The sequence below is a fragment of the Hyla sarda genome, chromosome 5 (assembly GCF_029499605.1).
Source record: "Hyla sarda isolate aHylSar1 chromosome 5, aHylSar1.hap1, whole genome shotgun sequence".
In the NCBI taxonomy this organism is placed as follows: Eukaryota; Metazoa; Chordata; class Amphibia; order Anura; family Hylidae; genus Hyla; species Hyla sarda.
The window spans coordinates 207,912,536-208,048,969 of NC_079193.1; the positions used below are offsets into that span (position 1 = coordinate 207,912,536).

A 136,434-nucleotide genomic window follows, 5' to 3' on the forward strand; every position below is an offset into this window, starting at 1 on the left:
AGTTTTTGAGCCAAAATCTGAAGTGGATCCATAAGGGAGGAGAAGTCCTTCCTTTATATGTCCTATTCCTTTTGAGTACACTTCTGGCTTTGGCTCATAAAGTGCCAGAAAAAAACCAAGTGGAACGTAGCCTTAGGGTGTATTCACACGTACAGTATCCTGCGCAGATTTGATGCGCAGGATTTGTAACTGCAGATTAGAAGCTGTGCCCAGTCATGAAGTTTACATTGAAATCTTCAGCAGAAAATCCTATGCATCAAATCTGCGCAGGATCCCGTACGTGTGAACACACCATTAATCTGTTGGTTGAGAAAGTTACTGCAATGGCAATAAAGTCATCATATTACCTAGGAACTTTGTCTGCTTATACACTTCTGATTGGTGAACATCTCTCAGACACAAGAGGATGGTGATCAGTAAGGACCCAGTGAGCATCAGAATGACTGCGGTGGAGATGAGGCCGGTACAGTATATTTATATATTGCTCCACCTGTCCTACCATCAGTAGAACAGGAAAAATATGATAAGGGTGGAGCTAGGGCTCTTTATATAGGCTCGAGCTTCATTCATCAGAATTCCACCTGTCCTAATAGCTCACTGAGTAAAGAATTTCCCCACTCTGTCACACCCCCTCCCATAGACTTGCATTGAGGGGGATTGACTGTGACATCCCAAGGGGCGTGGCTGACCCCCACAGCATGAAAACAGCGTTCGGAACATTTACTTCCGAATGCCAGTGGAGTACCCCTTTAAAGGGGTTCTCCGGTGCTTAGACATCTTATCCCCTATCCAAAAGGATAGGGGATAAGATGCCTGATCGCGGGAGTCCCACCGCTGGGGACCCCCGGGATCTTGCACACGGCACCCTGTTTGTCTCGTCACGCCTCCGCCCCCGTGTGACATCACGCTCCGCCCCTCAATGCAAGCCTACGGGAGGGGGCGTGATAGCTGTCACGCCCCCTCCCATAAGGCTTGCATTGAGGGGCGAAGCGTGACGTCACACAGGGGCGGAGGCGTGATGTCACACACCGACGGCCCTGTGGTCGTTGGTAATCAGACCCAGAGCGAACGCGCTCCGGGGACTGATTACAAACAGGGTGCCGCGTGCATGATCCCGGGGGTCCCCAGCGGCGGGACTCCCGCGATCAGGCATCTTATCCCTTATCCTTTGGATAGGGGATAAGTTGTCTAAGCACCGGAGAACCCCTTTAACTTAGTAGGTATCCTTTAGGCTAGGTTTCCACACAGGTTTTCTTCTGCATGTTTTTTTTTTAAACTGCCACTGCAGTTTTTAAGCCAAAGCCAGAAGTGGATCCAGTAGGAAGGATAAGTATAAGTCCTTCTCTTATATTTTCCTTTTGAATACACATCTGCAGTGGCTGTTTACCAAAAAAAAAAAAAGAAAAAAAATACAGAAAAAAAACCTGTGAAGAAACCTAGCCTTAGGGTAGGTCACACATAGTGTATATGATGCATATTTGATGCTGCAGGAAATCTGCAGTGTATTTTGGTACAGGAAGACACACAGGGCTTCTGCGCTGCTGCCCTGTGTGCGCAGTTCACCAGCAAGACTGTGATACACTGGCCCCGCCTCCAAAGCTCACTGCACATAAAGGGCTGCCACAGGTAACCCTTTTTTTCTGCTCATAGGAGAAAACATGACGTATATAAAAGACTATTTGCTATACTTTTTATAGATGAACAACAAACTGGCTGCAAAACTACACTTATATAATCTAGGTATGTTTACACGCCGGATTGTTTGTGCGGAATTCCGCCAGAATATTGCTCACGGACATTCTGCAGCAGCTACAGAGTACTATTGATTTCAATGAGATTCTGCTGTACTGTTCACACAGTGGAATTTCACACAGAAATCCTGATTCCGGTGTCCGCAAGAAAGATTTAGTTTGGAAATGAATTGCCATCTGTAAGCGTGGTCCTAGTGCCCACCAGATGATTCAATTGTGCCGAATGACCTCCCTGTTTTCCAGGTGGACGTTCTGCACATTTGACACCATGTGAATATACCCTCACATGTTCAGATAGGTGTGGCAGAAAATAATACCACTACTGCAATGCAAACACTGGATTTCCCCCCCCCCCCCCCTCATTTGCAGGTTTATTAAGGGCTTTTACAACTGTTCCTATGGAAAATTGTGTGAAGTACAGCATGCTAAAAAACACAATTTGCCAGGTTTGCAATAGGAAACACCACTACACAGCATCTGTTTAAGGGGATTTTCTATTCCATGCCATTCACAACATGGTAACTATCTGTTGATGGTATATACCATATGTGTTCACACCCTAATGGGAGGTTCATACCTTCTATAGAGATGCTCCCAAAAGCTACTTCACAAGTTTCGGTTGTGTTGCTCACAGGTTGTATATTTGTAGGTTTACAAAAGGGATAATGCTCCTAGAACTGCTTTATAGGTTATGGCGAATAGTGATACAACATGTAAAAAACACAAATTATAGGTTTCCAGCAAATAACACCGCAAAAAGTAATATTCCACAGATCTTTACAGTGTATAAACATGGTTATACAGACTGTGCACTCTCTACTTAACATTGTAGTAGAGTGTCATTTCCTCAGTGTCACATGAAAAGATATAGAATATTAACAAAAAAAATTTCAGGTATACTCGTTTGTGAGATATTGTACGTCTGCTACATATTTGTGAAAAAGTGTGATTTATGGAAAAGTCACAGTGCATGTCCCTGTCCTGGGAATTGCTCATTTTTCCTGCATTACAAGTTCTCATTAATATAGAAGTATTTGCAACTAATTCCATTTATTTTCACAGCGTTAAATAGTTCATTGCATCCCATAGACTCTTACTAGATGTATAGGTAAAGTATTTTCATCTGATAACTTACCTTACTCACTGCAGGGTCTTCTCCAAGTCATTGATAAAATGTCTGCAGGTTGTTATCGTCTTTAGATCTCTAGAAGGAAGAGAGAAGGAGTTTCAGGAGAACAGGTGGGACTGGTCTGACAACTGCTGTTCAGGAGGAGGGCGGAGTTGGCTCATCTACCATTACCTACAAGTACCTATAGCTCCACCTACAATAAATCAAGTTTCTGGCAAACGGGTTCTTAGGTGATATTGTTGATCATTTCCAAGTAAAGTTAAGTTCACATACGTCAGTACAAATATGTATCACATACTAAGTCTTTTGGCTAATGGCACTTTCAACACAGTAGGCATCTAGGTTGAACTTGATGTACTCTTGTCTCAACCTTATAAACTATTAAACTATGTAACTATGTAATTTTATAACCCAAGGCACAAACTACATGCCTGTTAGTACATGGACAAGTAATCACATCTGATGATCTATTAGAGATGGAGAAAAATACAAGAAAAGTAATATAACATAATATAATGTACTAAAATAACATAATATCATGTACATTCATAAAAGTGCTATACAATTTTTTCTGGTGACAAATGCATATTGGCTTGGCTTGTCATGGCTTAGGCTAAGTTTCCACTTTTTTTTTTCTGGCAGTTTTTGGATATCTGCCACTGCAGTTTTTGAGCCAAAGTCAGAAGTGGATCCATAAGGGAGGAGAAGTATAAGTCCTTCCTTTATATGTCCTATTCCTTTTGAGTACACTTCTGGCTTTGGCTCAAAAACTGCCAGAAAAATAAGTGGAAACTTAGCCTAAGTTGTGTGCACCTTGGTTAGGCTAGGTTTCCACTTGTTTTTTTTTCTCGCAGTTTTTTGAAAACCAAAGCCAAAGTCAGAAGTGGATCCATAAGGGAGGAGAAGTATAAGTCCTTCCTTTATATGTCCTATTCCTTTTGAATACACTTCTAGTTTTGGCTCAAAAACTGCAGTGGCAGTTTCCCAAAACCTGCCAGAAAAAAAAAACAAGTGGAAACCTAGCCTAAGGCTTCTTATTTACACCTTTTTGTAGTGTCTGTCCCCAGGAGAAGGTGTTGACCAAAGGCTAAGTTTCTACTTATTTGCCAAGTCTGGTGTTTTTTCGGCCAAAAAACGCTGCAGCCAGATGTTAGCTGTAAATCAATGAGAAATCGCAAAATTCTTATTCCATTTGGCCTTTTTTCACTTTGGCGTTTTTTTTTATCCTTTTGCCATTTTTTCACTCTTTTTTGGCATTTTTCAGCTGCTTGGCGGTTTTCCAAAATTGCAGCATGTTGAGCCACTGGCGATTTTTCAGTCAAAATCATGGCATTTTTCTCCCATAGAAGTCTATGGGAGTGAAAAAACACCAAGAAAAACTATATGTGGGTTTTAACTTTGGCGTTTTTGCTGGCAGTTTTTATTCTTTTTTGACTTTAGCGATCCAAAAAAGTGATGGAGATACCTTTTTTACCTAAAATTTTGTAGGGTACCATAAAAAAAAATTGTATCTAACGAAATGTGTCTTTTTTTATAACAACATTTTTATTAATTTTTAAAACAGGGATCAATTTATGTGGGCGGGCGGGGACCTAAAAATGTAGCCGACAATAATAAAAATGTAGTGTGTGTATGTTTTTCCCTTTTTTCTTAATTTTTAACATTTTTTTTAGGTAGTACTAATACTCCCAGCATGGAACACACTGTTCCATAATGGTAGTAGTAGTACCTGTACTAATTGACAGATCACCCGTTGCGATCCTCCTGTATAATGTATAGATGCGGCCAGCCACTCTTCTATGGTCCCCATGCACTGACGTATATATACACCTTTTCATATTTCCCGCAGAGAGCTGTGATTGCCCAGATGGTTCCAGCCAATCACAACTCTCTGTGGAAAATAGGAATATGTGTATATATATGTCAGTGCAGGGGGCCATAGAAGAGCGGCCGCCCTATCTATACATTATACAGGACGATCACAGCGGGTGTCAGGAGTGACATCCACTGTGATCTTTCCTTAACTGCAGGTACTACTACTCCCAACATGGAGCACACTCTGCTCCATGCTGGGAGCTGTAGTACCTGCATTAATAGACAGATCACAACAGGTGTCAGAAATTACACTCGCTGCGATCTGTCTATTAATGCAGTTACTACAGCTCCCAGCATGGAGCAGAGTGTGCTCCATTTTGGGAGTAGTAGTACCTGCAGGTAAGAACAGATCCCAGTGGGTATCACTACTGACACCCGCTGTGATCGCCATGTCTATTGCAGAGATGGAGCGGCTTTCTCCTGCGCTCGCATCTCTGCACTATACTCAGGCCATCCACTCACTCATTCATATTTCCCTCAGAACTGTGATTGGCTGAAACCATTCGGCCAATCACCACGCTGGGCGTAAAATATGAATGAGTGATGTTCTATTCACATCACTGGCCAGAGTATAGTGCAGAGATGTGAGCGCTGTATATATAGTGCTATATTATGGACGATCGCATCGGGTATCACGCCTGACACCCGGGGCGATATGTCTATTAGTACAGGTACTACTACTCCCATCATGGAACAGTCTGTTCCATGCTGGGAGTAGTAGTACTACCTAAAAAATTTAAAAAATAGAGAAAAAAGTTAAACACACACACACTTTATTAAAAATTAATTAAAATGTTGTTATAAAATATAAAAAAAAAATTGCATCCTTTTTTTTTTTTTTTTTTGGTACCCAACAAATTTTGGGTACCAAAAAAATCTGCCAAGGTGCAAAGGTTTCCACACAAATGAAAAAACGGCAGAAAAAACACCAGATGCAGGAAATTGCACTGCCATTTTTTCTGGCGTTTTTTCAAACAAAAAAACGCAGGACAAAAAAACAAGTAGAAACTTAGCCTAAAACTGTAAGGACAAGCAGTCTAGGCCTGGCTTTTTCAAGAGCAACGTCTCCTAGCCCGAGGAACCTAGTGTTACTTAGAACCTTTCCTAAAATGATGTTCAATGAACATTAGAACTTTGCAAGGCAAGGTTCTCACAAGCCTGGCAACTGCGCTGTGCAGTGAGCTGACCTCAGTAACCTGCATTACTGTGTTCAGTTGATGCACTACAAATCTTAGCAGTGTAACTGCAGAACAAGCTCATAGAAAGTTATCCCAATACAACACAAAGTGATTTGAGCAAAGCATTGCGCAGTGGGCTTACCTGTGTTTTACGTATATTTTCTGCATTTAACCAAATATAGAGCATTGTTTTAAGGAAACAGTCATGGATCAGTGAGGAATTTAAAGAGTACCTATCATCCAATTTTTTTTTTTTATATGTTAGAGCTGATTGTATATAGAACAACTTTGTAATTAGATTTAATGAAAAAAACAATTGATTCCTTTTATGTGAATTTTCATTTTGAAAATGTGGCCACTAGGGGACCTAGGAGTCCCTGGCAGCAAGCTTTTTCATTGATTTCGGACTCATGCCGGCCTGGCAGCGAGTCCGAAATCGCAGCGCTGGCTGAGCACATGACCAGCTCAGCGCAGCTCCCTGCCTGTCAATCAGACAGGCGGGAGCGCTGTGTTCACATGCAGGGTCCTGAACACCGGATAAGCGGCACTCTGAACACTGAGGACAAGCAGGCATCTGGGCAGTGAGGACAAGCGGCGCTCCATACACTGAAGACAAGCGGCGCTTCATACACGAAGGACAAGCGGCGCTCCATACACTGAGGACAAGCAGGTACGAAGTGAGGGCATAAGCAGTCCCCCCAAGCAGGCTTCAGTGATGCAGCGCCTGCTGGGGCAGGCCCACATCCTCCTGCTGGGTGCTCACACTAAGTGAGCAAGAAGATAGGTAAGTAACAGAGCTTTTTAAAGCTCTTAAAAATTTTTTTAAGGGCAGTGAAGGTGTTAGGTGTAGTTAGGGAACATGGCTTAAGTTAGTTTAGAAAAGTTTATTTAGAGATAGGTACTCTTTAAGACTCCAGTGCATATATAACACCAAAAAGAGAACCATACCACAGAATAAACAGCAAGGTAATAGAATATACAAAATCAGCTTTATTGATACAATTTAGTGATAAAAAATTTTTTTGATATTAAAATTGAAAAAAAGGAATAAATAGGCACTGGTGGACATACAAAGATATAGGACAATGGTAGGACACAAATACATCAAAATATGCAAATATAAGGAATAAATGCCACAATAGCTGGTAGGATACAAGGGTGATGCCTGCCAAACCATACCTACACCTGAACCCCAACGATCGTTTCGCTGTTATGCCGCTTCTTCAGGGGGCGTGACTAACCTGAGAGAGTCTGTAACCTTTATATCCTGCCCTAACCAATGGGATCCTCAGTATTATGATCGGCATCTATATACTCCAATTGTAGCATAGCCCGTAGTTAACACACAGGTGCTACCACTAACCTCACTTCCTATTGTGCATGTGAGCACATATCTCCGTGGCGTGCTTTCCAGCGTGGAACGCAGGAATCCCTATGGTGCGCAGGCGCAACCGGAAGTCTCCGGTGCGTCCGTGATAGTGACATGTCACATGACCGCATTCTGCGGTCACATGACCTGTCAGCACGAGATCGCTGGAGGCACAAACCAGGCGGGCGTAGCCAGAAATCTCCAGCACGGCTGCATTGACAGCATATCACGTGACCGCTAAGTGTAGTCACATGATAGGGTCTCAGCCGAAAAAAATTGTAACTTTATTGATAGCGGACAGTAGTCGCAAGCGCAGAAACCTGACACCAACAATACAACAGACCACCAGGTGAGTAATCAAATAAACTAGTGAATAAATAAAGGTGACAAGAAGTGACAAGTGATAGTGAATACATAGTACAGCATACAAATAGAATGAATAATGACCAACAACCAAAAAGAAATTAAGAAGGGAAATAAAATAATGGTTATACCTAAAAATAATAAAGAAGAAAAAATGATATTAAACATGATCAAATTATTAAAAATTGTAAAGAATTAATAATAAATGGATTAAATGTGTGGTGGAAAACAATATATTTCATATATGTATATAAAAATGTAGTGAAAGAAAAATATAAAATTAATTCAATAGCAGATGGGGAACAATGAAACCCCATCGTATGTGTAAATAGTATCTTATAGTACAAATAAATATATAGAATAAATAGATGAGTGACCAAATTCATGGGGTATATAAACAAATTGATTTGTAAAGAAATTGATGAAAAGACAGTGAAATAAATAATTAGAGGATGTATATTTAGTTATATGGATAAGCAACTAATAAGTGTGTGAAAATATAGGTATGTGTAGAAATAGTATACATGAGTAATGTGCACAAAGGCAGATGTGAATAATACAAGTGAATCATGACATAGAGTATATCACTCGTGTGTATGTAAACATACGCGTGCATGCGTATATAGTAAAGATGAATAAGGTGCAAAACGTGCAAATGTATGCATATGTGAACAATATGTGCAAAGAAAAACATATGTAATATTTTTTAATACACAATGTATATCATATACGGTAAACAAGGATAAGAATTATTAAAAAAATTATATTTTTTTAAAAAGTAAGGTTATGGTCTGGCACCCTTTAGAGATATTATAAAACAATATTCAAAAAGAGGGGGGGGGGGAAAGGGGGGGAAAAGGGGGGAAGGAAGAAAGGGGAGGGGGAGGGGAGAAAAATAGTTGATGTATGCGATCATGATGGACAAAACATGAACAGGATTCCCAAAGAACGGTTATTCAAGACAGGCTTCCAACTCTCAAAACTAAACAAAAGAGGAAAGCATGATGCTACCGACTACCACCATCCCTACAGTACGCTGGCTACAACTATCACTAGTCCACCACTGCCTGCTGTCAGCTGAATACTACAACCATTTCAACTAAGCCTGTTGTCCACAACTACTACTAGTCTGCCACCCTTGCTGCTACCACTACTAGCTAGGCCTACACATACACAATCCATGGTCTCAAACAAAGGGATCATTTTTCAGCTTTTCCTACAAAAGCTATTTCTTTTTCACTATTTTGGGACACCAATCCTGCTGCAACTCCCAAAAGGAAGAATTTTTGTAATGCTTGGAAAAAGCCATCGCGTTTTGACTTGCCAGCCAAAAAACATGTTGTTAGTCTCAAAAAGGGAGAATTCTTGGAACTCTTGAAAAAAAGCCGTTGCGTCTTCTGATACCTCATTGTGCATTTTAATACCGGCAAGCATCTGCCAGCAAGAATATATATCATATGCAGCTTTATTTTTAGTTGAAAAGTATACAAAATTGTGAGTGAAGTGTGTTTTTAAACGAGCTGTTACCATGGGTTATCACCATAGGCGTGCGCAGCCTATTGCATTAGGGTGTGCACCCTAAAGCACAAACTCCCGCTGCGCGCGTGTGTGTATATATACATATATATATATATATATATATATATACACGCACACATACACACAGTTAGTATAGTTCCCCCACATTAGGTGCAGCATAGTTCCCCCACATTAGGTGCAGTATAAGTCCCGCCACATTAGGTGCAGTATAATTCCCGCCACATTAGGTGCAGTATAAGTCCCGCCACATTAGGTGCAGTATAGGTCCCCGCACACTAGGTTGGCAGTACAGTTCCCCCACATTAGGTTGGCAGTATAAGTCCCCGCACACTAGGTTGGCAGTACAGTTCCCCCACACTAGGTTGGCAGTACAGTTCCCCCACATTAGGTTGGCAGTACAGTTCCCCCACATTAGGTTGGCAGTACAGTTCCCCCACATTAGGTTGGCAGTACAGTTCCCCGCACACTAGGTTGGCAGTACAGTTCCCCCACACTAGGTTGGCAGTACAGTTCCCACACATTAGGTTGGCAGTACAGTTCCCCCACATTAGGTTGGCAGTACAGTTCCCCCACATTAGGTTGGCAGTACAGTTCCCCCACATTAGGTTGGCAGTACAGTTCCCCCACATTAGGTTGGCAGTACAGTTCCCCCACATTAGGTTGGCAGTACAGTTCCCCCACATTAGGTTGGCAGTACAGTTCCCCCACATTAGGTGCCACCTAATGTAGGGGAACTGTACTGCACCTAATGTGGGGGAACTGTACTGCACCTAATGTGGGGGAACTGTACTGCACCTAATTCGGGGGAACTGTACTGCACCTAATGTGGGGGAACTGTACTGCACCAGTACAGTTCCCCCACATTAAGTGCAGTACAGTTCCCCCACATTAGGTGCAGTACAGTTCCCCCACATTAGATGCAGTACAGTTCCCCCACATTAGGTGCAGTACAGTTCCCCCACATTAGGTGCAGTACAGTTCCCCCACATTAGGTGCAGTATAGTTCCCCCACATTAGGTGCAGTATAGTTCCCCACATTAGGTGCAGTATAGTTCCCCACATTAGGTGCAGTATAGTTCCCCACATTGGGTGCAGTATAGTTCCCCACATTAGGTGCAGTATAGTTCCCCACATTAGGTGCAGTATAGTTCCCCACATTAGGTGCAGTACAGTTCCCCACATTAGGTGCAGTACAGTTCCCCCACATTAGGTGCAGTACAGTTCCCCCACATTAGGTGCAGTATAGTTCCCCCACATTAGGTGCAGTATAGTTCCCCCACATTAGGTGCAGTATAGTTCCCCCACATTAGGTGCAGTATAGTTCCCCCACATTAGGTGCAGTATAGTTCCCCCACATTAGGTGCAGTATAGTTCCCCCACATTAGGTGCAGTATAGTTCCCCCACATTAGGTGCAGTATAGTTCCCCCACATTAGGTGCAGTATAGCTCCCCACATTAGGTGCAGTATAGCTCCCCACATTAGGTGCAGTATAGTCCCCCACATTAGGTGCAGTATAGCTCCCCCACATTAGGTGCAGTATAGTCCCCCACATTAGGTGCAGTATAGTCCCCCACATTAGGTGCAGTATAGCGTGCAGTATAGTCCCCCACATTAGGTGCAGTATATTCCCCACAGACATAAAGCCTTCAGCCATATACAGTGTATGGCTGGAGGCTGTATGTCTGTGTACTGCCCCACTTCAGTGTTCCGACCACCGGTCCTCCGGTCCGGGGTCACGATCTACTGCTATGGCCTATAGTCCATAGCAGTAGGTCCCGGGACCGGAGGAACGGTAGTCGGAACACTGAAGAAGACGTGCTGCCAGATCGTGTTGGTCACTTACCATTCCGGCCGGCGCGCGCATCCTCTTCCTTGACTCTCCGCTCCTCCGTTACTATGGGCGCACGCACGGGACGTCAATGACGTCCCTGCGTGCGCTACTTCCCGGCGGCCCCTGTGTTTTTAAAGTTAACGCGGGGGCCGCTGTAGAAAGGTAACCGGGACATCCTTGTGTCCCGAAAAGATCTTTCGGGACAAAGGGATGTCCCGAATGTGAGGGCTGCGGGCTGCGGGCTGCTCAGTGGTGGCCTCGGATGCCCCCCTGAGCTTGATTAGGGTGTGCCTGGGCACACCCGGCACACCCCGTGCGCACGCCTATGGTTATCACATGTGGCCTTAACTTTGGCATTAACTTAAAACCACTTCAAAACTACTTAAATACAGTTCTAGGTGACCCTAAGGCTAGGTTTCCACTTTTTTACACCTGAAAAATTGCTAGAAAAAAATGGCACAGCTTTTTCCTGCATTTTGGCAGTTTTTCTGCCATTTTTCCTGGCTTGTGGAATTCAATTCAATTTTGTACCCTGTGGCATTCTTTTCACTGCTTTCAGGGTACCACTCTGCAAGTCAGATGCAGAGAGCCTGGTACACAGAGTGTAAGGAGATGAGGAGTGATGTATAGCCATATAGTATACAGGGGTGCATAGTGTACCCCTGTATACCATACAGGAGCCAGGAATCCCATCACTATACTGACAGCACTCCATGCACCTATAGCCCCTTTGGGCAGTATACAGGATATACAGCTATGTATAAGAAGCTGTTGTGGCGAAGCCACGTGGTGTCTCGGGGTGCGAAGGTGAGGTGGATGGGGCAAATGGAAATAGTCTTTACAGCTAAGTCAGGATCCCAGAGAGGTGGCCACTAACACAGAAGGACCTTGCAGCTTGCTGGGACTTGTAGTGACTTTGACAGACTTTAGGACAGTCACGCTGACTATAATAGACTTGACTATAGACTTGACTGTAGGTAGTGACATAGAAAACTTGACTTACTGGCATGTGGTGGCATGTAGGCTTCAGGCCTCCAGATGTGCCGGACACTAGATCTGAGACGTCTGGTCTTTACTGTGCCACAGTAGGAAGTGTGACAGAAGAGAGAGATTGCAATGGCTCCCCCTCTTATAAAAGGGGGCTGAGCCAGAAGCCCATAGGTCAAGCTGCAGGTCACCTGGTTAGCTGGTGCTCTCTGGGTAACAAACACATCATGCAAACCTATTATCATGTGACTAATTCAAAGGTCCTTAAAGGTCCGTTATACATAACAAACATAACACTATATATAATATATATTACTATGGGGGGAGACACTGAATGAGAGTCCCTAGGACACAAGGGGAACTCAACCTGACAGGGCCTAAGTACTGTACAGGACTATATCCCATACTGGGACATCACAAACCCCCCTACTTTACAGAAGTCGTCCTCGACGAATGGTCTTGTAAGGCTTGAGGATCGAAGCGGCCTTTGGGCCGAATGCAGTCCTGGGGCAATGTAGCCCAACAACCATTTCCAGGCTGTTGTTTAACAAAATCAATAACGCAATAGAGTCTTTGTATGAATGTCCATACATGCTCTGGTAGATTTTCTGCATTTAACAGAATAACAATATACCTATGACTATGGTATAACATGACTTATTACTACATATACTATGACATTAGACTTTGGCTATGCATATTATGACATTTGACTATGCAAAACAATACTTTTTACAAGACTAAACTGACACTGACACTGGTGTATTTGTTGCCGGAGACTCTCTGCCAATGCCTTGACTACTGGGGTCCCTTGGCATTACACACTTCTCCCTAGTACACTAGTTATATTTAAAGCTATACATTTTTCTTAGACCAGACATTTTTGTAGATAACATTTGACATTCTGTTACCTTTGACTTTTATTACGTGCTTCTGTAAGTAACAGGAATACCTTCTGGCCAGGAAAGCATGATGAGCCCGAGGACACAAGAAATATCACATTTGACATTAGTGACATATGACATTTGTGTGGACTGTGTGATTGTGAGTGTTACAGTCCTAATGTACATGACTTTAGGTGTACATGACTTTTATGTGTACTGATGACTATGTGTAATACATGACTTTACTGTTTACTGTACATGATGCTTAATCTTTGTATCTGGCTGGTATCTGACCTTGCATGGACCGTTGGGACCTAGGCAGCACCACCTCTTGGGACTCAGGAACGCCTACTTCTTCGGGAGCTCTTGACTCAATTGGACTTGCAACAGGCTCTCTCTCTACAGTGGCAGAAGTAGGCAGTAACTCTGGGCTGACAGGACTTGGACTTATAGACATGGACATGGGTAAGGCAGGTGGTCTGGAGTATAGACTGGCGCCAATGGTGACAGGACTTGAGCTGGTGAGGTGACTAGAGTTGGTTGCATCAGCCCCTGAGATGGCATGATACTGAAAATTGCAGGTTGGCTGGGAGAGAACATGGGGACATCAATGCATGGGTGAATTCCCTCTCTGGGTTCGTACTCCATTGCAGGTCTGACTGTTGATGGTGAAGGTACAGGGAGCACAGGCAGGTCTTCTTTGTGACATAGCTTGATTCTGTTACGATGGACGACTTGCGGCTCGTATCCTGACTTCTGGATTGCATACGACATGGCCGTCACCATGTAAGGCTCCATTTCCTAGATGGAGTCCAGTTTGTGAGTCCTCAGGAACTTCTGCAGCCAGACCTTGTCGCCAATCTGGAGAGGTTTGGCAGAGGCATGGCGGTTGTAGTCTTGCTGTTGCCTCTGTTGAGCCTCGCCTATCTTTTTGTGGACAATCTCTTTTGCTTCCTGGATCCTTCTTTGGTGCTCGGAGACCCACTCCACAGAAGCTTGTGCAGAGTTGTTAAAAGGAGGTTGGAGTCCAAACGTGCGGTCCTTTGGCAGCTGGCCGCGTCGACCCATCATCATGTATCCAGTAGAAAAGTGGACAGTGTTATTATAGATTTCTAACAACACGGGCAACAACCGGGGCCACTCTTCGTGTTTGGACACAGACGCTGCTCGCAGCATGTGGATGAAGGCTTGATTAATGTGCTCACAGAGCCTGTTCCCTTGAGGGTGATAAGCAGTCGTCCAGAGTTTCTTGCAGCCATGGAATTGACACAGCTTCTGGAAGAGTTGGGCCTCGAAGGCCGTTCCTCGGTCCTCCGGACAGAGTCCGGACACCCCAGGTTTTGCAACCAATGGGTGTAGAACATCTGGGCTGTGGTTTTGGCTGTGAGGTCTTTAACTGGGACAACGACAACCCACTTGGAGTAGTGATCCACCATGGTGAGAGCATAAGTGTACCCAGATCGGGTAGGAGACAACTTGACATGGTCTAGGGCTACCAACTGGTTAGGCCTTTTCATTCATTCTAGATGGAATGGAGAGGTGTTCTGGCGTCCTTGCACTCATTCTTGGTGACGTTGCAGGCGGCACACTTTCTCAATGTCGCTTTGCATCCCAATCCAATAGAATCTTCGCCTGACAGTAGCTTCCGTCTTGTGGACTCCAAAGTGTCCCAACTGATCATGGTAGGCATTGAGGACCATCGCTGCGTTTCTTCGGGGTACCAGGATCTGATGAAGTCGTTCACCTGAAACCGGATCCAGAGAGTTTTGGTACCACAGTCCCTTGTGTACGAACAGTCGCTTCCTCTGTTGCCACAGACGCTTCAACTCGTAGTCTCTCTGGGCCCGGCATAGATGGGTTGCCACCTTTTTCAACAGAAGGTATTCCAACAGATCCCTCATGACTCGACTTTCATCCTACAGAGTCTTCCAGGTATATAAGTCTTCCTGGATCTTTTCGGACCTGGGTTCACCCAGGTCTGACAGTGAAGACAGTGAAGGGTGTAGCGGCTAAGTAATCCTTGAACTTCTCAGTCACAGACCAAATGAGGATGAGGAGTTCCAGCTTGAATGAACTGTAATTGGCATCATTCTTCTATGCTCCTTGCAGATTACGACTGGCATAGGATATCACCCGCTCTTGCTCCTTGCAGATTACGACTGGCATAGGCTATCACCCGCTCTTGAACTTGGGACAGGGCAGCTCCCAAACCTTCAAAGCTGGCATCGGTATTTAACTGGAATGGCTGACTGTAGTCTGCATATGCCAGAATGGGGGGTTCGGTCAACAGGTGTTTCAGAGCTTGGAACGCTGTCTCTTGCTCCTTGGCCCATTCCACTGGTATCTTCCCACTATAGTTCTCCTTCGCTGTGCCCCAAAGAGAGCTGTAAGGGGTTCTGCAACCTGGGCGAAGTGAGGGATGAAGTGGCGGTAGCAGCCAGCAAATCCTAGGAAGCACCGGACATCTTTCACAGGCCAGTTCTTGACAACCTCCACCTTCTTGGGATTAGGCTGGACTCCCTCGGCACTAACAACATGACCTAGGTAGTGTACCTGAGTTTTAAGCAGATGGCACTTGGACGGCTTGATCTTCAATCCATGTTTGATTAGAACTTGGAAGACGTCTGCCAGATGACCAAGGTGCTCCTGGTAGGACTTGGAGTACACGATGACATCATTGAGGTACAATAGGACACTCTGGAAGTTAAGATGGCCCAAGAAACACTCCATCAGCCGCTGAAAAGTAGCAGGGGCATTGCAAAGCCCGTACTGCATACTCTTGAACTCAAACAATCCCATGGGTGTCACGAAGGCTGTCTTCTCTCGGTCTTCAACAGCCATAGGCACTTGCCAATACCCACTGGCTAAGTCAAATGTGGAGAAGTAAGCTGACGATCCAAGGGCGGTGAGTGACTCTTCGATCCTTGGAAGGGGATAAGCGTCCTTATGTGTGACATCGTTAAGCTTCCTGTAGTCGACACAGAAACGGATGGTCCCATCCTTTTTGACTAAGATAAGGGGTGCCGCCAGGGACTCTGATTTTCTTGAATGACATCCTTCATGTTGACTAGCATCTTCTTGACAGTTTGGTACATGCCTGGCGCGACCGGGCAGTGTCGTTCTTTGATAGGGGAGCTATCGCCTGTCAGAATACGGTGTTGGATCATAGACGTATGTCCAAAGTCTGTAGGATGTTTACTGAAATCTTCTTGGTACTTCTTGGTGACATCTATGACTCCATTGACATGATCCCTCTGAGTGGTTTCATCTCCCACTTGAAGTTGTGCCCACCAGGGCTCAGGAGGACTCTCATGAGAACCCAGAGTCACTTGATCTGTCCATTGTCGCGCCAACTTGCACTCTGATAAGATGTCACTTGACTCTGGAAGATACAGCTGGGCTACTGGAGTGTATTTCAGTAAGTCTGAAGCCAAACTGGACAAATTGACTATTCGGATTGGAACTCTCCCATTGGTAACTGTGACCAGACTTCTTGCTGCTCGAACTAGAGGATGGTCTTCTAACTGTATAGGCTCTAGCATGGCTTGGTTGTCCTGGTTTCTCACTCCAGGATGTGCACGGCACCAAAGGACTGTCTTTGTGTTGGGTTGCAAGGTTACCAACCTGATGTCTTGAATCCGCACTTTGCAAACTTCACCTTTCCGGATGGCAAACTTCTGCTCCGCTTGAAGAACCTTTAAGTGGTGCTGCACAGCCCGCTGGCCTGAGGGGGACAGGTAGGGGAGAGAGGCATGCAAGGAATCTACAATGTCAATGAAACAGTGTTTCATGATATTAATCCCCAATATGAATTCTGCAGACCCCTGTTCCCCGAGTACATGTTTCCCCAACTGGATGGTGGGTTTCCAATATCCTTGTCTTATTACTGGTTTCCCTTTACCTGCCACTACCCTGAAATCAACATTGTCAGGTTCACACAACAAATTAGCATTCCGGTACTTGTAAAAAACATCTTTGGTTATAGTGGACACTTGTGACCCTTTATCTATAAATGCCTCCAACTGGATACCTTCTACAATGACTTTTACATAGGGGCAGGGGGTGACATAGTCAGAGTCCCCAACTTAGATAGTTCTGGGTTCAGACCTGATGTCTGCTTTCCTGAGGGTCGGTCCGCGACCTCAGGGGAATTCCATTTAAATTCCAATTGTACTTTCCAATGTCCAGATTTGTTGTAGTAGTTACAACGGGGCCTTTGGGTCCCTGGGGGCCTATTAGGTGGATTATTGTGGAGATTACCATGACAGGGGCAGAAGTAGCTACAGGTCTCCTAGGTAGGGGCGGTCCGACTGGTAAGCTCCTTCACAGCCTGAGTCAAATGTTCAATGTCCTGTTTAACACTCTGAAACTCTGAGGCTGTGGAGGCTGGTAGGGTATTGGACACTGGGGTGGGAGTATGTGATGGTGGCATGGGACCGGGTGCTGCACCCAGGGGCTCTGGCATAGGGGCACAACTTTCTTTAGACTCAGTCCCGGGCTCTATGGCCTGAATAGCCAGTCTCGTAAAAGCAGGGAAGAACAAATTGGGGTTTAGTACTGCTAACATCCTCAACTGAGCTTTGTCCCATTTATTATGAGCTCAATCAATAAACCCGTCCATCAATGCTTTGTTACACTGATCGGGAGTGATACCATCTAGCTTTTGGAACAGTCTCTAGGGCATTTTGTAAAACTACTGCATAAGCTCTCAGAGTCTTATCTGGCTTCTGCCATCTCTTATACAACCGGAGGCGTACCTCTGACGGAGAATGTGAGTCAAATACCTGGTACAACCCCTCGAAGATCTGCTCTATCGTCACCTTCTCGGAGGCGGGCCAGGTGCTGACTTCCTCAAGTGCTGGTCCTAGTAGTTGTCCTGTGAGTAGCGGTACCTGTTGATTAGGAGGAAGAGAGTAAAAGACCAACAAACTCTGAATCTTCTCCTTGAAATCCCTCATGGTGAAGTGGTCTCCATTGTAGATAGGAAGGATAGGATTCCCCAAAAATACTGGTGCTGATGCTGGAACACCCACATTGTTGCCATGGACTGCAAGCGGTACCGGCAGCATCCCGACCGCTGGAGAAGCAGGTGTTCCCACTGCTGGTGAGGAAGGGGCACTGTTGCCGAGTTGATGAGGTGGGTGCAGACATTTTGTTGATTTCCTTGAGTGCGCTGTCACTTTAAGATGATTTGAGTGCGCTGTCACTTTAAAGGAGAACTCCAGAATATAAAAATTGTCCTCTATACTGCCCGCAGTAAAATAATAAAGATGCACATACCTTTCTTCGCTCCCCCGGGGCCTCCGGTAACCGGCTCCGGTCTCTGCCGCGATCCTCTTCCTGGTGGCCGGTGGTCGGCGAGTCATACTGCGCTCAGCCAATCACGGGCCGCAGCGAAGTCCCGACTCGGCCGATGATTTTGTGCTGGCCCTTTAAGATGCTTGGCAATATACTGCAGAGGTGTAGCTCTTGATTAACAGGAACCCCCCGAGTGGTGCTCCCCATACTATGCAGCGAGTACCCAGGGACTTCGTTGGGCACTGAGGGGTTAATGTTAGCTGCCACTGATGATGGAGACGCGTTGGTTTCTGCAGGTCGTTGGTTTCTGCAGAGTCTGCGCAGCAGCGTCTACTTATCAGTGTATTGCAGAGACGGGCACAGCCGCCGGAACCTTCAATATGGCTGTGCCCAGGGAACTTCCTGTTTGGTCCGGTTGGTAAGGTCTTCCCCCGTGCAACACGGGGCGGATCTTTAGTTCCGGCTCGTACACTGAAGAGGCGTCACTGCTGGGGACTGACGGGGTGGAACCAGACTCTGTTTAAACCCTTTAGGTACTGACTTCACACACTTGGTAATAACAATTAACAGCCTTTCTTTTATCTCCCCCACTACTTTATCAGCGCTTGCTAATAACTCTTTGCAATAAAGACAGTCCCGTACAATTTTCTGGCACAAACTTTTTCGCAACCGCATGCGATTTACTTTGGACACAGTTCAGACTCAGACTAGGGGGCATGACTTACGGGTTTATGGTTAAGGCACACACCCATATCCTGTTTGTGACGACAAAGTTGTGGCAAAGCCACAGGGTATTTCGGGGTGCGATGGTGAGGTATATGGGGCAGATGTTGTAGCCCAGGGGCAAGGTGATATTAACCCTTAAATGATCGTAATGCAAGGGCGTGGTTTTCCCGGTAACCACCTGAACGGTAGTACTGCTATCCCAATGTTAGGTAGGGCAATAATAGTTTAAGACCAGGTAAGGGTTAACGGTAGCTTTACTGAGGTAGACAGAAGGAAATAGTCTTTACAGCTAGGCCAAGATCCCAGAGAGGTGGCAAGTAACACAGAAGGAGCTTGCAGCTTGCTGGGACTTGTGTATAGACTTGACTTGACTGTAGGTAGTGACAGCAGACATAGAAGACTTGACTTACTGGCATGTGGCTGTAGGTAGGCTTGAGGCCTCCAGATGTGCCGGACACTAGCTCTGAGACATCTGGTCTTTACTGTGCCTCAGTAGGAAGTGTGGTAGAAAAGAGAGATTACAATGACTCCTCCTCTTATAAAGGGGGGCTGAGCCAGAATGCATTCGTGTCATATATATAGTACATTTTTCAAGGTTTTGATACTGTCTGCAGGGAGATGCACTGTGCTCTTCAGAGCAACAATGTCATGACCATGGGTGGTTGTATACATTCCATACCTGCCACGTCTGCAGGAGGATACACTGCATAGTTATTGTTGGAGACACGTTTCAGAGCATTAATTTTATGACACACAGGTGGTTGCAAATAATGATGGATAAAAAAAAAAAAAGCACCTCTCACGTCTACAGCCACGGTGGTTACGCAAACCTGGCACATCTACAGGCATGATAGTACGCAAGATCTGTCTAGTCTACAGGCACGATGGTCATGTATAGAACTGCCTTGTCTACAGGTATGTGGGTCACGCAAAGACCTGCCATGTCTACAGGCATGATAGCGATGAAGGGATTGGTCACTTGCGGTGGCGCCATGTGTGAGATCACTTTGAGTGGGTAGCTTGTCAGTTTAAGGTATGGTTTAGTCTTCAGGCAAGGTGCTTATTCAAGGGTAATTTGATTTACAGACGATATGGCGCCACAAGATTGCTATCATCAAAGTCTGTTAGGTAGCTCTTGTTGTGTGTCATTCTTCTAACAGTTTATTTTGCCACTCAATAGCAAGGACTTAGATAAATTATTTATGCCTGACTGGAATCCATTCGTTCCCCACTTACCATGACGCCATAGGCATGTATGTTAAAGAGGCATCTGCCTGTATGCCAGTTTGACCATGTTTCAGTGCCGGTATGTTTATCACAGAGTGGGAATGACTACCACAGCTCTATTAGTACCGCGCATCGATTACTAGGCCAGCTAGTTCGCAGATTCTCTCATTTCTGTCGCAAATTAGAGGCTAAAAGTGGGTTTTGTGTTAGGGTCGTGGTATTGGTTTCATGATTATAAATTCTGTTATTTCCTACTAGGTTCACTTTTTGCCCACTAAAGCCGTGCCCTCCGTCACGGTTATGGGCACAAATCTGGCTGCTTTGTTAAGTTTAAATGTTTTCCATAACAGGTAGGTATGTACCGTTGTAATCACAACCGCGAATGTGAAGCCCCAAACACAAGTTTAAAGCCTATTTATGGCTGTATTTGTGTGAGGCGCAGGAGTATTCCCCCTCCTGCATGTCTAGGCAGGGTGTTAAGTAGTTGTGGGTAGGGGCGGGGGTATATAATGCCCCTGCTCCTACGGGCGGGGCCAGGGGTCAAATCCTGGGAAAAAAAGTGTGGGAACTCACTCAAGATTTCCACTTAAGGGCTGGTCCTGCATGACTCCTGCTAATGGGAACAGGGTTCCTGCTGTGGAAAAAGTGCAGAAACTCCATTCCCATGCGTTTCTGCAGGACTTGAGCCCTGGGTGGGGCATACGTGAAGTTTTACGGACCCCTCCCAACCCTCCCCTTTTTTAAATTTATCCATTACCGGGTATGCCCACTAAAGGTATGCCCTCTGTCGCGGTTATGGGCACAAATCTATGTTAAGTTTAAATGTTTTCCATAACAGGTAGGCATGTACCGTTGTAATCACGAGCATGAGTGTGAAGTCCCGAACACAACTGTATGTAATCTCTTATATGGTCTGTATTGATAATGATGGGGGCTGTTGTCAGTCATCTGATATAACTGTATGTAATCTCCTTTATGGTCTGTAGTGGTTAGGATGGGGGTTGTTGTCAATCTCCTGAAATAACTGTATGTCACCATTTACATGATTTGTAGTGGTAATGATGGGGGTTGTTGTCAGTCACCTGATATAACTGTATGTAATCTCTTAGGCTTCTTTCACACTGCAGTTAGGACATGGCAGTGTGATGCCCATCAGGGAAGCCAGGTAGAATAGCGGGAGAATAAATACTGCTTGTGCCGTCTTTTTCTTTCCATATTCTGTAAAAAAAACTACGGCGCCCGATGTCCCCCATAATAGTAAATGGGAGCCGTTAGGACCTGTTGTTGCCCATTGTGCTCCATCACGAGAACGGGCGTTAAAGTCACACACACAAAAAAAAAGACTTTAACAGCCGTTTTTGACGGGGAGCATCGGCAGTATGAAAGGGGCCTTATATGGTCTAAAGTGGTAATGATGGTGGTTGTTGTCAGTCACCTGATATAACTGTATGTAATCTCTTATATGGTCTATAGTGATAATGATGGCAGTTGTTCTCAGTCACTTGATATAACTGTATGTAATCTCTTATATGGTCTGTAGTGGTAATGATGGGGGTTGTTGTCAGTCACCTGATATAACTGTATGTAATCTCTTATATGGTCTGTAGTGGTAATGATGGGGGTTGTTGTCAGTCTGTCAACATAGGACATCCTCCTAAACTTAGGTGATAGATTGACAATATTATTGCTGCTAAGAGGTATAACCATTCTGCAGTTGCAGGCGTGGTTAGGGGCGTGGCCATGAGAGTGTGGTCAGGGGCGTAGTTTATCCCTCTTTGCTCTCTCAAAAGTTAGGAGGTATGAGCACAGTGTCATGTAACAGGCCTGTGCTGCAGGAAGAAGACGGGGTCCAGGCTGCTGATAAGGATGTACAAGATACGATGAATGAATTTCCTTCTTTATTCAGTGGATTTGGAAAACTAAAGGATTTTAAGTACATTTTCATGTGGATCAAAACATTTGTTCAGTTGCACAATCTTATAGGCACGTTCCATTTTATCTGAGAAAAAGAAAAGTGGAAAAAGAGCTTCAGACCTTAGAGGACAGTGATAGTTTGTTGAAACTGTCACTGGGGCCACTACCTGGGTCTCCCCAATTGTGATGGTTGCATAACTAAAAAGTTCTCATGAGGAAAAAGTTTGTGTTAAAGGGGTACTCCGTTGGGACCCCCTGCAATCTTTGGGCGGCACTCCGGCGTTCTGAACAATTTTGTTCAGAACCTTCGGTTCGGGCGGTAGTTGTCGTGACGTTCGCACCTTCCATTCATGTCTATGTCAGGGGGCATAATCGACCACAGCCGCCACACCCCCTCCCATAGACATGAATAAAGGGGGCGTGGCTTCACGACCACGGCCACCTAAACCCAGCATTCTGAACAAAAATATTCAGAATGCTGGGGTGCTGCCCGGAGATCGCAGTGGGTCCCAGCTGCCAGAATCCCACAATCAGACATCTTATCTCCTGTACTTTAGATAGAGGACAAAATGTCCAGGGGCGGAGCACCCCTTTAACATGTCACCTTTTCATTTACTGAATGGAACCAATCAGATCGCTTTTTTCACTTTTTCAAAACCCTTTTTTTATCAAATAAAAGAATCAATCTGGGCAACTGCACCACTCTTTCTCTACACAAGTTTTGATAAATCTCCCCAAATATAAGACAGGTTACTTTCAGCTAGAACTGAGCCTGGAGTCCACATATCTGACAGGATTCTTTATGCATTCAGGCCTATGGAGATGCAAATGGTATGTCCTGTGGATAGGGGAAAAGTGTCTGATAAGTCCAGACTATTAATTATGCTATGTCATAGTATAAATAAGCAATATCTGCAATATGTGCTGGTGACAGCTTACTTACATATAAATGTACAGCATGTTTTTTTTTTGATGATTTTAGAATGGTGTTGTGAAGCTATACCAGCGCCATCTTGTGGACATCCAGGTTAAAATTTATATTTTCTGAGGAAATGAGTAAAGTGAGGTAAAGAAACTTTTAGAGTAATAAACAAAAAGGAACAGCAAAACTAGCTTGCTTTTGCATAGCAACCAATCACAGCTCAGGTTTATCTGACCAGATAAAAAGACATAAAAGCTGAGCTATGATTGGTTACTATGGGAAAGCAAGCTAGTTTGCCTGCCAGTTATTATTTATCCCCCCCCCCCCTTATGTATCATTACGAATTCTCAAACTTTCTAAACCAGAGAATAACATATTCTTACATGTTTTGTTGGGTTGTGCGCCAGAAATTCTGTCTGCACCAGAATTGACAAAACCCCGTCCAACTCTTCATTTTAGTGTGTGTGTGTGTGTGGGGGGGGGGGTTTGGGGGAGGTCACCAAAAGGGGGGGTGTCCACGACATTTTCGAAAAATCCCAACATATTTACCAAGTGCAAAATGTAGGGAAACCTTTTATTTATTTATTTTATTTATTTATTTATTTATATAGCGCCTACAGATTCCTTAGTAAATACCATGGACAAATATCTGTTGGGGAAGGAAAAACCCACAAAGAATACTCCACTCTACTCTTAGTAAATCAGGGCCATTGGGGGAGATTTATCAAAACCTGTCCAGAGGAATAGTTGCTGAGTTGCCCATAGTAACCAATCAGATCGCTTCTTTCATTTTTGAAAAGGCCTCTGAAAAAGTGAAAGAATCATTCAACTCAGCAACTTTTCCTCTGGACAGGTTTTGATAAATCTCCCCCATTGTCTCCGTGTTTCGTCTGTCAAAAACACCACACCAGCATTTTCTGCTGTGATCATGAGATCATGTCAGCCCCTAGTGTCATCAGTAGTCAGTAGAAATGACCACACTAACCTACATCATTGGGTGGGTGGTCATCTCTTGGAGAATGTAGGGGTTTGGGCAGCGTAACTAGAGAGGAGCTGTTCCCAGTAATCCACCCACTTCATCAGCACAACACTGAGGGACAGTACTCCATGGTATGGAGAACAAGTGAGCAGTGTAACTTAACTATTTCATCACTGTAAACCAGCAAATCTGCTGGTTTGCTATAAGGCCGCGTTCACATCACGATTTCGCCATCCAACTTGAGTACACGATTTGTCAACTTAAAATCGTATAAAATTGTATATCAAGTCAGATCCATTGACCTCCATTAAATAATCGGATACAACATATACATCAGATTTGATCCGCATCCACTTTGACTCCACTTGTGTTTGACCATGATTTTTTCCCCCGGAATGAAAATCGGATTCAAATCGTGTTATGAAGTCAACATAATGAAGTCCAATGTAAATCATATTTGATCGTGTCACTGTGCAATTTCATCAGATTAATTGCACCCGTAATTTTTGTTCACACATGCGCAATAGCCGCCAAATATTCCCGAATGTGCTGGAAAATGCTAGAAACTTTGAGAATCTTCTTCCCAGAAGTCACTGCTCTATATTTATTGCATTGTTTGCACAACAATGATTTCCATGTTTTTGATCTATACGCACAGTTTTTCTTCTTCTTGCTTTTGCAGTTCCAAATTGTATGGTGATTTGAGTGGGGTATTAGGTCAGCTGCTGTTGTTTCTTGCACCATGTTCTCACAATGCCTGCCTCATGTTTAGGATGCACCTTTTTGTTGCATTTTTCTTTTTACATTTTTTAAATTCTTGCAACTAGTTCAATTATTTTCCTTTGTACAGTTTGTGAATTTCCTTTATTTCCTTGAAATTCTTTTTTTGGATTACAGATTTTTACCGAAGATGAAGGACCAGAATATAGCCAGGAATCCTTGATAACTGAGGTAATTATTATTATTATTTGTGCTTTAAATTACATTTTTAAAGGGGTACTCCCGTGGAAAACTTCTATTAAAAATTAATCTTAATCAATCCAGTACTTTTTAGGGGCTTTAAACTACAGAGGAAATGCTTTTCTTTTTGCATTTCTCTTCTGTCCCAACCACAGTGCTCTCTGCTGACCTCTGCTGTCCATTTTAGGAACTGTTCAGAGCAGCATATGTTTGTTATGGGGATTTTTCCTGCTCTGGACAGTTCCTAAAATGGACATCAGAGGTCAGCAGAGAGCACTGTGGTCATGACATCAGAGAAATCCCAAAAACAAAAGCATTTCCTCTGTAGTATACAGACCCTAAAAAGTACCGGAAGGATTAAGATTTTTTAATAGAACTAATTTACAAATCTGTTTAACTTTCTGGCACCAGTTGATTAAAAAAAATAGTGACCTAAAGTGTGTGTATGTATAGATAAAGATAGATTTATAGATATATATTAAAATTTTTTCTCTTCTTCTGTTTGCAGACTCCATGTTCATCTGACCAGAGCACTGTAAGTACCCTTTTCTTCAAGGCTCTTAAATGTTCATAGGTAAAGCACAGTTGACCTTAAAAATGCTTTTATTTTCTATTATAGACTCAGGCAAGGTTCAGCTCAGAGACGAAGGAGCGATGTTGATCTCCCCATCTGCCTACCACAAGCCAGGTTTGTACAATATTCTTTATTTTTTTTTTTTTTTTTAAGTTCTATATAGTTTTGTATCTCAAAAATTCCAGTTTTTATGTTTTTTTTTTGTGATCTTCTATTGTTCTGAGAGGCCAGAAAACAAAGTCAAAGCCATCATCCAGTCAAAGTGCAGTTGGGTAAGTATGTTCATCTTTTCAAGGCTAGTTTGACTTTCAAAGGGAACTCTACCATAACTAAAAACCACTATCCACGTTTCATTGGGGGTGGTGGTGCCGACCACTCGGAGCCCCCCTGCGATCTGAAGTCTACCACTCTCTTCATGCATGGAACATTTTTTGCTCCAGCTTGAAGGACGACTACAGCAGTATGCTGTGGCCACAATGCACCCTCCATCCTGTCTATGGGAGACATGGAGATACAATGTTCTGGCATCTCTGGCTCTCCCATTGTCATAAATGGAGGGGGCGTGTTGGGCACATCATAGTGCTGTGGTCGACATTCATCACAGCACAAATAGCGATCCATGCAAGAAGAGTTCCGGGGACGTCCCACAGCAGATTGCGGCCGGCTCCTGGTTGTTGGCACCAACCCCGATCATAGATCATGATCTTGATAAATTTTATAATCCTCCCAGTTCACTGACCCATCATGACAAACCACCCCCTGTCTTTAATACGGTTGCATTTCATTTTCCAATTGTTTAATGTGTTCAATTATAGACCCATAGACCAATTTTTTTTTTTTTTTAGGTTTTCCAGAAAGGAAACATAAGATTTCAAAAGTGTGTGATATAGTGCCTGACTTCTTGACTAAAAAATGAATCCTATTAGTACAGGATCGGCCATCCTTGTGGGATCATACTCATTAGAGATGAGCGAAGTTTTGAAAAATTTGATTCGGCCGATTTGCTGAATTTTTCGAAAAAATTAGTTTTGGAATGAATTTATTTGCGGCAAATCACTATTAAAAAGGTTATTTCTGGCTGACAGAGAGCCTAAATAGGGGTGTAGAGCACTTTGCCTTGTCCTGTGTGTGCTGTGTAAGGCTAGGTTTCCACTTTTTTTCTGGCAGTTTTTGGAAAACTACCACTGCAGTTTTTGAGCCAAAGCCAGAAATGTATTCAAAAGGAATAGGACATATAAAGGAAGGACTTACACTTCTCGCTTATGGATCCACTTCTGATTTTGGCTCAAAAACTGCAGTGGCAGATGTCCAAAAACTGACAGAAAAAAAAATAAGTGGAAACTTAGCCTTAGTGAAAAACTGCTATTATTTAGTTTGACATGCAGATTACAGGCATCGATGCATCGATGTGGCAGCAGGGAGACCATATGGTGTAAAAATTTAAGAGAATAAAGAGATTTTTTATGTAATTTAATTTAATCTAATTTGAATTTATTAAATGTAGTACCCATTCTAGTGAGCATCGAGCTGGCGGTCCTCGGCCAAGCGAGATACCATCTGTTTCAGCCCCTGCCTCTCAGCGCCCCCTGACTATGAAAGTGCGAATGTTTCATTTAATCAGTTATGGTTCATTGTTATCGCTCCAAGCTGTTCCATTGGATTCTTGTGCTAATTCCACATTTAATATGACGTTGATGACCATAGGGCCTCAGTCTTGAAAAGATTACATAATTTTTTTTAAATTTAAAATTTATATTAGATTCCCAAGTTTAATGTCCCGGTGTTTACTTTGAACTAATACTGTATGACCACAAAACTCAAGGAGTCACATGGCGGCACAATGACACAGCCTAAAGATGGCAGCAGAATGAGGAGACCATAATCTGGCAGTATGACACAGCCAGCAATTGACGGCACCACGAGGAGACCCCATAGTGGCAGAACGACCCAGTCTGGAGGTGGCAACAGCCTGATAAGACCATAGGGCCTCACAATAGAGAAGATTAAAGATCTTTTTGAAATTTTAAATTGAAGATTTTAGTTTAGAAGTTTATTTTAACCCCTTAAAGGGGTACTCCGCGCTAAGACATCTTATCCCCTTTCCAAAACATAGGAGATAAGATGCCTGATCGCAGGGGTCCTTTGGATAGGGGATAAGATGTCTAGGGGCCAGAGTATCCCTTTAAGGACTGAACCCTTTTTCACCTTAAAGGGGTATTCCGCCCCTAGACATCTTATCCCCTATCACGCTGCTCCGGCCCCTGTATCGCACGTCATTACGCACAGAGCGAACTCGCTCTGTGCAGTAATGATGGCTGGGTGCGAATTCGGGTAGAAAAACAGACATGGTGCACATCTACAATCTTGTATAATGATCTGATTGCTTCTCAGCATAATATCAAAAACTAACAGGTTGTTAGTATACATTTTTGATCAAAAAGTACAAGCCCACTCGCCACGTCAAGGCCACCTATCCAGAGTGGGTCCCTAACGTCCCTAGCATAAAATGGCGCAGCACCGGGCGGCGACCACCACCGCCGCGACGCCAATGCCCACAGGGGGGGGGAACGACCCACTGGCAGAGCAGCCCCAATGCCACTCAAACCAGTCCATGGGCCGCACCCCCCCGCAGACACGGCGCCACGGCAGCAACGGACACCGCACAGCACGACACCAGTGTGAACAGGGATGTAATAGCTCACTTACCATACTCTCCCAGCCAGACTGGGAGGCAGCTAGGAAAGAAATGGCCCATGTGCAGCTAACTACTGCTTATGTAGGGTTGGGCTGAGGGGGTGGGGAAGAGTGCAGCACATGTTAAAACAAAGAAAAAGGAGGGGATAGAAATCACAGTGTGAATTCGGGTAGAAAAACAGACATGGTGCACATCTACAATCTTGTATAATGATCTGATTGCTTCTCAGCATAATATCAAAAACTAACAGGTTGTTAGTATACATTTTTGATCAAAAAGTACAAGCCCACTCGCCGCGTCAAGGCCACCTATCCAGAGTGGGTCCCTAACGTCCCTAGCATAAAATGGCGCAGCACCGGGCGGCGACCACCACCGCCGCGACGCCAATGCCCACAGGGGGGGGGGGGGACGACCCACTGGCAGAGCAGCCCCAATGCCACTCAAACCAGTCCATGGGCCGCACCCCCCCGCAGACACGGCGCCACGGCAGCAACGGACACCGCACAGCACCACACCAGTGTGAACAGGGATGTAATAGCTCACTTACCATACTCTCCCAGCCAGACTGGGAGGCAGCTAGGAAAGAAATGGCCCATGTGCAGCTAACTACTGCTTATGTAGGGTTGGGCTGAGGGGGTGGGGAAGAGTGCAGCACATGTTAAAACAAAGAAAAAGGAGGGGATAGAAATCACAGTGTGAATTCGGGTAGAAAAACAGACATGGTGCACATCTACAATCTTGTATAATGATCTGATTGCTTCTCAGCATAATATCAAAAACTAACAGGTTGTTAGTATACATTTTTGATCAGCAGCGATCCCCGGGGTCCCCAGCAGCGGGACCGCGGCGATCTAACATCTTATCCCCTATCCTTTGGATAGGGGATAAGATGCCAGGGGCAGAATACCCCTTTAGGGACTGAGACCTTTTTTGCAATTCTGACCACTGTCACTTTATGCATTAATAACTCTGGGATGCTTTTACCATTTATTCTGATTCCGAGATTGTTTTTTCGTGATATATTCTACTTTAACATAGTGGTACATTTTCTTTGTTACTTGCATCCTTTCTTGGTGAAAAATCCTAAAATTTCATGAAAATTTAGAAAATTTGGAATTTTTCTAACTTTGAAACTCTGCTTCTAAGGAAAATGGATATTACCAATAAATTATATATTGATTCACATATACAATATGTCTACTTTATGTTGGCATCATAAAGTTGACATGTTTTTACTTGGAAGACATTAGAGGGCTTCAAAGCTCAGCAGCAATTTTTCAATTTTTCACGAAAATTTCTAAATCAGAATTTTTCATGGACCAGTTCAGTTTGAAGGGGATTTGTGGGGCTTTCATGTTATAAATACCCCATAAATTACCCCAATATAAAAACTGTACCCCTCAAAGTATTCAAAATGACATTCAGAAAGTTTGTTAACCCTTTAGGTGTTTCACAGGAATAGCATTCTTGTAGAGCCATTTTTTGAATTTTTACAAGGGGTAAATGGAGAGAAATCCCCCCAAAATTTGTAAGCCCATTTCTCTTGAGTAAGGAAATACCTCATATGTGGATGTAACGTGCTCCGTGGGTGCACTAGAGGGCTCAGAAGGGAAGGAGTGACAAAGGGATTTTGGAGAGTGAATTTTGCTGAAATGGTTTTTGGGGGGCATGTCACATTTAGGAAGCCCCTATGGTGCCAGAACAGCAAAAAAGAAACCCACATGGCATACTATTTTGGAAACTGCACCCCTCAAGGAACGTAAAAGGGGTACAGTGAGCCTTAAAAACCCACAGGTGTTTGACAACTGTATATTGAAGTCAGATGTGTAAATGAAAAAAAAATGTTTTCACTAAAATGCAGTTTTCCCCCCCAAATTTCACATTTTCACAAGGGGTGATGCCCCCCAAAATTTGTAACCGAATTTCTTCTGAGTATGGAAATACCCCATGTGTGGACGTCAAGTGCTCTGCTGGCGCACTACAATGCTCAGAAGAGAAGGAGCCACATTTTGCTTTTGGAAAGCAAATTTTGCTGAAATGTTTTTTTTTTGCATTTAGGTTTGTCGCATTTAGGAAGCCCCTATGGTGCCAGAACAGAAAAAAAACACATGGCATACTATTTTGGAAACTACACCCCTTGAGGAACATAACAAGGGGTACAGTGAGCATTAACACCCCACAGGTGTTTGCTGACTTTCCTTAAAGTCGGATGTGTAAATGAAAACTATTTTTTTCACTAAAATGCTGGGTTTTCCCAAAATTTTAAATGCTAACAAGGGGTAATAGGAGAAAATACCCCCCAAAATTTGTAATCCCATTTCTTCTGAGTATGGAAATACCCCATGTGTGGACATCAAGTGCTCTGCTGGTAATGTAATAAGGTGTACAGTGAGCATTTACACCCCACAGGCGTTTGACAGATCTTTGGAACAGTGGGCTGTGCAAATGAAAACTTACATTTTTCATTTTCACTGGCCAATGTTCCAAAAATCTGTCAGACACCTGTGGGGTGTAAATGCTCACTGTACACCTTATTACATTACATGAGGGGTGAAGTTTCCAAAATGGGGTCACAAGTGGGGGGGGGGGGGGGTCCATTGTTCTGGCACTATGGGGGCTTTGTAAACACACGTGGCCTTCAATTCCAGACAAATTTTCTCTTCAAAAGCCCAATGGCGCTCCTTCTCTTCTGAGCATTGTAGTTCGCCCGCAGAGCACTTTACATCCACATATGTTCTTACTCAGAAGAAATGGGGTTACAAATTTTGGGGGACTTTTCTTTTTCCTATTTTCCCTTGTGAAAATGAAAAGTTTAGGGAGCCACCAGCATTTTAGTTAACATATTTTTTTCCATTTTCCCATCCAACTTTAATGAACATTCGTCAAACACCTGTGGAGTGTTAAGGCTCACTATACCCCTTGTTACGTTCTGTGAGGGGTGTAGTTTCCAAATTGGGGTCACATGTGGGTATTTATTTTTTTGCGTTTATGTCAGAACCGCTGTAAAATCAGCCACCCCTGTGCAAGTCACCAATTTAGGCCTCTAATGTACATAGTGCGCTCTTACCCCTGAGCCTTGTTGTGTGCCTGCAGAGCATTTTACGCCCACATATGGGGTATTGCCTATGGCCTTGATACCTATAGATGTATCTATATTTGAGTAGAGGGACCACATGTCTAATGTCAGTAAGGAATAATTTGGGGGTAGACAAAGATTTTAGATTTCATGAATAAGTTGTGTAGAATCTTTTAAATATGAGGTTAATGTCGTAACATAAGGTTGTAAAAAAAGATCAATATAATGGGAAAGGTTGGAAGTAATAAAATTGACTACCGAAATACTAGGGCAACCTGGAGTTTTTTTGGGATTTTTGTGTAATTTGGGCAAATAATAAAAATTAGGTAAGGAATAATTCCTTACAGACAAAAACGTGTGTTCCCTCTTATTCAATAATAATTGATCAAGTGCTTTTTTAATTAACAAATTATAACATTCAAAATATTTTGGAGATGGATCTGATTCTAATGTGGTATAATAGTTTGTATCTGACAGAATAAGAAGTGCTTCTTCTATATAACTGGAGCGATCTAATATAGTAATGCTGCCCCCCTTATCAGCGGGGCGAACTATGATGTTTGTATTATTTTGTATGGTTTTTATAGCCTGTCTTTCAGATTTTGTTAAGTTATCAGTTATACCAAAATGAATAGGTTTCTCATATAAATAGTTAAATTCTTTCATGACCACCGTATCAAACGTGTCAAGATAATTTCCCCGATGTTTTAGGGGGGTAAAAAGAGGAAGGGGGTTTTACTTCAACATGTCTGATAATATTATTCATAAAGTGATCCACCTCCTGTGATTCAGCCATAGTGTACAACCCTGTGGGGTTGTGGTGTTTTTATCTCTTTATGACTGAAAATGACGACTAAGTGTTAGCTTTCTTATGTACTGATTTAGATCCAAGAATAATTGAAAATCATTGGGATGACTTGTTGGGCAAAAAGATAACCCCTTTGCTAGCAAATTGATTTCATTTTCAGATAATGTGTATTGAGACAAATATTTTTCTTTTTTATCTCTTGTATTTTGTGTGTCAATTGAGTAGTATTTTTTTTTTATTATTATTGAGGAATCTCCCTCCTCTGCATCCCCTGGGTTTCCTTTTCTTTTCAATGCTTTTTTGACTAGTGGTGAGGGTAGGAGTGGAAAGTAGTGAGTGATTGGATAGTGTTCGGTGTTCACCAGTGACGGTATTAGTACAGGTTTGACAGGTGATGGTCGGCAATCTAAAAAAGAACAGGACTGAGATTGATAGGAATCCTGAAAGGAATTAATTGTATCATGTGGAGTGTCATGTATTGTGAGAAATGAGGATTCCAAAAAAATCATCTATTGTGTCAGAGGAGACTGATGTGGTGGGTGTGTCAGCCATTGTAGTTGCTCCTGGTAACTGTGTGGTGGGGGGTACATTTAATGTAGAGGGGGGTGTATAAAATGAACTGACAGCACACTGCGCATTGTGTTGCATAATGTTAGGGGGTATGGGTTGTATATTGTAAGTTTTTAGAGGTGGTAATAATGGACATACCATGTCCGTAGCAGGCATGTCTCTCAAAAAGTTAGAATCTATTATGTTCCCAACTGTAAATTGATTTTTATTTTTATTAACAGTTGCATTTTTATTTGTATTATATTTAGTATTATTTTTATTTATATTATCATGATGATTTTCAGAAATATTAGCAGATTGTTTAAATCTATGAAATGTTGAGTTTGTAATAGTACGCTGATCAAATTTATGCTTCTGATTAGACTCCCCTTTGTATGTAGTATGTGGGGAATTTACAATTTTACATTTAATGGTATGCTTTGTTTGATGTACCAAGGTCAGATTAGTTAAACTCCCCTCCATTGGTTGGGGGACTGGTAGATTTTTATGTGCGTAAAATTTTGCCCATTTGTGTATCTGACCACATAAGTAGTCATTTTTGTCACAATTGAATTTATGGACTTTTTTATTCATTGTTTCAATTTCTAACTTTTGAAGTCTATTAAGAATAGAACCATCTAATTTGTGGTATTCTGAATATTTAGAGTATAATGATACATTAGTCTTTAGTCCACTAGCTTTAAGTTTCGCTTGGTGAGGCACAGATTTTCTTTTTGTAATTAACATTTTTATTAGCCCGCGTGAGCAGGACTCAGTAAATTCGTCCCATTCTTTAGTAAAGACATGGTCATCGGGAAAAGAGGATTCGAAGGGTAATCTCAGACCTCGTGGTGTGAAACTATCCATCAAATATCTATGTAAGAATAAAATATCTATACTGTGTTGCAGTTCAATTTTACAACAACTTTCATATTCATGGAATAAATCAGACATTATTTTAAAGTCCTCATTGGAAATATTTTCTATATCCAACATTTCACTTTAAGATGATTCATATTGCGTAGATCCAATCAGCTGATTAATTAGTAAGTCTCGTACCAAGTCCCGGTTTACCAGATATGTCAGTGCAGCGCTCCCTGTCAGCGGGACCGACCGGGGCGCTGCAGGGAGAGAGACGCCGTGAGCTTTCCGGGGAGGAGCAGGGACCCGGAGCGCTCAGCGTAACATCTACACAGACTGAAAGCTGCACAGAGCCTCACTGAAAGCTGCATAGAGCCTCACTTAAAGCTGCACAGACGTAAAGCTGCACAGATCATCACTGAAAGCTACACAGACTGAAACCTGCACAAAGCCTCACTGAGCGCTACACAAAACCTCACTGAAAGATGCACAGAGCCTCACTGAAAGCTACACAGAATCTCACTGAAAGATGCACAGAGTCTCACTGAAAGCTACACAGAGCCTCACTGAAAGATGCACAGAGCCTCACTGAAAGATGCAAAGAGCCTCACTGAAAGCTACACAGAGCCTCACTGAAACTTGCACAGGCTGAAAACTGCCCAGACTGAAAGCCGCACAGACCCTGCGGTCTTCTATTCAGCCTTCAGTGATGACATGCCTGCTGGGAAACGCCCACTTTCTTCTGCTGGGAGATCGTAGTACCTGCATAAATAGACAGATTGCAACAGGTGTCAGAAGTTACACTCGCTGCGATCTGTCTATTAATGCAGGTACTACAGCTCCCAGCATGGAGCAGAGTGTGCTCCATGTTGGGAGTAGTAGTACCTACACTAAGGGACAGATTGCAGCGGGCATAACTCCTGACACCCGATGTGATCGTCCTTTCTATTGCAGAGATGCGGAGCGGCTTTCTTCTGTGCTCCGCATCTCTGCACTATACTCCGGCCAGTGATGTGATTAGAACATCACTCATTCATATTTCCCCCTGAGAGCGGGGATTGGCTGCAACCAATTGGCCAATCCCCACTCTTGGTGGAAAATATGAAATGAGTGATGTTCTATTCACATCACTGGCCGGAGTATAGTGCAGAGATGCAGAGCACTGTATAGAGCCGCTCATCATCTCTGCTATATTATGGACTAGTGTTGCTCACGAATATTCGCAATTCGAATATTATTCGCGAATATCGCATATTCGCGAATTCGCGAATTTCGCGAATATAGCGCTATATATTCGTAATTACGAATATCCTTTTTTTTTTTTCACAGTACACATCACAGTGATCACCCCTCTCTGCTTCCAGCTTGTGTGGTGTAAAGAAGGCTGTAATACTACTGTGTGAGAATGGCGTGCGGAAATTCGCATATGCGAAAATTAGCATATGCTAATTTTCGCATATGCGAATTGTCGCGCATGTTTTGTATATGCTAATATTCACATATGTTAATTTTCGCATGCGTGAATCTTCGCATATGCGAAAATAAAACGAGATTATAACAAATATGCGAATATTCGCGAATATATGACGAATATTCGTCCATATATTCGCGAATATTCGCGAATTCGAATATGGCCTATGCCGCTCAACACTATTATGGACGATCGCATCGGGTATCACTGCACCCGGGGCGATCCGTCTATTAGCACAGGTACTACTACTCCCATCATGAAACAGTCTGTTTCATGCTGGGAGTAGTAGTACTACCTAAAAAAAAAAAATAGAGAGAGAAAAAAGTGAAACACACACTTTATTAAAAATGTATTAACATTTCATTATAAAAAATGTTGTTAAATACATTTTTCCCATCCCTACTGCTTCCTTATATTTTTTTTTTACCCAAAAATACAATTTCCACACAAATGCAAAAATGCCAGAAAAAACATCAGATGAGATGGCCGTCGGGGTTGCGATACGCACAGTGGGATGCGCCCGCTCGCGAATCGCATCCCAAGTCACTTACCCGTCCCGGTCCCCTGCTGTCATGTGCTGGCGCGCGCGGCTCCGCTCTCTAGGGTGCGCGCGCGCCAGCTCTCTGAGACTTAAAGGGCCAGTGCACCAATGATTGGTGCCTGGCCCAATTAGCTTAATTGGCTTCCACCTGCTCCCTGGCTATATCACATCACTTCCCCTGCACTCCCTTGCCGGATCTTGTTGCCTTGTGCCAGTGAAAGCGTTTAGTGTTGTCCAAAGCCTGTGTTACCTGAACTCCTACTATCCATCTTGACTACGAACCTTGCCGCCTGCCCCGACCTTCTGCTACGTCTGACCTTGCCTCTGCCTAGTCCTTCTGTCCCACGCCTTCTCAGCAGTCAGCGAGGTTGAGCCGTTGCTAGTGGATACGACCTGGTTGCTACTGCCGCAGCAAGATCATCCCACTTTGCGGCGGGCTCTGGTGAACACCAGTAGCCTCTTAGAACCGGTCCACCAGCACGGTCCACGCCAATCCCTCGCTGACACAGAGGATCCACTACCTGTAAGCCGAATCGTGACAGTAGATCCGGCCATGGATCCCGCTGAGGTGCCGCTGCCAAGTCTCGCTGACCTTACCACGGTGGTCGCTCAGCAATCGCAGCAAATTGCCCAACAAGGACAGCAGCTGTCGCAGTTGACCGCCACGTTACAGCAACTTCTGCCTCTGCTACAGCAGCAACCATCTCCTCCGCCAGCTCCTGCACCCCCTCCGCAGCGAGTGGCCGCTCCTAGCCTCCGCTTGTCCCTGCCGGACAAATTTGATGGGGACTCTAGACTCTGCCGTGGATTTCTGTCTCAATGTTCCCTGCATATGGAGATGTTGTCGGACTTGTTTCCTACAGAACGGTCTAAGGTGGCGTTCGTAGTGAGCCTTCTTTCAGGAAAGGCCTTGTCTTGGGCCACACCGCTCTGGGACCGCAATGATCCTGCCACAGCCACAGTCCAGTCCTTCTTCGCTGAAGTCCGTAGTGTCTTCGAGGAACCAGCCCGAGCTTCTTCTGCCGAGACTGCCCTGCTGAACCTGGTCCAGGGTAATTCTTCAGTGGGCGAGTACGCCATCCAATTTCGTACTCTTGCTTCCGAATTATCATGGAATAACGAGGCTCTCTGCGCGACCTTTAAAAAAGGCCTATCCAGTAGCATCAAGGATGTGCTGGCCGCACGAGAGATTCCTGCCAACCTGCAAGAACTTATCCATTTGGCCACCCGCATTGACATGCGTTTTTCTGAGAGACATCAGGAGCTCCGCCAGGAAAAAGACTTAGATCTCTGGGCACCTCTCCCACAGCATCCTTTGCAATCTACGCCTGGGCCTTCCGCCGAGGAGGCCATGCAAGTGGATCGGTCTCGCCTGACCCAGGAAGAGAGGAATCGCCGTAGGGAAGAAAATCTTTGTCTGTACTGTGCCAGTACCGAGCATTTCTTGGTGGATTGCCCTATTCGTCCTCCACGTCTGGGAAACGCACGCACGCACCCAGCTCACGTGGGTGTGGCGTCTCTGGGTTCAAAGTCTGCTTCTCCACGTCTCACGGTGCCCGTGCGGATTTCTCCTTCAGCCAATTCCTTCCTCTCAGCCGTGGCCTGCTTGGACTCTGGTGCCTCTGGGAATTTCCTTTTGGAGTCTTTGGTGAATAAGTTCTGCATCCCGGTGACCCGTCTCGTCAAGCCGCTCTACATTTCCGCGGTCAACGGAGTTAGATTGGATTGCACCGTGCGTTACCGCACAAAACCCCTCTTAATGTGCATTGGACCCCACCACGAAAGGATTGAATTTTTCGTCCTTCCCAACTGCACCTCTGAGGTCCTCCTCGGTCTGCCATGGCTCCAGCTTCATTCTCCCACCCTTGACTGGACCACCGGGGAGATCAAGAACTGGGACTCTGCTTGCCACAAGAAATGCCTCTCCCCCCCTCCCAGTCCCGTCAGGCAAGCCTCAGTGCCTCCTCATGGCCCCCGTCCTGGTGTCACCCTGCCCCGTGCCAAGCTTCACCCTCTGCCCTCCCTCCCCATTCCCACTCCTGCTGTACTGCCTGCCGTTGAGGAAACCCTCCATTCTTTCCCGGTGTCCTCGTCCCAGGTAAAGCAGTTGTCGGACAAAAAAAGGGGGAGACCTAAGGGGGGGGGGTACTGTTACGCCGAGCGCTCCGGGTCCCTGCTCCTCCCCGGAGCGCTCACGGCGTCTCTCTCCCTGCAGCGCCCCGGTCGGTCCCGCTGACCGGGAGCGCTGCACTGACATGTCCGTCGGGGTTGCGATTCGCACAGCGGGACGTGCCCGCTCGCGAATCGCATCCCAAGTCACTTACCCGTCCCGGTCCCCTGCTGTCATGTGCTGGCGCGCGCGGCTCCGCTCTCTAGGGTGCGCGCGCGCCAGCTCTCTGAGACTTAAAGGGCCAGTGCACCAATGATTGGTGCCTGGCCCAATTAGCTTAATTGGCTTCCACCTGCTCCCTGGCTATATCACATCACTTCCCCTGCACTCCCTTGCCGGATCTTGTTGCCTTGTGCCAGTGAAAGCGTTTAGTGTTGTCCAAAGCCTGTGTTACCTGAACTCCTACTATCCATCTTGACTACGAACCTTGCCACCTGCCCCGACCTTCTGCTACGTCTGACCTTGCCTCTGCCTAGTCCTTCTGTCCCACGCCTTCTCAGCAGTCAGCGAGGTTGAGCCGTTGCTAGTGAATACGACCTGGTTGCTACTGCCGCAGCAAGACCATGCCGCTTTGCGCGGGCTCTGGTGAACACCAGTAGCCTCTTAGAACCGGTCCACCAGCACGGTCCACGCCAATCCCTCGCTGACACAGAGGATCCACTACCTGTAAGCCGAATCGTGACAGTAGATTTCAGTATGTGCAGCTTTCAGTCTGTGTAGCTTTCAGTGAAGCTATGTGCAGCTTTCAGTGAGGCTCTGTGCAGCTTTCAGTCTGTGTAACTTTCATTCTGTGCAGCTTTCAGTGAAGCTCTGTGCAGCTTTCAATCTGTGTAGATTTGAGTGAGGCTATGTGCAGCTTTCAGTCTGTGCAGCTTTGAGTGAGGCTCTTTGCAGCTGTCAGTCTGTGTATCTTTCAATGAGGCTCTGTGCAGCTGTCAGTCAAGCTTAGTGCATAGAGAAGCATAGAGAGGCATGTAACTGAAGCCGGGACCCGGGGCTAATAGCGCGCAGCAGCGATTGCGGTGCTGAATGCTATTAACCCTGTAGACTAAAACGAAAGGAAAAGCTTCCCAGCTGCTCAGTGGAGCTGATCGGGACCACTGCAGTAAAAATACGGTATCTCGATCAGCTAGGATGCAAGCGGAGGGTGCCTTACCTTCCTCTGGCGCGTCCAATCAGCAATTGATTGCTCCAAGCCTGAGATCCATGCTTGAGCAATCGACCGCTGATAACCCTGATGGCTATGGCTTTGCAGTAAACAGCGCTGGCAATCAGTGTATGCAATACATACACAATGGCTATAACATTGCAAAAAAAAAAGTGTAAAAAAAAAGTTAATAAATGTGATTTAATCCTTTCCCTAATAAAAGTCCAAATCCCCCCCTTTTCCCATAAAAAAAAAATGTAAATAAAAATAAATATAAACAAATATGGTATCACCACGTGCATAAATGTCCAAACTATGAAAAAAATCATTTATTAAACTGCAGGGTCAATGGTATATGCTCAAAAAAATTCCAAAGTCCAAAATAGCGTATTGGTCATTTTTTATATCATGAAAAAATTAATAAGAAGCCATCAAAAAGTCCAATCAATACAAAAATGATACCAATAAAAACTTCAGATCATGTCGCAAAAAATTTGCCCTGATATCGCCCCATACGTAGAAAAATAAAAAATTTATAGGGGTCAGAAGATGACAATTTTAAAAATATACATTTTCCTGCATGTAGTTATGATTTTTTCCAGAAGTAATACAAAATCAAACCTATATAAGTAGGGTATCATTTTAATCATATGGACCTACAGAATAAAGATAAGGTATCACTTTTACCGAAAAATGTACTGCTTAGAAACAGAAGCCCCCAAAAGTTACAAAATGGCGTTTTTTCTTCAATTTCGTTGCACAATGATTTTTTTTCCCCCTTCCGCCGTCGATTTTTGGGTACAATGACTCATGTCATTACAAAGTAGAATTGATGGTGCAAAAAATAAGCCATCATATGGATTTTTTGGTGCAAAATTGAAAGGGTTATGATTTTTAAAAGGTGAGGAGGAAAACAACCCAGTCGGCTTTTAAATCTTTGCCTGTGAGAGACCTAGCTGATGCAGTATAACTACCGTACCTTGTCTTGTTGCTGTGCTCATGTAAGTGCAAGAAGGGCAATCATATGGGAGCAGAGGGGACACAGGCAAGAAAGATGCGGCTCCACCTTCATTGCGCAATGCAGGCCATTTACATATTAGCAATATACTCAATGGCATTGATATAGGTATGGGAAACATCACTTTAATCTCATTCACCTGCACTATAATCCTGTGTACTGGGTTTAGTGCGAGTAACGCAGCTGTCAGTTTCCCTTTAAGCCTCCTATATAATTGTTTCTCTTGCAATATATGACTGCGTTTCAACCTATATATGACAATTATGGTCATTTTCACCTTTTTGGAATAGTTGGTTAATCATTCACCTTACTACTATCCTATAAAACCTCTGACATTGTGCACACCTACCTAAAAGAATTAACACTGTTTCGAAGGCAAAGGTCACACCAAATATTTGTTTAAGATTCCTCTTAGCATTTTGTAACCCCTTCAGGACATGCTCCCTAAATGTACTGCGTTGCAGCTAGTAACTTTGCGCTCAGCGTCGTATATTTACGGATCTGATATAAAGCATCTGTTGTGGGTATGTCCATCTACATTAGCTTTCTGGTCTGATGGTTTTGTATATCTGTCATCAATGCTACTTGACTTACTTATTTGTGATCGTGAAATTGCTTTGTGTACAATGGCGGCCAATGGATACAGAACACTTGTCTACTTTTAAAAGAAGTTTTACTCTAAGCTCACAAAACAATAGCAATGCACAGGCATACTGATCACCTTGTAAACCATTCTGGAAAAACATATCTAATACATATATTATCTGGCGCCATCTTTTCCTACATTTGGTTTCGGACTTGAAGAAGAGATGTTGATTTAGACAGTCAGCATTATTATTAGCCTCTCACAGCCAGCCCGGCATCAGCAGGCAGAGGCTGGCAACTTCCATGGGCTGGAGGATAGAGTATAATTGTCTGATCGCTGGGGTTCTGACCGCTGAGACCCCCCGCGATCTGCTGAACGGGACCCTGGCTCTATGAGAATAGCGCATGTTGTAGGCAGCACGCACTCCATTAATTTCTTTTTTTTTTTCTCTAAATAACTGTTTTTTTTTATTTAGAAACATTTTTTTTTCAAGATTTTTTAACAGACAGTGAATAAGATAATTGAATACAAAACAAGGTAGTACAAACATGTCTCCAACGAAAAAATTCAAGATAACCTCTGGGTTTACATGAATAACATTCCATCTTCCGGAGAGTAGAGTATATATGAATTATCCCATGCAAAGGTGATAACTTAAATTCTAGGTGAATTAAATCAGCGTAAACAAAATAAGCTAAATCCATTTAAACAACCTATAGTCGGCTGATTCTACGTATTCTTACTTGTGGACACCTTTGCTCAAGAGAAATTGAGTCGGCAATAAAAAGAAGCATCATGTAATAATAAAAAAAAATGAGAAGAATAATTGAAGTCTACATTGAAGACAAAGGTAGGGATAAGAACAAAGTATAAGTAGTAGTAATAATAGAAAAATAAGATAGATAGGTTAGAGAGAGAGAAATAGAAAATAGAAAGCGAGGATCGCAGCTCCACCCGTCCCAGCCTGTAGAAGAGGACTATTGGGGCGGTTGGTTTATGGGTAAAGAATCCCATAGGGACCAGATCTTATAAAAGGCAGGTAGCTTGTTGGCTATAGTGGCTGAAATATATTCCATCCTTCTGACCTCTTGGATCCTGTCTACAAGCATTTCTATGGGAACACCGGAGATGCTCAAGTACAGCACTCGGATCTCTTTTACACTCCCAAAGAGAATTAATTAAGCCCATGTGTGCATTCAGGGATCATGGGGGTCCCAGTGATCAGACCCCTGCAGTCAGACACTTATCCCCTATCCGTGTCATACTTTCACTGGATTACCCCTTTAAATTACAGTTCTTTTAATCGTATCTGATACATAATTTCAGTAGAGAATTATAAGGAGGTGAACAAACCAAAAAAAGTCATATAAAACCAATTCTCTTGCTTATCCAAAACAACAAAAGAATGCAAATTAGAAGTCAATACATCAGCCTGGACCAGTTGTAATGTTTCATCCTCCTTTCCTACGTGCTGACTTCCTATTTTAAGGAGATTGGCTGGGCTGTAAGCCAACAACAGCAGCACTTTCTGTTTGAGCGTCCACATATATATATATATAGGCTGAGACCTGCTTATCTGAGCAGAGGCTGAGCACAAGGGAGGCAAAGGTAAGTTGAACTCGTATCTCTTTATCACAGAGTACAATTCAGTGTAGCAATGGAGTAATCATTCTGCAGCAGCTTTTTGGATTGTCTATGGACTGTCTGGACCCGTAGCTGTCTGGACATGCTGGGAGTTGTAGTTTTTTAATATCTGGAGGTCCACAGTTTGGAGATCACTGGTCTATGAGGAAGACGTATGTGTCTTTTCCATATTTTCTATATCTATGTCCTGCAAAAGATTAACAAACGGTACAACCCTTTATATATTTAACAGGTTGAAATATACAAAAGTGAGAAATAATATACCGGTATATATATTTTATCATGTAAATTATAGGACAAGATCAAACAAGTCCATCACATGTGCACTCATCCTACATTTTCAGTTGATTAAAAGGAAACATTTTCTATTGTTTTCTATTCTCTATTTGCTATTTCTTGCTCCTTATGTGGTGCAAACATAGTACAATACACATATTGCCGTGACCACATACATCAGTCTCTGACCTCTGGGGTTCACAAGCTCTTTTCCTATATGAAAGTAAATAGAACTATAAGTATAGAAAGATTCTTATAGAAACAACGTGTACCTTTATTTTATCAACCTTTGATAGCATTAGAAAGAATCAGTGAGCTGGGTTCACTAGTACAGTGGTCCCTCAACATACGATGGAAATCCGTTCCCAATGGACCATCGTTTGTTGAAACCATCGTATGTTGAGGGATCCATGCAATGTAAAGTATAGGACAGTGGTCTAAAACCTGCGGACCTCCAGATGTTGCAAAACTACAACACCCAGCATGCCCGGAGTTGTAGTTTTGCAACATCTGGAGGTCCGCCGGTTGAAGACCACTGGTAGAGGAAGTTGTACTCACCTGTCCCCGCCGCTCCGCGTGCTGGGAGTTGCTGGGAGTTGTAGTTTTGCAACATCTGGAGGTCCGCAGGTTGAAGACCACTGGTATTAAAGGTTGTACTCACGTGTCCCCGCCACTCCGGACCGTCACAGCTGCCCTGGATGTCGCCCTCCATCGCTGTCGCCACGTCCCCGGGGTGTCCCCGGCATCCTCGCTCTCCGTCGCCGCCATCACGTCGCTACGCACGCCGCTCCTATTGGATGATGGGACGGCGTGCGCAACGACTTGATGACGACGATGGAGAGCGCCGACGATGCAGGGATCCCGAAGAGGACGCGCCGGAGCCCCGAGGACAGGTAAGTGATTGTCAGCGGACCACACGGGGTACTGTAAACGGCTATCCGGTGGCAGCTGAAGCAGTCTGCGCTGCCGGATAGCTGTTTATGCGATGGCCCCGACATACAAAAGCATTGTATGTTGATGCTGCCTTCTACATGCGATGGCCTCTGAGAGGCGGGGGGGGGGGGGGGGGGTCACTGTATCTCTGAGGTTTCCACCCATCTTTGAGCTATGTTGATGTATGTAAAATCCCCCCATATTTAAATCCATCGGCAAAAATTCAATACAAACCTGCCACAAGTAATGAGTAATGGCAGCTGCAAGGCACCAGGAACAATGCTTGTATTTTCCTAGATATGACTCTATTGATATTGATAAGCCTTGTACACAGCTATTCCTAGGTATGACGAGGAAGTAAAACTACGTGACAACGAGCACATAACTTATGAGACTCATCTATATGCAGAACCTCCCATGCATTGTGATTCTGAAACTTGTGGCATAATACGAGAGCAGAAGCCTTGAGGCATTTGTGGTAACATACACAGAACAAAAAAGACTGACAATGACCCAACAATAGTTTCTTCTCTTCAAGTGTCCAAGTCTTTTTATGTATGACATCAAATATTGCTGCATTTACAGTGGCAACATGTTTATAGGTATATACAGGCATATTAGTCAGACATAAGATGTATGTGTCTACTACTATGGAGAACTCTGATTGTACCACGTGCATGAAGTGTGTGATGTGCATATCCTTTTTGGAGGGATGCATCTGGGACCGGGAAAGAAATATGCCTTATGTGAGAGAAAAACTAACTATGCCCCTTTGAATAGATTAAAGGGGTACTCCAGTGGATTTTTTTTTTTTTTAATCTACTGGTGCTAGAAAGTTAAACAGATTTGTGAATGACTTCTATTAAAAATCTTAATCCAATTCTTCCAGTACTTATTGGTTGCTGTATGCTCCAGAGTAAGTTGAGTTGTTCTTTTCTGTCTGTCCACAGTGCTCTCACATGACACCTATGTCTGTGTCAGGAACTGTCCAGAGCAGGAGAGGTTTGCTATGGGGATTTGCTCATACTCTGGACAGTTACTGAGATGGACAGAGGTGTCAGCAGAGAGCACCGTGCTTAGATAGAAAAGAATAGAAGTAATTTATTAATTTGTTTAACTTTCTGGAGCCAATTGATATAAAAAAAAATTGTTTCCCACTGGAGTACCCCTTTAAGGTTCTTTTCTCATCTGCAATGAAGGGCTCCTAACAGATTCCATCATTTTGATATATTAATTATTATAAATGATATAAATATAATGATATAAAATTATTCCATAATTTTGATATTGAAAATAGTGTTGTTTGCACTGCTGCTTTTTCTGTCAACATGAAGAGTAGTGATGAGCGGCATTGCCCATATTCGAATTTGCGATATTAAGGGAATATATAGATGAATATTTATCTTATATTCATGAATTTTGCATATTCGTTATATTCGAAAATGCATTTGTTGTCTCCCTGCCTGTCTAAACTGCTTAGAAATGTCCATAACATACATGATTGTCAATGAACCATAGGAAAGGTTCTAGAAGGACAACACTGAAAGGGGAATGATGGCTGTAACTCTTTAATCTGACACATGGTATTCGCATAGATCAGGGGACTCAAACTCCCGGTGTGTGTCTGTCTGTGTGTATGTGTGTGTGTGTGTGTGTGTGGGGGGGGGGGGGCGTGACACAATGCTACCTAATGTGAGAAACATGCGGCTACCTAATGTGGAGAATCTATGCTACCTAATGTGGGGAATCTGTGCAACCTAATGTGGGGAATCTGTGCTACCTAATGTGGGGAATCTATGCTACCTAATGTGGGGAACTATGCTACCTAATGTGGAGAAACTGCTACCTTCCTAATGTTGGGTAACTGCTGCCTACCTAATGCTTCCCCCCCCCACCAGCAGTAGCCCCCCCATCATCCATCAGCTCATGCTATTACCACAGGGGAGTAGGGGGAATGGGGGTGTTGCTGGTGGATGATGGGGGTGCTACTGCTGTTGGGGGGTGTTGCTAGTGGATGATAAGGGGCGCATGATGGGGGCATTATATGTGAGGGGCACATGATGGGGGCATTATATGTGAGGGGCGCATGATGGGAGCATTATATGTGAGAGGCGCATGCGGCCCAGCTGCCACCTCCAGTGCCCCCCAGATAATTTGAGTTTGAGACCCCTGACATATATAATGTAAACTTGTCTCCTACTTCTATCCAACAATATATATTTTATCTGTTGTATTTCTGTTTACTGTAAATTAGGAAGGATTATTAAAAGCAGTATGCATTTATGGACTAATTATTTTGAATAGGATAACACATAAGCATAGGTTCCAGGGAGTTCTCTGGCAGTTCCTGGTCATATGTCCTATAAGTATCCCAATTTAGCACACTATCTGTTAATTAAAGCCGGGGGCCATGTTCATTTCAGTAACTGGAGAAGCATAAGGTCACCCTCTAAGAACAATAGATGTTAAGGTCATACATTGATTTGGATGAACATGTTGTCATTTATTGTTTTACTACACTACTGAAAGGCTGACATGCATTGTGTTTCCCCTCACATATCTACTCCAGAGAAGGGATAGGTGGAATGTTTGACCAGAGGCCTTTGGTAGTAGGATGTAAAATCTGAAAAAGGATTTTTTACATTATATACTTCAACTTTCTGATTATCACTTATTTGACATTTTCAAATAAGTGTTTTTTTTATAGTGTTTTTTTCCCTTTAATGTTTGAATGTGTTTTCCAATGCACCAAAGGGCACAAAAATGCAGCAACGTTTTTAACTTTCTTATTTAAAGTAAAAAGCCACATCCTAAAAAATTCACTAAAAACATTGTGAACTAATTTATAAATCACTAGAATTGTAAACAATTCGTAAAGCATGCCCAAAAAAATAGACAAATATGTTTGGCATCTGCCGTTTATAAATCTAGTGAAATGCATTTCCCCTAACTTTTTCCTAGTTCATTAACGGGGACATTCACTAGTACATGGGGGTCTTTACTTCAAGTGTAGTCGTGATGTACATTGCACTGGGTATATTTTGATGTGTTCTACAAGAACATGCCTCCATGATTTTAATATCTTATAAAGAGGGATTTTTAACACAGCTTTTCATTGAATAGTGTGATGTCGGGTGGTGGTAATGTGCAAATAAACCTTTTCGAAATGCCAGGGCACGGTTAACCTAAACATCATCCGAGGTTGAGCCAGCTTCTCCTGTGTCAGGCATGTGGCAATAAATACTCTTATACAAGGTTACAGATAACTGGCTTTACTGAGGCAGGATAGATGGTAAAATCCGTTACCGCTCAGATTGGTACAAAGGGAGGTGCAGATTAAACCTTGGAAGCCTATCGCCTTGCTGGGACTTGTAGTAGCTTGAATTGTGCTGTAAATGACTGACTGGCTGTATGGCAACCCACGCTGACATAAGTGCTGCAGAATGACTGACTGGAATGACTGCAGCAATACTCAATTGGAGTATTGTGCGCAGTACTGGAGGCCGTATCTCCAGAAGGATATAGATACTCTAGAGAGAGCTCAAAGAAGAGCTACTAAACTAGTACATGGATTGCAGGATAAAACTTACCAGGAAAGGTTAAAGGACCTTAACATGTATAGCTTGGAAGAAAGAAGAGACAGAGGGGATATGATAGAGACTTTTAAATACATAAAGGGAACCAACACGGTAAAGGAGGAGAGCATATTTCAAAGAAGAAAAACTACCACAAGAGGACATAGTTTTAAATTAGAGGGGCAAAGGTTTCTGCAGTAATATCAGGAACTATTACTTTACTGAGAGAGTAGTGGATGCATGGAATAGCCTTCCTGCAGAAGTGGTCGCTGCAAATACAGTGAAGGAGTTTAAACATGCATGGGATAGGCATAAGGCTATCCTTCATATAAGATAGGGCCAGGGACTATTCATAGGATTCAAATTATTGGGCAGACTAGATTGGCCAAATGGTTCTTATTTGCCGACACATTCTATGTTTCTATGACTTGAATCCGCGGGACTTAGTGCTTATCGCTAAGCTTTGACGTTCACCTGAGCGCAGAGGATATGCTTTAGAAGATACATGGTTGCAGGATTAGACTGTGTTGTTATATTGAGGCCTCCTCAGAACACCACTCACATTCTCTTCAGACTTCCTCCAGGCTGTACCTCATGTACCTCGTGTACAGCAGGTGTTGCTAGCTGTGCACTCCACAGAGGATAGCAGATAAACTCTCTACATTGAACTAACTCCTCCCATCCTATATATGGGGAAGATTTGGAGAATTCCCATTAGGGAGGACAGGTCACCTGGCCTACCTCATGCACATTCCCCTATCAACAGGTTTTAACAGGCTTAAAGCAAGAGGTACATAGAAAATGCCAGAACATTAACCATAGCATAACATTAATGTATATTGAGTCCTGAGTAATGTGGGCCCAAGACAGACACAGAAGGCAACATCTGCCACACAGGATGGGCAGAATACTATATTCTGTACTGGGTTACCACAAAAGCCTTTTGAAAAGATGTATCTATTTTTTGTAAGTCTCAAGCCATGTAAAAATTCTTGAGATGATGCTAAGTCAGCATTACAATTGTATGGGTGGGATCCCACTTTCCATTTAATGGTAGACAGCAAGAAATAGAACAACTCTCGGATCAAGTGGTATGCTTCAAGTGATTTCACTTACAATTCAGATCTATGTTTGCTGTCAGCTTTGCAATAGAGGAAGTATTGAAGTTATTCAAGATGGAATATTGGTTCATCTGCAAGACATCAACTGCACGTCTTTTCCTTGTGTTAACTGCACTATTTATCTTATAACATACTGTATTGCCAATTTTCTTTAACATTGTATTTATTCTTCCTGCTTTGAGTATGGCTCCCAAGAGGATCTGCACAAAGACACAAAACCCAGCAGGCTGCTACGATTATCATCACTGACTACAAGGTGTAGACTATTATTTGCTATTCTCTCTACAGAGACAGGTGGACATATTGCTTGCCTTTCATCTCTCTGGAGACCTAGTGCACTCAGCCAACAACAGTGGCAGGTCATTCAATCTTTCCAACTAAAAGTGCAATAAAACCATAACGTAAGCCAGCTCTGTGAATGTTAACGTGATGTTAATGATCAACAGCACAAGTGATGCATAACAAAGTCTGCAGTATAATACAACTTTTTGTTTTACACACACCCTATAAACAACTGGCATAAAGGCAAATGGTCCAAAGGTTGTTATAATATATCTATGCAGGCTGCAAGTATTGCATAACCTTAATTAGATAGAGTATTAACTAGTTCTAATATCTGAACAATAAAAATGGATGACCATCCATAAAGTCAATGATTACCATGCTTTTGCCCTTGAGATATATAAAGATGTATAAACAAACACCCTGGGGCAGATTTACTATTGAAATCACTGGAGAATTTATTTTCTCAATTGTTTTATTTGCTTTCGACCTTTTTTTATTTATTAATTTTTTTTAACTTGTTTTAGACACATCTACTGTGTCCGATAAAGGGGCATGACTGTAGCAAAAGGGGTATTGTTCAGAATGCAACCATAATCGTGACTCAGGATTCTGGCACAAATCAACTCATTATGCAATCTAAAGATGTAATAAACTTATCAAACTATATGAATAACTGTGGTAAGTCTGTGGCATTTTTAGGAGGCATTCACACCATGATTTGGGCATACTGCAGCTGAATCCTACAGGAGAATTTAAAAACTTGCTGCTGTCGTATCCCTGCTGAACCCGTGTTGCACCCCATTTATTTCAATGTGCCGGATGGAGTCAGAAAGGGACTCTGGTCAGCCTATTTTTGGACCATATCAGATTTTGTTGCTGGACTGGAACCGCAGCAGACCACATTTTTATTCCGGCAATAAAAACTGATACGGTTCAAAAATGAGCCGACTGGAGTCCCTATTGGCTCATCCAAATTAATGGTATGCAGTGCGGGTCCGACGGGTACACAGTAGCTGATGGTTTTTAAATTTCCCTGCAAAACTCGGCAGCCATATTTCATAATCGTAGTGGGAATGTAAGCTAAGGCTGGGTTCACATCTGCATTGGAGGCTCTGTTGGAGGATGTGCCATAAGATGCAGTTTTTAATCTATCACAATAAAAATAGATAGAATTGGTAGAATTGTATAGAAACAAAAGATAAGCTGGGTCTAAGTGAAATATAAATCAGGCTCAATCTGAAGGTGACCACCAGGATTAGTCAACCCAGAGGTGCCAACACCCTATTATTGTATTCAGAGGGTGCAGTATGTGGAAGTGTTACATTCAAAAGGTACAGTATGTGGAAGCATTATATTCAAATGTTACAGTGTCAGACAGTTATATTCAGGGGACACAGTAATATTCAAAAGGTACAGAATGTGGCAATATTATGTTCACAGGCACAGTGGGTGGCAGGGTTGTATTCAGGGGGTACATTTAAGTCAGGGTTATATTCAGGGGGCACGTTGTGTGTCAGTGTTATACTCAGAGGGAACCGTGCGTGCAGTGTTACATTGAGTGGGCAGAGTGTGTGGCAGTGTTACATTCAGAGGGTACAGGGCCTGGCAAGGTTATACTCAGAGAGTTAAGTGTCTGACAGGGTTATATTCAGAGCATAAAGTGTTTGGCGGGTTATATTCAGACTATACAGTGTCTGGCGGGTTATATTCAGAGCATACAGTATCTGGCGGGTTATATTCAGAGCATACAGTGTCTGGCGGGTTATATTCAGAGCATTCAGTGTCTGGCAGTTTATATTTAGGGGGTACAGTGTATGGCAGGGTTATATTCAGAGCATACAGTGTCTGGCAGGGTTATATTTAAGGGGTACAGTGTATGGCAGGGTTATATTCAGAGGGTAAATTGTGCGGTAGCACAGGGGACATTGTGTAGCAGTGTTATATTCAGAGGGCAAAGTATGTGGCAGTGTTACATTCAGAGGGCACAGTGTGTGGCCGGGTGATATTCAGAGGGTACAGTTTGTGGCAGTATATTAAGATGGTACAGATTGTGGCATGGTTATATACAGAGGGTACAGCATGTGCCAGTATTATGTTCAGATGGCTCAGTGTGTGACAGGGTTATATTGAGAGGGTACAGTCTCTGTCATCCATCACACCAAATAAGAAACCTGTTGTTAAATATTTGAATCCCACCCATGAACAGCAATAAGTGGCTTCCCTGATTAAATCAGATAACAGATGTTATCTATCATAGGTGGTTTTATTCCAAGGGTATGGCAATGCTTTGAAGGTTTCTATTTAAAAACTTCTTTAGGACTCACATATGATAAATGTATATAAGTATATTAATGGCCCATACAAAAAATATGGAGAAAAACTGTTCCAGGTTAAACCCCCCCAAAGGACAAGGGGCACTCCCTCCGTCTGGAGAAGAAAAAGTTTAGTCTCAAGGGGCGACACGCCTTCTTTACCATGAGAACTGTGAATTTAACAGCTTTAAAACAGGATTAGATACATTCCTGGAACAAAATAACATTAATGCTTATGAAGAAATATTAAATCCCATCACTTCCCAAATATCGCGCCACACCCCTACCCTTCAATTCCCTGGTTGAACTTGATGGACATATGTCTCTTTTCGACCGTACTAACTATGTAACTATGTAACTATGACTCATGCATGGCCATATTATGCTCTATACAAGCTCAGAGTTGCATTCAGTTGTAATATAGTATCAAAAGAAGTCTATAGGAACTTACTGTAACTTTGCTTTTACTGAGGAATATATATGTTTTTTTCTGCTAGATTTATTTAACATCCAATATTGGATGGTTTGGGGCCAATGTGACAGAGCACTTTATAATCAATTATATAAGATAAGGCAGAACAGTGAAGAAAGCATGACAATGTGTATTAAAATATATATATGGTTTATATATAGTTTTATGTTTTTCTTTATTATGTCAATTTAAAACAATAGAAATAAAGTTATATATGCATGATAATCTGGTTGCTTGATATTATATCTAACATATTGCACTGTACATTGCATTTAACCGGTTGTAAAATGTAGCATTTGAGATTCACATGTCTCACAGTATACTTTTAGTTTGGAGGTGCTTTGTAAAATACATATTACGATCACTGCCAGTGAAGGACTAACTGTTGGAAATTGAAAAAAAATCTGACTTAAGTTTCCTCCATATAACAGGCAGGCACTGGTGCGCCATGGGGTGTGACGATGAAGTGTATGGGGCAGATGTTGTAGCCCAGGGGCAAATGGTGTTAACTCCTAAATGTTCGTGACTCCAGGGCGTGGTTTTACCGAGAACCAACCGAATGGTAGCACCGCTAGTCCTAGTTAGGCAGGGCAAATAAGAGTCCAAGGCCAGGTCAGGGTTAATGGTAGCTTTACTGAGGTAGGCAGATGGTACAGTCTTTATAGCTAGGCCAGGATCCCTGAGAGGTGACCAGTAACACAAGGGACCTAGCAGCCTTCTGGGACTTGCAGTGACTTGGACAGACTTTAGAACAGCCACGCTGACTATAATAGACTTCACTTGACTGAAGATAGTGACAACAGACAGAGATGACTGACTTACTGACTGTAATTTAGGCTTGAGGCCTTCAGATGTGCTGGACAATGGCTCTGAGACATCTGGACTGGACTTAACCTCCGCAGAAAGTGACCCACAAGAGCAAAAGAGGCAGATTGCAGCTCCTTCGTCACCTGGTGCTCTCTGGGGTAAAAAAAAAAACATGTGACTTTAAATGGGGTACTCCGGTGGAAAACTTTTTTTTTTTTTAAATCAGCTGGAGCCAGAAAGTTAAACAGATTTGTAAATTACTTCTATTAAAAAATCTTAATCCTTCCAGTACTGATTAGCTGCTGAATACTACAGAGTAAATTCTTTCCTTTTTGGAACACAGAGCTCTCTGCTGACATCACGAGCACAGTGCTCTCTGATGACATCTCTGTCCATTTTAAAAATTGTCCAGAGTAGGAGAAAATCCCCATAGCAAACATATGCTGCTCTGGTCAGTTCCTAAAATGGACAGAGATGTCAGCAGAGAGCACTGTGTTCCAAACAGAAAAGAATTTCCTCTGTAGTATTCAGCAGCTAATAAGTACTGGAAGTATTAAGATTATTTAATAGAAGTAATGTACAAATCTGTTTAACTTTCTGGCACCAGTTGATTAAAAAAAAAAAAAAATATATATATATATATATATATATATATATATATATTCCACCGTAGTACCCCTTTAACATGTGACAACCATTATCGTGTGATTAATAACCATAATATACAATTATACAGATTATAGAGGTACAATGCAGGTGAGCCCTGGGGAAGTGCAGGGAATCAAGCTGATAGGACTGTGAGATGCATATTCCATACTGGGAAATCACACATCCAAGGTCAATCTTTTTGCTTGTCATATACTGTAAATGTGTTAATGGATAGCCTCAAGTCCATGAACCCCTACAATGATATCCTTAATGAAAAGGATGCAGCTTTCCTAAAAAACACAATTACAAACAAATTTGCCTAAAATGGCCATCTGAAATAAAAACAAAAAACATGGCTTCTTTTTATCCAGAAACAGTGACATTCTTGTCCACGGTCTGTTTGGAGGTCTGACTGGATGCACGGCCACCATACCAGAAATGGGGGATCAAATACCACATCCTTAATGTTGTGGGTTTACTTTTAACCCCTTATCAGACATGCAGTCAGTATGTTACACATGTATGTGTTGGGAAAATCCTCCCTTTATATATTATGCAAGGTATTTTCATGTCCATGAGTGACAAAATTTAAACCAAGAAGGGTGGAACAGTCACGTAGCATTTTCCTGCTGGGCAAGTTTTAGAATTACTCTAGTGTATTGGTTTATATATTATAGAAATACCAAACAGTCATAAGAAAAAAACATCTGCCTACCATCTGGCACCAAGATGATGTCCCGCACACTCCAACGATGCTCTAGCAGATTAAGATCTGGGAAATTTGGTAGCGAAGTCTATACCTTGAACTCTTTCTCATGTTCCTCCAATCATTATTCAACACATTTTTACAATGTTGCTGGTAACATTATCCCCTGACTTAGGTCACCGTCATTGGTGAATACCATTGGCATGAAGGGTTATACTGCTGTCTGCAAAATATTTTAGAAAGGTGGTATGTGTCAAAGTACAATTCATCTGAATTACATGAAGAACATTTCCCAGAGCATCACTCTGTCTCTTCCAACTTTCTTTCTTCTCATATGCATCCTCATGCCAACTGTTTCCTAGCTAAGTGATGCATATACAAAGGGGTTAACTGTACCTTACAAGAGCTTTATACTTAAATAGTCACTTTAAATGGACAATCTTCAAATTAGAAAATGCTCAGTGATACCTTAAAGAGGTGGAAAATAACTTTTTTTCAAATAAACTGGGGCTGGAAAGTTGAACAGATTTGTAAATGGCTTCTATTAAAAAATCTTTAACCATTCCAGTACTTTTTAGCAGCTGTATGCTACAAAGGAAATTCTTTTCTTTTTTAATTTCTTTTTTGTCTTGTCCACAGTGCTCTCTGCTGACACCTCTGTCCATGTCAGGAACAGGAGCAGGAGAAAATCCCCATAGCAAACCTATGCTGCTCTGGACAGTTCCTAATATGGGCATCAGGTGTCAGCAGAGAGCACTGTGGACAACGCAAAAAAGAAATTCAAAAAGAAAAGAATTTCCTTTGTAGCATACAGCTGCTAAAAAGTACTGGAAAGGTAAATATTTTTTTTATAGAAGTAATTTACAAATCTGTATACCTTTCTGGCACCAGTTGAATAAAAAAAATGTTTTTCCACCGGAGTACCCCTTTAATGTTAAATGTTTATAAGGTAATTACTGAGAGATTGACACAACTCTGTCTCTGTTAGTAGTGTCCACTGTTCCTTAGCTTCCTAAACTCTCACATTAACATAAGCAGGGGTTAAGTCCTGGGGAAAAGTGTGGGAACTCACCCAAGATTTCCACTCAGTTGTTGGTCCTGGTAATGGGAACAGTGTACCTGCTGTGGAAAAAGTGCAGGAACTCCATTCCCATGCATTCCTGCAGGACCTGAGCCCTGAACAAAAGGCTGTGCATGTTATCAGTACTAAGGAAGGGAAATGGGTGATGAACACAGGAGGGGCTGTGTAAGGCATAGTAGACAAATAAACAGGTGGAAATGCAAACCGTTCTATCCCTGTCTCCTCAACATCTTTTGTCTTTAGTTGCATGATTCCCATGAAGATAAAATTCTACACTGATCCCAAGAGAAATTACCGTCTATATTGATAAGTGGTAGAGGGGCTAAAAGTGACATAATTGCTCTTGATAAATCTTTCCAAATGTTGAAAGACATGTTTGTAAAAATCGACAGCACTTGTAGACTAGTAACCAAAGAATAGGAAGGACATCAGGCAGGTTCTTATTGATACATTTAGTAACTTTATTGTTGTAGCCAGTTCTCATAAGATGTTGATGCAAAATGTGCAGTCTGGTAAGTAGAACTGATGCTAGTGTTTTGTTTCATGTCTCTTATTTACATAAGTATAATATTGTTTGTCTCTGTGTCTTTATTTTTACTTTTGATTTTTTTAAAATAGTATTTATTTCTATAATTGTGTTGGGTTTGGTCAACAACGCAATGTGTATAGAGAATGTGTACAGGATAGCCCAACAGTCATCAGATAATAATTAAAATAAAGAATAGATACGTTAAATTTAGGGTATGTTCACACTGCGGAATTCCCGAAGTGAACAATACCATTAGTGTGAATGGGTCCGCCCGGAAATTGTTCCAAACAGAGAATGAACATGTTCATTCTTTGTCGGAATTCAATGAGCACTGCATAGCCGTCAATGGTGACGGTGCATTGCCGTGCGGTCCTACAGCCGAAGTAATTTTGTTGGCAGCCTCCAGATGGAATCTCCGCTTGCAGAATTCTGTGGACGGAGATTCCACAGTGTGAATGTACCCTTATACATGCTTGAATCTTTTCTACTGCTGAAAGATAATATATTCTGCCAAGACTACATAATGTGTAAAATGTGATTAAGTAGAGAGAAAAAGAAGACAGGGGACGCTCCCTTTATATATTGTATATCGACTTGGTGTGATCCTCCACCACACCTAAGTGATATACCCACCAGATAGGGTGGCGATACTTGATCCCAAGGTACATGGGGTCGTGGCTCTCAATTGGCTGATGTGAATGTAGTACAGGTTGGGCTAGTAATTGGCTGCCGCACTCCGACCAGGTCTGGACTCTTATGTGAGAGCCAGTAGAGAAGCACAAATAATAGAAAAATAAAAACGGTCTTGGAGGTGCTGCTCAAAAGGGAGAGAGACTCAGGCCAACACAGGACAATATTAATTTATTTTGGCAATACGGACGACATGTTTCGGCACACAAGGAGTGTCTTCCTCAGATCCAAACGTACAATGCTAAAGGACAGTAATATTAAGAAGACGAGTGATAACAAGATGTAAAACACTGATAAACCTAAATGAATAAAATAATATCTATTGTGGGTGTATGTATTGAGTTGGTTATGCATACATTGACTGATGCTGTTATGTGTTGCTGTATAGCGGACTTTAAACAAATAATAGGGATAGGTAATGGCAAAGGTGGGAAATTACAACAGATGGTGATGGTGTACTATATGAGTTATACATGATATAGATAAATGATTTAAAAAAAAAAATGTGTTCAAAATGTACCCAATATATTGAAAGGGAAGTGTTTAATGATATGAATATGGTACATAGATACTGGTAAAACTTACAGATAAAGGTTATAACTCTTGTACATTGAAAAATCCTAAATAACAGGTCCACAACCACGAAGACAGTCCCTACCTATATACGTGAGGGGCGTATTTGTCAAAATAATAAACTACAATGACAGTCTTAAGTCCGGAGACAGTAATAACAGACAGACTAACAAAGGAAGACTAAACACTCACACAATAAGTCCAATGTCAACTATCCGCATCAGAAGCCAGGAGATTTCACAGTACAAAGTCGCTAATACCAGAGAGAATAGTCAGAGAGAGGAGCCAAAGGTTCAAAAAAGCTAGCTATAACAAATTCAGAAGACAGCTAGCTAGAGTACAAACTGCGCTCTATAGCAAGCACTGACTGAGAGTAAACTGCCAGCTTATATAGAGCCAGATCAGGTGCTGCAAACAAGGTCAGCTGACCAGTCCAGAGAGCCGGGCGTAACCCAGCAACAAGGAACAACAAGAAGCTGTCAGAACTTTTTAACCCTACAGATTCTGACAATAAAATTCTGATGCATAATGACAAACACTTAGTTAATGTACACATATTTGGATAAATGAAAAGCACTAATTGTTGGCCTGTAGAGACACACACATTACTATCTACACATTTGTGCACCAGATCTGTTAGAAAAATATTCTGGTGATACGTCCATCACAAAAAACTTTACAGTGCATCACAAGGCATTACATTAACCAAGGGAGAGTTGTCAGCCCATAGACATTCTCATTTATATACAGGATGTGTGTCCATATAGCATATATGTGGTGGCACTGTGTCTCATAACATCAGGGGCCTCAGGAAAAGAGAAAGTAAACTGGAAATATTGTGCTTCCATTATAGTGGTGTTTGGAAGTTTTAGGGGACTTACCACTCTAGGTAGTAGGATGCACCGGTGCTGCAAGAGGGAGGAAGGGAGATGAAGTATAGCACATGGGAAATAATAAATGGGGTAGAACAGAGTATTTGGTAAGCAGGAATACCTGGGGGGAATTCTGTGAGTTGCAGGGCTGGCATTGGTCTGACATCGCGTGTCCGGGGAGCACGTGTTTTAGGAGCATGAATTGCCGCTATGTCACTTCCGGCCAGCGCGTTACTATATGCGCAGACAGGTGCATGGTGATCGCAGCAGCTGGGGGAAGCATGGTCTGTGTGAATGTGATGCACACCTAGAAATATGCGCATCGAACAGAGGGGGAAAATATTTTTTTTATGTCAATCAATCTCATTGTAAAGTTCGTGAAATTTTCAAGAAAAACTGGCACATCCTTCTACAAGATCCCATCCTGAAAAAAATTATTCAGTTTCACCTTTCACCTTCACCAGTTTCCCCTTTCGGAGAGCGAAAACTTTGAGAAACATCCTGGCACCAAGTCGTCTGAAGAAGAAAAAAGCCACCACGGAAGTACTACACCAACAAACCTCTATCTTGGCTCTTATTTTTTTTATTATGCTCATCTCCCCAGAACGTACCCCACAGCTTCCACGTCCCCTTCCGGCAGCTTCTTCCCCACATTCCCCCCTCCTTACTACATTATACATTCACTACCCACCACCTCCTTCCTTTCAACCAATTTTTTTTATCTTTTTACTAATTATTTTTTACTAACTGTTTCCCATACCACCTTTCCCATTCCTCACACATTCTCAGCCAATTCACATTCCATAATCACACCATCAGTTTCCTGCACCCCATTTTTGCTCATCTCTTTATATCTTTTTGCCCAATTCCTCAGGTAGCACCCCTTAGCTTCCACTTTACCTCCCGCAGCTGCTCCCCTAGCCCATCCCCCCTCCCGCCAGCTCCGCATTTGGTCCCCATCCATCATCAAAACATCACACATCCACCACTTACCACCCCAATCAATCATACCAACTGTTTTCTCTTTCCCCCTCGTTAAATAGTCTCAGCCAACTTACATTCCATTTTTCCACTACACTATTTCAGTTAAATCATTAAAAATTATTTTTCCCCTCTGATTTAACTATATGAGTTAAATCATTAAAAATAATTTTCCCATTCCATTACGTTATATGCTTATTACGTTTGAGCAACTTTTTGAGATTTGGACCTTTGAGGTCGATTGGTTCTACCCAATTATTTTGCATAACATGCTCTGTGTTCTTATTGTCTGTTAACACTTCAATAAAGCTTTGTTAAATTGGGGGAAAACAAAAAGTTAAAAATAATTTTCCCCTCTGTTTGGTGCGCACCAAACAGAGGGGAAAAATAATATGGATGCACATACTGTATATAAATGAGAATGTCTATGGGCTGACAGCTCTGCCTTGGTTAATGTAATGCCTTGTGATGGACGTATCACCAGAATATTTTTCTAACAGATCTTGTCAATTGGTGCACAAATGTGTAGATAGTAATGTGTGTCTCTCTACAGGCAACTCCTTGTGTGCCAAAACGCGTCATCTGTATTGCCAAAAAAATTATTATTGTCCTGTGCTGGCCTGAGTCTCTCCCTTTTGTGACCTCCTTTTGAGCAGCGCCTCCAAGACTGTTTTTATCCTTTTTCTATTATTTGCGCTAATGTGTAAGAGCAATTTAAGACACAAAAGTCATGCTAGATCTACATTCTTCTATTCAGTATTTATGTGACCAGAATTGCAGTTTTCAAAATATCCTGTTCTAGCATAAACAAAAATCACAACCATTGGCATACTATTTGCATTTGATGAACCTCTTTTGATTTCAAAGGTGGACATGACATTGATATTGTCCTTAGGGCCCTATTACACAGTGTGATTATTGGCCAAACAGGTCACTTGATTTTTTGTTTTGCCCTGTCAAAAAATAATCGTCCATCAACAGGTCTCTTAGAGGGGTTAGCAATGTACAACCACCATACATACAAATACACACATGCATTATTTCTTATAGTTTTTTCCAGTTTGGTTAAATACTTCTCCATTACTATTTTGCCATTGCTTTTCAAATTTTTGAGCCCTTTCGTGTAAAGTTCAAAGGATTCTGGAATAGTGGAACAGCAATTTTGACAATAAACTAGATAAAAGTATTTAGTATTGTTTGGCCTTTCATTCATTTTACTATGTTAATAAAATGCAACAAACTTGTTTATATCTTTTGGGAGTTGCAACAGGATTGGTGCTCCAAAATAGTGAAGAAGAAAGAGCTTTTGTGTGAAAAGTAAAAAAAAATATCCCTTTTTGTGGGGATCATGGGTTGTGTATGTGTAGGCTTGGCTGGTAGTAGCAGTAGCAGAGAGTGGTAGACTAGTGGTTGTTGTATTATCCATAGTACAGCAGGAGGTGGTAGAATGGTGAGAGTTGTAGTAGCCAGCATACAGCAGGAGGTGACGGACTGGTGGGAGTTGTAGTTTCTAGTGTACAGCAGGAGGTGGCAGACTGGTAAGAGTTGTAGTAGGCAGTGGTTAAGTGGTGGGAGTTGTAAAAGGCAGCGGACAGCATGGGTGGTGGTAGTACTGTCTAATCAGGGACATTTTGCACAGGAGGTTTAAATTCCTCACTGCTCCATGCCTGATCTATTTTAACAAACATGAGTTTTTCCACATTGCTGGCAGACAATCTTGTTAAGGTGACACCACCTACTGCCACCCTGAAAACTCACCCTGACGTTACACTGGAGGGTAGATAAAGTATCCCTGGTTGTTGACAGATGCCTGCTGGTACCCTGGCTATGCCTTATTTTCTTTTTGCAGAGATGGCACTGTGCCTAGTTTGCTGCATGTAGTAAGATAGAAAAGAATTTCCACACAACAAAATACCATAAAGAGATAGATACACAACCACCCGCTTTCTTCTCAAGCCTGCAGATGCAACAGCCTCACCATCACCTGCTCCTGGGCTGATCAAACCAAAAGGACTGCTGACATTCTCATCATCAAAATCCTCTTCAGCATCCCAACCACTCCTCCCAGCATGAACTTCAGATGTCTGATCATGGGCACCTGACTCCCCCTCAGCATATTTACCATGATCTCTTACAAAATACACACCATAACTACCACCAGCATTCCCGCTAGTGCTATGCTTGGCCACTGCTTCCACCTCCACTGCCTCTGCAACACACTCCAAAGGCTGACTGTGACACAACTCCTCCTCATATAATGCTATACTTCTGCATTTTTTTTTTAAGATTTTGAGATTTTTTTTAATTCTTTGTGGGTGATTTGTCACTCACCTACTAGTCAACTCTCACTCTCAATGCTACAAATGGATGTTATGTTTTTTAATTAAACCCAGAAAATACACAAAACTTGTCCTTAGATGTATGCCACATTCACTCTCAATGCTTTTAAATGCTCAGATACAAAAAATTGTGTATGTTGGATTGAACCCAGAAAATACATGTAACAGCCTACGACAGCTGTTCCATGTTCACTCTAAAACCTTTAAAATGCATTTAATTAAATCCTCCATTATAGGGGTACTCTGCTGCTCAGCGCTGGAGCCGGCACCAGGAGCTTGGGACGTCATAGCCCCGCCCCCTCATGATGTCACACCCCGCCCCCTCAATGCAAGTCTATGGGAGGGGGCATGACAGTGGAAATAGCTTATAGAGGAAAAAAATCACACATTTACGACAACTACCAATTTACGTGATTTATGCAAAGGACATGACAGTAATAAGCACTTTAAAAAAAAATTTCATTTTGCTGGTTATAATATTGCCCCAGCTGACCAAGTGTTGCTGAAAATGTACTGCAGGCAGTGCAGATCAAAACTCTGCCCATAATAATGTGGCCATCTGTTGTAAATTGATTTTTGGTCTTAATATGTGCAACCATTTGCCAGGTTGTTTAAAATTGTGTGTAGGCCCTTGGGCGAGTGATTTACTCCTCCCTCCCTCTCACCTGGACTTGCAAAGAGTATGTTTACCCAGACCACTATGGCCTCCTATGCCCAGTGGCCTCTTGTATCCACCCAGGATGACACCAGTTCTGTCTACTGGCCTGAAAATCCTACAATCGCTAAAATTCCAATGTACTAAATTTCGCCCTACATTTCTTCATTTCCGATACTTTACTAATTTGTATTTCATTATATTCCTATATAGATGTTAACAACTGTTGCACGTGCCCTTCGTGGATCTAAATCCATTACATGGAGGAGTCTGTCTACCAGCAGTTATTTGTCTGCACATGGTGAGTACAGGGATTCATTTTCCATCTATACTTATAGTGGGCATTGGCTGAATCATTACCATCCATATTATTGATGTCTTAAATTATGCACTAGCCTGAAGACTGATGTAACCTTATAGGGGACATTTGATTTATGAATGACATTGTTCAATTGACAATATATAGTCCCAGATCAATAGTACTAGGATTTACTATATTAACGCTAAGGTTACCATAAACTATATGCCTATTAAATGCCTCATGATCATTTTATTAGTCTAAGACTACTGCCAGAAATATTACATTCAGAGTTTAGACAACCAATTTATTTCCGATTTCTCTTATTTCAGTTCTATTAAGATCAATGATGACATGTCTTTCAATATTCAGTGGCATGTTTTAGTAAATGTATTTATGAGTCAAAGGTTAATTGTTTAGAATGTACAATCCACACAAATGACTTCATTAAGTTAAAACAGCACTCCAAGCAAACATTTTGTTTTTTTACAGCCTGCCAGTAACATACTATAGTTAAAAATCTGCACTTATTCTTCTCATACAAGTTGGCTTTATTTTCCTGATACAGTGACCCCCCAACCTACGATGGCCCCGACATATGATAATTTTAACATGCGATGGCCTCTCAGAGGCCATCGCATGTTGAAGGCAGCATCAACATACAATGCTTTTGTATGTCGGGGGCCATCGCATAAACGGCTATCCGGCAGCGCTGACTGCTTCAGCTGCCACCGGATAGCCATTTACGGTGCCCTATGTGCTCCGGTGATGGTCTCCTACCTGTCCTCGGGGCTCCGGAGCATCCTCTTCGGGATCCCTGCATCGTCGGCGCTCTCCATTGTCGTCATCACGTCGCTGCGCACGCCGTCCCGTCATCCAATAGGAGCGGCATGCGTAGCGACATGATGGCGGCGACAGAGAGCGAGAATGCCGGGGAAGCAGAGGCCTTGCTGGAGCGTCGGGTACATCCCGGGGACGCGGCAACAGCTATATAGGGCATCATCCAAGGCAGCGGTGGCGAGCGGTGACGGTCCGGAGCGGCGGGGACAGGTGAGTACAACTTCCTCTACCAGTGGTCTTCAACCGGCGGGCCTCCAGATGTTGCAAAACTACAACTCCGGGCATGCTGGGTGTTGAAGTTTTGCAACATCTGGAGGTCCGCAGGTTGTAGACCACTGTCCTATACTTTACATTGGACGGACCCCTCAACATGCAGATTACCATCGTATGTTGAGGGACCACTGTACAATGTCACTTGAGTCCCCATTTATTAGCTGACATTACCAGCTGAAGCACACATTTCCGGCAGGTAAAATCTATTACACGATCCCTTTTCAAGTAAATGATTGACCATGTAGTGAATAAACATTTACCAAGTGGGAGACACTCTTTCTCATTGAAAATCAGTGGATCAGCTCCACTGGATCACAAATCTGAGTTTCAGCGTGGATTTCTGATGCAAGTTGTCTACAAAATGAACAATCCCAATCCAAACCATACGATCAATGCCTTAGACTATTTAATTCTAATCATTCTTTACAATTAGAGCTTCATTGGCTTTAAAGGGGTTTTCTGACCCTCTTATAGATTGCAAGCTCTTGTGAGTAGGGCCCTGACTCCTTATATTTAAATAATTAGGGGGTAATTCTATAATGTCTGATTTCTGTCTGTCCATGTACTCTGGGAATTCCAAAGTGCTGCGGAATATGTTTGTAATATATATACTGTAAATATAATGCTATTATTTGCAAACAATAAGAAAGCAGTACCGAATGGGGGGAAATAATTAAATACTATTCTTCTTACATGAGTCTAGGTTTTCTGGCATTATTTGACATTGACACTGAGCTTTGACCCTGTGACTGGGTTGTCTAGCACTGTTTATAATGGATTGTAATGTTTATTGCCTATAAAATACAAGAAACTCAAGGTTTCCCATAAAAGGTATCTTTGGTGCCTTACAAGTTACTAAGATCAAATATTCAATTTTATGATCTTGTAGCAGATTCTCAAGAGTAGCATAGGTGTTAAAGTGCTGGCTACCTGGTAGTTGTCCCTTGGTAGCAAAAGACAGAGCTGTCACATGGCAGGATACTCTTGCTAACCTAGTAATCTCCTGTGAGCCCAGCAATCCTTTTGTCAAGTGGGTTATACCCATTCCATCAGGTGCCGGAATGAGAAATACAGACACTTATGTAACTGGCAACCAATGGACAACGTTACTTACTGTTCTGTGCAGATTCCAATGGTGAAGATTTCTCAAAACCTGTGTAGAGGAAGAGTGGTAGAGTTGTCCATAACAACCAATCAGATTGCTTCTTTTATTTTATAGAGGTCTTTTTCAAATTGAAAGAAACAATCTGATTTGCTGCTATGGGCAACTGCTGCATTCTTCCTCTACACAGGTTTAGTCTTTTTGGTACAGAGTTTCAGGTTTTTAAGTAGGTGAGTGCGGTTTGGCCATTGTTGCTTTATTAGCTGATATACTGACTGCAAAGTCTCGAATGTGCTCTTTGCACTCTTGTAATGGTGTGGCCCTTGATACAGGAACAGTCCAATTCATTTTCTCTTTCCAGAGAGGGGACTATACAGGTTGGTTTACTGTGGTTCAGATATTTGAATTCTATTTACGATGCTCTGTGTGCAGAGTGTATGCTAAAGAACCTTCTGTGACATGTTAGCTACAAAGCACTAATTCTGATTGTTGATCACTAAAGAGATTTGTGTATGCAGAGGGGCCCTTGCACAGCAGTTCTCCTTCTCTAAATACTATAGATACTCTTTCTTGGAGCTTGAGCTGGAGTGTGACTGGTGTCAACCTTTTAGGTAAAAGTCTCCAAACTTCACACAATGCCTTAAACACTGCAGATGCAGCCCATATCTGTCTTAGATTATATGCTTCTTGCAATTAGAACAGAATGTGGAGACTTTTCTGACTAGTCTGACTAATAGGAGCAGGGCTAGGAGACCTCAAATTTCTCTGGCAAAACCCAGACTAAACATGTTTTGAGTCTGGCCCTCTGGGAAGAAGTGGTTGGACTAGGGACTCCTTTCTCAGCTTTTCCAGAAGCTACTGCATAAAAGCTGACTGGGGAGCATGCCATGTGACCAATGATTCCCTCATCTGATAAAAGATATACAAATATTTAACCCTTACACATGTATGATACCTCGGTGTATGCTGTAATGATGGTTTAACACATAGAAACAGTTACGCAACTGAACTCACAACACCCCACACACACAGATTTAGGTACTTACAAAATGAAATCCTCAGCCACACAACAATTTCTTAAATTTGTAGCTAGTTCTGGAACACTGCACCCTCTCTGCACTACTCTGTATGATCAGTGCAGAGAGAAAACAAGAAACATGTTAGAGGTTCAGTGCTGCTAGTGGCCCTGGACTCAATTATGGGACCCAACCCAAGGCTGTTGCAGTGACGTGTCAGACACACAGCAGTAACTGGATTTGACACTGAGTGTTATGTTTTGTAATAAATCACGGCACATTTTAAAACAGGTAATTAATCAACCAGGCACCCTTTTTATTTTATAAATACAACCTGATTTGACTATGTCCATGATCAATAATTTAGTTATGCTTAATGAGGTCATGTGACTTGATACAAGTGTTTTAAGTGTGATTTAGTAAAACTATGACCTTAATCAACTCATGTCACCATCATATGGTCAACGGTTTGAAAAGTCATTGGTTAGGAATAGACAGACATTTCCATTATAGCATACTTCTCTGCCAGTGTGGAGCACCCTTGTAGGCAGCTCTCACATAGTTGTAAGGCTGAGTTCACACTACGATTTGTAACTATGGTTCCCGTATACGGCTGGGAGGAGGGGGCGGGGCTTAATCGCGGCGCCCGCACTCAGCCGTATAGGGGAACTGTATTTAATGCATGTCTATGAGCCGACCGGAGTGAACCGCAGCCCCCGGTCGGCTGCATTTTCGGCCGTATGCGGTTTCCCGACCGCAGGCAAAAACGTGGTCGACCGCATTTTTGCCTACGGTCGGGAAACAGTATACGGACGAAAAAGCAGCCAACCAGAGGCTGCGTTTCACTCTGGTCGGCTCATAGACATGCATTAAATATGGTTCCCCTATACGGCTGAGTGCGGGCGCTGCGGTTAAGCCCCGCCCCCTCCTCCCAGCCGTATACGGGAACCGTAGTTACAAATCGTAGTGTGAACCCAGCCTAAGCTAGGGAGGGAATCGTTCCTTGGGTAAATGGGATGTTAACAGCAACATTTATTTTAAAAGATTCTACCACCACAAATACTGTTTTTTACAGTTACAAGATCAACAATGAACTATTGTGAGGCAGAAGACAAAAGTTCAGAAAATTAACCTTATGGCATTGAAAATTAAGTAAACTTTAAAGTACTATCTACAAGTACAGGATTTTTTTTAGTGTACAATATGTTCCTTTTTGTAGGTACTTCAAGTGACCCAGTGCCTTACTATACCAAACCAAGCTATTACGATTCCCGTGCGCTACCTCTGCCCGATGTACCCTATGTGTCTGAGCTGAATCCACAACAAAAAGTGCTGAAAGAAAAAGAAGCAGGATCCTGGACCCAGCTAACAAAGGAAGAAAAATTGGCACGTAGGTCATGTCTTATACCTTTGGGCAAATAAAAGTGGTACATTATTTTTGGTGCATTGACAACGACATGCACCAAATTTAATACAGACCATGCACCAATATAATAAATTCATGCAAAACGTAGACCGTCTATCTAAAAGATAGCTAGTGCAAAAATAGACAATTTTAGTAAATTGTCCCCATATCGATTCATGTACTTGATTTAGTGCATTCAGTTTTTCATGTTGTTTTTTTTCTTTTATATCACAATTTTATTTCTCTATTAAACTTTTAATAATGATACAGAAAGACTTATCGCTATTAATGGTGTGCCTCTCTTATGTAGTGTATCGTATCAGCTTCAACCAGTCCTACACAGAGATGAAAAAGGGAACACCATCAGAGTGGAAAACCGTGTTGGGTGTTGTATTTTACTTTCTGGCCTTTAGTGGAATATACCTCTGGTGGCATCGTACTTATGGTTAGTCTGATTAGCATTTTCTTGAAAAATATTTTGACATTATAAATAAGCTAAAATCTAGTGAATCGAAAAATATTAAGCCAATTGTATTTCTTCATTATTGTTTGGATCTGTTGTATGAGGGATCTCTCACAACATTATTTGAGAGATTTATCAAACGAGTGAGACAGTTTCCCATAGCAACCAATCAGCTCGTTTCTTTTGAAAAAGGCCCCCGAAAAATGAAAGAAGCTATCTGATTGGTTGCTATGGGCAACTGCACCACATTTCTTCTACAGAGGTTTTGATTAATCTCTTCCTATGTCTTCCATTGTAAATAACATATATGACATTAGTGAGAATAGAATTATAGTCACGGTTGTGGTGTAAACTAACAACTTAGGTGCAAAAATGTACACTACTGAGCCAAAAAAAATTCAAAATCCGATCCCTAGAAGGGAAGGCTTCCAATTCACAGGTTTCTGTCATATTTCTCTGTATACAAGCTGTTTACATTAGCTTTAAGGGGCACTCCGATGGAAAAAAAACAATCTTTCAAACCAACTGGTGCTGGAAAGTTAAACTGATTTGTTTGTTTATATTTTAGAATCTTAAACTTTCCAGTACTTATCAGCTGCTGTATTCTACAGAGAATGTTGTGTAGTGTTTTCCAGTCTGACCACAATGCTCTCTGCTGCCACCTCTGTCCATGTCAGTGACTGTCCAGAACAGGAGAAGTTTGCAATGGGGATTTGCTTCTACCATGGACTTTTCCTGTGACGGGCAGAGGTGTCAACAGAGAGCACTGAAAACCGAAGTATACCACGGTTTTCAGTTCGGTCACAAAACCGGATACGGGGCAAAAATGAGCCGACCAGAGTCACTATCTGACTTTGGTCAGCTCATTCAAATGAATGAGAAGGGGGCCGGGTCCGGCTGAGGTATGGGAGAGCACAGTTTTCACATCCCCCAGCCAGATCCAGTGACCGTATTAACAAATAGTGGTGTGAATACACCCTATGTCTTGTCCAGTGGCATTAACCCAGCCCATTTTCACCTAAAGGACCAGAGCATTTTTTGCACAACTGACCACTGTCACTTTAAGCATTAATAACTCTGGGATGGTTTTAATTATGAATTTGATTCCGATATAATTTTTTCGTGACATATTCTACTTTAACATAGTGATAGATTTTCGTTGATACTTGCATAATTTCTTGAGGAAAAATTCAAAAATTTCTTCGAACTAACTTTGAAGCTCTCTGCTTGTAAGGAAAATAGACATACCAAATAAATTATATATTGATTCACATATACAACATGTCTACTTTATGTTTGCATCATAAAGTTAGCATGTTTTTACTTTTGGAAGACATCAGAGGGCATCAAAGCTCAGCAGCAATTTTCAAATTTTTCCGAAAATTTTCTAAATCGGAATTTTTCAGGCACCAGTTCAGTTTTGAAGTGGATTTTAGGGGGCCTTCATATTAGAAATACCCCATAAATTACCCCTTTATAAAAACTGCACCCCTCAAAGTATTCAAAATTATATTCAGAAAGTTTGTTTAACCTTAGGTGTTTCACAGTAATAGCAGCAAAATGAAGGAGAAAATTCAAAATCTTCATTTTTTACACTCGCATGTTCTTGTAGACCCAGTTTTTGAATTTTTACAATGGTTAAAAGGAGAAAAAGCCCCCCAAAATTTGTAACCCCATTTCTCTCGAGTAAGGAAATACCTCATATGTGAACGTAAAGTGTTCTTTGGGTGCACTAGAGGGCTCATAAGGGAAGGAGCGACAATGGGATTTTGGAGAGGGAATTTTGCTGAAATGGTTTTTTTTTTTGGGGGGGGGGGGGGGGGCATGTCACATTTAGGAAGCCACTATGGTACCATAATAGCAAAAAAACAAAAACAAAAAAAAAACACATGGCATACTATTTTGGAAACTACACCCCTCAAGGCACGTAACAAGGGGTCCAGTGAGCATTAACACCCCATAGGTGTTTGACGACTTTTCGGTAAAGTCGGATGTGTAAAAGAATTTTTTTTTTCACTAAAATGCTGTTTTTCCCCCCAAATTTACCATTTTTTAGAAGAGGTAATAGAAGAAAATGCCCACAAAATTTGTAACCCCATCTCTTCTGAGTATGGAAATACCCCATGTGTGGATGTCATGTACTCTGCTGGCGCACTACAGGGCTCAGAAGAGAAGGAGTCACATTTGGCTTTTGGAGAGAGAATTTAGCTGAAATGGTTTTTGGGGGGCAAGTCCCATTTCTCACAAAATCACCAAGACCTTCATCCTGAAAAAAACGATATCTGCCCTATTTCTTTCTTGACTGTACTGTGACCAGCGCATTCATAGTCGTGCGCAGCCTATTGCATTAGGGTGTGCACCCTAAAGCACAAACTCACGCCGTGGATATATATATATATATATATATATATATACACATACACATACACATACACACACAAATACACTCTTACTTGCATGCACACATACATAAACAGACCTGCACAATTTGCTCATGATCTCTATGTGAATTGCACTCAGTAAACCAGCCCAGGTCAGGTGCTCTGTGTGAACAATATGTAGCATCATGCAAGTTTAAAACAATAAATCAGAACAATCTGTATTTGTATCTAAACTATCAGTAGGTAGCCATTTGCCCCTTTAATATGTGACACAGATGGGTCTGACTGAAGCTGAACAAATGAGCAATAAAAATGCAGCATGAAGGAAGAAGAAATAACTCTTAGTGTACATGGCTGAGGAAAAAATTATCTGAAAAATGTATATAAAATAAATAAACAATAGCTGTTATTAAAGCTGTTAAACTAAAACATTAGGGTGACTAACTAACTAACTAGAGAATCCATGGAAAGATGGTAGTGCTAGCGTACACTATCATAATAATAATAATTATATAACCAATAAATTACACAATTTATTACAAATTGATGATTTAAAAATGAAAAAATTACCTCTAGCAGATATTGGCTGCCGTAAGCCATTCTGGGAGAGTGGGATACCGAGAGTGATGACACTGGTATTGCGCAGTAACCACCTGGACGTGCCGCCCTCACCCTTGCGTTGCCATGACTCTGCCTCAGTGTGACGTCACAAAAGCGCCGCGCATGCTACAGGGGGGGTCTGGAGGAGGAGCATGTCCGTCCTACTAGGGACGGTTTTCGGCTTAGCGTGGCCCTGGGCAAAATCAAAAGTGGGGCCCCAAAAGTCATAATAGTGAACTAACCAGATTTGCACATTTTCGGTCACTTCAAATAACGTTAAAAAAAAATCTAAAATGCAATTGAAAAGTCCCATCAAAACAAAAATGGTACCAATGAAAACTACATATCACAGCGCAAAAAATTACCCTCATACTTCCCCATATACAGAAAAATAAAAGAGTTATATACATTAGGTTGTAGTTCCCCCATATTAGGCTGTAGTTCCCCCACATTAGGTTGTAGTTCCCCCACATTAGACTGGCAGTATAGTTCCCCCCACATTAGGTTGTAGTTCCCCCACATTAGGTTGGCAATATGAGTTCCCCCACATTAGGTTGTAGTTCGCCCACATTTGGTTGGCAGTGTAGTTACTGCACATTAGGTTGGCAGGGCAGTATGAGTTTCCCCACATTAGGTTGTCAGTATAGTTCCCCCACATTAGGCTGGCAGCATAAGTTCCCCCACATTAGGTTGGCAGTATAAGTTCCCCCACATTAGGTTGGCAGTATAGTTCTCCCACATTAGGTTGGCAGTATAGTTCCCCCACATTAGGTTGCCAGTATAGTTCCCCCACATTATGTGCAGTATAGTTCCCCCACATTAGGTTGGCAGTATAGTTCCCCCACATTAGGTTGGCAGTATAGTTCCCCCACATTAGGTTGGCAGTATAGTTCCCCCAAATTAGGTGCAGTATAGTTCCCCACATTAGGTGCAGTATAGTTCCCCACATTAGGTGCAGTATAGCTCCCCACATTAGGTGTGTTAAAAATCATGGCAGGTGACTGTTAGGAATCACTGCAGGTGGTGGATCCTCTGGGCCTGTATGGATGGAGACTTGAGCCGTGCCAGAGAGTGGGGTCTAAGGTGCCACTGGTTTTCAACAGAGCCCGCCGCAAAGCGGGATGGTCTTGCTGCGGCAGGTGGCACCCGGGTCATTACCCCTGGCACGACTCGTCCACACAGGTAGCTGGGGGGTGGCATGGCACAGAAGGAGACTGACAGGACGTGGCTGGCAGGACGGGGCAAAAGGTCAGGGCAGGAACACAGGTACAGGATAAGACGGAAGCTAGGAACAGATACACAGTAACTGTGATACAGGACTTCACTAAGGCAAGACAACCAAAGAATACCAAGGAATACCAAAGATCCCTCTGGGAAGCAGGGAGGAGCAGAAACTTATAGCCCAGGGAACAGGTGCAGGTACTAGAATTAATTGGGTGCTGGCCCTTTAAGAAAGTGAGCTCCGGCGCGTGCACGCCCTAGAAGGCAGAGGCACGCGCGCCAGACCTGCGGGGATACATGGAACAGAGACACAGGACCGTAAGTGACAACGGGCTGAGATTCGCATGCGGGTGCATCCCGCGATGCAAATCTTAGCCCCACCGGCAGCAGGGACAGAAAGCACTCACGGCCGGCGAGTCCGGCCGGAGTGCAACTGTAACAAGGTGCAGTATAGTTCCCCCACATTACGTGTAATATAGTTACATAGAAACATAGAATGTGTCGGCAGATAAGAACCATGTGGCCCATCTAGTCTGCCCACATGAGGTACAGTATAACTCCCTCACAGACATACAGCCTTAAGCCATATACAGTGTATGGCTGGAGGCTGTATGCCTGTGTACTGCCCCACTTCAGAGCTCCGTCCACCACTCTGGGCCATAGCAGTAGGTCCCGGGACTGGAGGAGCGGTGGTCGGAGCACTGAAGATGACGTGCAGGTAACTTACCATGTGTGTGAGCATCCTTCTCCTCAATGCTCAGCTCCTTCGTTCCTATGGGCACACGCACTGGCCCCTGCATTTTTAAAGTTAACGCGGGGCAGCAGAATGGTAACCGGGACATCCTTGTGTCCCGAAAAGATCTTTCGGGACACAGGGATGTCACAAATGTGACAGGGCCCCCTGCGGGCTGCTCAGTGGTGGATCCCCCCCCTGGATCCACCACTGAGCAGCCCGCAGGGCTGCAGCACGGAGGTGATGGAGCCTCAAGTTTGAGGCTTGATTAGGGTGTGCCCAGGCATACCCGGCACACCCCGTGCACCCGCCTATGAGTGCATTGTGTGTGGAGACTTTCCATATGTTCATAAATTATTTGGACAATGAGTAAATTAGCACCGGTTACTTACAACTGGATGGGGGGACCTGCCATACCTCCAAAGCGACCATACCTACAATCTGAGCTTGTTTTATGGGAATTGATTAATTTCTAAAGGGAAAAGTGTTTTCTTTTTTTATATATACGGTCACGGAAATATCATTATGTTGGTTTTACTGCAATTTTTAGATATGGAAGCAGTATAGCTCCTTTCTATACCACTGACTGGAAATATGAACTTGGTATTAATTCCCTTATTCTCTAATTGTAATATAAATGAAACAGCCAAATGCTTTCCTTTGTAAATCTGGATCATTACAATCACCTTTACCCTTTCAATGTCTATTACAGAAAAAAAAAAACTCGGTGTTACTGGAATTTACTGACAGAAAATAGTGTGAAGTATTGTTGGCATTAAGTTTGGTTCTATTCCAAAATTCTCTTCTTAAATCTCCTAAAGTGCTTCTTAATCCTAGTGAGCGTGGCATTGTAGCAGTATACCAGTACATTAAACATTCCCCATTGTCATCATAACCAACAGATGGCAGCAGATCACTATTACCTAAGAAGGCACATACGCTGCTCAAAAAAAATAAAGGGAACACTAAGATAACACATCCTAGATCTGAATGAATGAACTAATTGTATAAAATACTTTCGTCTTTACATAGTTGAATGTGCTGACAACAAAATCACACATAAATTATCAATGGAAATCAAATGTATCAACATATGGAAGTCTGGATAGGAAGTCACATTCAAAATCAAAGTGGAAAACCACACTACAGGCTGATCCAACTTTGATGTAATGTCCTTAAAATAAGTAAAAATGAGGCTCAGTAGTGTGTGTGGCCTCCCCATGCCCGTATGACCTCCCTACAACGCCTGGGCATGCTCCTGATGAGATTGTCTCCAGAGGGATGTCCTCCCAGACCTGGACTAAAGCATCCGCCAATTCCTGGACAGTCGGTGGTGCAACGTGGCGTTGGTTGATGGAGCGAGACATGCTGTCCCAGATGTGCTCAATCGGATTCAGGTTTGGGGAACAGGCGGGCCAGTCCAAAACATCAATGCCTTCCTCTTGCAGGAACTGCTGACACACTCCAGCCACATGAGGTCCAGCATTGTCTTGCATTAGAAGGTACCCAGGGCCAACTGCACCAGCATATGGTCTCACAAGGGGTCTGAGGATCTTATCTCAGTACCTAATGGCAGTCAGGCTACCTCTGGCAAGCACATGGAGGGCTGTGCGGCCCCCAAAGAAATGCCACCCCCACACCATTACTGGCCCATCGCAAAACTGATCATGTTGGAGGATGTTGCAGGCAGCAGAACGTTCTCCACGGCTTCTCCAGACTCTGTCACGTCTGTAACATGTGCTCAGTGTGAACCTGCTTTCATCTGTGAAGAGCACATGGCGCCAGTGGCGAATTTGCCAGTCTTGGTGTTCTCTGGCAAATGCCAAATGTCCTGCATGGTGTTGGGTTGTAAGCACAACCCCCACCTGTGGATGTAGGTCCCTTATACCCCCCTCATGGAGTCTGTTTCTGACCATTTGAGTGGACACATGCACACAGTGGACACAGCATTCAAAAGTGACCAAAACATCAGCCAGGAAGCATAGGAACTGAGAAGTGGTCTGTGGTCACGACTTGCAGAACCACTCCTTTATTGGGGTGTCTTGCTAATTGCCTAGAATTTCCACCTGTTGTCTGTTCCATTTGCACAACAGCATGTGAAATTGATTGTCAATCAGTGTTGCTTCCTGAGTGGACAGTGTGATTTCACAGAAGTGTGATTGACTTGGAGTACAAGTGTTCCCTTTATTTTTTTGAGCAGTGTAGGATGTATTATAAATGGCACGCTTTTTACTGCCTCCTTTCCTAGCATTTTCTTATGTGTTACTTCATTTACTTCTGCTGGACAAAACATTTGCTTTTCCTTACGGACTCTAAAATGACACCTTCCAACCACTTGCTCCACATACTTTACTGTTGTAGAAAGACACACCGTAAATTTAGTAACTGAGAATTAGGTAGTAAAGCTTTTCTGGCTGTGAGATTTGTTTTCAATCTTTAAGTGTCTGCATGCAAATTAATTCATCCTTGTTTGTAGTTTATTATTTAAATGGTTAAAAGTTGACAAAATAATTCTGTACTTATTATGGAAAACACACGTGACGCCACAAGGAGGCTGTTTATGGATAAATAAACTGCTTTCCTTATCAGTCTGACATCTGAACATCAAGGGGCAGATTTATTGTCTGCATCTCTTATAGTGCTTTTACAATACATAAGCTGCTCTGCGATCAGGTACAGTGGGGTTTTCTTCTTGACAGTTTTCATAAATCTACCACACACTTACTAAGGGAAATTCACCAGAATTCTGCATCCAATTGCACCAGAAAGATGTGTTACACTTTATGACACATGAAGGTGTGTATAAAAGGGTAAAGCTAAGTGGAGTTGCAAAGTGCACCAGAATTATTAATAACATGTGCCATTCTTATGATAGGATATTGAGTACAATAAAAAAAAAAAACAATACGTTGTGCAAGGAAAATTGCTGAAAACATATCAAGCAAGGTGCCATCACCTAGCTTCACTCATCACCCGGATAAGGACAGAGGTGCATATCATCATATCAGTCTTTTTCATGTCATCTGGAGCCCATTCATCTCATATCAACTATGTCACCTGAGGAGGCTTGTTCTGTCGAAATGTGTTGGATTCTTGAATGTTATTGTTTTTCATCCTTTAACCGGCTGTGGTCTAAGGAAGAGCCGGCTCGTCCTGAGATGGCAACCGTTGCATAGCGCGGGCTCTTGACTCGAGCCCGCGCCATGCCGGCCAGCCCCCAGCTGATGTGGCAGGTTTTTAACTCTTTAGATCGCCGCTGTCAAAGTGGACAGTGGCATCTAAAGGGACATTTAAACCATCCGTGGTGAGCCAGTGGGGTGGATCGCCCCTCTGCAGCATGATTGCAGGGGGTCCATCCACTTCTGAGGTAGCTGGATGGCTTACCTCACGTCCTATGCCGACTGCTGCGCTGTGAATGATAAAGCCTGGCAGGACCAGGCTTTATCAATCGAGCGCAGAGCAGACAGATCTATGTGGTTCTATGAAACCACATTTATCTGTATGAGGAATCTAATGATTCCTCCTAAAAGTCCCCTAAAGGGACTAAAAGTGTGAAAAAAAGATGAATAAAAAGTAAAAAAAAACACCCATTAACCCCTTCCTTATTAAAAGTTTTAATCCCCCCTTTTCCCAAATTCCATATAAAAAATATGTAACCATAATAAAAATAAACATATGTGGTATGGCCGCATGTGTAAAAATATATAATTAATTAAAGCGCATGGTCAATGGTGTATGCGCCAAAAAAATTCCAAAGTCCAAAATAGCGTATTTTTGGTCACTTTTTATATCATGAAAAAATTAATAAAAAGCGATCAAAAAGTCAGATCAATAGAAAAATGGTACCGCTAAAAACTTCAAATCACAGCGCAAAAAATTAGCCCTCATTGGGCATGTAGTTATACTTTTTTCCAGAAGTAATACAAAATCAAACCTACATAAGTAGGGTATAATTTTAATCGTATGGACCTACAGAATAAAGAGAAGGTGTCATTTTTACAGAAAAATGTACTACGTAGAAACAGAAGCCCCCAAAATTTACCAAATTAAATTTTGTTGCACAATGATTTTTTTTTAGTTTAGCCGTAGATTTTTGGTTAAATGACTGATGTCATTACAAAGTAGAATTGGTGACAAAAAATAAGCCACATATGGATTTTTAGGAGCAAAATTGAAAGGGTTATGATTTTTAAATGTAAGGAGGAAAAAACTATAGTGCAAAAACTAAAAAACGCTTGGTCCTTAAGGGGTTAATCATTCTATGTCTTTGCTTTTAGTATTGTACAAATACTTTATGAGTTAGCATTCATAGGGCAGCTTTTTGGCTGTTCTCACTTTGTGCATCTTTATCTCTCATATCCCCTGGCCCCAGCAAAATAATTTCCCCCTGTTCGCTAACTCATAAATTATTGAGAATCCTGCATGGGGCCACTTTTTTCAGGGCCGTCCCACTGTCTAAGATTATAGCTAGTACCTATACCATACCAGGGAAAGTTAGAGTGGTCAAATCCATCAGGACCCTCCAATCACAATATTCTGTCCTACCTAAGCACTTGTTCTGCCCTATGGCACACATAATTCATGTCCAAAACCAAACGATAAAGTGATCCAGCTCGCCTAAAAGTACATTTTTAGGGGGGCTGGATCCCTTTATCATTTGGTTTTGGACATTCCTCCCTGAGTACCAACTCAGCTGTATGGCTCCGTGCTCCCCTGCATGAATCCTCGATGTGTCTGCACATGAACTGCTGAAGTGGTGAGCTGACTCTACGTATATATTTTTCTTTGACTTACACATAATTCATGCTATCTCTTTATTTTTATTGAATATTTTCTACTAACTGGTTGGAAATAGGGCCATTTGACCTATTGTCTGCGTGTTGTGGCACTCGGTGGCTATCTTATTCCTTTGGTGTCTTAAATATTGTCAATAAAAGGAATATTTGAGATTTGTTTTTCAGTAATAGCAATCTAGCAAGATGCTCCAAATCATACCGTGTGACAGTGGGATCCATTTGGAGCATCTTCTGCCTCAGGGCTGGTGCAAGGATTTTTTCCACCCTAGGCAAAAGATTATTTTTCCGCCCCCCCCCTTGACTCCGCCCATTAGCATGGCCTTTGACACGCCCCACCTTACTACTGGGGGTGACACACTGTAACAAGCCCCCTCCTCATATAGTTACCTTACTACTGGGGTGACACACTGTAACAAACCTCCTCCTCATGCAATTACCTTACTACTGGGGTGACACACTGTAACAACCCCCCTCCTCATGTAATCCCCTTACTGGGGTGACACACTGTAACAAACCTCCTCCTCATGCTGCTGGCTGAACGAGTAGTTTCTAATGCTGGTTGTCTAACTTTCTTGCGACATGCAGAGCAGCGCCCCTCATCTAGAGGGCGCTTTAGGCGGCTGCCTATTTTGCCTATAGGCAGAGCCGGCCCTATTCTGCCTCAAAATTTAAGACTGTATTAATACATTTCCTGTAATAATATGCTTAAACGCAGCCTAAAAACACGTGTGTTTATTTTCTAGGTTAAAGGGGTTTGGTCACGCACAACATCTATCCACAGGATAGATAATAAATGTATGATCCCTGGGTATCCTCAGCGATCACCATTTATGGCACTGACATAGATAAGTCAACTGTGCTATCTGCTATCTCTGTCAGTCCCAAGGACAACATCGCATTATGTTGCAATGATGATAACAGCTGCAGGATACTAACAGGGCACAGTCCTGAAGGAGTTTAAATATTGCTAAGATGTAAAATTCAATCATATGTATGTTGGTCGGACCTGATAATACATCAACAGTTTTAATATTTACCACAGTGGGAGGGGCTTATTTGTGTGAACCACCCATTGACATCTATGTAGGGAGAGATAATTATGATATAGCTAACGGTATTACAGGGCATAAAAAATAGTAAGTTATGGTAAAAGTAGCTACTTGATGCTATATTGTGGAAAGTAGTAACAAAAATTATCAGGAAACATGCGGGGGGGGGGGGGGGGGACGGGGTGGGGGGGTGGTGTTTACTAAGACCGTTGTTTTATACACCGGTGATAAGTATACCTCCGTCAGTGTACGATCAACCCAGATTTATGAGGAACAACAAGCCTCTTGATAAATATGTGGTGTGCCACGGGGTGTGAAGATGAGGTGTATGGGGCAGATGTTATAGCCCAGGGGCAGATGGTGTTAACCCCTAAATGTTCATGACACCAGGGCATGGTTTTTCTGAGAACCATCTGAATGGTAACACCGCTAGTCCTAGTTAGGCAGTGCAAATAATAGTCCAAGGCCAGGTCAGGGTTAACGGTAGCTTTACTGAGGTAGACAGATGGTACAGTCTTTACAGCTAAGCCAGCATCCCAGAGAGGTGACCAGTAACACAGGGAACCTCAGCTTGCTGGGACTTGCAGTGACTTGGACAGACTTAAGGACAGCCACGCTGACTATAATAGACTTGACTTGACTGGAGATAGTGACAGCAGACAGAGATGACTTGACTTACTGACTTGTGGCTGTAATTTAGGCTTGAGGCCTTCAGATGTGCTGGACACTGGCTCTGAGACGTTTGGACTGGACTTGACCTCAGCAGAGAATGAATCACAAGAGAGAGATTGTAGTACCTCCCCCTTTTATAAAGGGTGGCTGAGCAAGCTCTCTGGGTAACAAACATGTGACTTTTGTCACGGCCCGCGCCGTGTCCCGGTGCCCTGCGCGGGGCCGCCTGCGCCTTCTCCCCCGCTCCTGTGTGCCCGTGCCCCGGCATTCACCTCCCCGCCACTTACCTTCCTCCTCTGGTGCTTCTCCCCGGGTCCCTCCCGCTGGGCAGCCTCCTCGCCCCGCTCGCACGGGAGCCGCGTCCTTGGGCTTGTCTCGGCGCGTCTCCCGTGCACCCTCCTGCAGTGCTGGTGCACGCGCGCCACTCTGTGAGATTTAAAGGGGCAGTGCGCTTTTCATTTGTCACCTGGTTGGTCCCACCTTATTTAAGCATGTCCCTTCCCTAGAGAAAGCGTACTACTACTGTTCTGACTACCTGTGCTACCTGACCTTTAGCTACGTCCCTGACTGCGTACCTTTGCCGCCAGCCCTTGACCTACTGTTATTTCCCTGACTACGCACCCTGTCTCCTGCCTCAGACCTCAGGTTGACCCAGCCCACGACTTACCACCTGCCCGGCCGGTTGCCCGCTTCCTACCTCCCGGCAACTCCTCTTGGTGCCAAGTTCCACCTCGGCTGCCCACGTGGTCGAGTCGTACCAGCGGAAGCGACCTGGACGTCGCCTGCGCAGCAAGTCCAACCTGCTTCGCGGCGGGGTCTGGTGAAGACCAGCGGCGTCTTAGATTACGCTCCCTGGTGCGGCTCTCTACATCTGCCATGTGGTGCTCAGCGGATCCACCTCCAGTCCTCTCCGGTGAGTGTCACAACTTTAACATGTGACAACCATTATTATGTGATCAATACCCATGTGACCATATCAAAGGTCCTTTACACATAATATACAATTAATTACATTATGGGGTACAATGCAGGTGAGCTCTGGGGACATGCAGGGACTCAAGCTGATAGGACTGTGAGATGCATATTCCATACTGGGACAGCACAAATACATGTGCATCTTTGGCCACCCCTTGCGTCTGTGGGTGAAATCCATATCAGATCAGATTTCACCTGTGTGCAGTAAATGCGGCTGGTGTGTATGTATTCCTCTGCATATCATGTTGTGTCATTGTGGTCCAAGCCTTCCAATATTATTGACATCCATTCATAAGCACATTTCCCACTGGCAGAAACGTGTAAGTTATGCTATATTGCTGCCAGATGGTTGCAGTAGCCCTCTCTTTCCAGTGACCTTTACCTTACAACACTTTTCATTTCTCCAACATCATGTTTTATGACGGATGCTAGCTTATCAGGACAACAGCATGAGATCATAGAACCGTCCTTTATTTTCTATGCATAAAACATAACCTAAACCTAAAATGTAACCTTATAACATCATTTATTCAGGAACATGGTTGTACGTAAAATAATTCAGTTTATTTTACTGTCAAAATTTCCATAGGATACATTTACAGTTAATGCAACAGTTTTGTAATGTCATAAAATATAAAGGCTTTTTGTAACTTTTTTGCACCTTATTGAATTGTTCATTGAGATATTAGGGCCCTATTTTAGAAGTGCACAGACTAACCAGTTCAAGGAGCATGAAAACCAGCGTAGTCACCAGATGGCTATGACACTAGTTGCTAGGCAATAGCCTAAATGTAATCTGCCACTGCCTGCAAACAAAAGGTGCTTGTAAAAGCATTGTAGTGTAGTATATCCAGGAAAAAACTCAAATGGAAACCCAGTTTTCACCATTTTTCTTATCAATCCAAAATATATAATGGAGATTCTGTTTATAGGTACCGTATATACTCGAGTATAAGCCGAGTTTTTCAGCACAATTTTTCGGCTGTCGGCTGTCCGAGCATGCTGGGAGTTGTAGTTTTGAAACCTCTGGAGGTCCGCAGGTTGAAGACCACTGCAGCCTTCGTCATCATCCAGACCCCCCCTTTAGTTTTCTACTCACCTCCCCTCGGTGGGAAGGAAGGGTGAGCTGGTCCGGGACATCTATGCTGCAGGGACCATCCGGTGGGGATGGTTAGTCTTTCCGGGCTGTCCATTTTCCCCGGGAGGCCCTCTTCTCCGCGCTCTGGGCCTGCCCCGGACTAGTGACGTTGCCTTGGCGACGACACACAGGGACGCGCATGAATGTCTCTGTGCGTCATCGTCAAGGCAACGGAGAAGAGCCCCCCCCCCCCCGGTGAAAATGGACAGCCCGAAACGACTAACCCTCCCCACCGGACGGTCCCTGCAGCATAGATGGCCCGGACCAGCTCACCCTTCCTTCCCACCGAGGGGATGTGAGTAGAAAATTAAAGGGGGTGTCTGGATGATGACGAAGGCCGCAGTGGTCTTCAACCTGCGGACCTCCAGAGGTTTCAAAACTACAACTTCCAGCATGCCCGGACAGCAATATCTGGAGGTCCGCAGGTTGAAGACCAATGATGAAGGGATTGACAGGCGGTGATGATGAAGGTGGGGGGATGATGATGGTGTCTGGATGATGATGGGGCTCTGGATGAGGACACGGGGGGATGATGTATTTCCCACCCTAGGCTTATAGTCAAGTCAATAACTTTTCCTGGGTTTTTGGGGGGAAATTAGGGGCCTTTGCTTATATTCGGGTCGGCTTATACTCGAGTATATACGTATACTGTTTTAGTGATTAGATCCAGATACTGACACATATTCTTTTTTTCTAATCTGTTTCTATTTTTGTAATTTTTTTTCATTTTGCTAATTATTATGGTGGCTGCAATCTTGAGCTGTTCTATACAGCATTTAGAGATATGCTTTATAGCAGGCCCCAAGGCAACAATAGACTGGAGCTGTTCCATTGACTTGATTAGGAAACCTTACTGAGCATTATCTGTGATCTTTGACATAATCTCAAACTGGTTTCTTGAACATGACAATAAGAGGACTTTACTCCAATGAACTCCACAGCACCAGATCTCAATACAGCACCTTTGGGATGTAGTAAAAAGGGAGATTTGCCTCATGAATCTGCAGCCAACAGATCTGCAGCAACTATGGGATGCCATCATGTTCATATGGGTCAAAATCTAGAAGAAATGTTTCCAGCACCTTGAATAGAGTATGCCACGAAGAATGAAGGAAGTTGAGGCAAAAGTGGGTTCAACCCAGGGCTCAAGTCCTGCATGGGAACTGAGTTTTGTTCACAGAAGGGAAACCGTTCCCATTAGCAGGAGTCCTGTAGGACCAGCCCATTAATGGAAATTTTGGATGAGTTCCCTTACTTTTTTTTCCCAGGACTTGACCCCTGGTTCAACCCAATACTAGCATTGTGTACCTAATAAAGTGGCCAGTCAGTGTATAGTCTTCTCTATCTATAGTTCACTGTAATGCTGTAGATATCACTTTCTATCAACCTATCATTACAGAACAGGAAGTCTCAGTTTTGTTTTAGGCCTCGTAGCCAGATTGAAAACTGTTGGATTTATTTAATAAATTAGATAGAATAATGAAATTTTTGAAAAGAATAACAATCAAAAATTCTTATAAAAAAGTAAATTTTGTTTAAAATTCAAAATAGGTTGTTTTCTAATGACACATCCACTTCAAAAGTAAATCTCTACCTTTTCTTATCATGTTTTTTTAGGTTTTAAATTTTGTGCTAATTTCTTTACATACAATACCCCCGGTGCTTTGTTTTTTTTGATACAGAGTTTAGATTTTCCCTCCATTAACAAAACAGGGCAAAAATCCAACACACCTGACCCTTCTTTTCACTGACATCATCTGGCAGTATAGACCCTGGAGGCCGCCATTCCCCTCAAAGAGACAGTGGGTTTGGCCAACTTTATTATAAGTTGTATGGACACCTTAACTGGCTGGTCAGACCCATTTTTTATACAAAGCAACATTTAAGTGGCATGAACAATAATTACTGGATATCTCAGGACCTCTCTCTAGTACTGTTTGACAGCTGTCACGCCCCCTCCATAGGCTTACATTGAGGGGGCGGAGCATGACATCACACGGGGCGGAGCCGTGACGTCACTATGCTCCGTCCCCGTGATCGCCAGTAATCAGACCCGGAGCGAGCACGCTCTGGGGGCTGATTCTAAAGGGGTGCGGCGTGGAAGATCACAGGGGTCCCCAGCGGCGGGACCCCCGCGATCAGGCATCTTATCCCCTATCCTTTGGATAGGGGATAAGATGTCTTAGCGCCGGAGTACCCCTTTAAAGGGTTATTGCCCTCTTATGCATGTATGTCATATCCTATAGAAAGATGCTTGATAGGTGTGGGCTTCACCTCCAGGACCTGCACCAGCTGCTCCTATGCAGGCTTGGACTGAACAGAGAGGTGGCTGAGATTATGGAAACATAGGGGTTTATTTACTAAGAATGCAGTATAGTTTTCTTTGTCGGTTTTGAATTCCAACAGGTATTTTTCCAAGGTATTTACTAAGGTTTCCCTACATTTTGCACTTTTCCCTACGTTTTGCTTTTTTTTTTTTTTTTACAACTGCTCTGATTAGTCGGACTTTCCTCAGCTCAAATCGACCACATTTTCTGTGGAAACCTTAGTAAATATGTTGGGATTTTTCAAAACTGTCATGGACACGCCTTTTTGTTGGGACCACGCCCACTTTATCATGTTGCCACACCCCCTTTCTGGGTTTTTCTTGTAAAATGGAGGGTTTCGGGTTTTTTTTGGTCTCAAATTGTGTTGCATTGGAACGTGCAACACAATTTGGGCGCAAAACCCAACAAAAAAAAGAGTCGGGATCCCGTTAGTAAATAAATCCCATAATCCTCTATAGATATGAATAGTATTTATGGAAGCAACATACATCGCTTCACAGTGAAGCTGTTTTAATGCATCCATTTTTTCTTTCTTTATATAATAAGTAGCAGAAAACCTCCGGCAATACTGCACCAAAATCTCAGTGTGTAGTACTTAGTACTTGGCAAAAAATTTGGAAAAAACTCCTGGTTATCTGTGCATGCCATCCGGCAAAGATGATAGCTGGATTGTTGTCCATTCTGTCTACTTGCCAAAAGTTGCCTAAAGAACAACTGGTGAATCTGCAAGAGAATTTTTGGTGCCGAAGCCTCATTCATGTGGGAATAATGAAGGCTAGCCAGTCTAGTCCAGTCCCAAGGAAGAGCTAATATTGTACAAATTGCTAAAAAAAAGTTATCACTGACCGTGATAGAAAGGAGCCAGACCACACAGGGCATCGCTGCATGTTGCCCATGGGCTGCATAGCCACAAAACAGTCAGGGTGCTTATGCCCAAAGTGATCTGTCAAGATGGCACCCGATGCACTCTGGGAATAAGTCAGAAGAGGCAGTGTGATGCTCAAGACAATATTCTGCCGGGAAACCTTGGGTCCTGAAATTTCTGTGGGTGCTACTTTGACATATAACACGTTGTAAACATTGATGAAGACCAAGTACATTCCATGGCAATGGCATTTCCCTTATAGTAGTGGCTTATTTCAGCAGGATAATGCACCTGCCACATTGTAAAATTTGTTCAGGAATGGTTTGAGAATATGAAAAGAGCTTAAGTTGTTGACTTGGCACCTAAATTACCCAGATCTCTATCTGATCAAGAATCTGTGGGATGTGCAGTACAAACAAGTCTGAAACATGGAGACTGCACCGCAAAACCTACAAAACTGAAAGAATGTGTTGCTTATACAGTATCCTAGTGCCACATACCACAGGACACCTTCAAAATTCATGCCTCGCTGGTTTAAAGCTGTTTTGTGGGACTTATATTAGGAAAGTGTATCTAACCCCTTTCCAACCCATGACGTACATTAACATCATGGGGCGAAGAGAGGGAGTATAGTGCGGGCTTAGAAGTCAGGCTTGCATCATACCTGGCAGGTGTTGGCTGCTATCTGCAGCTGACATCTGACAGTAATGATGGACATTGGAGATGTCACTCTCATGTCCGCTATTTAAAGTACGGAAGGTTGTTTGATGCATTGTAGGTAGTCCAGTGGCCCTATCAACTCCCTGTGATGTAATCGCCAGGGGAAGATGGCTTGTCAGGACAGCCTGAGGTCTTAGCTAGGCCACAGTGTCTGCTGCGGCTCATCTATTAATACGGCCTTTTAAAGTTTTTTTTTTTTTAAGTAATAAAAAACAAATGAACTATATTTAAAAAAAATAAAATCCTTAACCCCTTAAGGACCGGGGTTTTTTCCGTTTTTGCATTTTCGTTTTTTGCTCCTTGCCTTTAAAAAATCATAACTCTTTCAATTTTGCACTTAAAAATCCATATGATGGCTTATTTTTTGCGGCACCAATTCTACTTTGTAATGAAGTCAGTCATTTTGCCCAAAAATCTACGGTGAAACGGAAAAAAAAATCATTGTGCGACAAAATTGAAAAAAAACAAAACGCCGTTTTGTAACTTTTGGGGGCTTCCGTTTCTACGTAGTACATTTTTCAGTAAAAATGACACCTTATCTTTATTCTGTAGGTCCATACGATTAAAATGATACCCTACTTATATAGGTTTGATATTGTCGGACTTCTGGAAAAAATCATAACTACATGCAGGAAAATGTATATGTTTAAAATTGTCATCTTCTGACCCCTATAACTTTTTAATTTTTCCGTGTATGGGGCGGTATGAGGGCTCATTTTTTGCGCCGTGATCTGAAGTTTTTAAAGGTACCATTTTTGCATTGATAGGACTTATTGATAGGATTTTTAAATGATATAAAAAGTGACCAAAAATGCACTATTTTGGACTTTGGAATTTTTTTGCGCGCACGCCATTGACCGAGCGGTTTAATTAATGATATATTTTTATAATTCGGACATTTCTGCACGAGGTGATACCATATATGTTTATTTTTATTTTTATTTACACTGTGTTTTTTTTTATTGGAAAAGGGGGGTGATTCAAACTTTTAATAGGGGCGGAGTTAAATGATCTTTATTCACTTTTTTTTTCACTTTTTTTTGCAGTGTTATAGCTCCCATAGGGACCTATAACACTGCACACACTGATCTTTATCATTGATCACTGGTTTCTCATAGGAAACCAGTGATCGACAATTTTGCCGCATGACTGCTCATGCCTAGATCTCAGGCACTGAGTAGTCATTCGGCGATCGGACAGCGAGGAGGCAGGTAGGGGCCCTCCAGCTGTCCTGTAAGCTGTTCGGGATGCCGCGATTAGCCGCGGCTATCCCGAACAGCCCGACTGAGCTAGCCGGCAACTTTCACTTTCGCTTTTAGCCACGCGGCTCAGCTCTGAGCGCACGGCTAAAGGGTTAATAGCGTGCGGCGCCGCGATCGGCACTGCGCACTATTAAAGGCGGGTCCCGGCTTCACTATGACGCATGTGTAACTGTGTAACTGTGTTACTGTGTAACCCCGCGTTATATCAGGAGAGCAGGACCACGGACGTACCGGTACGTCCTTGGTCCTTAACCCCTTAAGGACTCAGCCCATTTTGGCCTTAAGGACTCAAACAATTTAATTTTTACGTTTTCATTTTTTCCTCCTCGCCTTCTAAAAATCATAACTCTTTTATATTTTCATCCACAGACTAGTATGAGGGCTTGTTTTTTGCGCGACCAGTTGTACTTTGTAATGACATAACTCATTATATCATAAAATGTATGGCGCAACCAAAAAACACTAATTTTGTGGGGAAATTAAAACAAAAAACGCAATTTTGCTAGTTTTGGAAGGTTTCGTTTTCACGCCGTACAATTTATGGTAAAAATGACATGTGTTCTTTATTCTTAGGGTCAATACGATTAAAATGATACCCATTATTACGTACTTTTCTATTATTGTTGCGCTTAAAAAAAATAAAACTTTTTAACCAAATTAGTACGTTTATAATCCCTTTATTTTGATGACCTCTAACTTTTTTATTTTTCCGTATAAGCGGCAGTATGGGGGCTAATTTTTTGCGCCATGATCTGTACTTTTTTTTGATACCACATTTGCATATAAAAAACTTTTAATACATTTTTTATAGTTTTTTTAAATAAAATGTATTAAAAAAGTAGGTATTTGGGACTTTTTTTTTTTCGTTCACGCCGTTCACCGTACGGGATCATTAACATTTTATTTTAATAGTTCGGACATTTACGCACATGGCAATACCAAATATGTCTATAAAAAAATATTTACGCTTTTTGGGGGTAAAATAGAAAAAACGGACGTTTTACTTTTTTATTGGGGGAGGGGATTTTTCACTTTTTTTTTACTTTTACATTTTTTTACATTTTTTTTTACACTTGAATAGTCCCCATAGGGGACTATTCATAGCAATACCATGATTGCTAATACTGATCTGTTCTATGTATAGGACATAGAACAGATCAGTGTTATCGGCTATCTTCTGTTCTGGTCTGCTCGATCACAGACCAGAGCAGGAGACGCCGGAAGCCGGACGGAGGAAGGTGAGGGGACCTCCGTGCGGCGTTCTGAATGATCGGATCCCTGCAGCAGCGCTGCGGGCGATCCGATCATTCATTCAAATCGCGCACTGCCGCAGATGCCGGGATCTGTATTGATCCCGGCACCTGAGGGGTTAATGGTGGACGCCCGCGAGATCGCGGGCGTCGGCCATTGCCGGCGGGTCCCTGGCTGCGATCAGCAGCCGGGATCAGCCGCGCATGACACGGGCATCGCTCCGATGCCCGCGGTTATGCACAGGACGTAAATGTACGTCCTGGTGCGTTAAGTACCACCGCACCAGGACGTACATTTACGTCCTGCGTCCTTAAGGGGTTAAAGGGGTACTCCGGTGAAAACCTTTTTTCTTTTAAATCAACTGGTGGCAGAAAGTTAAACATATTTGTAAATTACTTCTATTAAAAAAATCTCAATCCTTCCTTATTAGCTGCTGAATGCTACAGAGGAAAGTCCTTTCTTTTTGGAACACTGATGACATCACGAGCACAGTGCTTTCTGCTGAAATCTCTGTCCATTTTAGCAACCAGGCATAGCAGATGTAAGCTAAGGGCAGCATGGTGGCTCAGTGTTTAGCACTGCTGCCTTGCAGTGCTGGGGACTTGGGTTCAAATCCCTCTAAGGACAACAATAAATAAAGCATTGTTATTATTATTATAATAACATCAGCAGAGAGAACTGTGCTCGTGATGTCATCAGAAAGCATTCCAAAAAGAAAAGAATTTCCTCTGTAGTATTCAACAGCTAATAAGTACAGGAAGGTTTAAGATTTTTTAATAGTACTAATTTACAAATATGTTTTACTTTCTGCCACCAGTTAATTTAAAAGAAAAAAAGTTTTCACCGGAGTACCCCATTAAATAAAAAATCAAATCACCACCCTTTTTCCATTTCCCAAATAAAAACATTTTAATAATAAATTAATAAAATAAACATATTTGGTATCGCCACGTGTGTAATTATCCTTATTGTTCAATGATCAGATTCCTGATCCTGCAAAGTCAATGTCATAAATGCAAAAAAATCTCTAAAGTTGCAGATTTTTTCTCCGGTCACATCCCAGAAAATTCTTTATAAAAAGTGATTAAAAAGTAAATACTATGCACAAGTAACAAAAGTAGAGTAGCACGGCACTGCGCCTTTACCTGTGTGGACTAGGATGCTTGATGGTGGATGGTAGTGGATATGTTGATGCGCTAGTGGTGGTGCTCAGATCCAAAAGTCACAGTTCATATGCATATAATAAAGATGAAAGAAAGGATTGGCAACTCACCGCAGGTAGCTTGCAAGATTCTTCTTTAATATAAAATACTCACATACATGTAACAAAGGAAGGAGGGTGGTGGGGGGACAATGGATGGCGACCAAGCTCCGTTTCGCACAGTAGATGTGCTTCCTCCGGCCATGTGCTGGCCGGAGGAAGCACATTTACTGTGCGAAAGGGAGTATTTTATATTAAAGAAGAATCTTGCAAGCTACCTGCGGTGAGTTGCCGATCCTTTCTTTCATCTTTATTATATGCACAAGTAATATGGGTAAAAATTATAGCTCATGATTTAAAAAATGTGGAAATATAAAAAAAAGTTATAGGTTTTTATTTTTATTTTATTTTGGTTATTATTGGATAATTTTTGGTTTTGTTTTACAAGTTTGATATCATTTCAATGGTTCTGACCTATAGAATACATTTAGAATTTCAGTTTTACCATATGAAGAACTGACATTATTGTCATACAAAATTGTGCAATTAATTTTTTTATTTTTTATTTTGCCCTACAAATATTTTTGGGGCCAGTAAAAAGTACAATTTGTCCCGCAAAAAATAAGCCTTAGGCTAAGTTTCCACTTGTTTTTTTTCTGGCAGTTTTTGGATATCTGCCACTGCAGTTTTTGAGCCAAAGCCAGAAATGTATTCAAAAGGAATAGGACATAAAAAGGAAGGACTTACACTTCTTCTCCCTTATGGATCCACTTCTGACTTTGGCTCAAAAACTGCAGTGGCAGATCTCCAAAAACTGCCAGAAAAAAAAAAAAAAACAAGTGGAAACTTAGCCTTAAAACAACTAGGTCAGTGGACACATAAAAAAGTTATGGGTTCTAGAAGGTGAGGAAGAAGAGAACATAAGGCAAAAATCTATATTCGAGAAAATTCAGGGGGTCGGGAAGGGGTTCAAATATGACAGATCAGTGTATATCTTATATGCCCTTGGTTAACAAGTTTTTTTACCACGAATATCACCAATTTTCGCGATTTCACAAATATTTTGAATATCACAAAATATATTCGTTATGATGAATGTTCGTTTTTTGCTTTTTTTTCACAGTACACATCACAATGATGTTTATGTTTTTTCTTTTTTTTTCTTTTCACAGTACACATCACAATGATGTTTTCTGTGTAAATAAAAAGTGATCATCACACCCTGCTTCCAGCTTGTGGTCCAAAGAAGGCGAATATGCAAAAATTTGTGAATATCGTCACTTTCAGAGGACACTGAGTCCTCCTTTCTTTTAGCTTGTGGGCCAATGAGAAGGATGCAAATACAGTTGTCAGTGGTTAGCAACTTCCCTAGCAACCAATAGGAAAGTACCGTATTTTTCGCCCTATAGGACGCACCGGCATATAACACGCACCCTATTTTAAAGGTGCAAAATCTAGAAAAAAAAGATTCTGCACCCAACAGTGATCTTCAACCTGCGGACCTCCAGATGTTGCAAAACTACAACTCCCAGCATGCCCGGACAGCCGTTGGCTGTCCGGGCATGCTGGGAGTTGTAGTTTTGCAACATCTGAAGGTCCGCAGGTTGAAGACCACTGGATAGGAGGTAGTACTCATATGTCCCCGCTGCTCCGGACCCGTCACCGCTGCCCTGGATGTCGCTCCATCGCTGTCGCCGCGTCCCCGTAGTGTCCACGACGCTCCGGACATCTTCTTCCCTGGGATCCACGCTCTCCGTCGCCGTCATGACGTTGCTACGTACGCCGCTCCTATTGGATGACGGGACGGCGTGCGCGACGATGTCGAAGGAGAGCGCCGGCCATGCAGGGGATCCTGGGACGGAGAAGACACCGAGGAGGCAGGAAAGGTCCCTCCCAGTGTCCTGTAAGCTGTTTGGGATGCCGCGATTTCACCATGGCGGTCCCGAACAGCCCGACTGAACAGCCGGGTTAGTGTTATTTTCGCTTCAGATGCGGCGGTCAGCTTTGATCAGTGATGTCCTGTATTAGCCGCGGGTCCCGGCCGTTGATGGCCGCAGGTATTCGCCGTATAAGACGCACCAACTTTTCCCCCCAAAAAAGTGCGTCTTATACGGTAGTTAGTTGAAAGATATAATCGCGCATCTGAATTTCGCATGTAAAAAAAGTGAAAGATTATGTGAAATTCACGAATTTAGGACGCATTTGTCCATATATTCGCAAAATATCGCAAATTCGAATATGGCCTATGCCGCTCATCACTAGTAAATTCTTGGAAAAAGCATTTGTTGTGAGGATGGCTGTGGGGTTATAGTCTAGTTTTAGGATCTGTCTGGCCTCATTCATACATCATGGAGGCGTTCTAGAGGCAGAAGCATTTAGCTCTCTCTTCTATTTGGTATTATGGTTTATTTACATCCAGACCAGAGATTGGGATTATATTAGGAAGTCTTTTTCCAGACATAGAACATTTTCCACAGTCTACATAATAATAATAAAGATGATGTTTCCTGCAATTGCTTTTCTATTGTCAATTTAAACTGTTTCAAACCAAAGAAGAAAAAAATCTATACACAACAATAATGATCCCATATAAAGAATGAGTTCAATTTGCAGATTCTTGGTACTGCCAGCCATCTCAGGAACGTTAATATTTTGCAAACATGCTGTGGATTTACTCGGATTGTTGCCAGAACAGCTGGGAAAAATAATGAACTTAATAGTAAAACAATTAATAATAAGTAATGGATGACAATCCAAGTATGAGAAAACACCTTATATTGCAAACATAAATATCATCCATCAGCCGCTATGGCCTGCATTCCAAGTTAGGGAGAGCGATGTCTCTACTGTATACTACACATACCAAGCTGTGTTGTTTTTTGGTCACAGATTCTCATTCTCCCCTTCTCATGCCAACGAAAGCAATTTGGTCAGTTTTCCCATGGACTCTCAAAGGAACGGCTGGGCTGACATAAGTGCTGGCACCATGGGAATACCTGCAAAGGATTGCCAAAAACCTTGATTTCAATTACCACACATAAACATAAGAAAGATTTACAAAACAGCTTGCTCTGATGTAAGCGTGATGCAGGTTCTGTGAAGAGGCGGGGCGCGACATCAAGAAAAAGAGAGGGCAATTGTATCGGAGAACAAAGCAAATACCTTGGCACAAATACCCATGAAAATGTTGCATTGTTTTTGGTATGCTCAATGGCAGAGTGCCCTCTCTTTAAAGCAGTGTAAACTGAACGCATTAACCCTTTGTGTACAGTACACATGTGGAAAATATATCCTTATAAATGCTAGAAGACAGCATTTTTGTTTTTGCAAACAAAGAAGTGTATAGTCCAGCTCACTCCCTCAGCCCGTCGCGCCAGGACCGGCGTGGGCAACGCCGACTGGAATTGACAAGAAAAAGCAGAATGTCCAGCGCGAATGAAAAGGAACTGGATGTTTATTCCAATAGCCAAAAAGACACGTAGAACATGACAAGGTGACGCGTTTCGGTCCTAAGGTTGGACCTTAGTCATACACTAGTATACAGTGAGTACTTTCTCCGTCACGTGGGGGTGATCATGCATGGTCCTTTTTCTTCTTTTTCTCTTTTTTCTTCTTTCTTTTCTTGCTTCACCTTCTTTTTATTTTTATTTTCCTTGCTTTTTTGTCTCCGCTTTTTTCTTTTTCTTTTCACTTTTTCATTCTCCGGGCTTTACTCATCCCCCCCACGTCACGGAGAGAGGAGGAGGACCCTATTCAGGTGCGGCCGGATTACTGGTCGGCGTTTGAAGGGCCACCTATATAAGGTTTGTACTCACTGTATACTAGTGTATGACTAAGGTCCAACCTTAGGACCGAAACGCGTCACCTTGTCATGTTCTACGTGTCTTTTTGGCTATTGGAATAAACATCCAGTTCCTTTTCATTCGCGCTGGACATTCTGCTTTTTCTTAGCATTTTTGTTTTGTATTGTTTTTTGCATTGGCTTTGCTTTTTGTTGATATATGGAATATTATACAGGTAAACCTCTCTAAAAGGAGTACTCTGCCCCTAGACATCTTATCCCCTATCCAAAGGATAGGGGATAAGATGTCTGATCGTGGGGGTCCTGTCGCTGGGGACCCCCACGATCTCGGCTGCGGCACCCCAGACATCTGTTGCACGAAGCGAATTTCGCTACAGTCCGGATGACTGGCGATGCGGGGCAGAGGTTTGTGACAACAAGGCCATGCTCCGCTTATGACATCACGGCCATGCCCCCTCAATGCAAGTTTATGGGAGGGGGCGTGATGGCTGTCACGCCCCCTCCGATAGACTTGCATTGAGGGGGCGTGGCCGTGACGTCACCAGCGTGGCGTCACCGTGACGTCATCAGCGGGGTGTGGTTGTGACGTCACAAGCCTTTGGATAGGGGATAAGATATGTAGGAGCGGAGTACTCCTTTAAGAATATCATCCCCTTATCCGAAAGGCTTTTTGTGTAAATTTGGGTGATGGTCTTAAAGAGGTTTTGTGGTATATGGAATATTGCATTGCTTATCTAGGTGGGAAGGTGAAAAAAAGAACAAACAGTAGATGGGTTGTTGTGTGAACAAGTGTAAAATGTCTAATCATGACAAATTGTACTCCTCTGCCACTTTATTATGGTGAATATTATGATTTTGCCTAAGTGGAGCGTATGTAATAGAGGACAATTTCCCATGATCAATCTATACACACACATTTTTGTATTTTTGCCAGAACACTCACCAATGTGTAGTAGGTTTGCCAGCATACTGACTTGTCATCTCCCTGTTTTGTAGTTATATTTATCGTAATACAACTTGCCTCTATATTATTCATCATCAATCTGCCATTGCATGGTTAATGTATGAGGCCGAGGGGCCTGAATAGGACTTTTTCTATGAATTACATATTATGCTTAAAAAAAGCTAGCTGCTCTCTGTCAGTTAAAGGGGTACTCCAATGACATTTTCTTTTTTTTTTATGAACTGGTGCCAGAAAGTGTATGCTACAGAGGAAATTCTTTTATTTTTGTATTTCTTTTTTGTCTTGTCCACAGTGCTCTCTGCTGACACCTCTGTCCGTGTCAGGAACTGTCCAGAGCAGCATAGGTTTGCTATGCGGATTTTCTCCTGCTCTGGACAGTTCCTGATACGGGCATCAGGTGTCAGCAGAGAGCACTGTGGACAAGACAAAAAAGAAATTCAAAAAGGAAAGAATTTCCTCTGTAGCATACAGCTGCTAATATGTACTGGAAGGACAAATATTTTTTTATAGAAGTCATTTACAAATCTGTTTAACTTTCTGCCACCAGTTGATTTAAAAGTACCCTTTTAAACTGCCGGCAGAGATAAAAAGGCTGGTGTCAGAGTTTGTGTTGCACAAGAAACCACGTCTTTACTGATGGAAAACGTAATCACAGACAACCAGATTTTTCCTTCAACGAATTTCCTCTACAACTGCCAAAGTTAAGAACTTTATATAAAATAATCCTCATCCTTTGGCGTCTTTCCTGTGTAGTCTTCACCTTAGCTTGATGTCATCATCTGGACAAGGATGATTATGCAATACATTCTAATTTAGAACATCTACCTTAAAGGTATTTTCCAGTTGTATATCAATAAAGCATAATGTTGCATAATAAAAATTATGCAACTTTATATTGTACTTTTTGTTTTAATATTAAAATGTATTTTAAAGATCTCTATTGGCTTTCAGTACATGGGGACATTTTTATATTCACTGATGTTGATGACTTGTGTACAGACTAGAGAATCATCTGGATGAACAACTTGACTGATACACTGTAGCAACCTATCGGGCCAGGAAAGAAATGTGTGCTGTTGGATATAACAAAGCAGGACTTAGGCTGCGTTCACACGGCCATCTAGACCCGTCCCGTTCTTCTCCCATCAAAAATAAAAACAGACTTAAAAAAAAAAAAACGGACATTAGCGGATGTAAACAGATGTTATCCATTTTTAACCTTTTGAATCCGTTATTGTTCAGATAATGAACCAAAATTATTTTTTTATTTTGTTCTGAGCATGCTCAGAAGTAAAAACAGATTGAATAAATGGATACAAATGGATGACATTAAAGGCTCATCCATTTTCCATAGACTTCAATGTTAGATTTACTGTATCCGTTTTTTATTCAGTTTTTTTGACGGAAGAAAAAATGCTGCATGTGCCATTTTTTCTGCTGTCAAGAAAACAGAAATGAGTGCAGACGGGTACAAACGGATGTAAACGGATTGTAAAAAAATCCCATTGACATAAATGGGATTTTTTTTAAAACAGTTTTTAATCCGTTTACAGCCTGCAAGAACGGAACTGAAACGGGGATAAAAAATACGGGGACAGAAGGCCTAAGCCAAGACAGGTTTCAGTCCCTAGATGTAACCCAGGGCCAGCCTTAGGAGTATACAACCTGTATAGGCACACTGGTTTTATCTATTGTTCTTGCTGATGTGTACCTCTCAGACGGTTTGGTACAAGGATTTGTAACCACCATTAAATTTAGTATTAGTTGTATAGCAGTATTAGTTAGACATGGAATATCACTACTATTTCTTTATGTAAGGAGCTGTTATTTGGTCATCCTTCATTGGTATTACTTGAGCACTGTATGAGCAATGTACAGTATGTCACTGTTGCTGATGCACTGTGCATTATATAATTTTTGCGATGGTGGCAGCGGCACTCCATTGCATTTTTATTTATACAAGTATATGCAGCTGCCACTGGTATGGGCTTATAATAAGGCCCTGTTTGATATGGTTATGTGTACACTATATGACAGTACATCTTATAGCAGCACCAACATACTGCATAGGGTATATCTATCATAAGGCCATCCCTGACATAAGTGGAAGCCTAATTAGGCTGAGTTTGTGGGAAGGGTAAGAGGGTATTGAACACACCGGGCCCTGACATTAGGGCGTATGGTGTGTTTGGCGGTGTTTTCATTTTGTGGCACCCTGTGAGCCCATATGTCTGGAGCGGAGGAGTTCCAGAACGGAGGAGCGCAGCGTTGCAGTAGTCCACAGACTTTCAACCTCGGGGGTGGTAAGTACCAGTTACCGGCGTTTCTTTACATATTAACTTTTAATAAAGCAGGGTAGAGGGGCCTGCGGGGCCCAGTCAGGTATCTGATGCCAGTCCAGACAGCGCCACGGGGCTGGTAGTATTGAGGGACCCGTTATTGCCAGTGCGTTAGCTACGGCATTTGTTAACTTTACAATGTATTGTGCCGGCGCAGGGGGATAGTATTGCGGGACCCTGTTATTGTCAGTGTATTAGGCACGGCGTTTGTTACATTTACAATGTATTGTGTGGGAGTGGGAGGCAGCCACGGGAGCCAGCGGTTCCCATGCGGTATCAGCCAGTGCTTGCAGGACCTCGCTCCGGTCAGGTGTGTGGATGATGACGGGGGTGTGGCTCCATTGCAAAACGTGGTGCAGCTATGTCAGCTAGTGGCCACTAGGGGCAGCAAACAGTCGACATTGCTACAGCATTGCAATAATGCAAACTGCCACCAGGTGGCAGTGTGTATAAAAAAATAAAAATATTAAAAAAATAAAAGTTTCATAAATCTGTGTATATGTCTTTTGCCTATAATTATACAAAAAATAAAAAAAAGGATATAAATGAAATAAGATACATTCAAGGTATGCATGTGTCTTTTCGCAAAAAAAAAATATTCAGACAAATTAAGTAGTTAAGGCAAAGATGTGTATACATACATAGATGTGTATACATGGGTAGGTATCTATATACATGTATGGATACAGATACAGATATATGTATGTATATGTGTATATAAGCATATAGAGATAGTATAGTTAATAGGTATTTGTGGGCTAGGTTGATGGTGATGGTGACTCAACGAACAAGAGTTCCGGTACGATTAGTTTATATATGAAAAAAAAAAAAAAAAACAACGGCAAATTATGATATGGCGTTTATATCACATACGTTTTTATTTCAGTTCAGACTGTGTTCTGTGCAATCCGTGATACCTACGTCACGTGCCTTATGTACGTGGAGAGAGGTGCTTTATCATTATCAGAGTTTTATTTGATCACATTCATGGAAACAGTACACGCATAAAAAATATATATATAAATTAAATAATTATATATATACATATATATGTGTATATATATATATATATATATATATATATATATTGAGTGACATGGGGCAGTGGTCACTGTGTTTCCTGTCTCGCCTTTAGGGGGGCCCTGCTAAATTACTGCTACTGATACATCTTCAGAGCAATAAGTAATAATCAGTCAGTGGAGTCTTTGGCCTGACACGACTTTAGGTGCTTCACGGCTGGCATTCGCCATCGCAATTGGTTACATTTTCTATACACATAGGTATCGATTTTGTTGATACGAACACTTCTTTGGTAAGGTCGCTGCATGGTTGTTGTTTCTGGCATGTGGTTTCAGAGCAATAACATCTCTAACACAAAGGCAGTTGGTCACCGTATGTAGTTACGCTGCACAGTTGACATGAGGGCACAGTTGACATTGGGAATAAGGGTAAATCTAAGAATTTACAGGTGATGCAGTATCTTAGAAAATTAGCTGGTTCTCATTACAGCACAATTTCAATTTTACATGTAGTCACATTGAAGGAAATTGTAACATAGTGGCAGTTGCCCTGTCCAGAGCTAAATTAAGTGTATTCTTTCAGGTCTCACCAGACGCAGATCCGGTGGGTGTTCCAGTGCGACCGCATCAATTGCTTACATTGGATTGAATTCCTATTCTGCAGTAGCGGATAACCTCATTTTTTGCACACAAATCACATTCCCTTATCTCTGAACAACTCCACTATACTGATGTTTATTGGGTTTCGCCACTCTATTCTTCATTTATCACATAATTCCATAAAATCCCATTTAGCAGGTATTCAACATCAAAATTCTATTCTTTATCCTGACAGGCCATCTTTATTTTCTGCACCTTCGGTTAAAGATGCGTTAAAAGGGTTTATGGTTAACAATGCACCGTCACGTGTGTCACGATTGCCGGTAACCGGGGACATGTTCAGAGCCATGTCCTTCCTCCTGGATTCTCACCAGTTTGGTTTGGTCGACAGCCTGGTAGTTAAGGCTGCCATTTATTTGGCCTTCTATGGCTTCCTCCAACCGTGGGAGTTAACGTCTAGGTCTTTGTCTGCTCCTTTTATCACTAAACAGTAACTACAATTAGTCAGTGGGGCTTTTGAATTGTCTTTATCTTCTACAAAGATGTCAAGAGGTGGGGCAGTGGTAACTTACTTTCAGACATCAGTGGTTTCCTGTGCTAGTTTTGCAGCAGTTGCTGGCAGCCCTGGCTGACAAACCAGCTTCGAGCCTGTTACTCCCAGTAGCTGGTCAACCTTTGACTACTGCTAAGTTTGTGCAATTTATCCGTAACATTTCGGAGCGGTGCTAGGATATGATGCTTGTGTCTCGGGTCACTCTTTCCGTATCGGGGCCACATCTGCGGCTTCTAAGCACAATGTTGCGACATATGTAATTAAGAATTTGGGTAGGTGGGTGGCGGTCTTCATGCTACCAATTGTACATGTGTACATGTGATATTTTTTGGCTCTCTATAGGCTTGCCCTCGTTTTTGGGCACACTTCTAACCGCTGTATAAATATGGTGATGATGTTATTATCTTTCAGTTCCTATGGAAGGTAAGTTATGCAGGCTGGTCCTTGTCGTGGACATAATCAGTGGGTGTATTGGTACTTAGGGAGTGTTGCAGTGGGGGAAATTGGTGTATCAAACCTTATGACGTTTGCAGCCCCAACCACAAAAAACAATGTTTGTTCTACTGATAGCATAGATCAGAAAAAAAAATGGTGAAGAGTTGATGCACAAAGCATATTAGAAATTTGCTAAACATTGAGTTACACAGCAATTAAATTATATTACCTGGAAGTGGCAACCCCTTTTAGATGAAAACTTCAAAGGAGCAGTAACCTATTTTTTTTGTTTCTTTTCATTGATTTCTAGTAAATGTAGAGAGATGGGATGTGTGCTACTGTTTTTTTTTTTATCTCAGGGAGATTAAATAGATTACAATCGTCTATACCGTAGATGGTGAGAAAAATAGTTAATTAGATCAATCATTTGCTCTGTTTCAAACAATATAAATAAAGTACATAACTTAATCCCTTATTAATACATTGCACAACCAGTTGATGAAAAAGGACAATACCAAAGTTAGTATAAGTGACAGACAATCTGACAAACCAGTTATATCAAGCTATTAAAATAAATAAAGATTTTGAAGGTGGTTCATAAAAATCTGGTGGAAAAGTAGCCTTATTAAACTTGAAGAGCCATTCAATGAGGAACAAGACATAGTTCCCTCTCTAACCTGTTTGTATTAAAGGGGTAATCCCCTGTGAAAAAAAAATTCTAATCAACTGGTGCCAGAAAGTTAAACAGATTTGTAAATTACTTATACTTAAAAATCTTAATCCTTCCAGTACTTATCAGCTGCTGTATGCTCCAGAGGAAGTTCTTTTCTTTTCAAATTTATTTTCTGTCTAACCACAGTGCTCTTTGCTGATACCTAATTTACAAATCTGTTTAACTTTCTGGCACCAGTTGATTTAAGAAAAAAATGTTTTCCTGTAGAGTACTCCTTTAACAATAGAACATTTCATACAGATAATTAAGAGAGGAGGTTTACATTTGAGGCTTTTCCTTTCTAAATAATGAGAAAAGCCTTGACCTTTTTCAGATATGGAGTCTACCAGGACAGTATTGAATATTTAACCCTTCAAGGGGTATTACAGAGATTTTCTATTCTGCACAGTTAGGGTACGTTCACACATACAGGATCCTGTGCAGATTTAACTGCCGATTAGAAGCTGTGCTCAGTCATTTAGTTTACATTGAAATCTGCAGCAGAAAATCCTGTGCATCAAATCCTGCGCATCAAATATGCGTACGTGTGAACGTACCTTTGAATAGAAAAAATATATATATATTTACCCTCCTCACTACCCCACCGCCTTCTCCATTTCAGCACCTGCTACACAGTACTTTGTTGGTGGTAGCACAAGGACCTTCCCTCTTAGCCAATCTGTAGCTGAGGTGGGACAGCACTGGGGCCACTCATTTGCTATGTGGGCAGATCCTTATACTTCGCAGTGGGGACTGACTTCAAGACAGTGGTGGGGGAGCATGAAGTATATATTTTTTTTTTTCTAAAATAGAAAAATAATTCTCTAAATAATCCCTTTAATGTTCACCCACCTTAATAAAAGGCAAAGAAGAAACTTATGGTGTGGCATACTCTTTTATTGTCCCTTGAGGCAAAAAGTATTCTGGCCAAAAAAATGGATATTTTACCAAAACGATTGTTTATTTTGCAAAACATCCCAACCAGAATCTTGGAGAAAATGTATAAAACTTAAATTTTTTTTTGTTAACAGAAGTTATCTGGAAGAAGAAACAAGATTGCCTGGGTGCTTGTGTATTGTTCTTACACTGCGGCCAGAGGGATAGAGAGTATTAAGAGGGTCAGCGTTATAGGGTCCAGAGATCTGGACCAAAAAAGTGTAACATCCGGGATGGGAGAAATATAAGAGCTCATTGTATCCATATTAATAAGGATCAATTGAATTTACTTTCTCCTTAGGCTGTGCTTTAAATACACCATTAGTATTACTATATACACAGGATTTTTCTTATTCTTTAGGGTTTAATAAGAAAATAATAAAGAAGTGCTTTTATAGGGGGGGTCCCTAGATTAGGGAATCTGTCCTGGAGGGGCAATCGCCTAGAAGGGAATTGGTATTATTAGAAAAGTTATAACTGGACAAATAGCATTGGGGGTAGTAATTTAATTTAAGAAAATACTAACTTCTTACTGGGAAGTATTTATGCTTTTGAAAGTATGATTATTTAGTAGGGGCTGTAAGTCTACAGTTCTTTTTTTTTTTTATAAATATACTACTGTATGGCAAAACTTGCACTTTGGATGGGAGATGTTGGAAAGCGACGTAACTATAGGAGATTATAGTGTTATTTATTATATATCTCACATTGGTGAGCTAGTGTATTATATATCTCACATTGGATTGCAAAGGAAAAATTTAGAACGGCACAAGTTTAGCTGACAACATGCTCGCTATTTTTAATATTTGCAGATGTATCATATGCAAAATTAAATAAGAAAAGTTGTTCAGATATGCATTACCCAGTCTACCATTGCAATGTTCATAAGGATATTGAGAGGGCTGGATTGCTTTATTAAGACCTTGCTCTGTCCTAGCTCTTAGACAATGTGGTGATCCTTTGGAAATTACAGAGGAGATGACAAATATGATATTTTATACAAATAAAAATTTTGTTTACATGAATTTATAGGGTATAATCCCAAATATTGGAAATAATAGGGAATTTAGATGACACACTGCAGTATCCAGTATCCAGTGTTTGTATTCAATACATGAGCAGTACACTTCAATAGGCCATAACCCAAAAGTGCACAAAAATATTTGACATTCCCCATACTGCTAGGAAGCCAATATGCTTTTGAATGCCACAGGATTAAATCTCAGTTCTAATGTGGCCCTAATTCTGCAAAATATAAGAGAATCCTATTTTTAGGTGGCCAGTGAGCGCTTGGGGTATTTTGCCATGTTGCCTTTCCTAATGCATTGTAGTCTTATCCAGCCACACTCCAGAACATTTGCAGGAAGCTATTTGGATAACCAAAACAGAGTTCCTATTAAATGCTTAACAACTGAGCATCTAAATGAGCTGAGAATGCTAACTTCTATCTGATCACTGCAGTTAAGGAGAATGGTTGCTAGGCAATGCAGTTTCTTGTTTTATTGCATTGCTGCGTGTTCTCCTTCCTATGCTGTGCTGTGCTCCCTGTCTTTCACCTCTAGGAACATGTTACGGTTAATTCTTTTAAATGACAAGCCCTCTCAGAAGTCTCAGCTTTGGACAAAGTGACTCTCCAGGCATCTGCGGTTGACATCTTTGGGAAACATTGCAAGATGCATTTAAGCAATTAAAATGTTATTAAAATGGGATATGTCCATAAGAATCTGTTCTCTACTCACTCAGAAAAGAAACTGACACACACACTGTGAAGGAAAAATATAAAATCAGTTTTAAATATTAACACATAACTAACAATGTATATAAAGGCAAGCACAATAATGTTTAAACATTAAAGGAAAAAAGTGTACCCAAAATGTTACCAGCAGATAGAGGCTATAGAATGTCTTAACCCCTTAAGGACTCAGGGTTTTTCCGTTTTTGCACTTTCGTTTTTTCCTCCTTACCTTTTAAAAATCATAACCCTTTCAATTTTCCACCTAAAAATCCACATTATGGCTTATTTTTTGCGTCGCCAATTCTACTTTGCAGTGACATTAGTCATTTTACCCAAAAATGCACGGCGAAACGGAAAAAAAAATCATTGTGCGACAAAATCGAAAAAAAAACGCCATTTTGTAACTTTTGGGGGCTTCCATTTCTACGCAGTGCATATTTCGGTAAAAATGACACCTTATCATTATTCTGTAGGTCCATACGGTTAAAATGATACCCTACTTATATAGGTTTGATTTTGTCGCACTTCTGGAAAAAATCATAACTACATGCAGGAAAATTTATACGTTTAAAAATGTCATCTTCTGACCCCTATAACTTTTTTATTTTGCCACGTACGGGGCGGTATGAAGACTCATTTTTTGCGCCGTGATCTGAAGTTTTTATTGGTGTGATTTTTGTTTTGATCTGACTTTTTGATCACTTTTTATTCATTTTTTAATGTTATAAAAAGTTACCAAAATACGCTTTTTTGGACTTTGGAATTTTTTTGCGCGTACGCCATTGACCGTACGGCTTAATTAATGATATATTTTTATAGTTCGGACATTTACGCACGCGGCGATACCACATATGTTTATTTTTATTTTTTTTTACACTGTTTTATTTTTTTTATGGGAAAAGGGGGGTGATTCAAACTTTTATTAGGGAAGGGGTTAAATGACCTTTATTAACACTTTTTTTTTACTTTTTTTTTGCAGTGTTATAGGTCCCATAGGGACCTATAACACTGCACACACTGATCTCTCATCCTGATCACAGGCGTGTATTAACACGCCTGTGATCAGCATTATCGGCGCTTGACTGCTCCTGCCTGGATCTCAGGCACGGAGCAGTCATTCGTCGATCGGACACCGAGGAGGCAGGTAAGAGCCCTCCCGGTGTCCGATCAGCTGTTCGGACACCGGGTTGTTGGCTGTTTCACCGCGGCGGTCCCGAACAGCCCGACTGAGCAGCCGGGATACTTTCAGTTTCACTTTAGAAGCGGCGGTCAGCTTTGACCGCCGCTTCTAAAGGGTTAATAACGCACATCGCCGCGATCGGCGATGTGTGGTATTAGCCGTGGGTCCCGGCCGTTGATTAGCGCCGGGACCCACGCGATATGATGCGGGATCACGGCGCGATCCCGCTTCATATCGCGGGAGCCGGCGCAGGACGTAAATATACGTCCTGCGTCGTTAAGGGGTTAATGATATCTTAGGCTATGTTCACACTTCTGGAATGTCCACATAGAAAATCTCCATGCGGACATTCTGAAGACTGCCTCTCATAGATGGCTATGCATTCTGTGCGGGGTCTGCAGAAAGAATGAACAGGTTTGTTCTTTCTGCAGACACAGTAAACGGAATTTCTGTGCCAGAAATATCTGGCACAGAAATTACGCCGTGTGCACAGCGTAGCAGAATCCCGTTGAATTCAAGGGGACTCTGCTGCTCCGGAATCCCCAGCAGAATTCCAATGCGGAATTCCGCATGGAAATTTCAGACGTATGAACATGGCCTATCTCTCATCCTATAACCTTCTTATGGCTACTTCAGCTTTCATAACCTACCTTAGGAGCAGTCACCTCAATATACAGTACCTATCTCATCCATCTTTCAAAACAGTGGCCTGGATTTAACAATCTGTCTACAAACAGGAACTGTCAAGGTTTCCCATAACAACCAATCACAGCTCAGCTTTCAAATCTTAACGAGCTCTGGTAAAATGAAAGCTGAGCTGGTAAAGTATCACTTGAGCTGCAACAAAAAGTAGTTGCATATTAGTAACTCAAAATTAGACAAATGGTATCTAACAAATACATGGCAAATGCCAGTCCTCACCTCATGTTTTCCCACCTCACCCTCCGACGCGCTTTGCTGCTGTTTCCTCCAGGAGTGGTCTTTTAAAAAGTGAATGTATTTTTAAACTTCATAAGTCAATAATGGCAAAACTAACAATTCATAATATGACATGATGCCTCTACTGTATATACAATCACAGGAGAGTAATTTTCCTAAGGTGGAATTAGAGATATTAGGGAATTAAAGAATTATGCCCCTAAACTTGTCCTAGATAGAGGTGGATGAACATTAAATTACATGGAGATATCTGGAAGCATTAACACCTTAAAGCTTAAAGGACAACTGTAGTGGAACACTTTTATATATGCCCGTGCCAAGGCCTCAAAAATAAACAAAAAAAACTTATACATACCTTCCTACGAGCCCTCGTTGGTCCGGCACAGGCCTCACAGTCCGACAGTGCTGACGTCATTCCACTTCCTGGGGACGGGGACGCCGCAAAGCCGTCGGCGTATCACTGGCCTTAGCGATGTTCCACCCCGGCCGGTGATAAGCTTAGCTCACTGTCATGTAAGAAGCCAGCCAGAGCTCCTTACATGACAGTGGGCTCAGCCTATCACCGACCGGGGCGGGACATCGCTATGGCCGGTGATACGCTGACGGCTCTGCGGCGTCCCTGTCCCCAGGAAGTGTAATGACGTCAGCACTGCTGGACCTGTGCTGGACCAACGGGGGCTCGTTGGAAGGTATGTATAAGTTTATTTTGTTTATTTTTGAGGCCCGGGCATGGGCATATATAAAAGTGTTCCACTACAGTTGTTCCTTATGCCCTTTTTTGCAAATCTGACCACTATCATTTTATGCATTAATAACTCTGGGATACTTCAACTTTTCATTCTGATTCGTAGATTGTTTTTTCATGACATATTATACTTTAACATAGTGGTACATTTTTGTCTTTACTTCCATCCTTTCTTGGTGAAAAATCCCCAAATTTCATGAAAATTTAGCATTTTTTAAACTTTGAAACTCTCTGCTTGTAAGGAAAATGGACATTCCAAATAAATTATATATTGATTGACATATACAAAATGTCTACTTTATGTCTGCATCATAAAGTTGACATGTTTTAACTTTTTGGGAACATTAGAGGGCTTGGCAGCAATTTTCACGAAAAATTCAAAATCTGAATTTTTCAGGGACCAGTAAAGTTTGAAGTGGATTTGAGGGGCCTTTCTGTGAGAAATAACCCATAAATGACCCCATTATAGAAACTGCCCCCCTCAAAGTTTTCAAGATGACATTCAGAAGTTTGGTAACCCTTTAAGTGTTTCACAGGAATAGCAGCAAGGTGGAGTAGAAATGTTTTACACTAACATGTTCTTGTAGCTCTATTTTTATATTTTTACAAGGGGTATAAGGAGAAAAAGCCCCCCAAAATTTGTAACTCAATTTCTCTTGAGTATAGAAATACCTCATATGTTGATGTAAAGTGCTCTGCGGGCTCGCAATATGCCTCAAGAGGGAAAGAGCAAATGTGACATTTTAGACATCAAATTTTGCTTTCATGGTTTTTGGGGGCCATGTTGCATTTAGGAAGCCCCCATGGTGCCAGGAAAGCAAAAAAAATCTCCACATAGCACATTATTTGGGAGACTACACCCCTCAAGAAACGTAACAAGGGGTATAGTGAGCCTTAACACCTCACTAGTGTTTGACGACTTTGTGTTGAAGTTGGAAGTGAAAATGAAAAATTAGATTTTAAACACTAAAATGATGGTGTTACTCCAAATTTTTCATTTTCTCATGGTGTAATAGGAGAAAATGGAACCGAAAATTTGAAGCCCAATTTCTACCGATTAAGGAAACGCCCCATATGTGGTTACAGTACTTACACCTCACAGGTTTTTTGAACAGTGGGCCGTAAAAGTTAAAAATTTTATTTTTAACACTATAATGACAGTGTTACACCTAAATGTTTCATTTTTACATGGGGTAATAGGGGAAAAGGCCCCCAAAATGTTTAGTTCATTTTCACCTGAGAAAGAAAATACCCCACATGTGGATGTAAAGTGCTCTGCAGGCACACTAGGGGGCTCAGAATAGAAGGAGCTCCATTGGGCTTTTGGAGAGAGAAGTTTGTTGGAATTGAAGTCGGGGGCCATGTGCGTTTACAAAGCTACCATGGTGCTAGAACAGCAGAAACCCCCCACATGTGACACAATTTTAGAAACGACACCCCTCAAGGAAGGTAACAAGGGGTACAGTGACTACTTACATCTCACAGGTTTTTTGAACAGTGGGCCGTAAAAGTGAACATTTTTATTTTTTAACACTGAATTGCTGGTATGCACCCAAATTATTTAGTTTCACAAGTAGTTATAGAAAAAAAGCTCCACAAAATTTGTAGCAGAATTTCTCCAGAATAAGGAAATACCCCATATGTGGACATTAAGCACTCTGTGGGTGCAAAAAAGGGCTTAGGAGTGAGACCACAGTGCTCTCTGCTGACCTCTGCTGTCCATTTTAGGAACTGTCCAGAGAAGCATATGTTTGCTATGGGGATTTTCTCCAGTTCCTAAAATGGACAGCAGAGAGCGCTGTGGTCAGGGCATCACAGGAAATGCATTTCTTTTTTGGATTTCTCTTTAGTATACAGCCCCTAAATAGTAGTGGAAGAATTACGATTTTTTAATAGAAGTGATTTACAAATCTGTTTAACTTTCTGGCACCAGTTGATTTAAAAAAAAAAAAAAGTTTTCCACGGTAGTACCCCTTTAAGTGGTTAAGGGTCCTTTTAACTATGTCCAGTTACACTTTCAGAGATATGTGTATATAACAGGTCTTTGTGCACAGGGCTTTGTTTACAACAATAGAGACTATGCCACCATAGATTACAGGTGCCAGGAAGCAGTTTGGTATTACAGCCTACTGCAAGTGGCTCTGGGAGGGCCTGGAAAGCAAGTAATAGCAGGTGAAGAGGTTAATGTTGAATATGCAGTAAAATGAAATAGTAATATCACATGCTGGTTCTAGGTGTCCTGTTGGCACTTACATTGGATCCTTTTGCACATGACTGGTAGTTACGTAGATCTCCTCTTTAGATGTATTAAAGCTGCTATGTGCCAACGGAGCTAATCACTGGGAAAATCTGATCCACCTCATTAGTGTTGTTGAAAACACCATCTGGTTTTGTTGCTGAAAGAGAAACTTTGCAGACAATACTCAAATGAAAAAATAAGATTTGGACGTCAGACATTACTGCACAATAACAGGGAATTGGGAAAAGCGTGGATTATACCATTTAATTAGGGGGAATTTTCCAACATATTTAACAATAACAAGCCAGAAGGAGACTGTGATAAATGTAATAAAGATAAGTGGGTTTCAGTCAGCAGAATGTGAAAGGAAATCAAAGTGTATGGGAAGAGAGAAGAAATGATGGATAGCTATAAAGCAGGATTATCACCTAAATATGCTGCCCCCGTGAGGGAAGACAAAGGCAAATCAAATCTGCTATTAGCCAAAAGTGTACAAAAAATATTGTGCTTTGGCTAATTGGAGTTATCAAAGAATACAGTGTACTCATAGACAGAAGTCTATTTATTTGGAAAGTGCAGCTCACGTTCCTCCTTACAATGATTGACATCTGCCTTTTGTGTATGTAGATACATGGCAGCCCATCAACCACTTGGAAGAGTGCGCAATTCTTATGGATACAACAGAAGTCTGAGTCCACTGTATTCTTTGAGCAGTCCTCTTAGCCAAATCCTCTTCCTCTTCATCAGGCCAATATCCAGCGAAAAGCGTTGAATGATGGGAAACTAAACGTTAACATTCCTATACAAATTATTTGAGTAAAACACCAGCCGGTGATTACTTTGGGCTGTCCTTTCACAGTATGTAGGCCCTTGACAGATTAACAGGTACAAAATAGTACACCACTTAGATGTAGTTATGCACTTTTGAGGGCAGAAAAATGTGCTACAGTATGCTTAAAAATATGTATTTTTGCACAACACCAGCAGTGCACAGTCGCTGTGTCCTAAAACCGTCAACAGACTAGTATAACCAGCAAATGATTTGTTGTGGAACAAAGACACAGAATTGCGCTGAAAAATAATTTCTGCCTCCTCTGCTAAGGTTTATGAAGTTGAGGCAGCTTGTTGAAATGTATGATGCAACACACAGCTCTCTGCCCCCTCTCTGTAATACAATGCTGTAGAAAGTGACTGGGAGATTACTGACTGCAGTAAAAATCCTTTTCAATGAAAAACCACCAGAACGCTGATGTGACTAGGAGGTGAAACGCTGCTGTAATAAGCTTTTCTGTGTAACACACACAGGCTGTTCGTCCTATCTCTCTGCAATGTAATGAATGAAGTGACAAGCCGCAATATGACTGTCAATTATATAGGGCTGTGACATCACAGGGGTGACTGGCTGCAGATAGGCTGCATGCTGCATGTGATTCAGGGTTATCCCGCCTCCCTGCCTTCGCGCCTTACCTTCCCAGCATTCCTTGCCCCATGTACTGACATGTGGATCCGCCATTTTAGATGAGCCTGGATGGCACTAAATGGAGTTTAATAAAGCGATTTGTTGCAAATCAAATTTTTCATGAAATTCGTAAGGAATTCGCGTTCGTCAGCTTCAATTTGCTCATCTCTAATAAGAACACATCAAACGCAGACTTTTTTTTGCTAATGTTTTTTTTTCTTCTTTTCAGTGTTTGGTCCTGTCCCTCACACCCTCTCTGATGAATGGGTAGCAATGCAAACGAAAAGGATGGTTGATATGAGGGTGAATCCTGTTACAGGCTTCTCCTCCAACTGGGACTATGAGAAGAATACATGGAAAAAGTAGAATAAATATGACCTGATGACATGTCATACATGTAATACATTTGACAATAAAATGCTTTCTATTTGAGAACATGTTTTTGTATACTTAGTCCAAGTTCAAGCCGAACCACATGAAGCAAGGACAGGCACCAACTAATGCACACTAAAGGATGGAGTGCAAGTTCACATGAAATAAATACATCAACCAAAACAAGAAAAAAGTTTCCTTGTTTAAAGGATGAAGATTCCGAAATATATTCATGAATATGACAAAATTTCATTGAAGAATTATAAAAATAAATAGCAGAAGAATCTATGCCCAGGCCAAAACAGCCACAAGCAAAAACATGAAATAGATGATTACGTGCAACAAACAACCTTAAAGGAAATCTGTCATCAGTATCACCTGCACTAACCTGTCATACAGGCTTGTAGTGAGGGTGTTACTGATCAAAATTATACTTACGGCGTCCGGAACAACACCGTTCCGCTGTAATTGCTCGTTTTTGGGATGTGCAAATTTAGGTCCTTGGGGCATGGGTGGAGCTTGGACCTGAGCTCCAGGCACTCTGACATAATCTTCGGCCGGGTGGGCGCTCCACCCTGCTCATCAACCTGATCGCGTGGCCGTACTACTGAGAGATGCATGCGCCGTACAGTAGCACAGCCGAACATGCAGGGAGGTGGTTATGCATATGGATGAGTGCCTGGAGCTCGGGTCCAAGCTCCGCTTATCTCCCAAGGACCTAATTTCCATACCCCCGAAAACGAGAAATAACGGCAGAATGGCGTGGCGGTTCCGGACATCGCAAGTATAATTTTGATCAGTATCCCCCGCACTACAAGCCTGTATGACAGGTTAGAGGGGTGATACTGATGACAGATTTCCTTTAAAAACATTTAAAATGTATAACCCACTCTCGTATAGAACCTCCACCCACTGACCAAAAGTCTCTATTCACATAATATAAATTGTGTGTGCACAAAAAAGGTGCACAAAATTCTTGTAAATAATAATAATCCTTATAATCATCATAATCATATTAATTTATATACTCAAATGAGAAAAAAACAAAACAAGGCCGGAAGAAGCGCATACCTATGCGTGAAACCGCCGGCAGTCGCCTCTGAGTGCCCCACGCCACCTTTACCCCCTGATCCAGAGGAGCAGCCCGAGATGGGAGCCGTATAACCAGAGCTGAAGTGGTGTGCAGGACACCTGTTTTTGTCTGATATTTATATAGTGGCAACATATGCTGCAGCACTTTACAATTTTGGGGATACAAATAAAGACTAGCATCACACATTACAATATTGAACACTTAATATTTAAACAGAGAAGTGAGGTCCCTGCTCGCGACAGCTTACATTTATGTAAGCAAAATAGGGGAGATTTACCAAAACCTGTGCAAATGAAAAGTTGCTGAGTTGCCCATAGCAACCAATCAGATCGCTTCTTTCATTTTGCAGAGGCCTAGTTAAAAATGAAAGAAGCGAGCTGATTGGCTGCTATGGGCAACTGGGCAACTTTCCCGCTGGACAGGTTTTGATAAATCTCCTCCAATGTACTGCTGAACCAGTGGGCATACCAGAACATGCTCAGGGATTGGTGTTACTAGTACCATTGCCGTGAATCATCATTGTTTAAAGGCAGCCTAGTGCACAGATATCTTAAATAATGTTTTTCAGATTCAGTGTGCAGATGAAAGTGAAAAAAAAACTAAAAACTTTATTTCTCCATACAGCGTCATAACATTAGGAGTCCCTGAACTTAGCCTACGTGTTTCTGGCGCATCAATTGCACTTACTCATGGCTACTAAACTATCCCTATACTTTTATATCAGGTGGTATCTGCAACCACTGCAGTATATTTCACTCAATTATATTACCAAATAAACAATTTTCCCCTGAGTACTGCATTACTCTTGTAGAACTACAACCACCGTCATGCTATGAGTTGCAGTCCAATACATACACATTATAGATGGTATGTAACCTGTAATTTTGGAGCACAGGGATAATAACACTGTAAAACCTCCTAGCAAGCATTACTGACCTTAGCCAAAGTTGTCAATAGCCCTGCAAAGGTGGAGTGTGGGGGGAGGGGGGGGGGTGGTCAACAGTCCCAGGGCGGTGCTTAAATAAACAAGGATTAGCAGGTAATAGAATGGTGACATGTACTACTCATAAGAAGAAAGCTTAAGTAGCCCTTTTCCTATTATAAACAGGGGCAGCACTGCTCTACCACTAAAATTATTTACAATACATTATTAACATGATAATAATTACTCATGACTCATGGGTGATTGGGACTATTGCGGGGCAATCGCAGGGTCCCGACCACCTCAATTGATGGCCAGAGAGTCCCTACCTTCCTCCATGCCATTGGATCATCAGTCTGTGGCTCCAGCCTGCTTTGGCAGGCTAGAGCAACAGACCACAGATAACACTGATCAATGCTGTGTATTAAAACAGCATTGATCAGTGTTAGGAATCAAATGCCTCCATGTTATAGTAAAAATGTTAAAAAAAATTAAATAATAATTGTGTATAACCCCTCCCCCTAATGAAAGTTTGAATCACCCCCCTTTTCCCATTTATTCGTTTTTTTTTCAATTTTGCCCCACACAAAATTTTTTGGGGCTACACCATACATTTTGTGGAAAGATAAGTGATGTTGTTACAAAGTACAATAATTCCCACAAACAACAAGCCCTATAGATGAAAAATATATGAAATAATCAAAGAGTTATGGATTTTAAAAGACAAGGAGGGAAAAAAAAAAAAAAAAACTTTATTTCTCCATATAGCGTCATAACATTAGGAGTCCCTGAACTTAGCCTACGTGTTTCTGGCGCATCAATTGCACTTACTCATGGCTACTAAACTATCCCTATACTTTTATATCAGTTGGTATCTGCAACCACTGCAGTATATTTCACTCAATTATATTACCAAATAAACAATTTTCCCCTGAGTACTGCATTACTCTTGTAGAACTACAACCACCATCATGCTATGAGTTGCAGTCCAATACATACACATTATAGATGGTATGTAACCTGTAATTTTGGAGCACAGGGATAATAACTGTTACGCCTAGCGCTCCGGGTCCCCGCTCCTCCCCGGAGCGCTCACGGCGCCTTTCTCCCTGCAGCTCCCCGGTCAGCGCTGACCGGGAGCGCTGCCCTGTCATGGCCGTTGGGGATGCGATTCGCACAGCGGGACGCGCCCGCTCGCGAATCGCATCCCAGGTCACTTACCCGTTCCCGTCTCCTGCGGTCATGTGCTGGCGCGCGCGGCTCCGCTCTCTAGGGCGCGCGCGCGCCAGCTCCCTGAGACTTAAAGGGCCAGTGCACCAATGATTGGTGCCTGGCCCAATTAGCTTAATTGGTTCCCATCTGTTTCCTGGCTATATCTAGTCTCCTCCCTTGCACTTCCTTGCCGGATCTTGTTGCCTTAGTGCCAGTGAAAGCGTTTCCTTGTGTGTTCCTAGCCTGTGTTCCAGACCTCCTGCCGTTGCCCCTGACTACGATCCTTGCTGCCTGCCCCGACCTTCTGCTACGTCCGACCTTGCTTCTGTCTACTCCCTTGTACCGCGCCTATCTTCAGCAGCCAGAGAGGTTGAGCCGTTGCTAGGGGATACGACCTGGTCACTACCGCCGCAGCAAGACCATCCCGCTTTGCGGCGGGCTCTGGTGAAAACCAGTAGTGACTTAGAACCGATCCTCTAGCACGGTCCACGCCAATCCCTCTCTGGCACAGAGGATCCACTACCTGCCAGCCGGCATCGTGACAGTAGATCCGGCCATGGATCCCGCTGAAGTTCCTCTGCCTGTTGTCGCCGACCTCCCCACACTGGTCGCCCAGCAAGCCCGACAGATTGCCCAACAAGATCACCAGCTGTCGTACTTGACCACCATGACTCAGCAACTCCAGTCGCAGCTACAGCAGATTCAGTCTCAGCTACAGCAGCAGCAACCATCTCCTCCGCCAGCTCCTGCACCTCTTCCGCAGCGAGTGGCCACTCCTAGCCTCCGCCTGTCTTTGCCGGACAAATTTAATGGGGACTCTAAGTTTTGCCGTGGCTTTCTTTCCCAATGTTCCCTGCATCTGGAGATGATGTCGGATCAGTTTCCTACTGAAAGGTCTAAGGTGGCTTTCGTAGTCAGCCTTCTGTCTGGAAAAGCCCTGTCATGGGCCACACCGCTCTGGGACCGTGATGACCCCGTCACTGCCTCTGTACACTCCTTCTTCTCGGAAATTCGAAGTGTCTTTGAGGAACCTGCCCGAGCCTCTTCTGCTGAGACTGCCCTGCTGAACCTGGTCCAGGGTAATTCCTCCGTTGGCGAGTACGCCATACAATTCCGTACTCTTGCTTCTGAACTTTCCTGGAATAATGAGGCTCTCTGCGCGACCTTTAAAAAAGGCCTATCCAGCAACATTAAAGATGTTCTGGCCGCACGAGAGACTCCTGCTAGCCTGCATGAACTCATTCATCTAGCCACTCGCATTGACATGCGTTTTTCTGAGAGGCATCAAGAGCTCCGCCAGGAAAAAGACTTAGATCTCTGGCCACCTCTCCCACAGTCTCCACTGCAATCTGCGCCTAGGCCTCCCGCCGAGGAGGCCATGCAAGTGGATCGGTCTCGCCTGACCCTGGAAGAGAGGAATCGCCGTAAGGAAGAGAATCTTTGTTTGTACTGTGCCAGTACTGAACATTTTCTGGTGGATTGCCCAATCCGTCCTCCACGTTTGGGAAACGCACGCTCACACTCAGCTCTCGTGGGTGTGGCGTCTCTTGATGCCAAGTCGGCTTCTCCACGTCTCAAGGTACCTGTTCGGATTTCCACTTCAGCCAGCTCTCCCCTCTCAGCCGTGGCCTGTCTGGACTCTGGAGCTTCTGGGAATTTTATTCGGGAGTCCTTTGTGAATAAATTCCATATTCCGGTGACCCGTCTTGTCAAGCCACTCCGCATCTCCGCGGTCAACGGAGCCAGGTTGGACTGTACCATACGTTTCCGCACGGAGTCCCTTCTTATGAGCATCGGATCTCATCACGAGAGGATTGAACTTTTGGTCCTCCCCAATTGCACCTCGGAAATTCTCCTTGGACTTCCCTGGCTTCAACTTCATTCCCCAACCCTGGATTGGTCCACTGGGGAGATCAAGAGTTGGGGGTCCTCTTGTGCCAAGAACTGTCTAAAACCGGTTCCCAGTAACCCTTGCCGTAACTCTGTGGTTCCTCCTGTATCCGGTCCCCCTAAGGTCATTAAGGACTCTGCCTGCCACAGGAAATGCCCCTCCCCCCCTCCCAGGCAAGCTTCTGTGTCCCCTCATGGCCCTCGTCCTGGTGTCACACTGCCCCGTGCCAGGTCTCGCCCTCTGCCCTCTCTCCCCATTCCTACTCCTGCGGTTCTGCCTGCCGTTGAGGAATCCCTCCTTCCTTTCCCGGTGTCCTCATCCCAGGGGAGGCAGTTACCCGATAAAGAGAAGGGGAGACCTAAGGGGGGGGGTACTGTTACGCCTAGCGCTCCGGGTCCCCGCTCCTCCCCGGAGCGCTCACGGCGCCTTTCTCCCTGCAGCTCCCCGGTCAGCGCTGACCGGGAGCGCTGCCCTGTCATGGCCGTTGGGGATGCGATTCGCACAGCGGGACGCGCCCGCTCGCGAATCGCATCCCAGGTCACTTACCCGTTCCCGTCTCCTGCGGTCATGTGCTGGCGCGCGCGGCTCCGCTCTCTAGGGCGCGCGCGCGCCAGCTCCCTGAGACTTAAAGGGCCAGTGCACCAATGATTGGTGCCTGGCCCAATTAGCTTAATTGGTTCCCATCTGTTTCCTGGCTATATCTAGTCTCCTCCCTTGCACTTCCTTGCCGGATCTTGTTGCCTTAGTGCCAGTGAAAGCGTTTCCTTGTGTGTTCCTAGCCTGTGTTCCAGACCTCCTGCCGTTGCCCCTGACTACGATCCTTGCTGCCTGCCCCGACCTTCTGCTACGTCCGACCTTGCTTCTGTCTACTCCCTTGTACCGCGCCTATCTTCAGCAGCCAGAGAGGTTGAGCCGTTGCTAGGGGATACGACCTGGTCACTACCGCCGCAGCAAGACCATCCCGCTTTGCGGCGGGCTCTGGTGAAAACCAGTAGTGACTTAGAACCGATCCTCTAGCACGGTCCACGCCAATCCCTCTCTGGCACAGAGGATCCACTACCTGCCAGCCGGCATCGTGACAATAACACTGTAAAACCTCCTAGCAAGCATTACTGACCTTAGCCAAAGTTGTCAATAGCCCTGCAAAGGTGGAGTGTGGGGGGAGGGGGGGTGGTCAACAGTCCCAGGGCGGTGCTTAAATAATCAAGGATTAGCAGGTAATAGAATGGTGACATGTACTACTCATAAGCAGAAAGCTTAAGTAGCCCTTTTCCTATTATAAACAGGGGCAGCACTGCTCTGCCACTAAAATTATTTACAATACATTATTAACATGATAATAATTACTCATGACTCATGGGTGATTGGGACTATTGCGGGCAATCGCAGGGTCCCGACCACCTTAATTGATGGCCAGAGAGTCCCTACCTTTCTCCATGCCATTGGATCATCAGTCTGTGGCTCCAGCCTGCTTTGGCAGGCTAGAGCAACAGACCACAGATAACACTGATCAATGCTGTGTATTAAAACAGCATTGATCAGTGTTAGGAATCAAATGCCTCCATGTTATAGTAAAAATGTTAAAAAAAATTAAATACTAACTGTGTATAACCCCTCCCCCTAATGAAAGTTTGAATCACCCCCCTTTTCCCATTTATTCGTTTTTTTTTTAAATTTTGCCCCACACAAAAATTTTTGGGGCTACACCATACATTTTGTGGAAAGATAAGTGATGTTGTTACAAAGTACAATAATTCCCACAAACAACAAGCCCTATAGATGAAAAATATATGAAATAATCAAAGAGTTATGGATTTTAAAAGACAAGGAGGGAAAAAAAAACAAAAAAACTTTATTTCTCCATATAGCGTCATAACATTAGGAGTCTCTGAACTTAGCCTACGTGTTTCTGGTGCATCAATTGCACTTACTCATGGCTACTAAACTATCCCTATGCTTTTATATCAGGTGGTATCTGCAACCACTGCAGTATATTTCACTCAATTATATTACCAAATAAACAATTTTCCCCTGATTATTGCATTACTCTTGTAGAACTACAACCACCATCATGCTATGAGTTGCAGTCCAATACATACACATTATAGATGGTATGTAACCTGTAATTTTGGAGCACAGGGATAATAACACTGTAAAACCTCCTAGCAAGCATTACTGACCTTAGCCAAAGTTGTCAATAGCCCTGCAAAGGTGGAGTGTGGGGGGAGGGGGGGTGGTCAACAGTCCCAGGGCAGTGCTTAAATAATCAAGGATTAGCAGGTAATAGAATGGTGACATGTACTACTCATAAGCAGAAAGCTTAAGTAGCCCTTTTCCTATTATAAACAGGGGCAGCACTGCTCTGCCACTAAAATTATTTACAATACATTATTAACATGATAATAATTACTCATGACTCATGAGTGATTGGGACTATTGCGGGGCAATCGCAGGGTCCCGACCACCTTAATTGATGGCCAGAGAGTCCCTACCTTCCTCCATGCCATTGGATCATCAGTCTGTGGCTCCAGCCTGCTTTGGCAGGCTAGAGCAACAGACCACAAATAACACTGATCAATGCTGTGTATTAAAACAGCATTGATCAATGTTAGGAATCAAATACCTCCATGTTATAGTAAAAATGTTTAAAAAAAATAAATACTAACTGTGTATAACCCCTCCCCCTAATAAAAGTTTGAATCACTCCCCTTTTCCCATTTATTTATTTATTTTTTTTCAATTTTGCCCCACACAAAATTTTTTGGGGCTACACCATACATTTTGTGGAAAGATAAGTGATGTTGTTACAAAGTACAATAATTCCCACAAACAACAAGCCCTATAGATGAAAAATATATGAAATAATCAAAGAGTTATGGATTTTAAAAGACAAGGAGGGAAAAAAAAACAAAAAAACTTTATTTCTCCATATAGCGTCATAACATTAGGAGTCTCTGAACTTAGCCTACGTGTTTCTGGTGCATCAATTGCACTTACTCATGGCTACTAAACTATCCCTATGCTTTTATATCAGGTGGTATCTGCAACCACTGCAGTATATTTCACTCAATTATATTACCAAATAAACAATTTTCCCCTGATTATTGCATTACTCTTGTAGAACTACAACCACCATCATGCTATGAGTTGCAGTCCAATACATACACATTATAGATGGTATGTAACCTGTAATTTTGGAGCACAGGGATAATAACACTGTAAAACCTCCTAGCAAGCATTACTGACCTTAGCCAAAGTTGTCAATAGCCCTGCAAAGGTGGAGTGTGGGGGGAGGGGGGGTGGTCAACAGTCCCAGGGCAGTGCTTAAATAATCAAGGATTAGCAGGTAATAGAATGGTGACATGTACTACTCATAAGCAGAAAGCTTAAGTAGCCCTTTTCCTATTATAAACAGGGGCAGCACTGCTCTGCCACTAAAATTATTTACAATACATTATTAACATGATAATAATTACTCATGACTCATGGGTGATTGGGACTATTGCGGGGCAATCGCAGGGTCCCGACCACCTCAATTGATGGCCAGAGAGTCCCTACCTTCCTCCATGCCATTGGATCATCAGTCTGTGGCTCCAGCCTGCTTTGGCAGGCTAGAGCAACAGACCACAAATAACACTGATCAATGCTGTGTATTAAAACAGCATTGATCAATGTTAGGAATCAAATACCTCCATGTTATAGTAAAAATGTTTAAAAAAAATAAATACTAACTGTGTATAACCCCTCCCCCTAATAAAAGTTTGAATCACTCCCCTTTTCCCATTTATTTATTTATTTATTTTCAATTTTGCCCCACACAAAATTTTTTGGGGCTACACCATACATTTTGTGGAAAGATAAGTGATGTTGTTACAAAGTACAATAATTCCCACAAACAACAAGCCCTATAGATGAAAAATATATGAAATAATCAAAGAGTTATGGATTTTAAAAGACAAGGAGGGAAAAAAAAACAAAAAAACTTTATTTCTCCATATAGCGTCATAACATTAGGAGTCTCTGAACTTAGCCTACGTGTTTCTGGTGCATCAATTGCACTTACTCATGGCTACTAAACTATCCCTATGCTTTTATATCAGGTGGTATCTGCAACCACTGCAGTATATTTCACTCAATTATATTACCAAATAAACAATTTTCCCCTGATTATTGCATTACTCTTGTAGAACTACAACCACCATCATGCTATGAGTTGCAGTCCAATACATACACATTATAGATGGTATGTAACCTGTAATTTTGGAGCACAGGGATAATAACACTGTAAAACCTCCTAGCAAGCATTACTGACCTTAGCCAAAGTTGTCAATAGCCCTGCAAAGGTGGAGTGTGGGGGGAGGGGGGGTGGTCAACAGTCCCAGGGCAGTGCTTAAATAATCAAGGATTAGCAGGTAATAGAATGGTGACATGTACTACTCATAAGCAGAAAGCTTAAGTAGCCCTTTTCCTATTATAAACAGGGGCAGCACTGCTCTGCCACTAAAATTATTTACAATACATTATTAACATGATAATAATTACTCATGACTCATGGGTGATTGGGACTATTGCGGGGCAATCGCAGGGTCCCGACCACCTTAATTGATGGCCAGAGAGTCCCTACCTTCCTCCATGCCATTGGATCATCAGTCTGTGGCTCCAGCCTGCTTTGGCAGGCTAGAGCAACAGACCACAAATAACACTGATCAATGCTGTGTATTAAAACAGCATTGATCAATGTTAGGAATCAAATACCTCCATGTTATAGTAAAAATGTTTAATAAAAATAAATACTAACTGTGTATAACCCCTCCCCCTAATGAAAGTTTGAATCACCCCCCTTTTCCCATTTATTTATTTATTTTTTTTCAATTTTGCACCACACAAAATTTTTTGGGGCTACACCATACATTTTGTGGAAAGATAAGTGATGTTGTTACAAAGTACAATAATTCCCACAAACAACAAGCCCTATAGATGAAAAATATATGAAATAATCAAAGAGTTATGGATTTTAAAAGACAAGGAGGGAAAAAAGAAAACTCAAAAAACGCAAACTAGCAGTGTCATTAAGGGGCTAAAAGAAATGCAAGAAATGACTTAAACAAGTATGAATCTGTGAAAGCAAACAATCAGCTCCAGGTGAAGAAGCATCCAGCAAAAAATTTCTGACTTCATTAGAAAAGGTATGAATCCGTACATATATGGCACAACAAGGCAGTGATATCACACAAAACAACAAGTACTGTACATAATTAGAGATGAGCGAACTTTTCAAAAATTCGATTCGGCCGATTTTTCACGAAAAGTTTGTTTCGATCAGAATTTGTTCGCGGCGAATTTATATTAAAAAAGGCTATTTCTAGCCTACTTACAGCCTCTATAGGGGTATAGAACACTTTGCTGTGTCCTAAAACGCATATGGAGTGTGCTGGGGTAGTGAAATAATACTGTTATTCAGAATAGCATGCAGATTACCGGCATCGCTCTTAGAATCACTGCCGAACAGCAGCACAATGACAGAGCCTGGTGGTGGCATCAGTGTCAGGAGACCATGTAGTGACTGAATGACATAGCGTGGAGGTGTTGGCAGCATGAGGACACCATATAGTGGCTGAATGGCACAGCGTGGAGGTGTTGGCAGCATGAGGACACCATGTAGTGGCTAAATGGCACAGCGTGGAGGTGTTGGCAGCATGAGGACACCATATAGTCGCTGAATGACACAGCGTGGATATGTTGGCAGCAAGAGGAGACCATTTAGTGGCTGAATGGCACAGCGTGGAGTTGGCTGATGCACTAGTACACTGCACACCAGGGCTTCACAATCCCCCCCCAAAAAAACAACACAATATATGAAATTTTTGACAAAGATTTCTCATAGGTAGCACCCGCTATCCAAAAATTAGAAATTTCCAGACCCAGGCCCCACCTCTGCGGCATCAGGAACCCATATATTGCCTGAAGGACACAGCCTGGAGTTGGCTGATGCACCAGTACACACCCGGGCTTCACAATCCCAAAAATCCAAAAAACAACAACATTTTAGAAATTTTTTAAAGAAATACCTTTGTGTAAGAACAAGCGCATATCCAACAGTTCACAAGACTCTATAATGAAGGATGGTGGACCACCCAAAGACATTCTTCTCAAAAATAATAAACCACACAATGTTTGACATTTTTTTACAAAAACTAATTCAATATGTGTGTAAGCGCATCTGTCTCCAAAAGATCAGATCACCAAAGGACTTTTTTCGCCCAAAATGATGAAGCAGAGTTAATCCCTGTCTGTATTTTTTATTTTATTTTTTCATAAAAAAAATCACCCGCAACAAGCGTTCTGTTGTGTAACGAATAGCATTCTGGAAAATTCTATAAAAAAAAAAAAAAAAACACTACCCAAGAGTGTTTAATTACCCCATACATTACACCAGGAGCAGTCAGGAGTAGGCCTCAGCAGTACCCAAGAGGCTTTAATAACCCCCTACCTTTGCACGATCAATTGCGAGATCGAGCAATACCAGGTGTGTTATGCCCTCAGATTTCCGAGGCCGCAGCCGCGCTCCACTGAACGGATTAGCGTGTCTCTATCTTTCAAGGACAGGTGCGTGTTGCACGCTGAAACCAGTTCGTGATAGGGATCTGGGATTGCAATTATTTAACCTTAAAATGAGGAATTACCAGTAAGTGAGGGTCATAAGATGGCATTGATTAAGTCCCTGCCCTTTGTACACACCGCCCGTCGCTATAAGCGATTGGATTAGTTAGTGAGTTGGTTAGTGAGGTCCTCGGATCGGCCCAGGCGGGGTAGGAGAAGGCCCTGGCAGAGCGCCGAGAATTTAACGATCATTGTTGAAATTTGCATTAAGCATGTATTTAGCTACTGCTAAACATCCCAAAATTTAAGGCCCAAGGCCAGAGGCACCAGGGAGGCAAGTAGTTCCTGAAAGACACAGAAGAGTCTGGATCATGCATTCGCAGTACCCAAGAGGTTTTCATAACCCCTTACATTTAAAGATCAATGTTTACATTTGCATTAAGCATGTATTTAGCTACTGCTAAACTTCAAAAAATTATAGGCCCAAGGCCAGAAGCATCAGTTTTCCCCATATTAGGAGCATAGTTGTCCCCCAGATTAGGCAGCATAGATGTCACCCAGATTAGGCAGCAAACATGTCCCCCAGAGTAGGCAGCGTAGATGTCCCCCAGATAAGGAGCATAGTTGTCCCCCAGATTAGGCAGCATAGATGTCCCCCAGATTAGGAGCATACTTGTTCCCCAGAGTAGGCAGCATAGATGTCCCCCAGATTAGGAGCATACTTGTCCCCCAGATTAGGCAGCATAGATATCCACCAAATTAGGAGTTTAGTTGTCCCCCAGATTAGGAGCATAGTTGTCCCCCAGATAAGGAGCATAGTTGTCCCCCAGATTAGGCAGCATAGATGTCATCCAGATTAGGCAGCATAGATGTCCCCCAGATTAGGCAGCATAGATGTCCCCCAGATTAGGCAGCATAGATGTCCCCCAGATTAGGAGCATAGTTGTCCCCCAGATTAGGCAGCATAGATGTCACCCAGATTGGGCAGCATAGATTTCCCCCAGATTAGGAGCATACTTGTCCCCCAGAGTAGGCAGAATAGATGTCCCCCAGATTAGGAGCATACTTGTCCCCCAGATTAGGCAGCATATATGTCCACCAGATTAGGAGCTTAGTTGTCCCCCAGATTAGGAGCATAGTTGTCCCCCAGATAAGGAGCATAGTTGTCCCCCAGATTAGGCAGCATAGATGTCATCCAGATTAGGCAGCATAGATGTCCCCCAGATTAGGCAGCATAGATGTCCCCCAGATTAGGAGCATAGTTGTCCCCCAGATTAGGCAGCATAGTTGTCCCCCAATCAGCGCAGGCCGGTCAGAGCCAATCAAAGGGCCGTATGTGGCAAGCGGGCCGTACAATGCCAAGGTCTGCCCCAGAGGGTTTCATAACCAACCACAATAGAGAAAATTTTGTTGTAGGAGCCTGGTCAATCTACTCAGACCCATCTGTCATTGGTGGCTGGAAATTCTGGCTGATCCATCCCTGATTCATCTTGACAAACGTCAGTCCCTCCACATTTTTAGTGGACAGACGAGTTCGCCTTGGGGTGACTATGGCCCCGGCTGCACTAAACACCCGCTCTGATGGCACACTACGGGCAGGACAGCTTTTCCAGGGCAAACTCCGCTAGTTGCGGCCATAAATCGAGTTTGGCTGCCCAGAAGTCTAGCGGATCTTCAACGGTTGTTGGCAGGGTCATGTCGAGGTAAGCCACCACCTGCTGGTTCAGGTCCTGCTCCATGTCCACCTGCTGCTGATGAGTAGCTTCACTATGCGGCTGAAGGAAGTTACTCATCAGCGACTGTAGACTCAGGCTGCTGCTGATTGAGCCGGTACTGCTCCTGCCACCCCTCCCCTCCCCAGCAGCCGTGGCAGTGGAAGATGCAGAGGGCCCCCCGAGTCAGACCTGCGAGTGGATGGACCGTGTGGCATCGGCCAACCGACTACGTAGAAGCTCCCTGAAGTAGGTCAGTTTGTCCTCCCTCTCAGTGGGTGTAAAAAAGGCCCCCATTCTGGGCCGGTAGCGAGGGTCTAATAAGGTGGAGATCCAGAAGTCATCGCGCTGACGAATTTTGACAATTCGGGGTCACTACGCAAGCAACTCAGCATGCATCGTGCCATTTGTGACAGTGACTCGCTGGGACTACCTGCCTCCATCTCCACTGCATACTGCCACGGTGTGTCTGGGTCCTCTGTCTCGCCTCCCTCGTAATAACCCTCCAGCTCCTCTGGCTGCTCCTGCTCCTCCCCTCCTGTCCAATGACCAGAAACACCGGCCATCTCATCCACCGTAAACTGTGCTCCGCTCTGCCCCTCATCATCCTCCTCCAGTTCATCCCCCACAGGACTCATGTAGCCTTCTGATGTAGGCGCAACGTCTCCATTGCCGTGACCAGCCATGTTTTCAATAATTTTTTGGAATAAATGTAGGAGTGGAACTATGTCGTTCATGGCGTAATTTGAGCGACTAACAAAAAATGTGGCTTCCTCAAAGGGCCTCAGCAAACTGCAGGTGTCACGTATGAGCTGCCACTCGTTCACATTGAAGTTACACAGGGGAGTACTCCTATCTGCTTGTATCATCAAAAAATCCGTGATGGCTTTTCTTTGTTCGTATAGTTTGTCCAACATATGGAGGGTGGAATTCCAATGTGTGGCAACGTCACAAATGAGACTATGTTGTGGGATACCGTTCTGACGTTGCAGCTCAAGCAAAGTGTGCTTGGCGGTGTACGAGTGGCTGAAGTGCATGCACAGTTTCCTTGCCATTGTCAGGACGTCTTGCAAATGGGGTGAAGACTTGATGAACTTCTTGACAACCAGATTCAACACGTGTGTCATGCAGGGCGAATGGTTCACACTTCCTTGTCGCAGCGCGGCCACAATGTTCTTCCCATTGTCGGTCACCATGGTTCCCATTTCCAGATTTCGTGGAGTAAGCCATACTCGGATTTCTTTCCTAATGAACTTCAGCAGTTCCTCCCCTGTGTGACTCCGTTCGCCAAGGCAAACCATGTGAAGGACGGCTTGACACCGCTGTGCCCTACACACGTGGTATGATGAAGGGCCACCAAGATTTGGATGTGCAGTGGAGGCCGAGGACATGGGGGAGGAGGAGGAGGCGCACACTGTAAAAGGACCAACTGCCTGGGAGCGAGAGCGTGGAGGAGGAAGCGGTGTGACCTGTCTGTTACGCCGAGCGCTCCGGGTCCCCGCTCCTCCCCGGAGCGCTCGCAACATCCTCGCAATTGCAGCGCCCCGGTCAGACCTGCTGACCGGGTGCGCTGCGATACCTCTTCCAGCCGGGATGCAATTCGCGATGCGGGTGGCGCCCGCTCGCGATGCGCACCACGGCTCCCGTACCTGACTCGCTCTCCGTCGGTCCTGTCCCGGCACGCGCGGCCCCGCTCCTTAGGGCGCGCGCGCGCCGGGTCTCTACGATTTAAAGGGCCACTGCGCCGCTGATTGGCGCAGTTGGTTTAATTAGTGTATTCACCTGTGCACTTCCCTATATAACCTCACTTCCCCTTCCCTTCCTTGCCGGATCTTGTTGCCATCGTGCCAGTGAAAGCGTTTCCCAGTGTGTTCCTAGCCTGTGTTCCAGACCTCCTGCCGTTGCCCCTGACTACGATCCTTGCTGCCTGCCCCGACCTTCTGCTACGTCCGACCTTGCTCTTGTCTACTCCCTTGTACCGCGCCTATCTTCAGCAGTCAGAGAGGTTGAGCCGTTGCTAGTGGATACGACCTGGTTGCTACCGCCGCTGCAAGACCATCCCGCTTTGCGGCGGGCTCTGGTGAAAACCAGTAGCAGCTTAGAACCGGTCCACTAGCACGGTCCACGCCAATCCCTCTCTGGCACAGAGGATCCACCTCCTGCCAGCCGAATCGTGACAGTAGATCCGGCCATGGATCCCGCTGAAGTTCCACTGCCAGTTGTCGCCGACCTCACCACGGTGGTCGCCCAGCAGTCGCAACAGATAGCGCAACAAGGCCACCAGCTGTCTCAACTGACCGTGATGCTACAGCAGCTACTACCACAGCTCCAGCAATCATCTCCTCCGCCAGCTCCTGCACCTCCTCCGCAGCGAGTGGCCGCTTCCGGCCTACGACTATCCTTGCCGGATAAATTTGATGGGGACTCTAAGTTTTGCCGTGGCTTTCTTTCACAATGTTCCCTGCACTTGGAGATGATGTCGGACCAGTTTCCTACTGAAAGGTCTAAGGTGGCTTTCGTAGTCAGCCTTCTGTCCGGAAAAGCTCTGTCATGGGCCACACCGCTCTGGGACCGCAATGACCCCATCACTGCCTCTGTACACTCCTTCTTCACGGAGATTCGAAGTGTCTTTGAGGAACCTGCCCGAGCCTCTTCTGCTGAGACTGCCCTGCTGAACCTGGTCCAGGGTAATTCTTCCGTTGGCGAGTACGCCATCCAATTCCGTACTCTTGCGTCCGAATTATCTTGGAATAATGAGGCCCTCTGCGCGACCTTTAAAAAAGGCCTATCCAGCAACATTAAAGATGTTCTGGCCGCACGAGAAATTCCTGCTAACCTGCATGAACTTATTCATCTAGCCACTCGCATTGACATGCGTTTTTCCGATAGGCGTCAGGAGCTCCGCCAGGATATGGACTTTGTTCGTACGAGGCGTCCTTTCTCCCCGGCTCCTCTCTCCTCTGGTCCTCTGCAATCCGTTCCTGTGCCTCCCGCCGTGGAGGCTATGCAAGTTGACCGGTCTCGCTTGACACCTCAAGAGAGGACACGACGCCGCATGGAGAATCTGTGCCTGTACTGTACCGGTACCGAACACTTCCTGAAGGATTGTCCTATCCGTCCTCCCCGCCTGGAAAGACGTACGCTGACTCCGCACAAAGGGGAGACAGTTCTTGATGTCTACTCTGCTTCTCCACGCCTTACTGTGCCTGTGCGGATATCTTCCTCCATCTTCTCCTTCTCTACTATGGCCTTCTTGGACTCCGGATCTGCAGGAAATTTTATTTTGGCCTCCCTCATCAACAGGTTCAACATCCCGGTGACCAGTCTTGCCAGACCCCTCTACATCAATTGTGTTAACAATCAAAGATTGGACTGTACCGTGCGTTACCGCACGGAACCCGTCCTAATGTGCATCGGACCTCATCACGAAAAAATTGAGTTTTTGGTCCTCTCCAATTGCACTTCCGAAATTCTCCTTGGATTACCGTGGCTTCAACGCCATTCCCCAACCCTTGATTGGTCCACAGGAGAAATCAAGAGCTGGGGTACTTCTTGTTTCAAGGACTGTCTTAAACCGGTTCCCAGTACTCCCTGCCGTGACCCTGTGGTTCCCCCTGTAACCGGTCTCCCTAAGACTTATATGGACTATGCTGACGTATTTTGCAAAAAGCAAGCTGAGACTTTACCTCCTCACAGGCCTTATGACTGTCCTATTGACCTCCTCCCGGGCACTACTCCACCCCGGGGCAGAATTTATCCTCTGTCCGCTCCAGAGACTCTTGCTATGTCTGAATACATCCAGGAAAATTTAAAAAAGGGGTTTATCCGCAAATCCTCCTCTCCTGCCGGAGCTGGATTTTTTTTTGTGTCCAAAAAAGATGGCTCCCTGCGTCCTTGCATTGATTACCGCGGACTTAATAAAATCACGGTAAAGAACCGCTACCCTCTACCTCTTATCTCAGAACTCTTTGATCGCCTTCAAGGTGCCCACATCTTTACCAAACTGGACTTAAGAGGTGCTTATAATCTCATCCGCATCAGGGAGGGGGACGAATGGAAGACTGCATTTAACACCAGAGATGGACACTTTGAGTATCTGGTCATGCCCTTTGGCCTGTGCAACGCCCCTGCCGTCTTCCAAGACTTTGTTAATGAAATTTTTCGTGATCTCTTATATTCCTGTGTTGTTGTGTATCTGGACGATATTCTGATTTTTTTCTGCCAACTTAGAAGAACACCGCCAGCATGTCCGCATGGTTCTTCAGAGACTTCGAGACAATCAACTTTATGCCAAAATGGAGAAATGTCTGTTTGAATGTCAATCTCTTCCTTTCCTAGGATACTTGGTCTCTGGCCAGGGATTACAAATGGACCCGGATAAACTCTCTGCCGTCTTGGATTGGCCACGCCCCTCCGGACTCCGTGCTATCCAACGTTTTTTGGGGTTCGCCAATTATTACAGACAATTTATTCCACACTTTTCCACCATTGTAGCTCCTATCGTGGCTTTAACCAAGAAAAATGCCAATCCCAAGTCCTGGTCTCCCCAAGCGGAAGACGCATTTAAACGGCTCAAGTCTGCCTTTTCTTCTGCTCCCGTGCTCTCCAGACCTGACCCATCTAAACCCTTCCTATTGGAGGTAGATGCCTCCTCAGTGGGAGCTGGAACGGTCCTTCTACAAAAAAATTCTTCCGGGCATGCTGTTACTTGTGGGTTTTTTTCTAGGACCTTCTCTCCGGCGGAGAGAAACTACTCCATCGGGGATCGAGAACTACTGGCCATTAAATTGGCACTTGAGGAATGGAGACATCTGCTGGAGGGATCAAAATTTCCAGTTATCATTTACACCGATCACAAGAATCTCTCCTATCTCCAGTCTGCCCAACGGCTGAACCCTCGCCAGGCCAGGTGGTCGTTGTTCTTTGCCCGTTTTAACTTTGAAATTCATTTTCGCCCTGCCGACAAGAACATTAGGGCCGATGCCCTCTCTCGTTCCTCGGATGCCTCGGAAGCAGAGGTCTCTCCGCAACACATCATTCCTCCTGACTGTCTGATCTCCACTTCCCCAGCCTCCATCAGGCAAACTCCTCCAGGGAAGACCTTCGTTTCTCCACGCCAACGTCTCGGGATTCTCAGATGGGGTCACTCCTCCCACCTCGCAGGCCATGGGGGCATCAAAAAGTCCCTGCAATTCATCTCTCGTTTCTATTGGTGGCCGACTCTGGAGACGGATGTTGTTGATTTTGTGCGGGCCTGTACTGTCTGTGCCCGGGATAAGACTCCTCGCCAGAAGCCTGCTGGTCTCCTTCATCCTCTGCCTGTCCCCGAACAGCCTTGGTCACTGATTGGTATGGACTTTATTACTGACCTACCCCCATCCCGTGGCAACACTGTTGTTTGGGTGGTCGTTGATCGATTTTCCAAGATGGCACATTTTATTCCTCTTCCTGGTCTTCCTTCAGCGCCTCAGTTGGCAAAACAATTTTTTGTACACATTTTTCGTCTTCACGGTTTGCCCACGCAGATCGTCTCGGATAGAGGCGTCCAATTCGTGTCTAAATTCTGGAGGGCTCTCTGTAAACAGCTCAAGATTAAATTAAACTTCTCTTCTTCTTATCATCCCCAATCCAATGGGCAAGTAGAAAGAATTAACCAGGTCCTGGGTGACTATTTACGGCATTTTGTTTCCTCCCGCCAGGATGACTGGGCAGATCTTCTACCATGGGCCGAATTCTCATACAACTTCAGAGTCTCTGAATCTTCTGCTAAGTCCCCATTTTTCGTGGTGTACGGCCGTCACCCTCTTCCCCCCCTCCCTACTCCCTTGCCCTCTGGTTTGCCCGCTGTGGATGAAGTAACTCGTGATCTTTCCACCATATGGAAAGAGACCCAAAATTCTCTTTTACAGGCTTCATCCCGCATGAAAAGGTTTGCCGATAAGAAAAGAAGAACCCCCCCCATTTTTGCTCCCGGAGACAAGGTATGTGTTACGCCGAGCGCTCCGGGTCCCCGCTCCTCCCCGGAGCGCTCGCTACACTTCCCTCACTGCAGCGCCCCGGTCGGTTCCACGGACCCGGGGCGCTGCGTTACTAACTCCGGCCGGGATGCGATTCGCGATGCGGGTAGCGCCCGCTCGCGATGCGCACCCCGGCTCCCGTACCTTACTCGCTCCCCGTCAGTTCTGTCCCGGCGCGCGCGGCCCCGCTCCCTAGGGCGCGCGCGCGCCGGGTCTTTGCGATTTAAAGGGCCACTGCACCGCTGATTGGTGCAGTGGTTCCAATTAGTGTTTACACCTGTGCACTTCCCTATATCACCTCACTTCCCCTTCACTCCCTCGCCGGATCTTGTTGCCCTAGTGCCAGTGAAAGCGTTCCTTGTGTGTTCCTTGCCTGTGATTCCAGACCTTCTGCCGTTGCCCCTGACTACGATCCTTGCTGCCTGCCCCGACCTTCTGCTACGTCCGACCTTGCTTCTGTCTACTCCCTTGTACCGCGCCTATCTTCAGCAGCCAGAGAGGTTGAGCCGTTGCTAGGGGATACGACCTGGTCACTACCGCCGCAGCAAGACCATCCCGCTTTGCGGCGGGCTCTGGTGAAAACCAGTAGTGACTTAGAACCGATCCTCTAGCACGGTCCACGCCAATCCCTCTCTGGCACAGAGGATCCACTACCTGCCAGCCGGCATCGTGACAGTAGATCCGGCCATGGATCCCGCTGAAGTTCCTCTGCCAGTTGTCGCTGACCTCACCACGGTGGTCGCCCAGCAGTCACAACAGATTGCGCAACAAGGCCAACAGCTGTCTCAACTGACTGTTATGCTACAACAGTTACTACCACAGCTCCAGCAATCATCTCCTCCGCCAGCTCCTGTACCTCCTCCGCAGCGAGTGGCCGCTTCTGGAATACGACTATCCTTGCCGGATAAATTTGATGGGGACTCTAAGTTTTGCCGTGGCTTTCTTTCCCAATGTTCATTACACTTGGAGATGATGTCGGACCAGTTCCCCACTGAAAGGTCTAAGGTGGCTTTCGTAGTCAGCCTGCTGTCTGGAAAAGCCCTGGCTTGGGCCACACCGCTCTGGGACCGCAATGACCCCGTCACTGCCTCTGTACACTCCTTCTTCTCGGAAATTCGAAGTGTCTTTGAGGAACCTGCCCGAGCCTCTTCTGCTGAGACTGCCCTGTTGAACCTGGTCCAGGGTAATTCTTCCGTTGGCGAGTATGCCGTACAGTTCCGTACCCTTGCTTCAGAATTATCCTGGAATAATGAGGCACTCTGCGCGACCTTTAAAAAAGGCCTATCCAGCAACATTAAAGATGTTCTGGCCGCACGAGAAATCCCTGCTAACCTACATGAACTCATCCATCTTGCCACTCGCATTGACATGCGTTTTTCCGAACGGCGTCAGGAGCTCCGCCAGGATATGGACTCTGTTCGCACGAGGCGTTTCTTCTCCCCGGCTCCTCTCTCCTCTGGTCCCCTGCAATCTGTTCCTGTGCCTCCCGCCGTGGAGGCTATGCAGGTCGACCGGTCTCGCCTGACACCCCAAGAGAGGACACGACGCCGCATGGAGAATCTCTGCCTGTACTGTGCTAGTACCGAACACTTCCTGAAGGATTGTCCTATCCGTCCTCCCCGCCTGGAAAGACGTCCGCTGACTCCGCACAAAGGTGAGACAGTCCTTGATGTCTACTCTGCTTCTCCACGTCTTACTGTGCCTGTGCGGATGTCTGCCTCTGCCTTCTCCTTCTCTGCTGTGGCCTTCCTGGACTCTGGATCTGCAGGAAATTTCATCTTAGCCTCTCTCGTCAACAGGTTCAACATCCCGGTGACCAGTCTCGCCAGACCCCTCTACATCAATTGTGTAAACAATGAAAGATTGGACTGTACTATACGTTTCCGCACGGAGCCCCTTCTAATGTGCATCGGATCTCATCACGAGAGGATTGAACTGTTGGTCCTCCCCAATTGCACTTCTGAAATCCTTCTTGGACTTCCCTGGCTTCAACTCCATTCCCCAATCCTGGATTGGTCCACTGGGGAGATCAAGAGTTGGGGGCCCTCTTGTTCCAAGGACTGCTTAAAACCGGTTCCCAGTAAACCTTGCCGTGTCCCTGTGCTTCCTCATGTAGCCGGTCTCCCTAAGGCCTATATGGACTTTGCGGACGTTTTTTGCAAAAAACAAGCTGAGACTCTACCTCCTCACAGGCCTTATGATTGTCCCATTGACCTCCTCCCGGGCACTACTCCACCCCGGGGCAGAATCTATCCTCTGTCCGTCCCAGAGACTCTTGCCATGTCTGAATACGTCCAAGAAAATTTAAAAAAGGGCTTTATCCGTAAATCCTCCTCTCCTGCCGGAGCCGGATTTTTCTTTGTGTCCAAAAAAGATGGCTCTCTACGTCCTTGCATTGACTACCGCGGTCTTAATAAAATCACGGTTAAGAACCGCTACCCCCTACCCCTCATCTCTGAACTCTTTGATCGTCTCCAAGGTGCCCATATTTTTACCAAACTGGACTTAAGAGGTGCTTATAATCTCATCCGCATCAGAGAGGGGGATGAATGGAAAACGGCATTTAACACCAGAGATGGACACTTTGAGTATCTGGTCATGCCCTTTGGTCTATGCAACGCCCCTGCCGTCTTCCAAGACTTTGTTAATGAAATTTTTCGTGATCTACTATACTCCTGTGTTGTTGTATATCTGGACGATATCCTGATTTTTTCTGCCAATCTTGAAGAACACCGCCAGCATGTCCGTATGGTTCTTCAGAGACTTCGTGATAATCAACTCTATGCCAAAATAGAGAAATGTCTGTTTGAATGCCAATCTCTTCCTTTTCTAGGATACTTGGTCTCTGGCCAGGGACTACAAATGGACCCAGATAAACTCTCTGCCGTCTTAGATTGGCCACGCCCCTCCGGACTCCGTGCCATCCAACGTTTTTTGGGGTTCGCCAATTATTACAGGCAATTTATTCCACATTTTTCTACCATTGTGGCTCCTATTGTGGCTTTAACAAAAAAAAATGCCGATCCCAAGTCTTGGCCTCCTCAAGCGGAAGACGCCTTTAAACGACTCAAGTCTGCCTTTTCTTCGGCTCCCGTGCTCTCCAGACCTGACCCATCTAAACCCTTCCTATTGGAGGTTGATGCCTCCTCAGTGGGAGCTGGAGCTGTCCTTCTACAAAAAAACTCTTCCGGGCATGCTGTTACTTGTGGTTTTTTTTCCAGGACCTTCTCTCCGGCGGAGAGGAACTACTCCATCGGGGATCGAGAGCTTCTAGCCATTAAATTAGCACTTGAGGAATGGAGGCATCTGCTGGAGGGATCAAGATTTCCAGTTATTATTTACACCGATCACAAGAACCTCTCCTACCTCCAGTCTGCCCAACGGCTGAATCCTCGTCAGGCCAGGTGGTCTCTGTTCTTTGCCCGATTTAATTTTGAAATTCACTTTCGGCCTGCTGATAAAAACATTAGGGCCGATGCTCTCTCTCGTTCCTCAGATGCCTCTGAAATTGAACTCTCTCCTCAACACATCATTCCTCCTGACTGCCTGATTTCCACTTCTCCAGCCTCCATCAGGCAAACTCCTCCAGGAAAGACCTTTGTTTCTCCACGCCAACGCCTTGGGATCCTCAAATGGGGTCACTCCTCCCATCTCGCAGGTCATGCGGGCATCAAGAAATCTGTGCAACTCATCTCTCGCTTCTATTGGTGGCCGACTCTAGAGACTGATGTGGTGGACTTTGTGCGAGCCTGCACTATCTGTGCCCGGGATAAGACTCCTCGCCAGAAGCCCGCTGGTTTTCTTCATCCTCTACCTGTCCCCGAACAACCTTGGTCTCTGATTGGTATGGATTTTATTACTGACTTACCCCCATCCCATGGCAACACTGTTATTTGGGTGGTCGTTGATCGATTCTCCAAAATGGCACATTTCATCCCTCTTCCTGGTCTTCCTTCAGCGCCTCAGTTGGCTAAACAATTTTTTGTACACATTTTTCGTCTTCACGGGTTGCCTACACAGATCGTCTCGGATAGAGGCGTCCAATTTGTGTCTAAATTCTGGAGGGCTCTCTGTAAACAACTCAAGATTAAATTAAATTTTTCTTCTGCATACCATCCTCAATCCAATGGACAAGTAGAGAGAATTAACCAGATCTTGGGTGACTATTTACGACATTTTGTTTCCTCCCGCCAGGATGACTGGGCAGATCTTCTACCTTGGGCCGAATTCTCGTATAATTTCAGAATCTCTGAATCTTCCTCCAAATCTCCGTTTTTCGTGGTGTACGGCCGTCACCCTCTTCCCCCCCTCCCTACCCCCTTGCCCTCTGGTCTGCCCGCTGTGGATGAAATTTCTCGTGATCTTTCCACCATATGGAAAGAGACCCAAAATTCTCTCTTACAGGCTTCTTCTCGCATGAAGAGATTCGCAGATAAGAAAAGAAGAGCTCCTCCCATTTTTTCCCCTGGAGACAAGGTATGGCTCTCCGCTAAATATGTCCGTTTCCGTGTCCCGAGCTATAAGTTGGGACCACGCTATCTTGGTCCTTTTAAAGTTTTGTGTCAAATTAATCCTGTCTCTTACAAACTTCTTCTTCCTCCTTCTCTTCGTATCCCTAATGCCTTTCACGTCTCTCTTCTTAAACCTCTCATCCTCAACCGTTTTTCTCCTAAATCTGTTCCTCCCACTCCTGTTTCCGGCTCCTCGGACATCTTCTCTGTCAAAGAGATTTTGGCCTCTAAAAAGGTCAGGGGAAGAACTTTTTTTTTAGTGGATTGGGAGGGTTGTGGTCCAGAAGAGAGGTCCTGGGAACCTGAGGACAATATCCTGGACAAAAGTCTGATCCTCAGGTTCTCAGGCCCCAAGAAGAGGGGGAGACCCAAGGGGGGGGGTACTGTTACGCCGAGCGCTCCGGGTCCCCGCTCCTCCCCGGAGCGCTCGCTACACTTCCCTCACTGCAGCGCCCCGGTCGGTTCCACGGACCCGGGGCGCTGCGTTACTAACTCCGGCCGGGATGCGATTCGCGATGCGGGTAGCGCCCGCTCGCGATGCGCACCCCGGCTCCCGTACCTTACTCGCTCCCCGTCAGTTCTGTCCCGGCGCGCGCGGCCCCGCTCCCTAGGGCGCGCGCGCGCCGGGTCTTTGCGATTTAAAGGGCCACTGCACCGCTGATTGGTGCAGTGGTTCCAATTAGTGTTTACACCTGTGCACTTCCCTATATCACCTCACTTCCCCTTCACTCCCTCGCCGGATCTTGTTGCCCTAGTGCCAGTGAAAGCGTTCCTTGTGTGTTCCTTGCCTGTGATTCCAGACCTTCTGCCGTTGCCCCTGACTACGATCCTTGCTGCCTGCCCCGACCTTCTGCTACGTCCGACCTTGCTTCTGTCTACTCCCTTGTACCGCGCCTATCTTCAGCAGCCAGAGAGGTTGAGCCGTTGCTAGGGGATACGACCTGGTCACTACCGCCGCAGCAAGACCATCCCGCTTTGCGGCGGGCTCTGGTGAAAACCAGTAGTGACTTAGAACCGATCCTCTAGCACGGTCCACGCCAATCCCTCTCTGGCACAGAGGATCCACTACCTGCCAGCCGGCATCGTGACAGTATGGCTCTCCGCTAAATATGTCTGCTTTCGTGTCCCCAGTTACAAACTTGGACCACGCTATCTTAGTCCTTTCAAAGTCTTGTGCCAGATTAATCCTGTCTCTTACAAACTCCTTCTTCCTCCTTCTCTTCGTATTCCCAATGCCTTCCATGTCTCTCTCCTTAAACCACTCATCATCAACCGTTTCTCTCCCAAACTTGTTTCTCCCACTCCTGTTTCCGGTTCTTCTGACATCTTCTCCGTAAAGGAGATACTGGCCTCCAAGACGGTCAGAGGAAAAAGTTTTTTTTTGGTAGATTGGGAGGGCTGTGGTCCTGAAGAGAGATCCTGGGAACCTAAGGACAACATCCTAGACAAAAGTCTGGTCCTCAGGTTCTCAGGCTCCAAGAAGAGGGGGAGACCCAAGGGGGGGGGGGTACTGTTACGCCGAGCGCTCCGGGTCCCCGCTCCTCCCCGGAGCGCTCGCAACATCCTCGCAATCGCAGCGCCCCGGTCAGACCTGCTGACCGGGTGCGCTGCGATACCGCCTCCAGCCGGGATGCGATTCGCGATGCGGGTGGCGCCCGCTCGCGATGCGCACCCCGGCTCCCGTACCTGACTCGCTCTCCGTCGGTCCTGTCCCGGCACGCGCGGCCCCGCTCCTTAGGGCGCGCGCGCGCCGGGTCTCTACGATTTAAAGGGCCACTGCGCCGCTGATTGGCGCAGTTGGTTTAATTAGTGTATTCACCTGTGCACTTCCCTATATAACCTCACTTCCCCTTCCCTTCCTTGCCGGATCTTGTTGCCATCGTGCCAGTGAAAGCGTTTCCCAGTGTGTTCCTAGCCTGTGTTCCAGACCTCCTGCCGTTGCCCCTGACTACGATCCTTGCTGCCTGCCCCGACCTTCTGCTACGTCCGACCTTGCTCTTGTCTACTCCCTTGTACCGCGCCTATCTTCAGCAGTCAGAGAGGTTGAGCCGTTGCTAGTGGATACGACCTGGTTGCTACCGCCGCTGCAAGACCATCCCGCTTTGCGGCGGGCTCTGGTGAAAACCAGTAGCAGCTTAGAACCGGTCCACTAGCACGGTCCACGCCAATCCCTCTCTGGCACAGAGGATCCACCTCCTGCCAGCCGAATCGTGACACTGTCCAAGTTGCTGCTGTGGCTGTGCAGGAACAACATTTACCCAGTGGGCCGTAAAAGACATATATTGTCCCTGCCCGTAGTTACAGCTCCACACGTCGGCGCTGCCGTGCACTTTTGAACACACCGTCAGGCTCAAGGACTGGCTCACCTTCTCTTGTACAAACTTATGCAGGGCTGGTACTGCCTTCTTCGCAAAGAAATGACGGCTTGGGACTCTCCACCTCGGCTCGGCACAAGCCATCAATTCCCTGAAAGCTGCAGAGTCCACCAGTTGGAAAGGGAGGGACTGCAACACCAGCAACTTGGACAGGAGCACATTCAACTTCTGCGCCGTTGGATGAGTGGGCGCATACTGTTGTCTCTTGGACATGGCTTCGCCGATCGATTGTTGGCAAAATGGCTGACTACGAGCGGAGGAAGCAGGAGCGCAAGAAGGATGGTTTGACACAATGCTCCCTTCGGCTGAGGTGGTGGAGCCTTGGCTGGATGACGGAGGGAGCGGATGGCCACTGGGTGATGCGGCAGGCTGGACCGCTACCTCGGAGCCACGGTTATTCCAGGCCGCTTTATGGTGGCGAATCATGTGTTGACGCAGGGCCGTGGTGCCGAGATTGGGACCCTGGCCACGCTTCACTTTCTGCCCACAGATTTTGCATGTGACTATGCTAAGGTCCTCCGGATTCTTTATGAAGAACAACCACACCGCAGAGTAGCTGATTTTCCCACCCGTAGTCCGCACTATTTCACTGCTATTGGCGCCGTCTCCGGGAACCCCTGTTCCACTACCTCCCTGAATGGTAGCTTGCCGCGAAGCAGGTGGTCTCCCCCTGGCACGTTTGGCTCCTGAATTTCCACTACTGCCACCACCACGTTGATTGCCAACCGTGCTACCGCCTTGCTGCCTCATAGACAAAGAGCAAATCTCTTCTCCTGATGATGATGAAGCCCCGGCTTCTGCACCCAGCTCCCAATTGCGATCGGCTTCATCATCATCAAAAGATGTGTGCACGTCACTGATGTCCTCCTCGTGTTCCACAACAGTGTCTGCCTCAGGACCCTGAGCAATTGAAACACCGCCTCCCACGTCACTCTCCGCATCACTACTTGGCCGCCTTGCGGAGCAAGGGACGCATGTCTCCTCACATTCTTTGCTGCCCATTAGATGCTGACTGTCCTCTATTACATCGTCCTCGCTAAATAGTGGAGCTGAACCCAAAGCATGAGATACTTCTTTGGGAGAGGGAACAGCATAGGACAAAGGCAATGGGATTACAGGGACTGCTCCCGGGCCATGCCAACTGAGGGTTGTGTCTGAGGAACCCACCAACTCTTGACTGGGGTTGTCAGATGCCACTTGTGATGATGGGGATGAGTGTGCAAACCAATTGACGAGGAGAGATGGATCGACGACACGACTGCTGGGTGTTAACGGGAGCTCAGGCCTATTGCTGCGACTCCTGCTGCCACTCGCCCCAAGTCTGCTGCCAACTCTGCCTGACGTATGTAGGCCTCTGCCCCTTCTCTGTGCACGTCCTGGCACTTCCCTGCCTGACATACTTAGTGCGTTTATGAGGGTATAGAACAGCAGCAGGCGATTACTTACAGCTGTCCTTTCAAAGTATATAGGCCCTAGACAGAATAACAGTTACTAAATAGTACACTCCTTTGTTGTATGTATGCCCTTTGCAATGATGAGTGCACTGTTAAGCGTATTTATACGCAGAAAAAAACTCTTTTTTTGTTGTATACACCAGCCAGTGTATACTAATGTGTGGAATAGCACTGAATTTAGCACTGAGACAGAAATACAGGTACTAAATAGTACACTACTTGGTTGTATGTATGCCCTTTGCAATGATGAGCGCACTGTTAAGTGTATTTGTACGCAGGAAAAACTTTTTTTTTCTTTAATACACCGGCAGGTGTATAACGTGTGGTATAACACTTAATTTAGCACAGAGACAGAAAAAAAGGTGGTATATGATACGCTATTTGCTTGTATTTTGGCCCTTTGCAATGATAAGGCCACTGAAAAAGCGTATTTTTACGCCGGAAAACCTTTTTTTTCTTTAATACATCGGTAGGTGTATAACGTGTGGTATAAAACAGAAATACAGGTACTAAATAGTATGCTATTTGCTTGTATGTAGGCCCTTTGCAATGATAAGGCCACTGTTAAGCGTATTTTTAAGCAGGAAAACCTTTTTTTTCTTTAATACACTGGCAGGTGTATAACGTGTGGTATAACACTTAATGTAGCACAGAGACAGAAAAAAAGGTAGTATATGGTACACTATTTGCTTGTATTTAGGCCCATTGCAATGATAAGGCCACTGTTAAGTGTATTTTTACTCAGGAAAAAAAAAATTTCTTTAATACACCGGCAGGTGTATAACGTGTGGTATAACACTGGATTTAGCACAGAGACAGAAAAAAAGGTAGTATATGGTACGCTATTTGCTTGTATGTAGGCCCTTTGCAATGATAATGCCACTGAAAAAGCGTATTTGTACTCAGGAAAAACTTTTTTTTCTTTAATACACCGGCAGGTGTATAACGTGTGGTATAACACTGAATTTAGCACAGAGACAGAAAAAAAGGTAGTATATGGTACGCTATTTGCTTGTATTTAGGCCCTTTGCAATGATAAGGCCACTGAAAAAGCGTATTTGTACTCAGGAAAAAAAAATTCTTTAATACACCGGCAGGTGTA

General features: G+C 43.6%; 1 protein-coding gene across 2 annotated transcripts; it reads left to right on the plus strand.

The window, feature by feature from the left end:
• Positions 1–41,959: 41,959 nt before the first annotated feature.
• LOC130272634 (cytochrome c oxidase subunit 4 isoform 1, mitochondrial-like) lies at positions 41,960–107,558 on the plus strand. 2 transcript variants are annotated; one of them, XM_056518467.1, is made up of 5 exons: positions 41,960–42,037; positions 61,142–61,229; positions 65,677–65,847; positions 66,173–66,307; positions 107,403–107,558. In XM_056518467.1, the coding sequence occupies exons 2-5, from the start codon at positions 61,142–61,144 to the stop codon at positions 107,537–107,539; spliced, it is 531 nt and encodes a 176-aa protein (XP_056374442.1). In that variant the 5' UTR covers positions 41,960–42,037; the 3' UTR covers positions 107,540–107,558. The 2 variants fall into 2 exon arrangements, with proteins under 2 accessions (XP_056374442.1, XP_056374443.1); XM_056518468.1 differs by lacking the exon at positions 41,960–42,037 and adding an exon at positions 59,451–59,472.
• Positions 107,559–136,434: the final 28,876 nt, after the last annotated feature.

What these genes read in the sequence shown, in the direction of transcription:
- LOC130272634 (XM_056518467.1), top strand. Translation starts at nt 61,142, where the DNA reads ATGTTAACAACTGTTGCACGTGCCCTTCGTGGATCTAAATCCATTACA. An exon ending in AAAGGAAGAAAAATTGGCAC is followed by an intron (nt 65,848 to 66,172) that starts GTAGGTCATGTC and finishes TCTCTTATGTAG; the next exon opens with TGTATCGTATCAGCTTCAAC. An exon ending in CTGGTGGCATCGTACTTATG is followed by an intron (nt 66,308 to 107,402) that starts GTTAGTCTGATT and finishes TCTTCTTTTCAG; the next exon opens with TGTTTGGTCCTGTCCCTCAC.